The sequence below is a fragment of the Betta splendens genome, chromosome 2, assembly GCF_900634795.4.
Source record: "Betta splendens chromosome 2, fBetSpl5.4, whole genome shotgun sequence".
NCBI classification, from domain to species: Eukaryota; Metazoa; Chordata; class Actinopteri; order Anabantiformes; family Osphronemidae; genus Betta; species Betta splendens.
The window spans coordinates 6,385,493-6,529,671 of record NC_040882.2 but is presented as its reverse complement, the minus strand read 5'-3'; the positions used below and the strand labels follow the sequence as shown (position 1 = coordinate 6,529,671).

The window sequence follows — 144,179 nt, the reverse complement described above, 5'->3', positions numbered from 1 at the left end:
GCACTCAGGTCCATCAAAGTTGTAACATTTCATTTGGGCTTAAAATGTCCCTCGTGCTTTCTAGTCAGATAAATTAACCGGTGCTTTATAGTTGAGGTAACCACTAAAACCCATTGCCAGTCTGTGCAGTACCCCTCTGATCTACAAAGCTCATGTGACTTATTGTAACATATAATATTTTGCTTTTCTTTGCTCACATTGGCTTGTTACAACTGCAGCAGGTAGATAAAATTAGCAATAAAAACTATCTAAAGATATTAAAACACATTCATTAATAGAAGGTGAATATTCAAACTCATCTAGCAGAAGTTGATCAGCATTGAGTTGGGATATTTAGCATGTTTGGAGTCCATGGAGAAACGCAATCTCCAGATTTGTTTTAAACAAAATTCAAATTTAAATTTAAATACAATTCCATAAATCGTTGAAAATCCATTAGATTTCTTTGAACATATGCTTTACAAAGCAAAACAAAACAGGCTTAGGGAGAGAAATTGGGAGATTATTTCCAGATGGTGTCTAGGTGTTGCTGGAAGTGTTGGCACACTCACACCTGAAGCTCTGAAACTAAATGCTCTTCTGTCATGCAACCGCATGACTTTGATGTGTTATAGAACAAATCAAACAGCCGAATTCTCCCTCATTCCAAATATATCATGTAAAAAAGAAATATTAGTACATCACAGAGGTGGTGATAAATACAATTAAATAGTGTAACAATTAAAATATGAAATAATAATGTTTTGGGCGGATTCTTGTATTCATGGAGTTTCCCATGTCTTAAATATATAAAACACACTCCATCAATACAAAGTTGACTGAGCAGAAAAACAAGGAGATAATGACCAGTCAGGTTCAGTGTAAAGTTTACAGGACATCTCCAGGCAGCTTGCTGTTCCCTGGCCACAGTATCCAATAATATTAAGACGTTCACGGTCGATGGAGCTGTACCCAAAGTCCCTGCATGGCCTCAGGAGGGAAACGGAGCCCAGGTTGAACAGAGGGAAAAAGTTTAAATAGTGGAAAAAGAACCAAGAAAAACTGAAAGCTGACCTCCAGGATCAAGGTCCAGCAGTGTTCAATTGCACCATATGTTGCCTGGTCAATGACGGTGGACTCCATGGAGGAAGCTCGAGGCAGAGGCCACTTTGAAACAGTCCGTTTTAACATGTTGTTGTATGTTTTTCGCGCATGTTTTCAACATGCGCGTCGGGGAGGTTGTCCTTCGAGTGAAGGAGGCTAAATTAATATTTGGATTAGACACATCGGAGTCAGTGATGCTTTCAAAGACTAGAAAGCCGTCCCTATTGTGAGACATATGAGGATCAGTGGTGCTGTGGGCCTCGGGTTTGGCAGCACTCAGACATCAGAAGATTATGGAGATGGTTTACAGAGAAACACGTGTGAGCGTCCGAGAGCTGCGTCTCAGTCGCAGGCTGTGGAAGGAAAACACCGGAGCCTCTGCTAAGTCCTGATCTTTGATCGCTGCCGTTGTCATGTGGACAATTAAAAGCCAAGTAAAGGGCTTAGGAGGCCGTGTCCTGCTGGTCCCTTCTTTCCCCTGTGCCATATTTAACCTCCATTCTTTGTCTGACAGATTTCCAAGTGTGCACGTGTTCTGTTTTTTTTCCTACAGCAATTTGGCATCTGATGGAGATGAATAATATGAAGTCAAAGTTGATCCTCATCGATTTAGTGATATTATAATTTTCATCAAATGGTCTTCTACTCGTGGTGACACGCTTACATGAATATGGGGATTTCGTGCCTCTATCGGAGCAGTTTTCTGTTGTTTGCCTTCATTATTTCCTTCAGTGGATGGATGCGTCCTGCTGTCATGTGTACTCATCCAGACCTATTTGTTTTTATCTTCTTTTATTGTAAAGCACATTGCAGAAGTGTCCCTGTGGTACTGAGATTTGTTTATTATGAACGTGTGTGTGTGTGTGTGTGTGTGTGTGTGTGTGTGTGTGTGTGTGTGTGTGTGTGTGTGTGTGTGTGTGTGTGTGTGTGTGTGTGTGTGCGCGCGCTGTAAAATAACAATTTTAGGTGCCGCAGCCACTCGGAGAAAGACATCCGTTCAGAAATTAACTTTAGCATAGATGGATGGCTAGCGTGGGCCGCGCAATCATCGCTTGTTGTCGACACTTTGGAGCAATATGAGAAAACATCGGCGGGGAGTAAAGGTGCCGAGACGCTCACTGCTCTTTTCTGTGTGTGTTGGTAGCTGAACGAGATGATCCGGGCGACGGTGGAAGGGGATTTTTGGCAGGTCGACCACATCCGGCCGGTCTACAGCGGAGGAGGACAGTGCTCCCTGGACAACCTGCAGACGCTCTGCACCGTCTGCCACAGAGCTGTATGTGCACACTCTGCATCGCTGCACCCATAGCAACAGCTTTCAAAGCCAAAGGGCTCAAGGGGCAAAAGCAATTTGTCTAACATTTAAGGTGCACGGTAGATAGACCTCTGCTTTATTTCTGTATAAAAAGAGAGGCCCATCGCTCATGTTGAGGATCATAAGTGGTGGCAGTAATGTGATACATGGTCAAACACATTGATCAAGAGTCATACCATCCTTCACAAAGCCATATACTGCCTGTAATAACATCACATGATACAGCTGTATGACATGTTGATGTATAGTATTTGGAGCTAAATGCTGTACATCTGTCTTGGTAACATTTTCCTTCTTGAGCTTCTTGAGTCAATATTTCATAATCACACACCATTCACATCTTGAAAGCAGAGCTGATCTGAGAGCAGAGCCTCTTTGTAACCCGAAATGTGCTTTATTTTCACGGCAGCGAGCGCGTCTGTTAGAGTGGGTGTCAGCTTGGACGGAGACGCTCCGCGCGTTGACGTATGGGAACCGATACAGGGCACTGCGCGCTCCGATAAGGGGATCCTCTCGCTGTTTATGCCGCCACTCAGACACTTTAATCTAGAGATGCTCGATATATTGATCTCGGTTTTCTCTTCAGAGACGGCTGCAGATTTTAACCTCTTACATCATGTTGCATTTTTTTTTCCCCTCCACAGAGGACGGCTCAGCAAGCCAAAGAAAGGAGCCAGATGAGGAAGAATGTCGCGGCGTCCAAGGTTGCGTCAGACATCAGCAGGTTCTTCGTGAGGAAATGAGAAAGCAGGAAGGTTTAGTAAGGGTTGCATAGGTGTTAAACGTCCTGATTCTAATTGCCGAGTCCTCCCTAGCTTGACTTGTAAAAGGCTGCGTGAAGACGGATCATGTTTCATCACAAGCAAAACTCACGTTAAATTACTGCAGATGCCAATCACAGTCTCAGATTAGCATTAGAGGCCAGAAATTGTTTGCGTCTTGCGGAGAGCCCCACTTTCCTTCTGCCTAACTTACCCGGAGCACTGCTGCCGTCCTGTTGAACTTCATTCCCACGTTCAAAAAAAAAAATTGTGACGACTGCATCAAATGCAAATTCCGCCGACTCCCCTCTCGTCCCCGAACCGTCACAACTGCGGTGGTTTTGATTTACGACGGCCCTCGTTTGCTCGGGGCTGAAATGGGGCAGGTTGTTTAGAGAGATGCTGCTATTTTAGGAATTTGCAAACTTGGTGGAAAAAGAGCAGGTGAGAGATAAATTGGGGGCTTTGTGATTAAAACTCCGCGGCGGAAAACGCAACCGAGTGTCCTCACTGACAACAAGTAGCACGTTGAAGATAGATTAAGGCTCCCACGTGAAATAAAAACCTATTTTCATCTTGTTTCATGTTGCCACCTTCTGTTCCTCCTGTGCTTTACCCATGGCTTGGACTGTAAATACACCAAGACGCTGTTTGTTCTGACAAGCCAGCAAATTGTTTCATCGCCTGAAGTCAGGAACATTATTGTCCATGTCCACGCATCTACCTCCTCTTCAGCTGCGCTTGATGATCTGAGCAGAGCTAAAGTCAGTCAGGAGGGCTATGTTTAGAGAGATGGAGAGCAGAGTTACTATGGAAACAAGGCTCCGGGTTCAGCAATGTCGGGAATATTGAATCTGTTCTTGTGAGAGTTATACAATGAGCCAGACAGACATCAGAAACTCCAATCAATATCAGCAGGTTCCTGTGAAAATGAGGCCGCCGCATTCCTCCACGGCGGAGCTCGACTTTCCCTCACGGCGCCGATGCCTCACCGTCGACGTCACGAGTGTCGTCATGTCACAATTTGTCTGTCTGTCAGTGGCGTCAAACTCCCAGCTCAGCAAATTCCGCCGTCGCCCGGAAAGTTTCACATTTTTCCTGACAAGCCCAACTTCCCTCAGCCTATCAGGCGGTGCCGTCGGAGCCACGGCTGTAAACTTTCTCGGAGCCCATGTGGGTGCACGTGTGGGTGTGTGTGTATTTCCCCTACGGCGGCTCCAGGTCTCCACTTAATAAGACCGTTGTTCCTCTCCTGTCCAAACCGACAAGCTTTGTGAGTAATGAACATCTCCCAGGCAGCCTTCCAACAACAGCAGGTTTCAGTGTCAGTCCCTGTCAGCAGCCAATGACTCTGATCTGCTGTTTTATTACACCCAAAAAGTGTGTGTGTGTGTGTGTGTGTGTGTGTGTGTGTGTGTGTGTGTGTGTGTGTGTGTGTGTGTGTGTGTGTGTGTGTGTGTGTGTGTGTGTGTGTGTGTGTGTGTGTGTCAGGGAGAGACGGAGTATACAATGCGTGTGTGTTACACAGACAGTGTGTGTGTTGGCAGATAAAGTGTACATTGAAGGATGAAGGACGTGCTGTGTGTGTTTGTCACATGGAGCCATAATGAGGCAGCGCCCAGATGAAGACGCCTCATGTTCCTCCCCGAGGATCCGCTGGGTAAAGAGCAGCGCCGCGGCCGCGTGACACCGTTTGCGTCGGACAACTTATGAGCCCGGAGGAGAAACTTTCCCTCTGCAGGTGATGACAGTAATAAAGATGGACTCATGTCGGCCAGCGAGGCTCGCGTGTTTGTTTTAGAGACAGCACGAGAGGAAAAATTCACTTCACTTTTTCCATCAAGTGCAATCAGCTTCCTTGCCTCGGCGCCGCAGCTGCGGAGACGTTTCAACAGGTTACATAGCAACACAGCGTACAGTCGGCGTCACGCGGCCAAAATTAGCTGAGCAAATATGTAGTGGAAATAATCACATATCGTTAGAAAAGTCACGGCGTGGAGAGAGAGGACAGGCTGCAGGAGGAGAAGTGCTGAGAAAAACAGCAGATTAGTCCACCTGTGATCAGACACACTCATTTACTCTGATACTGAAACTAACAATGAGTTGAACCTGTCTTCTTTGGGTCATTGCCATAAAACTGACTGGGTTTCCAAATACATTCACAGACCACATGAGAGAATTAGCGTCAGGTCGAAGAAGTCATTCATGTTAAGGTTCAAGTGTACTTGTGTTAACATGAGGTTACATAACCGTCAGTCTTTGTAGCTGTTTGCTTCATATCATTATTTTACAAACACTCAAATGCAAATGGGAAATTATCAATAAAGGTTTAAAATCACAGCCAAACGTCCCCCTTTACATTGATTTTATGCATTAAAACATTCACAGATTTGGGGCTTCGTGTTCCTCATTTGTACACTTTGCATACGTAGCACAAGCCTTAGAATGCGCACAGGTTCAGTGGGCTCCACTCCCACTCGATGTGGGTCACGGCACCTCCAGAGGCCTCGGCAGCGCTCCTGGGCGTCAGCGCTAAATGGAGCGATAGATTGAAATTGCTGTAACTCAATTCCGTTGGAAATTCTTCAATTAGCTTCATTGTTGTACGTATAAAAATGACAATGGTGGGTTTCATACCAATATTGTGTCCCTGAACAGTGGGTAGGCAGGACCAGCTGTGGCTTTTTAGGGCTTTGTGACATGAAAGTGTTTGAAAAATGCTGTTCCAACTGGGCAATGTTGGCAGTAAACTATACAAATCATTCATAATCCAATCATCATTTGCATTCAGAGAGTAAGGTGATTCCGTTCCATTGGTTATTCCATTTCAGCCTCGCCTGCCCTCATAATCTACTTTGGCCTTTTCAGCTGAAGGAAGTGCTTCTACAAACCCAATCTTGTGTGACAGGTGTGATGGAGAAGGGCCAATAAAAGGCGGCGGCGGCGTGCGGCCGCCGGCTCCCCGATCCGTGGCGACTCCTGCTGCGGTTTGATTCCTGGCTGCCGCGCGTTCGGCTGTGATGCCTCTGTGTGTCTGACCCTCCCGGCGGCGCCGGGGAGGCTGAGCCCCGCTGAAAAACACCCAGCGCTCCCTCTGTCTGGACAAAGCACCTCTGATATGTTGTCGTTTGTTTGAATGTGAAGTGCAGAGCCTCATTATAGCGACGCGCAGACCTCCAGTCAGTCAGAGCGCGCCGTCGCTTGCATTCTAACAGCCGGGGCCGGCATCGTCTAATTGAACCCCGGAGTCGGCGCTTAGGAAGCAATTCTTGGCTTTAAGCAGCCACAGCCGACGAGAGGCTTTTGTCTTTATTGTCACATTATCTCTTGGGATGCTGATGAGATGATTAATCATTTCCTGCTGCATCCTCTGCCGCTCGCAGAAGGCTGGCGCCGCTTGACAAAGCGCGACGCCCTGGGTGGAGGAAAATGGTATTATGGCCCAGGTAATTGGTGGAGGACCATCATTCATAAGCGATCTAATTAATCTCATTAAAACACCCTCTCTGGTTGATGTTTCTGGAGGATCACCGCAGCAGAAGGTGTTTTCCAACGCGGGCTGATCCATCCTGATGACTGTCGTACGCAGAGAAGCAGCAGCTGAAGCCAGCGACAGAAAATCGATACAAGCGTTGTTGGGTTTTTTTTTTTTTGTGTGTGTTCCACGCGAGGCTACTTCCTAATGTCACTCGGCGTAGCGGCGGCAAAACGCCGCTTTCTCATTGCTCAGCTGGAGGCGGCTTTGGCGGAGTCCAAATTCTATTTATTCAAGATGGCTCCCCCGGTTGTCTCCCAAGATGCATAGCACGCCGAGGATTAGGGCCCAAAAACGCAATCAATTCACCCAGCAGGAGATCAGGGGAAATGACAGATAAGGTTCTTAGCATAATTCATACAGTTCCCAATCTGGCTGGGATTAATGTACGTCCTCGCCCGTTCGCACGTCGCCGCGCGCCGGGCTAAATTGGCTCTTCATGGGGCCCATTACAATCAGGCTTTGTTTGGAAAAGGCTCCCGCGAGCGCGGGCTCTGACCACCGAGCGGCCGTCCAGGACTGATGTAATCTCATCTAGATTGTGCCGCCGTTAACGTTTCGGGCTGCGTCAGCACATAAACGCTGGGCGGAAGCGCACGGCGTTAACAGCCCGCGCCGCTCGGAGCTGGAAATGTTACAGGCCTCGTAAGTGTCCCGGCCGCTCTTGACACCGGAGGAAGAAAGCCACAGTGGGCTGCAGCGTTCCCGCTTTCACATGCACTCTGTTCAGATGATTGAGGTTAAAAATGGAAAGCTGAACAAAACGCCCCCCAACAAGTTTCCTTTTCATGGGCCTTAAAAGACGCCTTTTCATCTTCCATTTCATTTTGCAGCCATTGATCAGCCATCTTTCATAGATTGCTTCCAGACATCTATTCAGGCGCCGTGTCACCGCTCAGCGTGCCTCCATTTCATAGCCCTTAATGGCAAGGTCTGGCTTTTGTGCTCAGATTAAAAACCCTAATCCCAATCATTTCAATCGACTGTAAATTTGCAGGAAACGGCCTTTGTTGACAGAGTTGCGCGCTGGCGCAGGAGCTGGGCGGGTTCTCCCCTCGGGATTGGGACGGGACTCGTCTCTGCTCGTTGGGGGGCATTACTCGCTCTCCCATCGGAGCGGGAGCCACAAAAAGGTCACGTCAGCGTGGCGACGTGAGTGACAGGTCCGGGGCATCATTACGGCGGCGTGGAGGCTGTGTGTGAGCACCTCTGGTCACCTCGGGAGCACGGATCCCCGCCGCGCTGCCGCCGGCCTAATGAGCGCGGGCAGCGCTGCTTCTAATGAGCAGAGGCCAGTTGCCACCGTCTTCCATCAGCCGCGTGCGCCGTCGTTACAACATCCCATGATGCCTTGAACACGGCGGCCCCCGTGTCTCGTCATGCATCGATGCGGGGCCTTCGGATCCGGAGACGGGAACCTGCCAACGCGTCCTCGATGCAGATCCAGAGCTGAGACCTCAGCTTTGGGCTTGATGTGATATTTATCCACACCTCTGCAGTCGCTTAGATCACGTGACGGCATGTCTGGACAGATTGCACCAAATAAATCAAAGCCAGTTTCAGTCATTTCGGGAAAATATGAACAGTGGTTGCTTGTTTCCAGCTGGCAACACATTTTGGATCGCATCTACTAAAGCAGTCTTTTTTTAGTTCCAAGTCAAACATTGAGTGAATTCCTGGCATATCAACCTGTGAAAAACAACTCTTGATAACTTATTTTTTGGTGGCCGCCTCTATGAATTTCCTATTAGACCGTGTGTGATGCTTCGTGGGTCCCAGAAGGAGCGATCACCTACTCGCACGCGTTGCAAACCGCCCTGTATGTAGAACACAACCACAGGTTTGCAGCCATTACAGCGTATTAGACAAAATGAGGTCTTGTGTCCACCTTGAAAGATCACGTTCTCACCGGAACGTTCCAAGTCTCTGAGCGTCTTTCAGCGGCTACTGGTGGACAGATTGCCTTTGGTCTCAGCAACAATTGATTCGTCTTTGGTGGAGATCCAGATCTGGGAGTTCTGCCACTAGATGATTATCACCTTGCAGCCATAATTATAAAGCGAACAAAAAAAAAACCCATACAGACTTGATTCCAGAACTTTTGGGAGAACTTTTGCAGAGGCCAAGGAATCAGTCTGAAGTGTTAGGAACAATTTGTTGGTGGTGTAGGTTTAGCGAGCGGCTCGGCGTTGGTGGAGCTCACTATAGTTAGTCCAATTATCACAATCAAATCAGACGGGAAGGAGACACCTTTTCTTAGCAACAAACACGGCTACTCGCGTTCCACAAGCCTATTGGCATTTACGTTAGCACCAGGGTAATTTAAAGGTGTAATATAAGTCAGTGTGAGTCCTTTTGTGCACTTAATAAAAGCCTGCTCTAATCATACGCAGGAGAAGTTACTGTAATTGCTGTGCTACGAAGGCAGCGTACGCCGTTTGCCTCACTTCCTTCTGAGATTAGGAATAAACAATGCAGAGAACATTCCCAATCGTCCTCAGATCAGTTCAGACACAATCCTAGGAGGCGGCGCTACACGCCAGCGCTAAAAATACGCGCGGCCAAGGGAAACGCAACCGCGCCGTCATCCGTCTTTCATCACATATGTAAATTTGACTTCACACTGATGCAAAGCCTTTTATACCTGTGTCACAAATGTCCGTTGGAATGTATTGATAAGTACTTTCACAATTAGCTGTTTGAGTGGGTGGCGTTTGGCCACTCAACCGTGGACATCTTCACACCCACAGCACTTTTTTTTTTTTTTGTATATTCAGTAATGCCAATTTCTCAATTACCGACTGAGTGGGTTGGTGCAAAAGGGGGGAAAGTTGGCTATGGCGACGTTCGCCACCAGCCCACACAGAATTATTCCGTGTGATGATATAAATCTTATTTAATTATGTGATAGCGGGCAGGTTTGCCAGCCGTGATGAAAGGAGTGTTGAGATCTAAGCTACCTGAGACCATGAGGGATGGTGTCACATACAGAGCTGATGCTGCGTGTGCTGTTTATATGAGGCCACACAGCGCTTCAGGTCCACGTCGGGTGCTCGGTCATGGACGTTCTGATCCGTTTGGTTGTTGGACAGTCTACACTCACCAGGAATCAGTAGCAAGACGGCACGTCAGGGGCTGCGTGTGAAAAAATGTGCCCGGGAGAAGATGTTTGTGCGTTGTCAGGCAGGTTTTCTCTGCAGGGCCACGTTACAGCAGCAGCCTCCTTCCAGGTTTTAGACCGAGCTGCTGTAATTAGCTGCTGGTTGTAGCTTTATATATAGTGTAGATATGAAAATGGTGCAAATGATCTCATCTAACCCTTCTATTACTACAACCAGTTTAATTGCCATAATCATGCTCTTTAGCTAATCTTACTATTATCATACTATAAATGTCAAATGCAAATGTAGAAGTGGGAGAGTGGTGATGTCACGGTCACAGAACATCTGGATGGTCATTGAACGCATCTGTTTGAGACAGAACGGCCAAACAAGCTCCAGAGTCCAGCCAGAAGTTCCGTCCTGGCAGCAGGAGCTTGACCTGGTTCAGACCTGGTGCAGACCTGATGCAGACCTGATGCAGACCTCATGCAGACCTGGTGCAGACCTCATGCAGACCTGGCGCCCAGAGAGGCCTCCACAGCCTCTCCTTTACTCAGACGTCCTGTCAGCTGTGAAACCTGCCACTTCCGTCCGTCACATTTACACAAATATATAAAAATATCCAGCGTGGAAGCTCCTATTGAACAAAAACCTATTTGAAGGAGAGATTAATTCATGTGATTTTCCTCTCCTTGAATTAGCCTCATTCACGAGAGCTGCCCATTGTTCTGTCACTGCTTTTGAAAGGAAACACTGACTATTATTTGATCTGTGAACTGGTTTACGCCGTGCATTGCTGCAGCACATTTCTCCGTGTATCAGGCAAGCTGTGCCTCTGAATAGATCAGCTGCGGCTCCGGCGACACTTTAATAATGTCTGTTGGGAGCGTTGCTTGTTTTAGCCTCCAAGAGGCATGAAGAGAGAAACGAAACGATGGATGCGGCGTTCGGACATCACACAGGAACGGCTTTGTGTTCGTTTGTGTGTGCGCGCTACAAAGACGTGCATAAATACGTCCAGACGTAAAGGAACATATGCGCTGGAATGAGTCACCGAGTCCTCATCAACTTAATGAGAGGCTGAAAAAAATGGAGGTAAGAGAGAATAAACCTGCGATGGAGGAATCATCCTGAAGCAGGTGCATCTTTCTTCCAGAGACACGCTGGGGGTTTGTGTTGTTACACGTACACACAGCGCTGCGTTCAGGGACAATAGGAGTCTTGTGTGTGGTGTCATTCATTCATTCAGTGGTTGTCCTGTGTCAAAACTCTGTCGGTGAACAAAAGTAAAGGTTAAATATAAATACATGTAAATCTATTTAGTTCTTTTTATCCTCCGGGGCTGCTGTGCTTCTCTGGCACCGCAGGTGTAAAAAATGTTGTTAGCGATTTTCATTATTGTGTAATATATTTTATGAAACCCCCTTAGTTATAGAAGCAAGACACTATTATCATATCTCCAAACCAGCGTCACTATTTTCATCTGTGCTGCTTCACCTTAAAATATCAATAAACCCTTGGCAGCACCCCCGCTGCTTCAACCCTGCTGCTGCGAGCGCAGAAAACCAGATTTCTATGCTCTGTCGACCCAAATCCAGCTTTGGAAAGCTTCAACTCCTACCTTTCCAATTCAGCCTTCTCAATAACCAACTCATCCTCCTCCTCATCCTCCCACCAGGCCGCGTAATCCATAACGCTTTGTTTCCGCGCTACGCTGATGACACCCGGCTGAATCTCCCACAGAACCCCTGCAAATAGAATCAAACAGGACGTCCTCCGTCCTCGGCGGGTGCTAATTACGCCGCGTCCGCAAACAAGTTGTTGGCGAACGGGTCGGTCAGCGAGGCAGGAGGCGCCCCCAGGTCGTCTCAAGAGTCATCAGACTCCATTTAATTCCCTTCCGAATTTGACTGAAAGCTCTGACCTCAGCGCGTTCTCCTTCTGAACTGAAGTGCCACCTGCGGCTGCTTGATCGGCTGCGCGCATTAACAGGCTTCCTATGAACAACGCAGCTCCTTGAGCCGCACAAAGCCGTCTGGCTCTTTGTGGCTTATTTATTCCGGGTGCAGCCGGTTGCCCACGAAAGGCCTTCGCCGAGAACAAGATGCTCGAGCCAGACAGAAACATGCAATTGTATAATTCAAGGAGGCGACTGACGAGAGCGGCTTCTTGTCTCGTTCCTCCTTTCATAACAACGTTAGCAAATATCAAGCTGTGGCCCAAACCTCCCAGTTGTCAGCCAGAGACTCAGATCTTAAATGACATCATTGTTTTCGACAGACTGACTTAGGTTTTGTCCAATTAAAACATTTGCTTCATGTTTATGACCATTGGAATGAATGTCCCTTTGCAAAGAGCCATTTTACTTTATCCAAAGACAAAACTGTTTATTTTTCAAAGCTACAAGATTCAGTTTACATTGCAGATAAATGTATGTACACAGCAATAGGTGAAAATGAAGGAAATCACTAAATCGATGAAACCACCAACAGTTTCACTGCTCCTGCTGTGGAACGACTGTAAATGGACGTTGGGTCGTCATATTTCTGGGCATTGAGTGGTTGCACTGAGCTCCCAGTCGTATACAGGCGGATGCCATGTTGGAGAAAACACAAAAATACATATGATCATTATTATTATTACCATGATTAACATCATTAATCCTTTCAGTCTTTGAGGCACTGATGACAAAAGCCATAGCAGAGTATAAACTGAACCATTAGGAGGAAAATAATTATTAGGGTAGGTATTTTCTTGGTGTTGTGATTGCAGGGTCATTATGCTCTCCCTAATGAAACAAACCAGCAGAGAGCCTCCATCTCGGCTGTAGCCGTTATCATCGCCCTTCAGAGAGTATAAAAAGGAAAACACTTCAGCTGCAGGCTAATTAAAACCAGAGAGGTCTGGATGAGGAGGCCAAACAACCCACACAGGTGGCGCTCGTCACCGCGCGTGTTTGTGTGCGTGAGCTACTGTAGCGCATCATGTTTATGCATGTCTGTATGTGTCTGTATATGTGTGGGTGTGTGAGGAAGCAATTCATGTTTTCTTTTCCTTTATTTGTGTGTGTGTGTGTGTGTGTGTGTGTGTGTGTGTGTGTGTGTGTGTGTGTGTGTGTGTGTGTGTGTGTGTGTGTGTGTGTGTGTCAGAGGTGCACGAAACGTCAGCGCTGTGTGTGTGTGTGTGTGTGTGTGTGTGTGTGTGTGTGTGTGTGTGTGTGTGTATGTGTGTGTGTGTGTGTCAGAGGTGCACGATTGTTAGTTGCTTTCCATTCATTTTAATGGTTCCAGCCTCCACCGCTGTCGCGTCATTCTGTTGCTTCCACCACTGACAGGAAGGACCTGGTCGCTTTCATGTGACAGGACCCTGCTCAAATAGGCCATTGGTGCACCATAATTAGTTCAAATGTCGAAGCTGGTGAATTATTGATGATTGGGGACGAGTAGGGAGGAAGACGTTTCACATCAGCGCTGTGTGTGTGTGTGTGTGTGTGTGTGTGTGTGTGTGTGTGTGTGTGTGTGTGTGTGTGTGTGTGTGTGTGTGTGTGTGTGTGTGTGTGTGTGTGTGAGAGAGAGTTTTTTTAAGCTGTCTACTTTTACAGGACAGCTGGTGCTGTGCAGTTCCCACCACAAACATGAATCTCTGGTGTTCGGGCCGCGAGAGGATGCATTTGCATCGGGCGGAGAAATAAACTGGGGTAGTAAAGGGAATAATTACAGGGGGAAACTGTGAAATAATGTCTTGTTATTCACCAGGAACAGCTGGATGGAGAGAGCGTTGCAGCGTTCTTTTTCTGGCCAAGTGATAGAGGAATACCTTAGCACTAGTTGGAAACAAAACCTAAACCTCACATGAAGACAGAGGCTAATTTATGCTGCTGCCAATCACTGCATATAATTGCGCTACCATGGCATAATGGCAGCGCAGGCCCAGTCATTTTCCCCCTCTGGCTCTATCTGAGGTACTTAGAAGGGTTTCCATCAGCTCCTGATTTTTCAAGAGAGACCTCTCAGACAGGAATGACAATGGACTTTCAATGGCTTATAATTATGCCACTTTCCTGCACAATTTCCTGGCCATCATTTGCATTAAGACTCATATGAGTATAAGTGCACCACATGCTGCTCTGCAAAGGCCTTTTGATCAACTCCGCCGCTGAAATTACCGAATGCCGTGACACTTCCTGGAATGTGTCTGAGCCGCCGCCATCTGACAGTCATCTGAATCTGTTAATTAGATGGAGCCAGTCCAACGTTGGTACAGTAGCGACGCCGGCGCGTGTGATTGTTGTGACCGAGGATCACAAACTGTGCAGAGCGGTACCTTGGATTTATGGCGTGAACGCCAGCATCCTTGTTTTCCTGAGGTTATTCAACACTGCTCCTTGTTTGATGCTACTGGATGCTGGCGCTGCTGGCGCTGCAGGCCAATGGTAACACTGCCATCTAGTGGACGCCCAGCAATAAAACAGCTGTCAGGTAGAGTATCGTTGTATGAGGGCTTTTTGCTGTATATTAGAATATCCAGTTGTGTAAAACAGCTGCCAATGTTGCTTTTCATGTCCCACACAACAGTGATGCACATGATGCTGTTGTGTTCCTATGCATTTGCCCGAGACAAACGTAAGAAAATTGTCTTTCAAGATATAACTTAGTCGTCCAAGGTTTCATTTCCTGCTGAAGCAATCAGGATAATGATGGTCTTTGTGTCTGGGAGTTCTGCCTGCACGCGGCTATATACAGTATGTTCCTGTTCCTTGAGTTGTAATTAGAGCTTGGATGATGTTTTCCTTTCAGATGGCTCTTAATTCTGGGATTTGTTGTATGCAAAAGCCGCTCATATCTCTTTCTCTCTGCAGATTCTCTAGCAGTAGGCGTCTCTTATTCAGCTCGAGAGGTAGCTGAAAATAAATCATCACCCTCCCACCAGTAAGCGAGAACGTCCAGATGGTTGAATTTTCACTGACGTCCTCCCGCTGAATTTCCCCATTGTCTTCCATGCTAAAATTAGAAGGTAATACTTGGTGAAAACGCTGCGTCTGCTCTGAGGGTGCTAGTTAATTATCAGGAACTGGATTTATGTTCCACCCACAAATGAACCGTCGACGCTGTATTGTGCGAGAGTTTAAAGCTAAACCTTCAAAGCTCCTTGAGAAAGGACCAAATACCAGGTTTCACTGGCGTCTCTTACTAGAACAAAAGGAACATGCAAAGTGATTCAGCTGTTAAATAAGATGATTTGGGAGGAAAATCCTGTTGGGAAGCTGCTGCGTCAAGTGAACTAAACATTCTGCTGGAGCAGCAAGTTAACATGTCTTAGGCACGAGTACATGACTAATTCAGTACATTATTAGGGCTCCACTGAGCTCTCAAAGTCAAAACAGGGGCTGAAAACATTTGGCTCCTCACAAAATGTGTGTGAATTGAAGTGTTCAAAATGTGTCAGAGTCACATGCAGACAGTACTTTTTGATGAGGTGCATTTTGACAATTATCAAATTGATTGTCAAAACGTTTGTTGTATATAATTTGTATAATTAAAATATATAAATCAATCACCAAAAAGACTAACTCTTTTACACTAGTTTAAACTCAAATTAAAGGTCCATCTACAACAGTAGTGAAAAATTTCAAGTATAATAAAAATGAACTTGCACCAAACTAGATTTTTTCGTCGTTCATTCGGCTTTGCAGCAGTTCCTCCCCGACCTCACATTTTCAGGAAATCAAAAACCATGGAACAGTGAATCAAAATGTTTTACGACAGAGACTCGAACAAAAATTCTGATGTGTAAAATCACCTTTACACCTTTATTTGGGCTCCCAATACACAAATTGTGGATATGTTCATCAACACAGAATCTGAATGGAGGAAAGTTCGGACTGATGCATTAAATCAACAGTTCTAAACCTGAACTACAGTCCTATTTACACAATTTCATTTTAGAGATCTGTATTTTCTGATAGTTAATAACATTTATACTGAATAGCGATTGACAAGGTACAATCACAAGGCCTTGTTGCAATTTTAGCCGATATATCTTAAATGCACTTTCACAGCAGATGTAACGTAAACTTCATTTTGTAGCTCTATAATGAGTTTGCACATTAAGTTCAGAAGTGGCTTTGGAAGTCCCAACAGACCACATACGGAGCCCGACTCCCCTTTGTATTGTTTTTTTGGAACCATTGATCCGCTCTGAATAACAAGCGGGCCCGGTTTCCTAAGACAGACACCAAAGTTCTGCCCTCTTCGTCAGCAAATAGACGAGGCGATACATCTCCACAACTACAGGTAATAAAACCAAACAGAGGAAGATTTGTTCTTATCTTATATTAAAAAAGTTCAAGACCTGAGATTTTTAGTTGAACATAATGTCTTTAACATACAACAAAAGAAAAACATTGACTGTCTGTAAACTGTCATGATGGCTGCGCACGCTAGCAGTCTTCCCTTCTGTGACTGAAAACATGCACAATTAAAACCATAAATGTAAGTTCGCATTAAAAAGAACTTTTAAAATCCCATTTTTTTCAGTCACATTCTCATAACTTCTAATGTTTTGTTGCAAGCTAAAAGTACACGGCTCTGCGCATATAATTTTACATTTCTGACAGCGTAACAAGAATCATCAGCGTGTAGACACAACTGAGGGCGATGTAGAATTCAGATAACTTAAGACAAATAAATTCATTTTTAAAATTCTATTAAACATGGTAATACCTTATTCTAGACAACACTGGGGATGGTCGTCAAGGGTTACAAATTCATTCCTTGGGCACTTAGTAAAGAGTCCAGCATGTCGAAAGTGTTTTTGTAGTCAGTGTGTTGGCCGTTGGCGGTGAGCATGCCGTTGGTTCCGTCGTGACCGTGGTGCTCCATCATCCTCTGGCCGCCCTCTGACGAGTAGTGGGACAAAGTGAGGCCTCCTTTGGAGCTCCTGCTGCTTTTAGACGAGTGGTGGTGGTGGTTGTGGCCACTGGCGTCAGAGTGAGGCCTCTTACGGGACAAGCCAGAGGAGCTCCCGTCGTTGCAGTGACCGCCAGGGGCCCGTACAGTTAGTGAGGTGTCTATTGTCCCTCTGTTCCCACCGAGGGCATATGAGTGAGAGTGACTGTGTTTTGAGTGACGGTGGTTGCTGTGCTCTTTGTGCTTGTCTTTTCCAGACACAGTCCCACCGTGCTCCGAACCCCCGTGGCGCTCTGAGGAAACCTTGATTCTCATCTTGAGCTCCTCGCTGGAGGCCGAGCCGTTCTCTGCGAAGGAAGGAGGCAGCCGAGCCTTTTTAGAGCTCAATTTATCCCTGCGGCTGTCGCCCGACTGGCCGGCCTGCTGTGGCTGTGAGCGTTTCTTGTGGTGGTGAGAGGGGAGAGCTGAAGCAGGAGCGTACATGTCTGTGCCCGGCTCCTCGGTTATACCGTTCTGCAAGGCCAGCTCAGCAGCGTGCTTCTCTCTGTACTTTTCCAAAGTCAAGACTTTCTGTGGCCGTGAAAAGGCTGCGGCGTTCACACCAAGCTGCTGGTGTTTACTGCTACACCCGCCTGCAGCTTTCTGTTCGTGTTTGATAAGTGTGAAGTCTGAATGAGGAGGCTGGGAGAACTGGTCATAGTCGCAACTCTTTGACTGGTCGTTGAGCGGCTGGTAGGAAGCGTATCCGATGCTGTTCAGGGAGGGCATGTCTGTAGAGTCTGATGCTGAGGTGGAAGGGAAGAAGGAATTGGTGACACCTGGAAGGCTTTCTAAAGACGTCCCCTGGAAGGCACTGTCCACTGTCTGGCCATCCGTCTTTGGCTTTTTAGCTGCTTGAATAGCCTATAAAACAACACACAAACACACACTGGTGTGGGACACTGACTCTCAGCAGTGAAGCCATAGGCGTGCATTACCGCCTTCAACTGTTCATCTGAGTACTATCATTTACCCTCCAGTTTCGAATTCTCTTCAGCCTGCTGGGCGTCTTCTCCAGAATCTGAAGAAACTCATGTGTGAGTTCTAAAACATGAAGACATCAGTACAAATAAGTTTAGTACCACACTCCTATCAAAGGAAATTTATTTAGTTTTAGTACTACGTGGATATTACAAACTGAAAAACTAGCTCCTACCATCCAGCAGCTGTAATGTTACGGTGCGATCCACATATTCCCACCAGTGTTTGTCATCTGTAGACACTGGGATTTCCCAGTTGGACCATTTACAGGCCAGGTGGATGCAGACACATGCAACAACTGTGGGCCTATACTGCAGGCAGAATGTGGTGAGGTGTAAACTGCAGAAGGAGACATGAAGCACAGCAGAAAGGTCCAACTGTTAACTAAAGGGGTTCATACAAATATACAGTTTCAAGTAGCACTGGATCATTCAAACTCATGGTTTCACATCACATACACACACTGCCTTACCTCATAACTGGAAGAAAACCTATGTTTGTTAGGACATGTTCCTACATGTCTGAATGGGACATACATATGGTAATATAGACACAAATACACTTAACCTGTATTAGGCCTTTTCCTATTACTCAGTTCAGATTGATGTTACAAAAAAAAAAAAACATTTAAACTAGTTTCATAGTAATAGGAAAATTTAACTCCTTGTTAACTTAAACCATAGTGTTTAATACAACATGTACATATTTAAAGTGTAAAATTTGTAATTACGATATAGATTAAATGATGAAGAATAGAATTTTTTGATAGTGAGTAGGATTTAGGTTTTCTAAGGTTAGTTTCCCCTGCACCCTAAATCCCAAACTACACTGCAAACTGCCTCTCCTGTCAAAACAGCTGAGAACATGGCTTTCAGATTCTGGTGTTAAACTACTACTAGAATTACATTTTTAGGATCAGTTACTGCTACATAGCTCAGCTGCTTTTAGGCTTTATGCTGCAACTTCTATATTTCATGTTTTGATTGTCAGTCTTAAAGGTTCTCTCAATAAGGTGTTAACTTATGTTAATGAAATTAACGCCCCGGGGTAACATCCTGTTGTAGTAAAGGATGTACAGCTTGTCATTAAAACTACCGTTTTCCTTCTGAAACACTAAATAAGAATTCAGTTTGCAGTCTAGTGTGGCGTTTCATTGTTAGCATATTTGGGGTGGGGGAAAGAAACAAAAGAATTAAATATTAAAAGAGAACTATAAACTATACTTACCAAAACACTTTATAAGTTTAAGAATCTTTAGGGGCAATCTATATTCAGGCTACCGTTTGACTTTTTTTTTTTAGACATGTGCACTCTGTACCAAACAACCTTGAGAGGTAAACAGCACCACTACACTCCACATTGTGCATCCAACCCCTATGTGCCAACACAGAGCCCTTGTACAATACACCGCACACAGCAGCCTGGCCGGTACTTCCCCACATCAGGGGTTCCCGAGATCCAGGTGCAAACAGGGCGTTGGACACAGAAAGGGGGTCCCTGCAGGACAGGAAGCTAGTGTGCCATTACAGTGCAATAATGGGAACAGGATAATAACCTGTTGGTAGCCATGAAATAGGAAGTCTGTGCCAAATCCTTGCTTGCTGTAAAAGAAGAAAATAGACTCACTTACTAAAATGAGTTAAAGTATAAAACAGCATTCACATTTTAAGATTACAGTTCCTGTAAATTTAAACTGAGAAGTACCACTAATGTATAAATGAATAAAAAAAAACATTATACTCAGTGGTTACGGTTATTTGTTTTTAAAAAGTGAGTGAGAAAACGTGAGATAAAAAGTCATACCTCTCACTAGCTGGGAACACCTCACGACATCTGTGTGTGGGTGATCAACTGTTATTTCAAAACCTGCAAGGCATTAAAGGAACATGACATTTATTAAAAAAGAAACAAAATTCGAAGTTTATGATTTAATCTATATTTTCGGTTTAGTGCTTGTTTATTTTTGCTGTTAGCTGTTTGGGTAAACTATGAGAGCAGCCATTGAATCATACAATACTGAAATATACAGTACTGCTTAAAGAAAAAACACTCACCCAGTGTTTGTAGCACTATTGTTTCCAGTGCTACAAGCTCTTGTGCCTGCTGCTGGAATGCCTGAAATTGATCAACAAAAAGGATTTATAGGCCACATTCCACCAGAAACAAAACCTTTATATCAGATTAATCACATTCCCACAGAATAAGAACCTCCTCTAGAGGACAAACAGTGACAGTAGTGGTTAACCTTCATCTCGGAAACGTTTGCTTCTTAGGCAGTCTACTTACATTGCTCTTAGTGTCTAGGGCAGGCTCCTGTGGGTTAATGCAGGCATGGGCTATTTTAATGACATGCTCCAGCTTCCTGGGCTGCTCTTCAACTTTGGCTGCCAGGAACAACGTGGTCTGAGAAATAATCTATAAAGAAAAGAACTCGGTCACTTTGGTCACCTGGTATCACCACCACTGGTGACTATGGTATCAGCTGGCACAGCTGTTATACTTACATTTCTATGGAACTTGGTAAAAGAGTGAATCATATAAAATCTGTGCATATATACTATAGCGGTGTTAATAATCAGTTGGGAGCTGGTTGTGTGGTCAAGGAAACTCATGGACGACATACAGCAGACAGAAACTCAAGTCTTAACACAGACATTAACACAAATACTGGCACATTAGCATCGTGCTAACATTAAGCCAAGGGCTACAAACGCGTGCGGCTAAATGGTTAAAACGAGGCGACGATTAAAATGGCTAGCTTCGACTTGTCACGTAACACAGGCGTTTACTTACAACGCGGAATTTGGCTTACAGTATCAATGTTATCAGTATCAGTCACCGTTAATCAACGGTAACACCCCACACAAGGCTAACAATAGATTGTGTAGTCTTAAGATACAACAATAGCTAAGCTAGCCAGCAGGCCCAGAGCCTTTAGCGAAATATAGCTAAACATGGGGTTAGCTAAACTAAACTATCGTCTCATCGAAGAGGAAGCTGTACTTGATCAAGTCCGATTCAAAGCATGTTATAAAGAGGTTATATTAGCTAAAACAAGCTATGGGGCCCTTGTGCATGCTAATGCTAGCCAACCACCAGCCGGTTTGTCTCAACATTTCAGAAAGGATACACGTTGAGTCTCTGGCCTATATCTTGGATCAAGTTGGCGGCCTGCTGTCGATACGACAGCTCCCTGTCAGCCTCTATTCCGCAGCGTCGCGACGGCGTGTTTTCCAGCTGTTCCCGGGTGAAGAGCCATTTCGTAGAGGGTCCCCGGTGCACCGCCATTACGCTCCCACAGCCAAGCCCGACGGCGCTAGCATCGGGAGGGAGCGAGAGGACAGGGGTACCGGAAGTACGACCTAGCTTAAACCGGTCAACCAGATTTTAAACAGCGCCACCTGTGGACGAGGGCGCGAATAACAGGCGCTGCTGCAAATTGCTGGGGTCATGCTTTGTATAATATATTCACAATGTGTTCAGTCATATTTCTAACAGTGAAATGTATATATTTACATCTTTAAGCAAAACTCTTAAAAACGCGCCTAATTTTTTTCACTAGATTTACAAAATAAAATTAAGCAAGTACAGTAGAAATGTCAGGATTATCCACTAGAGGTCACAGCTATACAAACTTTAGAGAAACCTCTATTACGTTTATTTTTGTCAGTTGTATAATATCTCCATGTTTTGGATACTCAATGAATATATTGCTTTTTTTCTCAATCACAACCACAATCTAAAATATCATAGATGACACAACTTTGCACCAACTACATGGACAATTTGTAAGGCAGATTGACAAAATGTATAGTGAAGAGGACTGTCCTGGTCTGCAGTACGACGTGTCTTCCACTAAATGGAAGCCTAAGAACAGAAATTTAAGTCTAAACTCTAGGAAACAGGACAGCTCTAACCCCTTCATAAAAATATTGAATACATGCACGTGATCTGGTTGATGTCAGCTTTGACAGTTTCCTCATGAAATGTCAAAGTTTAGATTTTCATTTGTGCATGTTACGCTGTGGATATGCATGAAGTTTGATGGTGCAAGCTCTCATTTATATTTACCTCTGCTTTAAACTGACTGTGTATAAATGTACTGTATAAAGTTTGATTTAATTCACTGATACAACTCAGTTCACACAGCACTGGAATATAAAAATATGTGAATGTTTTTCACTGCTGGGTTTTGATAGTGTAGCTATTTTAAAATGTGTATTATATAATTTGAAAAAACACAAATATTTCTCATTATACCAGGCTGATAGGTCTTTCCAAAGTCATTTATCCTCATTGAAGACATGACACCCCACCTTTAAACTACCAAGTTAACCGTCAAATCAAGATTGATGAGACACTGAGTAGGAACCAGTAGGAAATAGCGTTGTTCGTTTAATCTAAAGCAAATTGTTTTTACGTCTTCCTTTCCTTAAAGTGTCTGCGGAACGTGAGAACAGTCTGTCTGCGCAGCCACAGCCTCAATCCACCTGGGACAGTTGTTTTCCTCGGCCAAGCCAAGCAAAGCGCACGCGACATAGCTACAGCACTTTAATGATCGTTCGCTGCACGTGCGACGGGTCACGCGCGCAACACCGGCGTCAGTAATTTGCGTGTAGGTGATGCGTTTCCACGCCGTCGCGAACTAGAGGAGGACTTTTTCTTGTTTTTGTTGCTCGTCCAGAATGTGCGCGCTTCTGTCAGGTGTGCCAGACTGCACGCCCTCAGCTTCCGGTCGTAGCTTTCAAAATAAGTAAAAGCACCTGTTCTTCGATGGATGCTAATTAAATTTTAGCCTCGGTGATGCCGTAAAAACATCACTCCTATTTGTCAGATGTTAGTAAACAGAGGCAAGAAAAATACAAGTAGCCTACAGTCAACAGTGTAAACAACACAACTGACTGTAAAACCCCAGCTAAAATTACATATTCAATGTAATGTGGAGCTATACTCCACTTTGGGTGCGCTGTTAGTTGACTGGCGTGGGCGTTTGTTTTGAAATCCACATGCCCTGATTTCCGGTATGCCTTCGCCTCACAGTGTGGGGTTTTGCGCATCTGGACCCGCAGCCCCGAGAAGAGGCTCCCTCCCTCACTGGCTGTCGGCGTCTCGCTCTCCACCTAACTGGAAGCCTGCACTTCTCGGCCAGGTGCGACATTGTTGGAGCGCCTCATTGGAACCGCAACCCGCCGAGAAGATGACAGAGCCCACCCCGCCGGACCCCCCCTGCGTCCCGTGCCCAGCGGCGGCACAGGAGCCCCCGGCAGCGAACGGCCAGTGCGAGCAGGCGGACCCGCAGCAGCAGCAGCCCAAGACAGAAGGTCCGGGAGAAGGTCTGAAGATGGACCAGGAGATGAAGATCACAGACAGCATGGACGATGGAGGTGGGCGGTGGGACACATGCTCAAAGTTGGGGATTCAGTGATTCCATGGAGCGTATGTTGTACAGCACGAGAAATCTGTCTAGTCTTATATGTGTTCACTTATATTTAATAACGTTCGTCCTACTCGAAGTTTAACTGAGCACAAACGAGCCTTCATTTACAGGTGAAAAAAATGAAAGAATTTATATAAGAATATATAAGAGTATATATACGATATATAAAAATGTTAATATTGTGATGGATGAATCATTTATGGAGCTCAGTAGAAGTGAGGATCAGCGTGGACATAACCCCATTTACTCTTAAGTAATATTGGACATGTGTTACTACAACATCTGTGACTAATCAGTGCTATAAGAAAGTGTGAAAACCTCAGGCCACCATTTAAACAGTGGCAGATGTTACACGTCTTAAATGGTTCATGGCAATTACAGTATAAGAGTATATTTTACTCAAGAGTGAGTAACCAGGTATTATATAAGGTAGGAATATAATTAGGCATTTACCAGTCACTGCATCATCCAATATCATTATGCTAAACTTGCACCCAAAATATGACATCATTACTAATTATATCAGAAAGTGTGCTTTGACTGTGTAGGCGAGCGTTTCATGGCTCTGCACGTTCCTTATCGGATCAATATCGTGTGGATAGTAGACAGATGTCATGTGTCACCTGTAAAGACTGGGGAGCAACCACTAGTTTAATGGCATCAGCAAAAAGAGAGGAAAGAGGTTTATTATACTTTTACTCCCATCTGTGTCAGCTGCTTAACAGAACTCAGTTCAGTAGTAAACAAGAGTTCAGTTACTTTAAGTGCCTTAAATGCCTTAAATGAATCTAAATTGGTTAAGTTGTAGTTGACTTCCACACTCCGCTGGCTCAGAGTCCTTCACGCTGCCCTGCGCTTTGTCTCTCTCAGGTCTTCTGGAGAGCAGCATGCGTCTGAAGCCTCATGAAGCTCAGAGTTACCGCAAGAAAGCGCTGTGGGTGTCCTGGGTGTCCATCGCGGTCACCATCGTCCTGGCCATCGCTGCTTTCAGTGAGTCCGTCTGTCTCTGCGTGTGCGGCGTGTGAGCTGGTGGTGACTGCTGTTAGTCCTTCAGTTGAAGGACGGGTTCGTTAATTAGCGTGCCACCCTGCTAATCGCTCTGCTGACACCCAAATAAAAAAACTAAAAAAACGAAGGCTTCTTAGATGTGATAACATCAAGCGTTCATGCTTCCTGTCACCGTTTTTACCTCAGTGACCATTTCTTTCAATTAAAACAGCAACATTTGCTCTGTCAAAGGTGTGAATTCAGCTTTGATTCCTGCTGCAGTTATTCATTTCTTTCTTTTAACAGTGGAACGTGTTGGCATCATTGAGAATCAAGGATAAGTCTCTCTGGTGTAGATTCAATGACTAAAGAAAATTATATTTATTTGATGCTGCTTATGGATTGTTTGCAAGTCTCTGAAAGAAGTGTAGGAGCAAGTGATGCTTCAAATGATCATTTTTGACACATCAGAATTTATTGGTCTTGTCTCATCATCATGACTGGAATATTCAACTATTTGTTTGTTCTCCTCTATAGCAAATACAGAACAGTGCTTGACTGATGCTCTGTTGTAATGCTGGTGTAGATGCGCATAGATGTAAAAGTTTAGTGACCAAATTAGACAGTGAGTGTGATGTCACGACCGTGTGCCTTTGCTTTATTCATTACATAGTGTGAATGATCTTTTATGCAACTAACAAGCTCTTCCTACATCTTAAAACCTACATTAACCCTGTGTTGACAGCAAATAGTGACTTGCTGAGATGGTCTATGAGACTGACTGATGTGATTTACATGTGGTTGTTGATGTAAAATGGATTGTGACCCATTAAAACAAAGGGTTGTGTTGAGTTTGCAGGTGAAGGAACACTGTTCTGGTGAACTGCAGCCTCACTAGTGCAGGTCACAAACTAAGAACAGCAGTTTTTAAGTGCACACTGGCATTTAGTTATACTTTCACACATCATTTCTGCTTCATTTAGTCGTGATGAAGTTGTCAGTCCAGTTTGACCGGACTCAGAGCAAATACAATGCAGATGTGAAGCCAGCTCACGCTGCCAAGTGCTGCTCCACGTGTTGCTTGGGTGAAAAGGTCTCAAGGAGACAGAGCCTGGTGGTTTGAATGTAAAGCGTGCCTTTCACAAGCAGGTCCCCTTTTATGAGCGTGGAGTTGAGCCCCGATGACACCAGGGAAGCAGCTGCTTACAGTGATATGACTGCACTCACACTGAGTGAGCTTCAGCACACGCACATACTGTACTTGCTTTATTTTGAAAAATCAAAGGGGACAATAACTGTCTAGTGCTCGTCTGAGGATTCTATTAAGAATTGGTAAAATAAGAGTCCAGTAGACTGTTGTGCAGAAGTTTAATGTCATTTTAAAGCCAGAGCTTTGTTGAGAGTTAAGCTGTGTTGTCAGGAACATTTCGGACGCTTCCTGTTCAGAGAAGGAAACACTGGAAAAGGAGCAGGTCTGTTTTCATTACCTGCCTAACTTCCCTCTTATCAGGTGTGTATCAAGTTACTTTGACTGCGTTTGTGTGAAAACGGTTCTTAGGGACAAGTTTATGAGGCAACATTATGTTGAGGGGCATATTTATATTCAACAACCTTAATTTGATCTGTGTGGATCTATGTTTACTGTCCACCAGCTGTTTATGTGTAAGTTATTGTAAAGAAAACGTTTAAGAGCTCAACGCTCATTCACAGTCACAGCCTGCGTGAGTTTCAGACCAGTGTGTTCCTTCCTCTGCCTGCAACTTCTTGTTTGACTTTAAAATGAATATTAATGGCAGACAATCCACTGCACCTGTTATGTGACCCATTAACCAGCTGTCATATTCACTGGGAAATGGGACAAGTCCTTTGTAAATAAGCCAAGTTGAATTTAAATGGCCCTCAGCAGCGAACCTGTTTCTGTTAAGCGCCATTATGAACTTCTAAACTTCTTAGGGACTTTGACATTCATATATTGTTAACAAAGAGACTCAGATTCATTTTTGGACAACAACTATATTCTGTGCAATAAAAAAAACATGATTAAGTCTGTTAAGTCCAGGTTAACCCTCATCAGAAGCTCCTGTCCCTGTCTGTCATCCTCAGCTCTACGTGATAACATAATATTAGCTGCTGGTAATATCTTTGGTGAAACATTAATTCAACTCGACAAATACCTACTTGAATTAAGTAAACATTTAAACGTGTGGGAACTTTCCCACGCATGTACTGTTTAGATGTGAAATGAGGGCACGTTGACACTTTACAGTAAACTTCAAAGCAAATTCTATATTCGTCAGCTGTCAAAATAACTGTTTGACCAATTCACAGAACAAATTCACTACTGAGAGAAACACAAATTTTTTTTACCATAAATAGACAAAAGGAAAAAATGAATGAATATTCTCTAATGTGAGGGGTTAAATAAATAATTGTTACTATAATAACGCCGGCAGCCATTGACTTAGTACTTGTAGATAAAACAGTGTTAAACCACAACTTTTCAGTTTTGCATTAGCAACATATCAGTGAGCTTCAGAGGTGTCGTTAGGTAAATGTTTTATCTTTAGGCAAAGGTGGTAACCTGCTTGTTCATATCAGCATATCAGTTAATGGCCTGCAGGTTCTATTCTCACAGAGTTTTTATTCATGATGGGAAAGTTCTATTGATTTACTTATACTGCTCTCAGCCAGAAAGCAAGAGCTTGAATACTTCTTTAAGCTGCAATGGGTCTTAATACGCATAAAAGCATATAAATCAATCATTGTATATTATAATAAATAATTAAAGATGGCAGTTAGTGTCATAACTGTCAAATGAAGGATTTGATTTGTGCATGAACTGCTCTGTTTGTGTAAACCTGAAGCAGATGTGCTGAGTTCATGGTCGTGCCCCAGGATTTCACCTCCAGCTCGTGTTTACTTGTCTGCACACCCCTCAGAATGAAATTAGTAGAGTAGAACTGAGTGGAATGAATAAATGAAAATGTAATTGAGCTTCTCGCCGCTGCTTTAATAACAGGGCGTATTGCCTCAACGGCACAGTGAGACAAACATCATCAGTCGTGCAAAAACAAGCCTTACGGCAAAATGTTTCACCAAAATGCACAACGCAGCTCCAGAAGCTGCCAATAAACCTGCAAAGCTCTGCCGGCGTTTCATCCTCTGTTCTCCCGCTCTCTGTCAGATGTTACAGGGAGGGGGGAGGAAGGGAGCGACAGTGTGTGTGTGTGTGTGTGTGTGTGTGTGTGTGTGTGTGTGTGTGTGTGTGTGTGTGTGTGTGTGTGTGTGTGTGTGTGTGTGCAGAAGCCTGGTGCGGTGCTGGAGCTCTGTCCCCACTGACACCCGACCAGCTTTCTTGGGAGCCAATTAGCGATCACTGGGCTCAGCTCTGACGACCACGGAGCCGCACATTCATTTACACAGTTTCCTTCGTTCCGCTCCTAATGAAGGAGCGAGGTGGAGAGGAAGAGAGGAAAAATGGGAGGAGGCAGGAGCACCAGCAGAATCTGCAGACCTGTGAGGTTATTTCTGACACAGGAGCAATCTTCATCCATTTGTACCTTTTATTTAGACACTACAAGCCAACCTCATTTAAAAAGTCCATTCACATGCACACAGAATAAGAAAGGCGCTTCTTGCTGCGTCAGCTGTGGCAGATGCGTACTGTAACTGTCTGATATGTGGTTCCTCCCTTTTTATTTACTTTCATTTGTACAGCTGTCACATTCTGTTTGCTGGGCTGTTCGTCTGTTACCACACAGAACTCATGCAAAGTGTTTGACAAGAAGGAAATCTCCACCCTTCATATTTGAAGGTGGAGGATGTCAATAATGCAGCACATCAGTGTTTTCACTTGATAAACTACATACAACGGGTTTGTAACATCTGTTCGTGTGAAAACAAAACAGGCACTGTTCTCCAAAACAAATAAGACAATGAAATATAACTAAATTCAAGGTAGATATTCAGAGAATCTCAAGGCTAAACCCCCTCGCTCCTCCCGTCCCTATCTGCAACTATGTATGTATTGGCAGATGACATGCAGGCTGTGGGAACAAACCTGCACAGTACATTTGAGGAAAATGTGTCAAATATTACTTAAACCTAATAGTTGCAGCTCTACGAAAGAGGCTTTGTCACTTTTTGTTACAATAACAACCATGTGGTTTGACTGTGGAAGTAAGAATATCTATTCATCACGTTTTAAAGTTGCTTTAGTTTCGTGTGATCATCATCTTAGTCTAATTTTGTTTTTTAATCTTAATCTTAAACTTGAATCACTCAGACATCTTGTAATCACAGTTTCTTCTCTAATGTACAATAAAAGTATATGTATATAAAGGTATTTTACAAGGTATAAGGATGTTACTCTCCACTTACTTCACCTAAGCATGTGGGTCAGTGAGCTGAAGAATAAGTTGTCATTCAGTCAGTCAATCAATCAAGAAATGGAACCTCAGAACATTTACACACATAAACCCGCAGCGCCTCCAATAGGCCGGAGGGTGAATTGTAGCAGCGAGCAGTCCCACTCATTGATATTCTAGTGTTGCTGATTTTGCAGCAGACTGCGAACACCATTCATTTTGGTTTGGGAGATGGCGGCAGAATGGATGATCGTGCCTTCTGCTCAGAGAGAGCAACTGCACGTAGATGAAGCAATAAATGCCAAAGACCAAGAAACATGAGAGTGAAGCAGACGCGAGGCAGGATCATGGGGGGTTCAGGGGAACGGGAATGAGCGACTAGGAAGGGGTTCGCACACAAGGCTGCGCTTCTGCATGCAGAGCTGGGGCGAGTTGCTGGCCCCCAGTGAGTTCTGCTAAAAATAAACCAGGCGGAGGGGAGAGGGTTCCTCCCCTCTGTCTATCTGCAGCGTTCTCCCCTTTGTCTTCTCATTGCAGGTGTTTGAATGGCTCCATGTTTGTTTTCAGCACATTATCAGGCAGATAATACGCTGATGCCTATCAGCACAGTGCATCCCGTCCTGTCTGGCAGGGTTTTAGTTTACACTCATCTCCTCTCTGGATGTTTATATGGTAATTATCCCTCACTGCAGCTAAGCAGTCGGTGCGTGCCTGGATTCCTGCATTCATTCATCCTTCACAGGACAAGGTGTTGCACCTTTGCTGAGTGTTTCGGGGGGATCTGTGTATTTTTACCTGGAGGGATCACCTCCTGCTGTGGTACCACTGCCTGTTGTCGCAGTCTTGTTTATTCTCACAGTTTCCGCTGCTTTACTTGGCATCTGTTCATTCACACTCACACCTTTTTGATCCTTCCAAGCCTGGTTCGAGTCCTCACCTCCACAGCCCCATCTTCTGGATCCCACTGGATCCACTACTGACTGCATCTATCGCTGCTTCTGGTTTGAGCCCGGCCACTCGCTAGTTATCCACCTTTTACTGTGTCACCCAAGCTGCCATTGTTATTCAGCCTTAGGAAGGTTTGCCTCTGGCTCACTCTTATACCCTCAAAACATGTGAGCCGGGATCAGACCACCTACTGCCTACAGTGGAATAAATTATATTCTGAATCAAAGCTCTTTTAACCGAGTGTTGTTAGGTGGTACCTAATACTTAAAACTATAAATAAAAATAACTTTCTGCTTGTGTTTTGTATGTGTATCAGACATTAATGCTGAATCTGGATGAATCTGGAAGAATGAATTAAATATATCCATGTGCATGAATAGAAATAGGTTGTTGGAGGTTAAAGTTTATTGTGAAATGGTTGCCTGTAAATGCTGACATCAGTCTAACTGTGTATAAATTTATATCAGTAGAGGCAGATGACCTAAGTTATGTGTGTGTTTTACTTGCAGCTGTTTCCATCATGCGTCACAGTGCTTCAGCGTTCGGCTTTGCTGTAAGTTGACTATGGAGCCGCCACATCACGAACGCTTTGACCAACGCTGCTGATGCGGTGACGAGAAAGTAACATGTCTGTGTGTCCAACCTGCAGTTCGACGCCACGCTGGACGTGTTGTCCTCTGTCATTGTACTGTGGCGGTACAGCAATGCAGCAGCCGTCCACTCAGCACATCGGGAATACATGTAAGTACAACCTCGGCAAATAAAGTATGAATGCAGATGAAGCATAAAAACTTCTGACTAAAATATTCTCCCAACACAGACATATGATGAGCATTATCCACCTAAATGAACCTGAACATAACAAATAATATTTGAATATAACAAAATATTCATTTATTTTTTCATTTTGTTATCGTTGAACCCAGCAGCAGCAGATTTAGCCTTTCTTCTGCTTGATGAAATCCATTTCAGTCTGTCCACGGCTCCCATTGTGTGAGCTTGTGCTCCGCTTTGTCCCGAGGAGGGAGTCGAACAGAAGGTCTCTTCAGCTCTGTCAGCCTCGGCCCACTGGGACCGATCACAGACCAGCGCCTCGCGTCTTATCTCTACCTGGCTCAAAATAGAGCGCGTGGAGGTTACGGAGCTCCTGGAGCTGAATAGTCGGGGCCGCCGGCAGCAGACAGGGACAAAGAAAGGAACCCAGTGGTCTCACATTCACTCTTTAAAGATGAGAGCTGTGAAAGCGCTCAGCCTGGAGCTCCAGTCTGACTAGCAGAGCTCCCGGTACCTGTGCTGCAGCTCACACGCATGCACGAGGCCCCGGGGGGGCGCCCGCTAATTGCTGCGGAGACGACAGATGAAGTCATGTCCTCCGGAGACGAGGCTGCATCGCAGATGGAAAGAGACATTACTTCAGCTGTTGAGTGAAAAAGCTGAGACGCTGCGAACAATAAAATACCACTTAGCTCATTTTATAAACTCAACGATGACGAGGCCGCGTGTGGAGTAAGAACAGCGCTGCAGCCATTAGCTGTTCTCCAAAAATACTGTAGAAGAGAATGAATGTGGTCAAACAGCGCCAACAAACATCGTTTAATACAGCTGTGGATTTCAAATTTGGGCTAATGTTGCTTTACCCAGGATTTAATATGCTACACCCCTGGGAGATGAGGCAGATGAAGAAGGCGACCTGTTAATGGGAACCTAACTAACGATCAGCCTGCGTAGCCTGGCTCCTACTTTATGAAGTACAGGACATGTTATTAAACTGCCATCCACCTTCTATGTTCAGGGTTTTTAGGGGAAAAACACTCCAGACCAGATTTCGTCATCCAAAGAGGTTTTCATTTCAAATGATGCAACCTAGACTCAACTAAACTCAGAAAACAGAGGAAGTTTAAGCATTATATAACTATGTTTACTACTACTTTCAGCAGGTTGGTAACTGGTCTGAGTAGGAGCCAAAGAAAATGTATCACCTTAAAGGTTAAAATGGATCAAAAAACCATGAGTGAGACCCCCTGTTTTTGCGCCGGTATTGATTTACTGAACCAAATAATAATTAGTGAGCTTTAGGAGGTGATTCATTCCATTCTATGGACCAGTAGGATATGGGTTGGGTTCTCTGCATTTGACCCATCCCCTTGGGATGGCAGTGGGCTGCCATGGATCGAACCGGGGCTTTCATTTCCCTGGCCGATGCACTAACCACTGAGCTCCCAGACTAATAACTTATAACAATAAAAATAGATTTCATTGATTTAATTATTTCGTCACATTCACGAGCAACGGTGTTGTGCAGTTTAACAAGAATGGGGTCTGAGGTGTTATGTAATCAAAGGGGGCAAAGTCACTATAGCAACCAATAGGCTTAAAGTCAGCAGAGTCTGAAGAGCCTGCTTTTACTTACTTCATTTACTTTGATCTTCCCTTGTTAGCAGATTAATGGATTCTGCTACTGACTACTGGATTCATCCAACACCTCATGACGTCTTCAAGTGTCTGACAGAGTGTCGTTCCATTAAAACATCCACACAAAGTCACCTTTTGACAGGAGTCTTCATTTTTTCACTTTAGTGGGTAATTGGAGAATTCAGACAAAGTTCAGTTCAAACGATGCTGAGGCAGTAATTGGCTTCTCTAAGACCAGGCTTCCTCCTTGATGCCACAAATACACAGGTACGTCTGAGGCTCTCAGACGTACCTGTGTTTTTGTTGTTGCACCGTTCGTGTGTGTGTTCATTAGAAAACAGCACCTTTCATCAGGCTAAATGAGAAAAGTACCGACCCTCAACCAGTAAATGACTATTATTCTTATTCATTCCTTCATCTGCCTGTGTTTGAGAGGAGAGGTGGCTGAATAGCGATGCCCAAGGACAATCTAGTTGCCAAGGTAACAAGCGCGAGATATCAGAGGATAACGAATTGAGAGGGGGTTGTTGCTAAATGAAAATGTGAAGCTTTTTCACAGTAAAAACACCTTCATTCATACGGGTGTTGCAGAGTTAGGAACAAAATGTTGTGTAGGCTTCGACCTCATCGCTGACTGTACGATGGCTGTGCTGAAGCACAACTTGTGCGTCGCTGAGCCTCCACCGGTCTTTTTCCTGCTTTTGCTCTCAAAAATAATTGTGGCGTCGCCTTCACATGCACACTGTGCTAGAAACAGCAAGGCAGCTGTTAGGTTGTGCGTCCCACCGAGCGCTTCCCAACGTGGTGTGGGTGTTGCCTTGGTTACTTTACCCAGTCAGAACCCAGGAAGCAAAGTGTGATTGGAGACCAGGACTCAGACATGAGCGGCTCCAGTGGGGCAGCCATGCATGACCACAGCATATGCTGCAACGCTGCTGAGTCTCCTTCTACACTTTAATTGTGATTTTGGGTTCGAGGGGAAGGTTGATGCGTTTGTCAGGTTTATACGCTGTTGTCACCCCACAGGTTCCAGCATCCTGCTTGTCGGCTGGCCAACGTTCATCCTTCTAGTTAACGTGATTAGCTTTTCTAATTAGCACCAAATACAAGCTACAGCTGAGGTTGATTAGAAGGTTTTTCATCAATATTTCAAACCAAACTAAAAATAAAGGGAAAACTAGAAAAAGTAATTTCTCGAGAAATTACGTGGGAGAGCTGATCTGCTGCCGCAACGATGACAAACGCTGATTAAGCTGCTGACGTCAAAAAAGTTGACTACGTCCAAAAGTTGACTACGGCAAAGCGATGAAAACGAGAAAACGTTGACAAAGAATAAAACGATGACAAAAGATGGCGATTAAAAAGATGACCAATGTCATACTAGGACAAGATTAAAATATGACAATGATTCAAAAGTTGACCAAGGTAAAAAATATATCACAGATTAAAAAGTTGACCAGAGTGCATTGTTGACAATCATAAGTAAGCTGACTAGCTTTTTAATTTGAAGAAAGTATTTGTAAATAATTACCTGTGTAATAGTTTAATAACTAGTAAAAATTTACCAGTCAGAAACAAAAATCTTGCCATTTAAGGTAATAAATTACATTGGTGCTTTTATTTTGAAAGGATTTAGAGGTTGTGTGTGGGCGATTACTAAACTATAAAATAGTCATTAGATAATCATAATTTATCATTCAATAGCAAGAATAGCCCTATTAAAGCAAAAGATTTAGATTTAGCCCTTTCAGAATAAAAGCACCCTAATAACTTTGAGTGGCTATTTACTGAACTCTAAAGTAGTCTCTATAACAATTGGCAAGTATTCAGAACCACAAATTTTCTAATCAATCTTGCCATTAAAGGTAATAAATTGTAATTGGTGCTTTTATTTTGAAAGGATTTAGATGAAATGTGTGGGGGTAATAGCGTAACTGTCAATTAGTCTTTAAATAATCATAATTACCCATTCAAAGGCAAAAATAGTGCAGTTAAAGCTAATAATTGGCATTGGTGCTTTTATTTTGAAAGGATTCAGAGGAAGCATGTGTGGGTAATTACTAAACTGTTAATCTATCTTTAAAAAGTCATAATTACCCATCTAAAAGCAGAAATACTGCTATTAAAGCTAATTATTTGGCTTGGTGCTTTTATTTTGAAAGGATTTAGAGGAAGTGCGTGCTTAATCACTACACAATCCAATAGTGTGGTTGACTAATCAGTAACAAGCATGGAACTGCTCTGTACACTGAGCATCAGCAGTTTGACCTGTCAGTCAAATCTGCAGCTGCGCCGTCGCCATGGAGACAAAAGGCGGGAAAATCAGGCTCATTCTGCTCTGTAAAAAGCAGAGTTTCACCCTGTATAAACAGGCTTGTTCCAGCTAAACCATAATAGTTATCACAAAGATTATTTCATTTTTCGAGTCCCAAGGCTTCAATGAGCAAATGGTGTGAATTTTATGTTTGAGGACAAACGTTTGTAGCCACAGTCGCAATTTCAAAATATGTCTCCTCCTTGTTTTTCTCCAGACGTCTGCTAAAAATTATCATTAGAGTCTATGGGAGAATTTCAGGATCTCTCTGTGCTTTGAGGTCGATAGCGACTAAAGTATAAGTCTGAGGGTATAGCCAGACACATCAAGCCAGACACAAGTATGACTACGATTTAGTGAAATAATTACGTTCATAGAGTAGAAATTGTGGCTGTAGCGACGAGTTAAAGACCGAAGTTCTGTCTTTAAAAAGCGCACCCTCGCACTCTGGCTGTGACATCACGCACTCTAAATGACCCAATACACACTAATGGAAAAGCTGAAAATTTAACAAAAACCACACCATATTTAAACGCTCACTAGTTGAAAAGTATAGAAGATACGACAACGCTGATTTACGAGGAGAAAGTTGAGCGATGATGGACGCTTTTGAAATTGAAATGACGTTTCTACGCCAAAGTATGACGATGATAGACGCTGATGAAAAGAGGGAAGTTGACAAAAAGTTTAACGATGATTCCCATAGACGACCATTATAAAAAAACGATGAAAAAAGTTGAATAACGTTAAAAGTTGAAAAGCTGAAAACATAAAAAGTAATAGCCCACATCTCCTAAAGATGACACACGTTTAGAAAGTTGAACGACGATTCTACGATGAAGCGTTAAAAAGTAGATAGCAATCAAAAAAAGGGCGGAATAAGTAGAAGAAGAAGAATAATAACTAGAAAAAGCATTTCCATAAGAAAATGCACAGTGAATGCTTCCAAGCTGAAAATATTCCTGAAGAGTTGCTGAAAGTAACTGAAACATTTAAAACAGATGAAATAGCTCAATCATGTAAAGCATAGTTGAATGTATCTAAGGAGAAATATGAATTGATTAAACAGTGCTGAATATTTGCAGAAGAAGCTGAAGTAGTTGAATTTCATATGGAGGAAACACGAAAAAGATTTGCTGAAATTAACAAACTGCTGAAAATCAATTAATAATTTGTTGAATTATAGCCAAATGTATCAAAATGGCTAAATATTGTAATTAAATAGTTTTGATTTCAAGAGCTTAATGAGTAGCTTAACGTTTTGGAAATATTTAATACGGCTTAAATTTGCTTCAGAACAAGTATTTGGATTTAAATTGATAAAAGTTAAAGCTTTGAAGGAAGTGTGTGCAGATAATTGCTAAACAGTAGAATAGTTTCATTAACTGGTTATAATTAACTAGTCAAATTCACAAATGTGATATTTAGGCTAAATAATTAGATTGGTGCTTTTATTTTGAAAGTAATTTGAGGAAGTATGTGTCCTAACTTGGTAAACTGGGAAAAGCGCTCATTAAGTTGTCCTAAATAACAAAAAAGCAGTCAAAAGCATAAATTAAAAAGGTTTAGAGCTTAGTTAGTTGCACTAAAAGTTTAGTATTCTTATTTTGAAATGACTTACAGGAAGCTTGTGTGAGTAATTGTTAAATTGTTTAATTAACTAGTAATAATAAACCAGTAATAACTGGTATAGACTTATTGCTGATTTACAATTGACCATTCAAAAGCAGAATTTATTCTATCAAAGCAAAAAAATTGGTTTAATGCTTTTATTTTAAAATGATTTAGAGATGTATGTGTTTATAGCTAAACTTTAAAATAGTCTCATTACTTGTCACAATTACCCACTCAAAAACAGAGTTTATGCTATTAAAACTAAAAATTTGGATTGGTACTTTTATTTTGAAAGGATATCGAGGACACCTGTGCAGGCAATTTCTAAACATTAAGATTGTCTTATCATCTAGTAACAATACACCAGCTGAACGCAGAAATATTGCCCTTTTTAGCTAAAGATCTGGAATGGGGCTTTTATTTTGAAAGGATTTGGAGAAACTGTGTGTGCAGTATTTTAGTCTAAATAAATAGTCATAATAAACCTGTTGGAAGCAGAAATATTGCTATCTTTAGTTAAAAATCAGGATTTGGGCTTTTATTTTGAAAGGATGTGGAGAAGCTGTGTGTGCCTAATAGCTAAACTGTAAAACAGTCACAATAACCAGTCACGATTACCCATTAAAAAGTATAAATAGTCCTATTAAAGCTAAAAATTTGGACTGGTGCTTTTATTTTAAAAGAATATGGAAAATGCCTGTGCAGGTGTTTGCTAAACAGTATATTAGTCTAAATAACTAGTCATAATACACCTGTTGAAAGCAGAACTATTGTTATCTTTAGCTAAAGATCAGGATTGGGGCTTTTATTTTGAAAGGATGTAGAGGGGCTGTACGTGCTTAATAGCTAAACTGTAAAACAGTCACACTAACCAGTCATGATTACCCATTCAAAAGCACAAATAGTGCTATTAAAGCTAAAAATCTGGATTGGTGCTTTTATTTTGAAAGGATTTAGAGGTCGTGTGTGAGTAATTACTAAACTATAAAATAGTCATTAGACAGTCATAATATGTCATTCAATAGCAAGAATTGCCCTATTAAAGGAAAAAATTTAGGTTAAGCCCTTTCAGAATAAAATCACCCTAATAAGTGTGAGTGGTTATTTGCTGAACTCTAAAGTGTCTCATTAACGACTGGTAAGTATTCAGAACCAGAAATGTTCTAATCAATCTTGCCATTAAAGGTAATAAATTGTAATTGGTGTTTTTATTTTGAAAGGATTTAGAGGAAACATGTGGGGGTAATAGCATAACTGTCAATTAGTCTTTAAATAATCATAATTAACCATTCAAAGGCAAAAATGGTGCAGTTAAAGCTAATAATTGGCATTGGTGCTTTTATTTTGAAAGGATGTAGAGGAAGCATGTGTGGGTAATTACTAAACTGTTAATCTATCTTTAAATAGTCATAATTACCCATCTAAAAGCAGAAATATTGCTATTAAAGCTAAATATTTGGCTTGGTGCTTTTATTTTGAAAGGATTTAGAGGAAGTGTGTGCTTAATTACTGCACAATCCAATAGTGTAGTTGAGTAATCAGTAATAAGCGTGGAACTGCTGTCTACACTGAGCATCAGCAGTTTGACCTGTCAGTGAAATCTGCAGCTGCGCCGTCGCCATGGAGACGAAAGGCGGGAAAATCAGGCTCACTCTGCTCTGTAAAAGCAGAGTTTCACCCTGTATAAACAGGCTTGTTTCAGCTAAACCATGATAGTTATCACAAAAAATATTTCATTTTACGAGTCCCAAGGCTTCAATGAGCAAATGGTGTGAATTTTATGTTTGAGGACAAATGTTTGTAGCTGCAGTCGCAATTTCAAAATATGTCTCCTCCTTTTTTTTCATCCAGACGTCTGCCAAAAATTATCATTAGAGTCTATGGGAGAATTTCATGATCTCTCTGCGCTTTGAGGTTGATAGCGACTAAAGTATAGGTCTGAGAGTAAAGCCAGACACATCATTAGAAAGAAGACAAATATGACTACGATTTACTGAAATAATTACATTGATAGAGTGAAAATTGTGGCTGTAGTGACGAGTTAAAGACAGAAGTTCTATCTTAAAAAAACGTCCCCTCGCACTCTGGCTGTGACATCACGCACTCTAAATAACCCAATACACACTAATGGAAAAGATGAAAATTGACCAAAAACCACCCAATATTTAAACTGCCATAAATCAGAAACTATTAAAGATATTTTAACGATTTCTGGAAGAGTAATAGTTGAATAGTTGAAGATTATTTTGTAGTTTAAATGGTGTCTGTAGCCTAAAGTATGCGGAAGTAGTTAAAGCTGAAAGTAGACAAAGCTGAAGAGAATTTGAAAAGTTGTTCCCATTCATTTCAATGGGAAAAAAAAGTTAAAAAAAGCTTAATAACTTGAAAAATATGAAACATATGAATGAGAAAAGTAATAGCACACTTCTCCTTAAAAAGCTGAACATTTTGATATTGGAATCGTTTCTGTAGCTGAAAGTATGCGGGACTAGTTAGATGCAGAAAAACGGGGGGAAGAAAAATAATAATAATAAAGCTTAGAAAAACAATACAGTGAATGCTTTGCAGCATTCACTGTGATAAAGACCGAAGATAACAATAGTGTGAGAGCTGTTCAGCTCTCCCACTAATAAAGACCGAAGATAACAATAGTGTGAGAGCTGTTCAGCTCTCCCACTAATTAAACCAGTCCGCATTTTTCTGCATCGAAAGCTTATTTAATAACAGCCAAGGGCATTATAGGGATATTTCTATTATTCATGCATTAAAATTGAAATGAAGATTTGTGTCTGTCTTTGTCTGTAAATCCAGACTCAGGCTGTGTTTGTGCGCTAACGTCGTTGTGGTTTGTCGTCCCTGCAGAGCTTGCGTCATCCTGGGCGTCATTTTCATCCTGTCGTCTTTGTGCATTCTGGGTAAGGCCATCCACGACCTGGCCGTCAGGCTGCTCCCTGAAGTGGTAAGGGTTCATTCAACACCGACACAAAACGCACACGATGCACAGACGAGACCAACACTACGTGAAACCAGATAATACTGGATTACAGTTTACAACCACATGACGTCATACAGTGCAAGACAGTGTGCAGGAAATGGCTGTGCCCTTGGAGCAGGGGTCAGAATTAGTTTCAGAGGAGATGGAGGAGCTTTGGTTGAAAGCAGCCCCCGTATGGGACAGATTAGTTTATTCCTTTACCACTGAGGGGAAAACCTGAACACATTAACGTACTGTAGGACACAGTCAAACAGGCTCATGCAGCAGGTTTGCCCATCTCACTGAAGCCAGGCTAAGTTTAATCCAGAGGTTTGCCGCATAATCTGAACAATCTGTTTGTTGTTGCTGCTTTGGTGGAATTTGTGGTTATTTCTAAAGCATCATCAGATTGTAACAAGCTCCTTGTTTGGCCGGGACTGATCTGCTCCATCTGGTTTGGCACCACTAGTCTGCCAGAGACGACGATTTTACCTTGAATATAAATGATCTGAGTTCTAATATATGAGTGTGTGTCTTAGCATTTGAGACAAACAGTCACCTGCTGGTCTGTGGTGTCCAGTTCATTTAAGGCAAAACAGGGAAAAGCTGTATTTCTGTATGTAGATTTAAAAGTGTTGCTGACTTTAATTTGATTTATTTGGGTTTTGGGTCATAAGGTTCATGCTGCATGATGCAAAAGTTGTCATGTTATGACAATATTTAATACTGGTGATTTAATAAATGTGTCAGTAATACTTTAGATTATTTAGTAAATTTTAGAGCCACTAAAACCCAAAACCTTTGTCTGTACAATGAAATAATATAGACTGAATAATCTAGGACTGTGCAGGTGTAGTCTGACTAGTTGTGACTGACAAACTGATGTATTTAAAATCACATTATATTATGATATTATATATCATATCATATCACTGAATTATTTAAGTAAAATGTCTGAAGACCCCTGTCACTCACAGTGTCTTCAGGTCTTTTATTATTAGATTTCACAGTTAATTTTGTTGACCTACGTTCACTACTGGCATTAGCCTCAGGCTAATTACCAGTATATATTACTATAGTAATATAGAGTGAAATAATTAAACCAATAATTCAGCACGGTCGATATAACACACACACATTTATTATTTCCACATAATTTCTGGTTAGCTAAAGTCCAGGAACTCGTTTTTTCTTTAGCTCACAGCTGATTTTGTGTTTTCCAGTTAACACTTTAAGTGTGTGTGTGTGTGTGTGTGTGTGTGTGTGTGTGTGTGTGTGTGTGTGTGTGTGTGTGTGTGATGTACATGAGGAGGTGTAACAGCAGCGCGGCTGCTACTGGGGGAAGAATGCCTTCAGGTGTGAAGCCTCTGCGGCGTTAACACTTCCTCAAATAGCTTTATCACTGTGTTGCTGGGCAGTAGTCGTCTCCGTAGAGACGCCGGCGAGGAGCTCAACGTAACGATGAAGAGTAAATATGGGAATTACTGACCGAAGATTACAGCTCTGGCCTTTCCTCCGTCTTTCACGTCTCATGATTTACTGGTGTAATATTTTATTATGTAATATTTATAATAAAAATTAACAGTTATTACCACGCTAGGTTTTCATGAAGCCATTAGTAGCAGGACTCTCAGAGGAAAGTTAGTGAACAACATGCTAAAAGATAAATATACAGACAGCTAAAAGCAAGTACACAGTGTGTTACATTGTTCAACACAGACATATTAAACTCAGACTTTAAATCATCTTTGCCAACAAACTGCATGTAATACTAAAATTCTTAGAAATTGGCAAATCATGTTATTAATTTGACCTTTGACCTTCTTGGTTCTCAGTTTGCTCATTTAGATGGTGTTGATGTACGCTTCAATGTATACAACATGTTCTGGTGTGAGTAAGAATATTTTTAGGGGGATAGGAATGACTGCCCTGGTAAACACACTGTATAAAATATACTCGTATATGTGATGATAAATGTCAGATTCCATCAGTGAACGGTAGCTGCTCAACCTCTTCAGCTGTGGAACAGCCATAAATCATGGTGACTTCACTAAGTCACTGAGGCTCAAAGATTCATTTGGTTTCCCAATCCTTCATTGACCTATTGGAACAAATGTGTTTTACACCTATTCTGCGTTCAGCAAAGCAAGGAGCGTACCAGACAGCGGGCGCCAAGGCATGAACGGTGAGCCCGGTGTGGGCGCGTGGAGGCACACAGACTGTGTTTCTCCGAGCCGACGTGATCTTCCTCTGGTGCATCACAGTTCTACAGCTATATATAGCCTCCATGTGCCTCCCAGCCTTCCTCAGTGTGCCGATGCTGGGTTTCCTCACCTCCCTCCTTGCTATGGACTGGTAATAGAAGCAGCTGTTTAAGTATGCAGTGGGGGCAGAGGGAGGGAGGGACAGGAGGACGCTGGGTTTCTGACATCTGACTGCTGCCGATCTGCCCGCCCTGTGAGCCCAATTAATGTCAGTTAGCATCAGAATCAAAGCCGTAGCCCTCATACAAGCGCTTCTGTGAAAGCCTTTTAACTCCCAGCAGGCTTTTTTCACATTCTAATTTCATTTGAAGAGCTGCCGCGACCTCCGAGAGTTGAGATAATCTCTCAGTCCCGAAAGGCCAAAGGAAAAGCTTCAAAAGGAACAATCGTCAACATTGACTATTTTAGACCAAAATGTAAACAAGAGAAAACTTTCTCTACATATAAATCTAAGTCTGTATGTAAACCAAGCAGGACACTACATCTTTGTGACTTTAGTTTGCTGTATTTGGGTTTGCTCCACAGGGATTTTGTTGTCAAATGTTATTCTCCATTGCATTTTTCCCATTATGTGCAAGGTCCGTTTGTCATGGGCTTTAGTGTGTGTGTGTGTGTGTGTGTGTGTGTGTGTGTGTGTGTGTGTGTGTGTGTGTGTGTGTGTGTGTGTGTGTGTGTGTGTGTGTGTGTGTGTGTGTGACAGCCCGCCCACTCTGAGCCTGGATCAGACTGTCACTGAGGGGATTTCCCATGATGGCCACAGTCTGACATGTTGCGTGTCAGGTTTTTGGAAGCACGCTGCTTTAGAATAACTAAATGAGTCCATTCTGAGTGTGGTTTGGTTTGTGTTAAATCAAGCAAAGGACAGTAATATGCAGATATATGCGCTTTAAATAACCTAATTCACATATGTTACATATATTTGGTCCTCAGCAGCTAAAATGTGAAATGATTATCCAGCAGAAACTAAAAGCAATAGATTCTGTATAACGCGTGAGTCCACCCAAGATCATAACAAGACGCTGACTTACAGTTACTGTACAGATTTAAAAAGTGGTTAGAGTTAACAATAAACTTAATTAATCCCACAGTGGGCAAGTTCAACTGTTAAACCAGCTACAATACAAGAAACAGTGAGATGTGGATCAGGTTCCACAGAAGGAGCTCATCCACAGTCTGGTGCAGTGGGTCAGAGGAATGGTCCACGATGGACGTGAGCTCCTCTCACCCACCTCCACAGAGTCCAGTGGACATTACAGGACTTCCTCACCAGCTTCGACAGTCTCTCCCGGTCTGTGCTGCCTGCTCCCCAGCAGACCACAGCGTAGTGGATGACAGAGGCCACAGAGTCATAGAATGTGCTTAACATGGGCCTGAACTCTACAAAGGACCACAGTCTCCTCATCAGGTGGAGGCGGCTGTGGCCCCTCTTATACAGGACATCAGTGTTATTAGTCCAGTCCAGTCTTGGTCTTACTGGTGTTTAAGCACGTGGTTACGCTCACACCAGTCCACGAAGTCCTTGATGACTCCATGCAGTCAGCTGTTTGTCCACTCCTGCCCCACTCAGCCTCCCTCTGTAGAGTTCTGAAGGCGCTGGAGCAGTCAAACAACACAAAGACCCTCATGTGTGCATGTCATTATGCAGTTAATCTTATGCCAAACGCATCCATGCAATTCAGACTCTGAGCTGAGGCTCCAACACTGAATTATTCACATTCATAAACAGGAGCAGCTTCATGTAGGAAACGTCGCTGTCAACAATCGTGCTGACAACAGTCCAGAGCTCCAGACGTGATCCCTGTAGGACGCCACACAAGTGATCTGAGCTGTAGCACACTTTATTTACCTACAGTAAAGCTTATTTATTTAAAGCAGAACTAAAGGAAACGTCTCGTAGCCGACGCACAACGCTTGTCTTTGTTGCTGAAAAACGTGTTTAGTGTTTTTTTATTTTGCCTTTACTTTGGCGGCTGAGTCACAGCCCTGACTCAGGCCTGTGCATGCTGAGGTTTTCTCTCCATCTCCTCTTTGATGTCTGTGAACTCACCAAAGTAGCTTTTCATGGCTCCAAGGCCGTGGTGCAATATTAATGCTGCTGCAGAGGCACTCAGCTCTGCAGTTCCTCTCCCCTCTCATCTGCACCTCCTCCTCCGCCGGCCGACACGGCTTCCAGTCAGACGACCAAAGGACAGCATTGTCAGGGTTGAACCGACAAGCTAGAAAGATAAAAGATGCTAAAACACTACACGTGCCTCTATTCATCAGATAAATAACTCTTCTTCACACTGTTGGACAGTAGAGAAATGCTTTGTGCACATATTAATATTAATGCACTGCTCACCACACTGGATGGTTCCATGTCCATGCGTGTTGTATTCATATCGCTAAATGACTGTTTTATGTGTAAACAGATGTTTCTCTGTAATTATTGCCAATAATCTGTTCATGTCTGGTGTAAAAAAGGTCCCATAAAGGTTTAAAAATATGTGAGCATCGAAGCACAAACACAGAACTTGGATCAGCTGCATCTGGTGTCCAGTAGCCCGGTGCCGCTTGTGGTGCTGGAGCTGTGTTGGTGCCGTGACGACCAGTCTGTGACTCTCACTGTGTTTGTGTCCGTTTTCAGGATGACTTCTTGTTCAGCGTGTCCATCGTCAGCGGCCTGGTGTGCATCATTCTGGCTGTGATCAAGTTCATGCTCGGCAAAGTGCTCACGAGTCGTGCACTTATAACTGACGGTAGAGTAGGATCGCACTCACAACACGCACACACACACACACACACACACACACACACACACACACACACACACACACACACACACACACACACACACACACACACACACTCAAGTGTGTTTTTACATCTACTGTAGGTGGGGACGTACTATTGACCATTGACATGAATCCTTCCCTAGCCGCTAACCCTGACCATCACAACTGAAGGCAGACGTCTAACCTTTGCTCTAATCTGAACCAAAACTCAATTCTAAACTCAGCCCTAAAATCACATCTTGACCCTCAGAAAAGCCTTCAAACTTGTGGGGATCGGACAAATGTCCTCACGTTGTCCAATGTCCTCACCTCAATAGTAAAAACTTGTTTTTTTGGTCCTCATGTCGAAGGAAAAACAAGTACACACACACACACACACACACACACACACACACACACACACACACACACACACACACACACACACACACACACACACACACACTTAACATTCGGATCAAGATGTGTGTGATTATAATACCCAGTGATGTGCATTTAGCTGCATTTGGGTGAATCTGAACAACATTTGTAGAATGTGTCAGAGGGAAGAAGCCTGAACACAAGATGGCTGCAGGTCCTCAGGGAGGCATCATAACCCCATCAACTGCAAAGATAAGACTGCATCAGGTGTTTGTCTTCCCCCTCCAGGGTTCAACTCGCTGGTGGGGGGAGTCATGGGCTTCTCGATCCTGGTCAGCGCTGAGGTGTTCAAGCACGAGCCCACGGTGTGGTACCTGGACGGGACAATAGGTGTCCTCATGGGCCTCACCATCCTCGCCTATGGAGTCAAGTAAGTCAGAGCAAAGCTGGGAGAGTCAAGTCCTTCAGATGCATTCATGGAGAAACATAGACAGATAATTATATTACGTATTAATTACATAGACAACATGCATCTACTATAAGCTGCCTCTTCTGCTGCAGGCTGCTGGTGGACATGATCCCACGAGTCCGACAAACCAGGAACTACGAACGTTTTGAATGATGGAGCGCAGAGAAAAGGACCGGGAGAAGAGTGGTGGGTGTCGGAGGGATGGCGAGGGGCCTGACTGACTGACAGGAGAGGGGCGGGGCTTAGGGAGCCCCTCCATCTCTGTACAGACAATCATTCAGCAGAGGCGCCGGCGGAGGCTTCGCCGTCTGTAAGGTCAAAGGTTTGAATGGAGGATCCAGACGGATGGTGACAGCGTCGGCTGATAAAACGTTTTACAATGGGATGTAAATATATTATCTTTATCTGTCTTTAAGTGAACTGAGCAGGCTGCTCTTTCACAGGGTTAAGGGGTTGAACGCAAACTGTTTGTACAAACAGAGATTGTACAGACTGACGTCTCCTAGAGATGCGTGGACCCTGAGAGTCCACAGCTCCATAAAAGCCACAGCAAGTTGATGTATAATACCTCAGTTACAGCTCATCGCCCTGTCAAAACACAGCAGTTTAGTTTCCCATGGTTCCTCGAGGCCTTTGCTCAGCTGTGCTATAAAATATGGCAGGTCAAACTGATTGATGCAGCCGATGTAGCAGTGGAGTTTTTATCTTTTTATGACTAGGAGAGGACACACACACACACACACACACACACACACACACACACACACACACACACACACACACACACACACACACACCCCCCCCACACACACACAGGAGTAACCTGATGTTTACAATGCACCCGCAGGGCACATCATTATGTCTGACATGCAGTCGCATCAGAGGCTCGCGGGCTGATTCTGCCTCCACTCGGCTGTAGCCGTGACGACTGACCATGAACTGGCTCAGTTGGTGAAACTGACACTGACAAACCCAAGAACTGAATCTGTGCGTTCGTAACTGGCGCCACCTGCTGACCAGCGCAGGTACCTGCAGTTTGAATCACAGCCAGAAACACGGTCCTTCATTGGCTCAACAACATTTAAAAGTAAAAAATAAATAAATATATATAAGCACTCAATTTAAACTAATCTAAATTAATGTTACAGCCGTCAGTCACTCTTATGACGTAACTGGTGCTGGTGGTTTGGGCCGGTGATGACGCGGTCGCACGCGGCTCATCCTCAACAGGTGGTTTTAATTAACGGCAGGTGCAGCGAGTCACTCCAGAACCAGTCGCACCAACAAACTGCGGGTTAAAAATAGAACCATGGAACGCGAGAACACGCCAGCTGAGCTGCCTGCGTGGAGCCGCGAGCACGCGCTCCGATGCGTTTTCTGAACGTACCTGCGGTGAATCCGTGACTTTTACCCGAGTGACTGGATGTTACGTCACTCACCGCACTGAGGCTTTGGACCGAACACAAGTCAATATTTGCCTTTTTTATAGTGGGCTCAGTGTCAACATGTTTAATTTCTTATCTAGTGTTTGTTTTGGCTTTTCAGTGACAAGTGGTGCTTCGTGCACACTGGTGAAGTAAAGGCACAGTCATACAACTAATAATGAATTGATTTAATTGATATACGCTATTTTGCTGCTGTTGGAGCAGCATTTAACTGTAATGACAGTGTTTAATCTGTGCATCTGTCACAGTGGACTCAAACAGAAACCATCAACATGTCACTTAAGACTTCAGCTGACTGCAGATCAGTGATCTGTCAACAGGGCCATAAAACTGCTTGTCACAGATTATTTAATTACCTTTAAGCCACAGGAAAATACAATGTGTTAAAGAATGAGTGTAAATCTTAAACAGTTCATCTAACGCTTTTGTTGAAACCTTTGGTTTAAAGCTGAAAATCAACACTTTAATCATATATTGATTGATTGCAGTCCACTGTTTGCGATCAGATATAAAATTGTCCTAATGGACAAAATGACTTGATTAGATTTGGACTGTGTTGCTGGCAGCAAAATTAATGTTTGATGTTAGAAGTTAGAATGAAGGACTCTGTTTCCAGGTGAATCGTCCTGATCGGTATTTGTCCGCCATGAACATAGATGTACAGTAAATCTGTTTGGAGTGTCAGTAGTTGGTCACAGGCGTCGCAGGCGGGAGCTTTTCATTGGTTTCTATGCTTTCCTCATGTCTGTGCTTGCTGTGCTGTGACACCAGTTTGTACGACATTCTATCCCTACTGTTGATTTGTGTTTAGATTAGCTTTGACACAGTTTATGGAATCATGTTGGTGCCGAACATGTGATGCAGCCACTCATTGTTCTGTAGTGAAACTGACTGTGCAGAGCTCCAACACTCAGTTAATCAGACTGTTTTAGTTGGTTTATTAATGAATAGGTCTAAACAGATAACACATGTGTCTAGTTCCAGTGAAAAGTGCAGCAGTATATTTGTAGGTAAATTATTTAAACCGGTTATTGTTAGGCCAGTTAACAGCTCTTTGTCATGCAGACTATATGTTGAAATGCTCAAACACTGAGAAATCAACTCCATCAGCTCAGTTTTGTGGGACTTCATGAATGAGACTGTGTGAAGGTGTAAACACACACCGGCTGGAACTGCTTTTCTGTGCAGGTGTAAATATCGACTCTATAACGCTGTGATGTGAAATCAAGACTTTGAACCATTTGTCACAGAAAAAAGGTTTATTTAAAAATAAAGTTATATCCATCTTATAGACTGTGAAAACAACTGATGTCGTTGCGTTTTTCACCTTTTGCTGCTTGAACTACAATTATGACCACTGTCGTGTTTAGACACGGAAAACTTCAAACAAGGCGATTGGAGCAAAGTGACACATTTGGGTGAGTGAGCTTAGGTTTTTCTCTTGTTTACAATGGAGACATTCAACGCTGAGGTTGACAAACATACAGAAACCTTTTCCCAGTTGATCTTTTCAGGTGACACTGACTCAGAGCATGTCTCCAATTCTCACTTTTTCAATTTATAGAACCACTCGCATGTAATGAGTAAGTTAAAGCTGAGGTTGGTTGGTCAACAAATTCCATCAATGAACTGATGCATTACTGTCAATATATCCTGATCTAAAGAAAAAGGACAACACTAGTGTTTCCTCTTCTGCCCAGGTCACTGCTCAATCTCATCTGTTTAACAGAAGAAACTCACATGAAGAATCTTAAATCTCATTATTACAATTTATTCCAACTCCAAAAGCTGAGCAACATGAAACAACACCAACTTGTTACCTAGATATTTCTTAATTCAAATTATTGCTGTCACATAAATTATAGTTATAAAGGATCTTTTGCTATAAGTACAGTAACACTGGTTTTATCCTTTGGTCAGAAGTGAGCAGCCAATCAACTAAATTTCACTTTACAACCAAAACCGCCTGATTTCTTTAAAATTGTGTACAATTTGTTTCACCTTTAAAATTGATCTAAACACCAAATACAAAGAAAACAACAGATTCCGTTCTGATCGGCTGTGATAGATTCAGACTCACTGACACTCAAACACAAGCAGAATCAAACTGAACCACAAAAAGGCACATCATGTTCTTCCAAACACTAACTTGGCAGCAGATCAGACCCGTTTTAAAAAAAACAAAACAAACCTACTCAAATAAAAACAGTCTTCGCTAACACAGTGGGGAAGTAGGTGGGTTTAGAATGTACGCATGTGCAAACTGAATAACTGAGACCGGAAACTAAAGCACAAAGTGTACGAGGCACGTTTGTCCCCAACTGTCCTGATGAGACATGATCAGAGGAAGATGGGCTCAGACAATTAAGACCTGTTATCTAATCATAAGCCCAGCCTGCATGCACTTCTTGGGCATTTTGTGGAGCTAACTGACGTAATCTCAAAAGTCCAACAGAGTTTAGAATCAAGTTTGAGACTTAAATTAAATATTTTTGTGATCATTTCCTGGTGAAATTAAATCTATGCTTTCAGACCATCTGTACTGTCTGTTTTAATGAATATTTAGCAAGTGTGTTGATGAAAAATGCACCATTTCCGCCTCGTGTCACTGCTGTATGTGAACGGAAGCAGACAATTCTCCTCTTGGCCATCCACAAGATAAGCAAGCTTTTTTTGTTGGTTTTTTAAATTACTCTCCATAAATAAAAATCTATAAAAAGGAAAAAAAAAACACCGCTCCTATAAATAAGATTTCCAGCAAGACACGGAGATATAGATCTGTATACAAAATAAATAAAAAAAGAAAACTTTAGAACCCATTTGAACAATATACAGTGTTACTAATCATGTTAAACCTCTGCAAATAGATAAATGTAGTGCATTTTACCACAAGCTACTCATTTCATTTAGCTTAATGCTTTTAACTGTCCAAAAAAATGAGATGCGAGGTTTCGTGTTGCAGGAATGCTTTGTTGGCATGTTTTTGCTTGTGTACAGTTGTCTGATTTATGGAACATGAACATAGGTTGTGTGTGTGTGTGTGTAGTTTTCACTTTGACCACACAAACACCAACACCTTAGGGTTTTCACATTTCTCTGCAGGTTTTGTACTGGAGTCTTTGGATTCCTCAGCCGGGGTGGTACCACTGCCACTGACGTCTAGCATCTACTACACAACATCACAACAACCTAGCACACGGCGACTCCGCTCACGAGCCCCTCAGCTACAGAGAACGACTCCCACTCAGTGAGTGTCCAACCAGGCGTGCTGGACAACGACACTTTGATCTCTCTCTACTGGCCTGTTGTAGAAACACGCTCTGTGCACTGTACAACTTAAAACATCTGGCATTTTAATAAAGTTGCAACTGTCCCGCATTTCAAGGAGAATTATTTCACCCAAAATTCAAAAGAAAATTGTATTTCTATTGTGACTTTGCACCATGTCAACTAGAAGGTGTGACGTACATCATGGGTTTGTTGTTCCTGCATCGTCCTGCATCGACGGACGCCAGGTGAGCCTGCGGGCTGCAGGTCATGGTACTGCCAGGACGGGACGACTCCTGATATTTCCCTGTGACGCATCATTTCCTTTGTGCACAGGCTTGATGTTGAAGTAACACTATGGTGCATTCTGTCACTAACACCTGCTGTGGAGGTGCTGTGTGTACAGGTGCTCAATGGCAAAAGGCTGTGCAAGAAAACCCACATTAATAAACGGCATCACTGTAATACACAAGTTGGTCACTGCTTAATTCTACACATTAACAATGATCGAATATTTGAATCCACTACAATTTAGAGTAATATTGTACTTTTGCCTACATGGACGGATGCCTACAGTAGGTACCCAGGAAAGTGACACCTAGTGTAGAGGTTATTAAGCCTCCAGAGCTATACTCTGACCTGTACATACAGCTGACTCCACAGGCTCCTCATCATCTGTATTTTACATGAAACCAGGCCACAAAGGCGACAGCTCTGTTTGGGACCATCTAGCTGCCAGAACAGGAACTGCAGATGTGATGGAATAATGAATAGCTAGCATTACTTGTCCTTAGTGTGAATTCATGGTGAAGCACCTGCTGTGATCTGATCCCCAGTTTGCTGTGGTTCAGGTCACACCTCCTAATTTATGTATAGTCGACTACAGGCTACATGATTGTGTCGCAGTGCTGGCTGCAGGAAAAACAAAGAAGAACTAGAGGTAAACAGGAATCACCAAAACATTAGATCCCTCTACTTCAATTAAACTCCAAGAGCCATCACCCTGAGTTGACTTGTGGTTACTCCCAGTATTTTCTTTGTTTTGCCTCCAGCTGAAACAGATACACATATAACCTTGTCCTTACACCCTTCACACTAACCTGTCACTCTATTGTCTTAGCAAATCAATCCAGGTTGATGTTAACTTTTCAGATACGCTCAGAACAAGTCAATAAATATTCAGATAACTTACTTTTTTCATCCCCCAGTAAAATAAAAGTAGAAACTCAAAACAGTTGGTCTAAGAGGGGGCATTTTAACCAATACATTTTGTTCCTCTGAAATTTGGGTTAAATATTCTTCCACATGACTCTGGACAATGTGTCAGGAACGGATGTGCCTGCTTGCACGCGCATCCAGTTCTTACAGTGTAAAACAGGTTTTAGGTTCTGTAGCCGCCATTTGCCCCTCCACGTCTGTGTGTGAGAGCACGGTGGGCCTTCAGGCATGCTAGTCCAGTGCAAACCTACCGAAAGAATAAAGAGAAGAAGGGTGGAGGAGCATAGTGGGGCTGGCAGCCGTCACAAAGGGGTGTTGGAGTCTCCCTTGTCCGTTGCCGTCCTACTGAACTTGGAGACGAACAGGCAGTCAATCACTGATATGTGCACTCTGCCAAAGTAGCAGGACAGCACTTGTCTGCTGCCATTTTCATGTCCAACGCGACTCCCTTAGTTGATTCAAGTAATTTTACACCACCCCCATGACTTGCAGTGCCACTGCTGGTGAATCTAGAAGGTTGACAGCTGCAGGAGTCCTTCAGCCCGAGCAGCAGAGGGAAACAAATAATGAACGAGCCCAGTCCTGTGAATGTTTTTCTGCCCACAAGCAAGTCTGGGGTGTGTGTGTTTGTATGAAAGCTCCATGACTGACACCCCAGAGTGTGTCTGCCTCACACACTCACCCCATAGGCTGCTTCGAATGTGCTAAAGCCCCCACTCCTCCCCCAAACCCCTCGGCCCGTGTGGGTGCTATAGGCAGTCTTGACACAGGGCCACCTGGCCCTTCATGTAGTCACGGCAGGGGCAGATGCGCCGCAGTGACTGGTGGGCACCGGCGCAGCTGAACAGCAGCAAGTCAGACTGAAAGATGCAGTGGTGGCGCGTGTCGCTGTAGGCCGGCACCACCGTGTCAGCATTCGACTCCACCATCTGACACTCCACACCAAACCTGAGAAAGGTGCAGGAAAACGTAAGTACCTCATTAAAATATTGATGTGTGTACTACTTGTCTTTCAGTAAGTTTTTTTATTAACACATGCTTTGGCCCTGAATCCTTTCATCCAAATGTATCTTAATATTAATAACCTCATGCTTTTATTTTAACTCTGCCTCTCCATAGCTGCACATGTGCTGCTATCTGATGGTCAGTTTCAAGTACTCGCTACATCAGGAGTAACGTGTATGTGTTCATGTTAAGGTGCGAGACCAACCTGGCCAGGTCCTTGTCTTTGTTGAGGTGTTGGAAGAAGGAAGGCTCACAGATGAGCTGCTCCTCCTGACACACCTGCTTGCAGGAGTGTCCAGGTTCGGCCATCTTCACTTGCAGAGCGCTAAGCGGAGGCCACATCACCTGACCATGGCAGAAGTCCTGCCAACACAACAGGTCACATTATAGAGAATACTGGAAAATAACCTTGGTGTTTGCTTTTGTTTTGTCATGTTATGCTAGTAAATATATATAATAAATATTTAGTAGACTATGACAAAGTCACAGTCTGTGTAGTACCTGGTTCTCAATGAAGGCATTGACTCTCTGGAGCATTCCCTCACAGGTGAACTCATAGGGCAGGTAGGGCTCAATCTGCACACAAACACCAGAGACCAATTAGAACATTGTTCTGAGACACACAAAAACAGGTTGAACTATTCGCACTCTCTGCCATTTGTACAAGCATCTAAAACATTGTTTGAATTTTTTTTCTGCAAGTTGTCAAACAACTGTAGGCTTTGTTGCTGCACCAAGTCACTTGCTGTTTTCTCAGTGTCTTGTGTGTGTGGAGGAGGACGGGGCGGGAGCCAAGCTGGAGCCTGGTAGACTGCAGGTCGACATGGATCACAAAGCACATGAGGCTCCACAGGCTCGGACAGTGAACAAAGCCATTGTTCCGACCCGCTCGATGAAGCAGAGCACAACACGAGGTCCAGAACCCGGGCTTTAAATATGCAAGAGCTTGGAAGGCAAGATGGAATAAGATCCTTTCTCGTCCCCATGCTTTCACTCATCCCCCATCCCTGGATAAATTCTTCCCAGGCAGTTTGTCAATTAGGACATTTTATTTGTATTACCACTTTACCCTTAAATCAAACTTGTGTGTGTGTGTGGTTTTTACCTTCTGGCTGAGAATAGAACGAATGGCCTTCTCCACCTCGGCAGAGTTTTCAATATCCACCGTCCACACGTGGGGCTTTCCGATGTACACCTCAGCATATGGATGCTGAGAGGTCAGCTTCAGTAAGGAACATAAGTCACGGATTACTGACGTCAGGTGAATCAAACACATTTTTCCAAAGTCATGTGTTAAAGAAAACACTGCTGCACACTTTGCCTCTGTGTCGTCTCACCTCTCTCAGGGTGGGTTTGCCCTTGAAGAAATCTGTGTTCTTGCTGCTCTTGGGTGGGTTGAACTTGGGGTTGAGGAAGGCGCAGCCATTGGCGATGGCCTCCAGAGGAGCAGGACCCTCGTAGGGGAAGGACAGGCCCACAAACAACTGCAGGATCAACAAGAAATCCATCACCTTCAACATGCAGAGTTATGTACTAAATAAAAACACAATGAAAGAATCAAATAAGGTGAAGGTGCAACTTAATAAACTCTAGGTGAACCTCAGTAAAAGACAATAACCCTAAACAGTGTAGAGACAATTCACTATTTACAAGCTGACGACAAGTGTGGGAGCTACAAAATCAGCCATTAGAGGTGGAGGGTGTAAAAAGGTTCACTGCCTGTTGAGGAGTTTCTGCTGTTTGCTGATAGCAGCAGTTAACTATTGTTGAAGTGAACCTCCCATGCTATCAGCACAAAATGCAGCTGACGCAGCACATTTTCTCGATGAAACAGGGAGGGAAAAACAAGCTGAACAATGTGAAGACGTCTCTGTGGGCTTTTCCTCCCACTGGTCGCAGGAAGTTTGGGAAGCACGGGGAACCCTGCCTGCAAGACCATGGGACAAATGACTTCAGGACCAGCTTTAACAAAGTCTTTGCTCCAGGGCACCATGATCAGATTTTAAATGCTGTTCCAACTACCCACCTCTGTCACAAGGCAGTTACTTAAAGTGAGGCCCTCACAGATTACAATGCTACTGACCTACAAGACCATCAGTTCTAGGGGTCTGTCAAACACCACATGGCTGTTTTTATAATATAAATAATAATATATTATAATATAATACACAATATATAATAATATAATAATATATAACAATCCTGTCATGATTTTAATTAAGTTACAGTGAAACAAACAGTCCTTCTACACTAAACAAATCCTGCCTGACACACACAGATGTTTGAAGCCTCATCTTACGGTTAATGGCAACAATCAAAAAGAGAAGTGATCCTTCTAGAGAAAGTTTTTGTTTCTCACAACCTTAGTCATGTTGTTCCTTCTGCTTAAGCTAAATGTGTTAACCTGAATTTACTGTATATGCAAATAGTTTGTAGTGTATGCACTTTAACTGAGCCCAGTCCCACTGGTGAGTATATAATGTACGTATGTACAGAGAACTGGAGAAGGTTGTAATAACTCCTCTACTTGAACACAGCAAATATTTGCAAGGCACTGGAAGCCTGCGGACGGCTGAGGTACAGTTATCATGTAACACAGAGTCTACAGCGGCTGACCTCTGCATGTTTGTATTGGAAAGACAAACTCTGACAAACACTGCGCACAGTGTTCGCTGCTGTGCCATGAATGTATCACTGCAGCCGTATACATTTAAATAATCATCAAGTTTACATAAGTGTAACTCCAGCGCGTCCTGCACTGTTCAAAGGTTCTGCCAACAGGTGGCAGCAAAGCACAGTTCTTTTCTCTGTGTGTGTGTGTGTGTGTGTGTGTGTGTGTGTGTGTGTGTGTGTGTGTGTGTGTGTGTTTGTGTGTGTGTGTGTTCCTCAATGCTGAGTAACAGTCAACCACTATTTATAGGGAGTGAGGAGGGGAGGGTGTGAAGCGAGAAGACACAGAGCTTCTATGGTCGAGGACAGGCAGCGAGTCCATACACAGCGAACGACTCAGGAGGAAGCAGAAAGCCTGATGCCCGCTTGTCCTCTGTGGCTAATACAGATGTGAAGAAAAATCAATCAGAATTTTAAATGGAAGCTAGTTGTTAGTGAGCACTGAGTGTGTTTCGTATTTCATGTTCATGCACAGAGCACGGCTTAACAATCCCCACCAAGGACATTCTGTTTACAGGAACAAATGTTAATGATCGCAGCAGTCGACTGATAACATTCACAGCTTCTCTGAGCTGCTTCCAAAAGTGCTTGTTCTGTCTCTCAACCTTAACATTTCCTTTTTAACAGGATTAGGAAACAAGCAAGCTGGAATACGACTATTTATTACTACATTTATTACTACTAACAAACACATCCAGTGGCTGCTCCGCTGCCACCTCCAGCTGTTCTTGCAGCAGCCCACTGAGCTCGTCTCAGGCTTTATTCTCTGTTTTGAGCTTCTACATATATTTTCATTAAAAGTTATCTAAACAATGCGTTTGCTATTTTCCATCATTAAATAAGCTCATAAAGGTTTTGAATTCATTGTTTCAGCTGTGATTCAAAGGTGAGTGCGACCACACAAATAATGTACTGAAAGGCCAGATGAATGCATTCTATTCAAAGACAACACTAAACCCACAAAAGGGCAACGGTACACGCTAGGAGCAGTGTCTTCTTTCTGTGCCTTTGACTAATCATCACAAAGAAGAAGTCACTGAGGTATTTGCAGGCTTGTATCTACTTGTATCACGTTGGACATAGGGAACGCTACGAAACTGCTTCAAGACTCGTCCCATGCCTTACATCTAAATCAACGACACAGACGAACTAGAGGTTTACAGAGAATAACAATTTTAACCAGACATGTGAGAAGCAGGAGAAACGAGGACAAAATGACCGAAAGGCTTCACGTCAGCTGTTTGACAGCTGACAGCTTCCCATGATGCATCACAGCGCGTCACAATTTATTTCAGGACATTGCAGAGAAAACTTGACGTGACACATCAGCTGCAGCATAGTCATGTTCACCGGAGCTCTGCCACACTATTTGTACAGTAAAGCCTGCCGACAGGTAAACCCCATGAGGTCAATTAGCTCAGGCAGACTGCAGGTAGAGGAAAATGGGCTGGCAGCGCCTCCTGTTTTTTCCTGTGAGCTTTTAAACAACAACGTAGCAAATATATTTAAGCTTTATAGGATTTAATTGGCCATTTCTGGGTGGGATTCCCAAGAGAACCACACATAACAAAAATTTTTTAAGTATATCCCAACTCTGCTGTTACTGTACCTACCAGTAGAGTCCAGCTCCGTCTAGCACTAATTGTGTTATTTCCTTCAAGCAGTATTTTAATGAGCTGCACCTTTAATTTCATGCCTCAATTCCACTAAAATCTCCAAATCCATGGTGTTAAATGCTCAGTGCAGAGCTGGGTTTACACACCTACATCTACTTCACAATTACCAAACAGGTTTAAGGGTCAATCCTCTGTGCTGCAGTTTCACTCCCTGCCCCAACATGAGTCTGATGTCTCCTTGCTGTCTGCCTTGGCTCCGTTGTCCCGGTGCCACAGGATGGCATCTGATTTCAGAGTTCTTGGAAATCAAAGCTTTCTTGCTTCATCTTCTGAAGAGGACAACCTCCATTTTTTAATAGCCTCCATTTTTCAATAGAAAACCACTAATGATACTTTTGACCTGCAGTGATTCTGTTTTACTACATTGTAAGCATCAAAAAAAGTAGGTCAGCTGACTGTTCACTTGGCCGCTCTCATTAGTACTGATAGTCCAGTCACACGGTAGCCTGGCCATCACAACCAGTCATGGAAAAGTTTCACAAGCTTTGGATTTGACCTTGTGCTTAAGGGTGAGGTGTTCTTTTGTCCTAAAGGTTTTTCCAAGCGTAAACAGTAAATCAAAACCTTCAATAGTTAAAATATTGGGAAGGTACATGACTCCTGAAAAAAACTAGCTTATTCATTGTGTCTGTTTTTAAATGTTGCTGAGGTGAGATCACATCCATTACGTCACGCGTTTGTGAAGTTACACAAAACAAAGCTAACTGGTGTCCAACAGCAGAATCCATTCCACGAGCGGGTAAAAGTGTTCAGCTGTCGACACGTGTTCACACGTCAGCACCACTGGAGAGCCCGTTCCACACCACACAGCACAACCCAGCCTGGCTGCAGTCTCTCTGTCCTTGCCTTTGAAAGTGAGAGTGGACCGAGTAGTGAGAGGAAGGGACGAGTCATGACGTGAATGGAGAAGAGCTTGTGCGGTAGGCTGAGCAGAGGACAGACTACAGCCACTTGGCTCAAGGCTCTTTCAAAAGAGGGCCTTTGTTCACATAAAGACAGCTCTCTTAAGAATCTAACATGCACTTGTCATTTGAGTTACGTGTGTGGTCTCTGACTTTCCTCATAATAAAAAGAGAACGCCCTTTAGGCAACCACATTTTTTATTTTCTGCAATTAGATTTTTTCGTTTAATTTGAGAAACTGTTCACATCCTTCAAGAAAAGCTTTGCTAAAGTCGAGTGACACCCACAGACATCTGTTTCATAGCCGTAGTGCCATAAAGGCCGTGGTTTGTGAAAACAATTCCAGCCAGGGTTCGCAGTTACACACAAATGCCAAGAGAAGATTGGGAGCCTGTGCCTGATTTCACCATGGTCACACTCACCTTGGTTTCTCTAAGGAGGAACTGCAGGTCGCGGCCGCTCAGGATGCCGTGGTTCTTGACATAGCTCGGGAGGTGCACAGTGCTGGTCCCGTGCACGGTGCCGTGAACCTCCATGTAGCTGTGGATGATGTCAAGGTACTTCTTCTTGTCCTGAAAAAAAGCAGGGGGACAAAATGAAACACAAAGCGAGATTATTCACTGACAGACATGTGGGTTATTTAGGTTCAGGCTGGCGCTTAATGGGAGGGGAAACATCCCAGAATGAATGAGTGCTTGAATGACATTTTTATGAGAGTGGATCAGTATCATTACTTTGCTGTTTGGCCCAATGAACTTTTGTTCAGGCTACCTGACTGACCATCTGGCCACAATGGCAGGCAGGCCTTAAAATAGCACCGTATGACGAGCATCAGTGCACACAATACCCCCACAGTTCTGAAAGTCAGCCCTTGGTGATGTCCTTGCTCAAAAGACAATACAGCATTCAAGGGATGCCAATGAATTCCTTTATCCCAACAATCATGTCTAGCCTGCGTTTGTTCAGCAGAAATATATACCTGCTAATTCTAAGTTCAGACAGTAGAAGGTTTACTTCCTGGTTCAAATGACAGGATGTCTCAGTTTCCGTTGCATCAGTAACAACTGGTTTTATAATGACGCACAGAATTTAGAGAAATGATTAAACTGTCCTTTAAAGACAGGAAGTACAGGAGCACATACAACAACAACAACATGTGAAACTCATGAAAAACATCGTACAGAAGCCAATTCCTTATGCAAACCCTTTATGGTAATATTAATAAAAAAAAGTTCTCAAACAGTATCAAAGTTATGTGAGTCATCTAAAAATAGCATTGGCAACAGGACGTCCCCTCTGCTGAGCTGGTTTCATACATCTGACCCTGAATTACCTAGATGTTACCTGGAGGAGCACCAGTGTCCAAAGCTGTGGGGCCAGACTTTACACCGATTTCTCCCAGTCTGTAACATCTGACTGGGTCCATGTGTGAGGCAGCAGGACAGTGATTGGGCATGTTGACAGAAAAGATTGTCAACGAAGCAGACTATGCGTACTGCAGACACCACCTCAGGCGCTGGAGTTGATTTTCAGTAAGTGAGAATGCGACAGACAAAGAATATCCTCTCTTGGAGGCAACGTGTGTAAAACGGAAACTCTGCATAATGTCTGGACTTCATTTACTGGCCATTGTCTTAGTGCGTGTGAGCAAGACCAACTCACAACTCACAGAAGCCCGAGCTTCTCCTCAAAACCAAGACATGTTAATAAGTGTAGAAGGGACCAGGAAATGCAGGGTTTGTATCGTACTTTTCATTGTAAAGGTCACAGGAACAGATTGCTACTCTTTAAAAACTATGATACGACAAACACACTGTCTCCCACCGATGGGCACAATCTGTCCGGTAGCTGCTAAAAATGAGGTTTAATCTCTTACTGGAGGTCATTGAGATGCAAGCAGGCCAGTCTGCATACACAATAACAGCAAGCAATCGTCCGTGTACACACAGTCATACAGAATAAACATTATTGATTACCATTAATTTTAACACTTATGGGGCAGCAGGGTCTAGTTATTGTTAAAGGCTACTTAAAACGTGCACACGAGGCTGCCTTCAGGACGTGGCCCTGCTATTTCTCTTTCTCTCTCCATGCTTCTTTTCTGGGCTTAAATTTCAGGTAGCCGCTTGTCAGAGTCCCTGGGGGCCTGGCTATCAGATGCCTCCAGCCAGCCTACTGTAACTAAAGCAGCCCAGTGTGTGACAGTGTGTGTATGTGCAAGTGTTCATACGTGTGTGTGTGTGTGTGTGTGTGTGTGTGTGTGTGTGTGTGTGTGTGTGTGTGTGTGTGTGTGTGTGTGTGTGCATTAGATGAGTCCTAATTAGAAGGTGAAATCACTACCCAGTAATCTTTTCACTCAGGAGAGCTGAGCTACAGCGGGAGGGAGGTTTGTATGAGGGGGGACATATGTGAGGAGCAGTCACTCACCTAAACATAAAAAAAAAACATAAAATGTGAATAGAAACACATTCATGCTGTTGGTCAGAGACTGACCATTAATTCTGTGACCATAAAGGGGGTTAAGGGCTGGCAATATCATCTGGAGTCTGAAAAAAAACCCAAACGACTCAAAGGATGATGTCACAAGTTTGTGTGTCACTGTCACCACTTGAGTGACTGTGATGGAGCCGGAACACAGTGGCTCGCCATCATTCTTCGAGGCAGTTGCCACAAAAAGCTTCACGGTCAGAGCACATCACATGCCAGATGCTTTCTGGAGCATGGCTGGATTTCGCCTTACTCACATGGAAGCGCTCATGTTGGAATAACGTAACTTTAAGTCCTAACTCTGCTGTCGGCACACTGAGGTATTATTAGGTTATGACTTTGTAAAACCAGCAGCATGGAGAGTGATGCCACTAAGCTGCTTCCCCTGCATGTCCTCAGAAAGCTCATGTGTTTCTGCCAGAACAGAGCAGGTACTTCTCTCTCCATCTATACTGTGTGGGGATGTACACATGTACGTGCAGACAAAATATGCGATCTGACACTGGGAGGGAGATCAACTGTGGTGGTTTGTACAGGAGCACATGCTTGGGGAGTTGTAAAATAACGGCTTTAGCTGGAGAGGTTGATTGAAGCGGGAGGAGGAGGAGGAGGTGCTGAGTTTTATGACCTTGTAAATCAGAGGGAATTTGTAAAGGCTGGCTCAGAGAGGAAACGGAAGCAGCGGCGGCGGCAGCTCTCTGTCGGCAGAGGGGAGAGTTGAAGGATGAGTGTCCAGGGAAGAAGGCTTTCTGGCTCAGAAACAACACCTCTGAGACTCTCCGCCCGGCCGTGAGGGCAAAACAGGTTGAGCTACACTAACTAACTCGCAGCTGATGCCATGGAGAGCTACATGCAGCACTCAACAGCTTTTTAACGAAGGAAGTAGTAAAGTTGCTAAATTGTCCAATAAATGATCATCAGGTTTTAGTCCCAGTCTCTGTACTCTGAGGGCCACTTTATACCTCATTTATCCACACCTTCTCTACAGTGTAAACACTGGCTTAGCTTCTGGAGGATTGTGTCCATAACAGAGCAGTGTATTTGTATTACAGTTGGGGATTACTGTACATGAGGTGACAAACTTCAAGTTGCCGTAACAACAATTTTAGTTGAATGAACACAGGAAAATAAAGTTGAGGCATTTTCTATTGCTCACGTTTAGGGCTGTAATTAACATTTATTTTGATAATTGTGGTTAATCTGTATATTATTTGTTCAATTAATCAGATTTACAAAAATGAAAATATTTGATGTTTTGCTTATTATAAATGCCTTAGGGTTTTTTCCCCAACTACACTTTTATTTTGACTCTAAATCTCATAAGACACAAAGTAGTGTTTGAATAATAAACCTTTATGTCCAAAATAAACAAACAAAGCAAGCCGAGTTTTGTTCTGTTGTAAAGATCTGCAGCAGCTCCAGTCAACCTGGCTGTGGTAGAAAACCCACGTAGACACAGGAGAACTTCACAGAGACTCCTGGGCTCCAACCACTAAAACATGTCATCATATTTTAATGCTGCTGTTAAATGCTTCTCTCTGTAGTATTTACAATCCAAGATCTGAACTTTGTAAAACTTGCAAACTTGCAGGTGTTATGGGAATTTTTTTTTCCTTATTCAGGAAGGTTAACGTTGTCTGTGTTTAATAATTATATTTCAGATGAAGAAATTAGGACGCAGCCTTTCTCCTGCAGCTGGTTGATCGATTTTCTCCGCCATTTCACCAGCGGCTGCGTTATTTTTTTCGCCGCGCCTTAAAATGAGCAGGCCAACTAATCGATAACGGCAAATCATAATTGATAACTTTCGCCATCAATCATTATCAATAATATCGATTTGTTGTTGCAGCCCCACTCACATTTGTGGTTACATGATCAGCTGTGCAGCAACGTATGTCTTTTTTTTAGTATTGGTCTCCTCCTGGCCTTATCAGAACACAGACCCATGTCTGAGCACATATTTTATCATAGAATGCAGCACAGTCAGATTCAAAAGGATAAAACGGATCAATGTTGGCTGATAAAACACTCAAACAAACTACGTCATCTCCATCCTCTTCAGTGACTGTCTTTTATGCCGCCTCTCCTATGTTCCCAACTCATGTTCTTCTTTCGATACAAGTGTTATTGCATTTTCATTATGTACCCAGTTTCATCTCAACACCGATTTTGTGTCCAGGCTTCAAATGATAAACGTCCCGCGTGCAACACTTAGACTGTGCCGCAGTAACCTCAGTGAGTAGAGAATGCACACAGTGCCTCATCAGAATGCACACAGGTGCACGAGTCAACTTATTCACCCATCAAACTGCCTTTGACATCAAACGCAGCTCAGATCATCTTCCGATCTGAAATCACTTCCACCTGACAGACTCCAGGGCCTCAAGGCTGCAAGCTTGTCAGTCGGGACAAGAATTCACTTTTCTCTATTAATCAGACATTGAGGAAAATATTTTTTCACTTTCACGCAGAGCTCACTTTATACACAAACATCTCTGCAGTCATGCTGAATTGCACAGAATACCACACTTAACATTGGGTGATTTGCATACAAGCTCTTCTTGCAATACCAATACCTTCAGAAGTGTACAAAGTGTCATTATGCACACAATTTAACTCTTCATTTGTGATAAGCAGAACCACCACAGGTGAACAATTGGACCAAATGCCCCATGTACTTATACACACCTTCATCAGCAGCACTGTGATGCAATCAACACAGCTAAGGTACCCCCCGGCGTGGGGGACATAAGTGGTGATAAGTGAGTATCAGGAAGCACTTGGCAAACATTCTAGCAAAGATATATACTTTAATGCCCTGTCACACCCAATTACACATGACAATCTGTAACTGGTTATGTCTGGTTGCATCCTGTAGCATCTTTTTATTGCAATGTGGCTGGTGACCATCTGCTATGTGGACTAAGTAGTGTAAGCTAGTAGAGCTGCAAAGCCCAGAACAGAGGAAACAGCAGCAGCAGCTACATTACTCCCAGCTCTCCTGCAGCAACGGAAACACCTGTTACCTGACACGCATCACTGGGTGCAATTAAAAGCATTGCACCTTGTATGCAAAAGCTAATGGCACCAAAGGGGATCCCAAAGCACAAGCTCCATACATTAATATACAGGTTACTGTATCTATTTAGTGAAGCATGGAGTAAACAAAACAGGTGCCAGCAGGAAGGTGCAGAACATGTCAAGCCTCATTACTGTAGTACTTTGCTCGAGTTAGAAATTATTTTATTAATATCTGGTAAACATGGCGACCCCATTGTTTATATTATAATTTATTTCTCTGTTAATTATCTTGGACTGCTGCATACTCGTTTTCTTATTGATCTGGAAAGTCAATTACAGTTTCCGTCAATGATCATCTGAAAGTCCTTTCCTCTTTTTCTTTGCAATTATTTAATCTAGACACAACAACAAACGTCAGGCTGACTTACAGACTAAGGCAATAAAAAAATGCAACCTCTGCAAATATCTTACAATTAATAAAACATCTGTCACACAAGGAGTCGATTTAATAGCTACAATAACATTTCCCAGTCCAGCTTCGCGCCTTCCTCAAACGTCATCTTCTGGTTTCCATACTGGCACTCACACCAGTGCAAAGGCACAATAGATTGCTTCATCAGATCAGAGAAACATAGTAAAACTAAAGGGCGTGCAACACACCTGTCTGCAGGATTTGTGCCCTTCCTGTGTTGCATATGTCTGCCCTTCAAGTGTGTGTGTGTGTGTGTGTGTGTGTGTGTGTGTGTGTGTGTGTGTGTGTGAGTGATCAGTTTTTCTTCGCCATGTCCTTTGATGTGCTGCCAAGGGGCTGCAGCTCTGCCTGTCTGTACATCCTACTTATTTTTACCTTTCTGTAGGTGCCGTTCTCCATCAAATGCTTTCTTTAACTGATCTTCATTTTATGTGCTTATTTTAACACACTGGTGAGATTAGTCCAGGTAGAGTAAAAGCCTTGTGTGATATTAGTTCATGTTTTTGGTTAGAAAGGTGATGCAGATGAACCTGCAGACAAACTGTCAGTGTTATAAATATCTTCTTTTTCTTTGACTATGATGTGTATTTAAAAAACCACCAGCCACAAGTTGACAGGAAATGTGTTGCTATTACAAATATAACGTGTGCGTGCATATAGAGAGGAGACAAGCAGTCACACTCTCTTGCTCGCCTTTCTACTCCTCAAACTGGGTTGCTATGGAAACAGCTCCCTCAGAGGTGGTCTGGCCATTTTACTTTAAGTCTCGCCACCGACTCCAACAACAAAATAATTACTTGCCATTCTGCACTCTTTCACTCTCCGGATCTTCTGTCTGCATTTTCAGGCCTGCTCATTCCGTCACATCTAACGGTTTAGGGTTCACAAGAGGTGCCCATCAAAATACGGAACACCCAATTTCACTGTAAATGATCCCAGTTTAAATCAATTGGGCAAATACCATAATGGACCTCTCTGCAGACACAGTCTGCAATCAGCTTATTAATATCACATACAGTAAGACCTGAGAGAGAATGTGTTTATCCACTATACAGACGCACCAACCGATCTGGGTTTAATATTTGAAATACTCATATTTGTGGTTAGTTAAAGATTGTTTAACAGTACAGTAGACGTGAGGCACTTCGTTATCATTGGACCCCAAAATGTCCCGTTAATTAAAAGCAGGAGGTAATGAACACACTTGGGAGTCTGATTAGCAGCTAATGCCCCTTGCTATAAGCGGAAGCCCCGCTTCAGCCTTCCATTTTAAATCTGATATAGTGGCCACAACCTACAGAATCACCAGCTACTACAGGATAAAAAAATCAGGAAATTAGAACCCAATAGTGTGTCTGTGATAATAAAACTGCACAAGGGCTCATGAGGGCTGTGTTGATCACAGCAAAACAGAAGGCGACACATTTGGTAGATTTGCCTTTTTTAATCATCAGATCACTTTAGATCACTTTATGGACGACATTAAGACAAACTCTTAATCATCCCAGAGAGGTACTCTCTCTCAGACACCTTAAAAGTGAACTGGAATTTGGAGTGACCCACTGTAAAACATACATAGTGATGGCTGAAAGCTCATCAAGGCCCAGGCAGTAATCCAACCATCCATGGCATGCCGAACAATGTGCAAATCTCTCCAAGGCTCTAAGTCGTTTTTGTCTAGGATACAGTAATCCCTTGGTCTCTGTACCGCAGTGTGAGCATGCATTTGAATATATTAAAAAGTCCACGGAGAGAGTGATAAGCTGAATTTGAGCTCCTAAGCAAGACTGTTATTAAGTTTCCTGTGAAAGTTTTGTTCAAGGTTGTTCAAAGAGTTTCACTGCAGAGCCCTCAGAGGTCTGAAAACGGGTTATCCTTGGTGTACTGGTGTTCTCTGGCATGCTTGGAGGCTGCCACTTTCATCTTCAAAACAAATACACGAGTGCATTTCTGTGAGCAAAAATGATCCGTGGGAATGTTTACGGTTCGGAAAAGGTCTGAGTCTGTATGTTTATGCACATGTACTGTATCTGTGTACTTTTTAGTGTGGCCAGATCAGCCTTGGTGTCTAGAATAGCACAAATAATACAGTGAAGACAGAAGAAGAACAAAATGCACTGTTTCCATGAAATATCACATTACCTTCCAAAAGTTGTCAACCTTTCCATAGACTAGGGATTGGTTCTGCCTCTTGATGTCATCAATGTGCCTGATATCACTGGCATTGAGGTGCTGCTCCACTACAAACCCCAGGAAACTGTTGTCTGGTGTGTGAGCTGCAGCAAAGGAGAAAAGAAACAGACACAAATTTAGATATAATGCAGTTAAATGTGGTCCATGGCAAAACAAATGATAGAAAGAAAGAAGTAACTGTACTGTTCTATTCACTTGAGACCATTTCAACCTCTGTCTAACACAGATCATGATACCAGAAGGAGCACTCAACAAGCACTCAGATGTTTGTTTTTTCTTTGCTTATTGTCCAGGAATGTTTCGTTACTATGGAAACCCCAAGAGGAGCGGGTCCAGTGAAGAAGCCGAAGTTGGCAGGGCTTTACTTAAATGCCATCTGCCTTGTAAAATGAGTGTAAAGACAAGACTTTGGTGTGTGGACAGATTATATTTTGTCAGAAATGACCATATCTCATATTCTAAAGACCAAAATTAGTTGTAAAAGCAAAGTATAGTAGATTAAATTAGTATTTGATGACAGCAAAAAAAAAAAAAAAAACGAACGAAAAAACGAAAACTTAGGAACCTGCCTTCATTTAAACATGTCAGATTACATTACCATCAATATCCTCTGGGCTAACAACACCTGATGTAATCAGAGGGGATTAACCACTGTGTTGAACACTAGCTGACAGGAATACAGCTGCTGTATCGTGATTTATGTGGTAGATAAGGAGAAGTAGCACTGACATATGGGGAAAGGTTCCACTGCGCAACAAATAAAGCAGATAGGTTTTTGTCAGGGTGTTGGCTGCAATGTGACATTTTCTCTTTCAACAAAAAGCAAATGTTTGTTCTCTTCAGGCAGCCACACATTGGTCTGTCTAAACACAGTCAGGCGGAAACAGCACAGGAAACGCAGGTAGGAGTAAATGAGACCCACATTGAACCACGTCATTATTGAACAGTGACAAATATGTTTCTTTATCTCCTATCAACAAGATAAGACACTTTATTACAATTCATGTCAGGATGCCAATGTATTTGTGCAATACTGCAACACCACCTAGTCTATTCAGCTCTGTTTTCATCACAGTGGTGTGTTTTGGGTACTATACTACCTGGTGTTTCAATATTTACACACAAAACTCTCACTTTCCTGACTTGACAAGTAAGATCACCATGACATACAGTACATTATCTGGGCAAAGCAGCAGCCAATGAGGCTGGAGCACAAGGGTGTTTTTTTATGGCGCATACTTATTTCACTGTGTTTGTGTGAGTGTGAGACAGAGAGACAATAAGAATGTAGGAGTAGAGGTTATAAGAGCTCAATGGAACAACTGTTCTCAAAATATATAAAGTGTTTAGTTAATGGTTTATAAAACAGTAACTCTAACAAGAAGAATAGCTGTTTTTAACACCTTTTATGTTGCCATTCCCTGAAACCCAGTAAGTCTGAACACAGCATACATATACATACAACTTAGATATATATAAATCAGCTACATACAGTAAATCAGCATCTACAAATGAAGAATGACGTGAATGAGATGTACAGTGTGTGATGTCAGAGATGGTCCTAAGTAGTGGGAGGCAGCAGTTCAAACATGTACCAAACGAGCATTGTAAACAGGACAGGCTGGTAATTAGTGTTGGGTCCTCTTGATGCTTTTGGCAACAGATGCCTCCTCTCTCTGTGCAGCTTTCACTCAAAATGCCACTCAACTTACCACGGCTTCTTGAGATGGCAGCTAACAAACGGGAAAGAGTTGCGGCGGTTGTTCTTGACAAAACGGAGTGGGAGGAGATTTGCTTTGTATGACAGCGGTTACATTGGGAGTAAATGTTTGTCCACCCGGGTATAACCATAGATATTACGTATCCATCATCCACCTCCCGGACAAAGTGAGATGGCAGATGAGGAGCTCAGATTTAGTTCCCACTAAATCACCAGTAAAGGCAGACTATACAATACAATATCACCACCAATGAAAGTGAGACGGACAAGGGGTTATGTGACCAACAACACATTTCACAAGAAACTAAGTCATGGTTTTGTGAGCTCAGCAATAAAGACAAACTGAATGGCAAACATCACTCATCTCCACCTAAAGTTGTTTGGGGCTGAATGGTGAGTTTCAGACAAAAAGATTGTGGCATGGATGAGTTTGAAATGTATCTCACGGTATCTGCTGTACCATACCAGGACGCACTACAGTACGGCCAGCAGCACAGGGATGAACGTTAAGAGCTATAATCACTGGTTTAGTAATTTCACTATATTATCATTAGCATGTGCTAAGGAGCTCATAACCAATGACATCCTCACAATATATTGTACTAGCAATTTAAATACTAAATTACTAGTAAGTATTGCCTTAATTTAGCCAAACTTTCCATTTCATATTCAGTCAACTGGCATATGGTATGTATGTCGTTACACACAGTAGTCAGTTGGGTTATTTAGCATAAAGGATAAAAACACCAGTCTGAATGTAGAATCTGTCCTGCGACACCTTACATGCCTCTGTTTACAGTCACTTGCTAACTCTAGCTATATATTTAGTACACAGGCATTGAAGTGGTATTGATCCCATCTATCTCTTAGCTGCACTTCCTGAAATATCGAACTTCTGCTTTAAGCTAATGTCTGTAATACAACAGCAGCACCAGTGCAAAAGCAACTATTTACTTTCAACTCATGCTGGCAATGTTTCCTAGAGTCAGTACAGAGGACCAAAAGAAATGCACTACTATACTGTAGGTCTTGCACTGCAGATAATGCTATTGCATGGAACACATACTGTAGATATCAAACTTAAAACCAAGGTGTTCTGTTTGCCTGCTACCTGAAAAGGTTTCACATGGAACAGGGTAGTTGTGTTTATGTGCGCCGGAGCGGAAAAGGCAAGCTGGGGACAAAAATCCAGAACACAGCACTCCAGCCAACTGAATGGGTGAGAGACAATATCAGTCACAGGCGTACACTATCGTCCTTGCAGATCACAAAGTCAATTATGTAACTGGCAATGCTTCAAAGATAAATACTATTTGCTCTTATGATTGACCTTTGACCAGTATCAATCATTTCTATAAGAGATTATTAAAACACTCAAAGGCTGAGATATACAGGAACAACATGGAGTACTGTACATACACAAGCAGATGCTATAGATGCTATTACTGTATAATCCCTGTTTCACAGATTAAGCACCTTTCTGTGCATTCACAAGCACAACGCAGTTACTTACACGTAAAATTGTCTTAAACTGGTTATGAAGTGTTCATGCTTTACCAGGGCTCCAATGGTCACACAATATGAGAGATCTTAAAGGGAGGAAAAGTAACACTAAGACTGGGGCAGGGGGATAAAGGGAACAAAAATTATAGTGAAAATCTTTTGTATCTATCTATCTGTGGTCAATACTGTTCCATTCATGTTTTCCTTTGTTTTCTGCATTCGGGTTAATAAATTGGACATTAAATAAATTAGATCTAATGAAACTTCTGATCTACAAAAGGTTAACTCATCACATTTTCAAGCCCTTGTGATTATAAATGACTTTTATTGGGAAACTAATATGCACAGCCGTTTCAAACACAAACTGTACACCAGAAAACACTCCCCGTTATCCCCAACTCTGAAATAGATTAATGAAGTCAATTTGGCCTTGTCTGTCTTATTGGCCCGAGGCCACACACTCCCAATTCCCCTAACCAGTGATTTATAGAACATGGCCTAATGGTAACAAACCAATCCAAACCATGGACAAATTGCTTACTGGAACCTTGTTTGTTAATTGTTACACATACTGTACATTCTCATTGGATAGTTTAAACACAAATTAAAGAGTCAAGACAAATATTCTATGTAATATTAGTTTTGATAGATACTTCGACCTCTCCTTGATGATATCACTTTTGTAGAGCCAATGTTTTTGTTGCAACGCTTATAGGAAGATACTTCATAGAAACCTAACATACATTACCTTTGAACATCCTTTTACAAACATTAAATGTTCCACCTATTAAGCCTTTGTTCAAACATTGATCAACCATAACAAACCTGAGAAAACTACATCAATGTCCTTTAAAGTGGTTATGTCAAATGCTCCTTCTATTGCACAGTAAACACTCTCTAAAGACACAAGAGGATTTTGTAAAAGGAAGAAAAAGCAGTTATGCCTCATCTCCTGTGCCTGGAAGTGGTACCACTCTGTGGTTTTTACACTCAGCCTCACCACCCTGCACTTGTTTTACCAGCGATACCATCTAACCTAGCGACTCTTTACTGGATTTTGTGCTGAAGTTCCAGTGTGTTATGAGAAAGACATAGCCTATTCAACACACAAAAGCCCTATTCAGGTACATGTGGTAATCTAGAGAGATCCATGCCTCGAACAAACGAGGACTACGGAGGTAACATTTCACTTTCTCTTAGCCATGGGGTAAAGGTCAATACCCCAGGGGGCTGGCTCCCTTTCCTCCCCACCAGCTGCTCCCCACTGCCAACTCTCATCCAGTTCAGTAAATGTGCTTTCCTCCACCACAGAGGGATTCTGCAATAACAGTAGTGATGCACATGCAGAGCAATAAAAACTCTTACTGTACGTCCTACATTTATAATTACAATAAAATAGAGAGCGGTGTCTGGCTTAATACTTTCCTGTCATCAGCTTGATAATATTCTCTTAAGAACTGCGTTACTTTATTTAACCTGAGCATCTCATGTAAAGATGAAAAACAGCCAATGGTGTAATAAACATATAAGCTACTGTATATAATTTATACAGCAAGTAGCCATGTTTTACAGCTTGTTTCAACAAAGAGTAGGAACTTGCTGAAGGGATGAGACTTGTGAGAGTCATGTGTGAAGAAGGCTGTCCACAACATGCTTGAGGAAGTTTGCATTTCAACGGATTAAGGGCGTTTTCACAAGGTTTGCATGTTGACTCAAAGAATTAACAGCAAGTAATCTTATTTTCATTACCAATTGTAGTGAATCCTGCAGACCCAGACCACAACTGCACAAACAGTCATCAGCTGACAAACGATTTTGGCTTTTAATAACTTACGGAACATGGTATTGAACTGCTGTGGGTTAAGGTTCCACTTCCCCCAGGGTGTCTTGTGGCCCTTGGACTGGGCATAATGGGCATGGTTGAACTCGGGTTCCGTCCCAAACGAATCCAGCACCCGCAGCATGCATCTAGAACATGACAGAGAACTTAATGTTCAGAGTGTACGGAGAATGCACAGCAGAGCAACTGACAAGAAGAAACTAGATGTACAGTAAACAGACAGACTGGGACACTAAAGCAGGACACACACCTATTCAATCATCCATTCACCTAGGAGAATGTAGCTGGCTGTGTGAACTATGAAAGGCCCTGGGAGACCAGAGAGCTGGGAAACACTTGCACCCGGAGGAAACTTTAGATTGAATGCAGAATCAGGAGAAATACGCCTACATGCAGTCTCACATGTGGAAGAAGGTGAGTCTGCTCATACACTGTGATACTGGAAAGAAATATAATCAAGCTGTCATGGAGAAATGTTATTTTAAGTGGTAGTTAGTAAGAAATAAAATAAATGTAGTGTACACCAAGATTGTCTCTACTGAAATTCACCAAGTATAGTACAGGAATCCATGACATCAGATAGGCATGTATCCACTTGGAGGTATGTTAAATTTCTGCACACCCCAAGGCTCAAAATAACAGCTGAATAATAAACTGTCATATGATTTAATGGCCAGTCTTATAAAATTATTAGGCTGCATAATTGCCTTCCCTGATGTTATTAAAAATGTATGCAGACACCATTCAGCTGGGAAAAATATATCACAATATGGTATTAAGTGAGCAACCTTTGCTCTTGGTTTATACTATACTGCCTTTACATAAGGCACCAATAATTCCTTTTAGCAACAATGTGTTGTTATTATTATCTTCATTAATCAAACAACATCAGAGCCTACAGTGTGCTGCATTATTAAATCGCTGTAATATAACAGAAAACGTCTGTCAGAGATTACAGATACACCAAGACCACAGTAAGGTTTCATATACTTCTATATATATCATATACCATATAGGAATTTAAGGTAACATTAAGGCATTCATATTGCATATGAATATGTTCTCCTAAAATAATCCTGTCTGCCATTTTAAGTCAAGACAACCTGACCTTTGTTTTTTTTCCAATTCACTACGCTCAACTCTTTACATTCATTTTTTAAAAAGGAGGCCACAAGGTCTGGCCACATCACATGCGCCACAGATATCAGATTAAACAGGTGATCTGATTCACAAAACCACAGCAAGCCTAGCTAGTATCACAATTATATCAGTGACACAGACACTGTGGATAAACTTTAGCCAGGAGCATTAATCACATCTACGGAACACAAATACCACACATACACAGATCTTGTGTTGCAGGCATTTACTGTAAAAAAACAGACATTGAGAGATGACCTAAACGGACCTAACTAACTGAAATCATACTCTACCTGACTTTTTTTTACTTTTACTTTTTTAAATTAATTAATTTAATTATTGCAGAAATGAAACCAAGCTAAAAGCTACTGTAGGTAGACTAAAGCTAACCTGTACACACTGGCACATTTCCTGCAGTCATGTTGATGCAGATGAAAGTGCACTGCCCCGATTAAGTTATTGGATGAAAGGATTAAATGGAATAGAACAATAGGGCAACACTGGACCCGTTTTTGACCCACTTCTCTGAGGCAGTAATATACTGACACATTAGAGCCCTGAAAGACTGATAGCCAGACTGGAGCAATACCAAAACGCATTAAATACAGATGAATCTGACAGACCTGCCTAATTTATTCCTAAACCTAAAGACAAAATGCACAATAACTATGGTTTATTGTTTGCAGGAAGATTGAGTTGGTTTCTCAGGCTACAAAAGGCAAAATATAATCCACTTGTAATGGCAGACAGCAAAGTAAAAGGCCCTTTAGTAGACAGGTGACATTAAGTGAAAGAAGACAGGAAAATTCCACCAATCTGAAGTAGAGGTCTTCTTTCACAAGTGAATACTGAAAGGGTTTACTGACATTAAGTGCGCTAACATAAATGTGCAATAACTGTGGGAGAAATAATGTAGGAAACAGCATATAGACCAGCATTACTCCTGAGGCCCAAATCAATTTCCTCCGGGCACAAAGGGAGCATGATGCAGTTTAAGGTGTTATGTTGCAACAAACAAAACCTGTTGAAAAGGAGGAGGAACTAGCAGAACCATTAGTGCCCCCTGGATTCATTGTTCCTTTTCTTTTCCTGCCAGTTTGAGATGATGAGAGCTTTTTCAAAACCAAACAGGAGGGCCTAGTCTACAGTCCTCAGTGGAGCAATTGAAGAGAATAGACTCAGTGGGTGAAAAACATCACGAACAACAGGCGCTCCTTCATCCTTTTGGGAAATTGTGGTAATGTATGAGCAGAAAATAGACTCTTTGTCCCACCTCTCCCAGACAAACCTCAACCCACTGCCCTCTGCCCATATGACAGAAGCAGCTAAACTGCAATTGGCAGCCATAGCACAAGGTTAGAAACTGTACGAATTGCTGAATCCAGTCTGCTGCCGACACAATGATAGGGAAAGAACTTTAATATAAGCTCATGCTCAAACAAAAGGATACAAGATAAAAGAACCATCAACGGATCAAGCTGAGATGCTCAATGATCACTTGTAGAAACTGGCGTTTTGAGGTTTTAAAGTTGATGACTGACAGAAATTGAATTAATGAATACATGTAATGAGATAATCTGGGAACTGTCTAGCAGTGGGTAGATGCTGTTCTGTAGTTATGATATATCTGTAGAAAGAAACCTTGCTGTATCTATTTGCAAGAAAATGCTTTATTTAGAACAGTTTCAAACAGTCTACATACATCAGTGGTGGGCAGCGCCTGATCACATTTGACTAGTCAAAATCAACAAACATCCATCAAACTTCCTGTTATATCCTGACTGCCACCTAGCATCACCATTTCCCTCATTACACCTGCCTACATCAAACTGGTAAAAAACGCAAACAAAAACACACGACCTGAAATGCTGCAACCTTAGCACAGACCTGTGTACACTCCAGCTTTTAAAGTACTTACTGGTAGTGGACCCAGGAGGGCCCCAGTGTCTTCTTGAATTGGGTGAGCCCCACAATGTCAATGTAGATGAGCTCAACCACCTTATCACCCTGAGTGGGACAACTGGACTTGTTCCCCATAACCTTCCGCATGATTCTGTGTAGAAAGGTTTTTGTATTAATACCAATGGTAATATGAAAAATATAATAGAAAGAGAGATGAACTTTTAATTGTAAAGAACACAATGTTTAGACTACTGGATAGAAATATTATAAACAAAGGAGGGTAAAGAACTGGAGGTAAACATCTCATACAGAGTAGCATTAGTCAATGATTTTTGTAGCTTTCAGAGATGAACCTCAGCCACGGCTATGAACATTAAAAATGTAATGATTGATGATGGGAGTAACCCAAGTACATTCACTAGTGCTGCTGTAGCCCGCACAAAGTCTGAAAGGTTCTACTTAGAAATAAACACTATCAACACCAACCATATGATAACACGGAAGCTGTACTGTATTTGAATACCACCAGTAAAATAATATCATGCAAATGCTGAAGGGTTAATCATTATGAATGATATTGACTATATTGTACACTGACTTTACTGTAGGTCCTATAAATAAGAGATGTATTTGAATTATACACTATGTACCACAAATGATGCAAACAATTATGAAAAAAAGAAAAAAAGTTATGAAATCAACATTTACTACACCCAGCCTTTGGAAGTCTGACTAAAGGCGTATTGTCGTGCTTAGTGTCGTTGGTACTGACTCTTTGAGCTCAGCCAGGGAGGCAGAAATGCGAACGTCATGGCCCAGCAGGTACAGTGTGGTTATGAGATCACTCCACTGTACCAATTCTCCCAGTGGACCACCACTGAAGGCGTTTTCTGCTATCTTGAAGCCCGACTCCTTTGTCAAAAGACCCAAATGCACCAGGATCTGATGGAGAACAAAAAATATATATAAAATATAGCACTTGGTGTAGAATATTAAAACAGTTTGGTCACTAATATACTGTAAGTTGGTCTTTACTTCACAGAAAGAGAAAGCTTTAAACATTGAAAGCCCACTAAATTTATATAAATGCAGAAGTAATTTCCTCATTTTCACTGCAGAAGAAATGCACACAGTAAAGTATAAACACCACAAACACACACAACAGTTTTCAATTGTTGAGAGAAAGAACACAATGTGCAGGAGTAGGAAGTAACAGCAGGCTTTGTTTGAAGTGGCCAACACATTTTTTGTAGTTGACAGCCTGCTATGGTGCCAGCACACACTAGTCAAGAATTAATATGTGCAGATTAGTGGTCAAGAGATTACCAGCTGAAATGAAGACATTGGCTTAAGAAAAAAGAAAAGTCTCATTATACAATACAAAATTCAACACAGAAAGAGAAAAGCAAAAAATGATAGCTAAGACATTGTCAAAAGACAAGGTGTGTCTTCTTTGCTAAAGGGGTGCTGATTTGCATCAGCACCAAGGTATCATGGGAATGTGGCGTGAATTATTCACAAGGCCGGTGGAAAGTGTGGAGTACATTTATTCAGTGTTGGGAGCCGCTACCAGTCGGGACACAATGGAATCTGTCGGTCTCTCCTCACCACCAATTCCTTCCTAATATAAAATGAGGCTGTGTGAGACTTTGAAGTGTTTTCATACCTGATGCATATATATCAACAGGCTAAAAGATAATGGAAGCAGTCTTCGTTTGTGAAATAGTCCAGAAATTGTAAATAGTCAAAAAATCTTAATATTCAGATGTATTATTCTGAATGTAGCCAAAGCTTTTATAGGAAGATAACTACTGTATCTATTTGCACCGGTTTCAGTAGCTGTCTGTTGACTCTCTTGGGTGTATTCATCTGTGATTTATGTATTATTCTGTCACTATGATGTATTAACGGCACCTACAATGTGGCCATCTTTCTTATCTGTGTCTAATGGGTTTCCCTGTGAAAAATATTACAAGAAAAAGTATGCTTAAAAACTGTGTCCCCCCCAAAAGAAACATCTGTATCTAACACAATACACTCTCTAACTTCTCCAGTGTACTAGAAGGTTACCTTCTTCCTTCTGACGCTTGGCCAGGTTCTGCTTAGCAGCCAATGAGCGGATGGCACTGACCCATGGCTCAGCCATACGTTTGATCCTCAGCATCATCCAGCGGAACTCTTCCCGTTGTGACATCACCCTATAAAGCTCCTCAAAACTGGTCCGGATCTCTGCCTGCACATACAGACACCACACAACAGTGACACTATGACCATACTGAGTACTGTATGTATAAAGTTCATCACATCAACAATATGATTTTTTTTTGGACTGTACAAGTGTCTAAACCAAACCATTGCTACAATTAGAGTGTTACTATATTTAAAATTCTGTAAATCTGTATTTACTAAGATTTTAAGGTGCTCAAGTTTATCTTTGTAATGCTCCTTTCTGATGTGCCTATGATATAATCGCTGGAACAATGTTAATCTAATTTTATACCAAATTATAATATTAGCCTCTGTCACTTCCAAACTGCCAACAGCTGTTATCTTGGAGGGGAAGTTGTGTAATGTAAAAGCTGCAGCTAAGAGTCTGGAACAAAACCTAAATTCAAATTTTGCATTCAAAGACCATAAATCATAAATTATAAATTATTTGTCTAAATTCTCTATAATCACTAGAGTTTGTGTTTTGTTAACGTCACAAAAATGTATATATTCAGATTGCTCTGACAACCTCCGACTAAATAGGGATGGGGAAAAAATCCAAAGCTCAGAAAAGAGTTAAAGAGCTATGTTTATAATTAGAGGAACAACAAGAAAGTAACAAGAAAAGGCAGGGTTTGCCAAAAGGCAAAGGGTAGGAAAGCAGAGTGAAAGAAAAGGAAATCAAAAGGGGGAAATGGGAAAGAGGGAGGGCACCAAGTGGAAAGCAAAGGTTAAAAAAAAAAGGAGAGAGAAAGTAAAGCATGAAGAAAGGAAACTGCAGAGTGCAAAGATAAATTTTAATCATAAAGCTTTGTATAAACCAAACAAAACCAAGTGCTAGGATATAGCTGCACAACTTTAACCATTTAAAATTGCAAAACAGTTCTGCTGTGAGTTATGTAATAGCCACATCCTTGTACTTAGATCTACTGCTAACTAGAACTACTGCAGTAAAGAACAGAGAAGTGAAACATGACACATGGACACATGAATATACATAGAATATACCTTGATCCAATTATAACTTTATATATTTTTTTAACTCTGGTACTGAAACCCTTGAGACTTGTGGACAGCTTGAGAAGAAGGAAGTAGTGAATGAGACCGAGCCAAAGAGAGAAAGACTGAGCGAGGAGACAAGAAACCACAGTGCTATTACCAGCTGCTAAGGTGGCTGAAACAAGGCTGTTCCAGGGCATTAGCATCCCTCATCACGACAGGAAATCACTTCCGCCGACTGAACCTATTAAAATCTGGGCCTGAATTAAAATCTCCAAAGCCTGTCAAATGGCATCTCCCCACCACGGAGGGCTCAGTGCTGTTGATGCATCCAGGAGGGAGATGAAGAGCGCTTAATATTGATTCACCGCAGCAGAGGGAAGGGTGTGTGTTATGGAGGAAAGCTGATACTGTGGACTGTGCACAAGCCTGGACTGGAGAAGCTCTCTAAGTGGGATTTGAGTGAGCTGCCGCATAGGCAGGGATAAAAGATCATTATTTCAGATTTGTCCCAAGGTCCTGTCACCCTGGCTTTGATCTATGAGACCTGCTTGACTCTATTATGCTATTGAGGTTGTTGACACTCTGAATCAGCTTTAGCATTCTTGTTCATTTACTGCCTCATGTTAAAACATTATCAGATGCACTTTAGTAAAGATTACTCATTACAGAACATGATGCTGGTAATTGGGTATATTAAGCCACATCAAAAACTTACAGGAGGCATTCAAGACTCAAAGTTGTGTATCTTTAAATTATATATTCCAATAAATGGATTTAATAGTGTCCATTTCCATCCACTGCACCTCCATATTACACGAGATGATAGAGTGGAACTTTGTGTCGAAATGGGCACAGTTTAAAAATGTATACTAATGGAAAGCTCACCGTCACAAAGTCTTGGTGTCACATATACACAAGCCTCTATAAAATGAATAAATTCTAACCATTTGCACAAAATGGTGATGATTGCCATGCAACACCCAAATCTGCATTATTCTATTAACAGTTACTGTTTATTCAGCATCATCGAGATTTCATTTTTTTCCCCATAACGCTTTATGATGTCTGCAAGTTGCTGTTTACACACAAGCACAAGGGCTTGTGTGTATCAAGTACAGTAGTGAAGGCTGTTCATTGTTTATGGCTGCTATGAGCGGTTTGCTGTATTTTTCTTACCTGTCCCCTTCTGTCGATTTCTTCATTTAGGAGCTTTGTTCTCCAGGGCAGACGAGGACACCAGTTCTCCACCTGATGAATAAACCAAAAACTGTTTTAACAATTTTAAGACCACACCATAAAGTCAACAAATGTACACTATCTAAAAGAAGCACAGATAAGGGGCTAGTTTGTTTACTGCGCCTGAGGTCACTTACTGTAAGCATTTCTTCCTATAGGTATACAGTGTATGAGATCCAACATTTCCTTCCTCTTTTGTCAGACATAACAGGCGTCTGATCACAGGAGGGTACAGAGAGGCCTGTGTAGTGTAAGGCCACAAAGAGACGAGGTGGATGTGTTTATTCTCCTTCAAACCACACACAGCACACCCACTGTGCTGGCGGAGACCTGACATCCATCACGATACGCTGCCCTCTCCGGTTTGCCCCTTTGCAAGGTTAATGCGATATGAATTATACACAGCGGAGCGCGCGTGTGTTTGAGCCTGAGTGTTTGTGTTCATAAGGGTCAACCCACATTGGACGAAGGAAATGATCGCACCCTTGAAGCCTTGAGATGGCGATACATGCATGTTGTCATGGCAGCCTTGCCATGTGACCAGGAGTGAAGGCTGCGGTTTCTTGGTAGACTTACATGTATCTGTTTGGAATTCTTACTGCTCTTTGTTGAGATTTTTTATTTCTGGCTGCAATATGAAATTTTTTTCTCCTCTTAATGGATTCAGCTGTCCACCCCTTTCCCCCCATACAGGCTTTCTGTGTTTCTCCTTAGTTTACTGCAAAGCTTTCAGCTTATATACAATATTCATAAGACGCTACCAACCTCTTCAGAAGAGAAAACATGGCTGAAATCTTTACTTAAAAACAATCTGTCAAGCAGAGACTTCTGCGAAAGCTCCATTGATTCTCACTTGAATCAACACTTGATGAAAGGACTTATTAAGATGGATGCTTTTACAAGAGAACAGACAGAAAACGAAACACCACTGTAGAATCTAACTCACAGAACAGTAATCATCCCTATGATCTATGAAGGATGTTTGAAATGATAAATCACAGTTGTGTCTTGTGGGACGTTGAGCAGCTTTCGGGATCCAAAACTATGAATGTTTAAAGAGTGTAAAACTGCTCCAAAGCCAATATTTCAGCTGCAAATGGTGATGGAAATTGTGGAAAGAGAAACCAATTATCAAATTGAATTTGCGTCGAGTTTCGGGAAAAGATTAAAGTCATTAGACAAGAACAGAACGAACAATGGACCAAATGCCCCATTGTACTTATAACACTTCATCAGCAGCACGTGATGCAAATCAACACAGCTACGGACCCCCCGGCTGTGGGGGACATAAGTGGTGATAAGTGGTACTCGGCAAAGCACTTGGCAAACATTCTAGCAAAGATATATACTTTAATGCCCGTCACACCCAATAACACAGACCAATCGACGATGGTATGTTCTGGTTGCATCCTGTAGCATCTTTTATTGCAAGTGTGGATGGTGACCATCTGCTATGTGGACTACGTAGTGAAGCAGTAGAGCTGACAAAGCCCAGAACAGAGGAAACAGCAGCAGCAAGCTAAAGGTACTCCAGCTCTCCTTGGCAGCAACGGAAAAACACCATGTTACCTGACACGCATCACTGGGTGCAATTAAACAGCATTGCAACCTTGTATGCAAAGCTAATGGCACCAAAGGGGATCCCAAAGCACAAGCTCCATACATTAATCTACAGTTACTGTTCTATTAGTGAAGCATGGAGTAAACAAAACGTGACCGCAGGAAGGTGCATGAGACATGTACAAGCCTCATTACTGTAGTACTTGCTCGAGTTAGAAATTAGTGTTAGTAATATCTGGTAAAAACATGCGCCACCCATGTTTAATTATATTATCTCTTTACCATTATCTGGGACTGCTGCTACTCGTTTTTTATTGATCTGGAAGTCAATTACAGTTTCCGTCAATGATCATCTGAAGTCCGTTCTCTTTTTCTTTGCAATTATTTAATCTAGACAAACAACCAAACGTCAGCGATACAGAGATAGGACAATAAAAAATGAACCTCTGCCCAAATATCTTACAATAATAAAAAACATCTGTCCACACAGGAGTCGATTTATAGTACATAAATTTCCCAGTCCAGCTCGCGCCTTCCTCAACGTATCTTCTGGTTTCCTACTGGCACTCACACCAGTGCAAAGGCACATAGATTGCTGATCCAGATAGAGAACATAGTAAAACCTAAAGGGCGTGACAACACACCTGTCTGCAGGATTTGCCTTCGCTGGTCTGGACATATGTCTGCCCTTCAAGTGTGTGTGTGTTTGTGTGTGTGTGTGGGTTGTGTGTGTGGTGTAGTGATCAGTTTTCTTCGCCATTGTCCTTGTGTGCTGCCAAGGGGCTGCAGCTCTGCTCTCTGTACATCCTACTATTTTTACCTTTCTGTAGGTGCGTGTCGTCCATCAAATGCTGTTCTTTAATGATTTCATTTATGTGCTTATTTTTAAGACACACAATGGTGGATTAGTCCAGGAGATGTAAAAGCGCTTGTGTGATTAGTCATGTTTGTGGTTAGAAGGTGATGCAGAGAACATGCAGAAAAACTGTCAGTGTTATAAATATCTTCTTTTTCCTTGACTATGATGGTATTCAAAAAACCACCAGACCACAAGTTGACAGGAAAGTGTTGCTATACAAATATAAACGTTGCGTTGCATATAAGAGAGGAGACAAGCAGTCACCACCTCTTGCTCGCTTTACTCCTCAAACTGGGTTGCTATGGAACACAGCTCCTCAGAGGTGGTCTGGCCATTTTACTATAAGTCTCGCACGCTCAAACAACCCAAATAATTACTGCCATTCGACACTCTTTCACTATCCGGATCTTCTGTCTGCCATTTCAGGCCTGCTCCTTCCGATCACATCTAAGGTTTAGGGTTCACAAGGGTGCCATCCAAAATACGGAAAACCCAATTCACTGTAATGATCCAGTTTAAATCTAATTGGGCAAATACCATAATGGACCTCTGCAGACACAGTCTGCAATAGGCTTATTAATATCAATACAGTAAGAACTTTGAGAGAGAATGTTGTTTATCCACTATACAACGCAAGCCAACCGATCTGGGTTTAATATTTGAAATACTATATACTAAAAAATCGGCTGTGGTTAGTTAAAGAGTTAACAGTTACAGTAGAGGGAGGCACTTCGTATCATTGGACCCCCCCCCCCAAAAGTCCGTAATTAAAAGCAGGAGTAATGAACAACTTGGGAGTCTGTTAGCAGCTAATGCCCCTGTGATTATAAGGGAACCCGCTTCAGCCGTCATTTAAATCTGGATATAGTGGCCCAAACCTACAGAATCACCAGCTCTACCAGGATAAAAAATCAGGAAATCGAACCCAATAGTGTGTCTGTGATAATAAACGGGCACAAGGGCTCATGAGGGCTGTGTTGATCACAGCAAACAGAAGGCGACACATTGTAGATTTTCCTTTTTTAATCACAGATCACGTTAGATCACTTTATGGACGACATTAAGGACAAACTCTTAATTCCCCAGAGAGGTTACTCTCTCTCAGACACCTTAGAAAGTGAACGGAATTGGAGGGACCAACGGTGTAAAAACTAAATAGTGATGGCTGAAAGCTCATCAACGGCCAGGCAGTAATCCAACCATCATGGAATGCGCGAACAATGGTTGCAAATCTCTCCAAGGCTCTAAGTCGTTTTTGTTAGGATACAGTAATACCTGGTCTCTGAACCGCAGTGTGAGATGCATTTGATATATTTAAAAAGTCCACGGAGAGAGTGATAAGCGATTTGAGACTCCTAGCAAGGACTGTTATAAGTTTGCTGTGAAAGTTTTGTCAAGGTTGTTCAAAGAGTTTCACTGCAGAGCCCCTCAGAGGTTGAAAAGGGTTATCTGGTGTTGTACTGGTGTTCTCTGGGCATGCTTGGAGGCTGCCACTTTATTTCAAAAACAAATAACGAGTGCATATTCTGTGAGCCAAAAAGATCGTGCGAATTGTTTAGGTTCGAAAAGGTCTGAGCTGTATGTTTATGCACATGGTTACTGTATCTGTGACTTTTTAGTGTGGCCGATCAGCATGGTGTCTAGAATAGCACAAATAATACGATGAAGGACAGAGAAGAACAAAATGCACTGTCCATGGAAACTATCACATTGACCTTCCAAAAGTTGTCACCTCCCTCCTATCAGGACTAGGGGATTGGTTCTGCCATCTTGATGTCATATCAAGTGCCTGAATATCACTGGCATTGAGTTGTGCTGCCTAACTACAAACCCCAGGAAAATGGTGTCTGGTGTGTGAGCTGCCAGCAACGGAGAAAAGAAAACAGACACAAAATTAGATATAATGCATTAATGTGGTCCATGGCAAAACAACATATGAGAGAAAGAAAGTAAACTGTACTGTGCTATTCACTTGAGACCATTTCAACCTCTGTCTAACACAGATCATGATACCAGAAGGAGCAACTCAACAATCACTCAGATGTTTGATTTTTCTTGGCTTATTGTACAGGAATGTTGCGTTACTATGGAAAACCCAAGAGGAGCGGTCCATGAAGAGCCGAAGTTGGCAGGCTTTAACTTAAATTGCCATCGCGCTTGTAAAAGAGTGAACGACAAGACTTTGGTGCGTGTGGAAGATTATATTTGTCAGAATGACCATATCTAATATTCTAAAGACACAAATTAGTTGTAAAAGCAAAGTATAGTAGATTAAATTAGTATTTGATGACAGGCCAAAAAAAAAAAAAAAAACGAACGAAAAACGAAAACTAGGAACTGCCTTTTGTAAACATGTGCAGATAATACATCAATATCCTCTGGTAACAAACACCTGATGTAATAGAGGGATTACACCACTGTTGTTGAACACGTAGCTGGAAGGAAACAGCTGCTGATCGTGATTTATGTGGTAGATAAGTAGAAGAAAAAATAGCCTGGAATATGGGGAAGGGTTTCCAGCTGCACAAATAAAGCGATAGGTTTTTGTTCAGGGTGTTGGCTGCAGTGACATTTTCTTTCAAACAAAAAGCAAAATGTTTGTTCTCTTCAGGCGCCACACATTGGTCTTCTAACACCAGTCAGCGGAAACAGCACAGGAAACGCAGGTAGGAGTATAAATGAGACCCACATTGAACACTCTATTTATTGAACAGTGAAAATATGTTTCTTTATCTCCTATCAACAAGATACGAACACTTTTACAATTCATGTCAGGATGCCAATGTGATTTGTGCAATACGCAACACCACACTAGTCTATTCAGCTCTGTTTTCATCACAGTGGTGTGTTTTGGGTACTATACTACTGGTTTTCAATATTACACACAAAACTCTCACTTCTGACTGACAGGAAGAATTCACCATGACTACAGTACCATTATCTGGGCAAAGCAGGCAGCCAATGAGCTGGAGCACAAGGGGTTTTTTGTATGGCGCTAACTTATTTCACTGGTGTTTGTGTGAGTGTGAGACAGAGAGACATCAGAATGTAGGAGTAGAGGTTATAAGAGCTCAATGGAACAAATGTTCTCACAAAATATATAAAGTGTTTAGTTAAGGTTTACAAACAGTAATCTAACAAGAAAGAATAGCTGTTTTAACACTTTTATGTTGCATCCCATGAAACCCAGTAAGTCTGACACGAGATACATATACATACAACTTAGATATCATAAATCAGCTACATACAGTAAATCAGAATCTAAAATGAAGAATGGAACGGAATGAGAGTGTAAAGTGTGTGATGTCCAGAGATGGTCCAAAGTAGGGGAGGCAGCAGTTCAAACATGATACCAAACGGCATTGTAAACAGACAGGTTGGAATTAGTTGGTTCCTATTGATGCTTTTGGCACAGATGCCTCACTCTCTCTGTGCCGCTTCACTCAAAATGCCACTCACTTACACGGCTTCTTGAGATGGCAGTAACAAACGGGAAAGAGTTGCGGCGGTTGTTCTTGCAAAACGGAGTGGGAGGAGATTGCTTTGTATGACAGCGGTTACATTGGGAGTAAAGGTTTGTCCACCCGGGATAAGCCATAGATATATCGTATCCATCAATCCACCTCCCACAAAGTGAGATGGCAGATGAGGAGCTCAGATTAGTTCCACTAAATCACCAGTAAAGGCCAGGACCAGAATACAATACAAATCACCACAATGAAAGTGAGAGCGGACAAGGGTTATGTGACCAACAACACATTCACAAGAAAATAAGTCATGGTTTTGTGAGTCAGCAATAAAGACAAACTGAATGGAAACATCACGTCATACCACATCAAAGTTGTTTGGGGTCTGATGGGAGTTTCAGACAAAAAGATTGTGGCCATGATGAGTTTGAAATGTGATCTCACGTATCTGCTGTACCATACCAAGGACGCACTACATACGGCAGACAGCAACAGGGATGAACGTTAAGAGCTAAATCACTGGTTTAGTAATTTCACTTATATATCATAGATGTGCTAAGGGCTCATAACCAGTGACATCTCACAATATTATTGTCTAGCAATTTAAATACTAAATTATAGTAAGTCATGCCTTATAATTAGCCAAACTTTCCAGTTCATATTCAGCTCAACGGCAATGGTATGTATGTCGTTACCACACCGTAGTCAGTTGGGTTATTTAGCCATAAAGGAAAAAACACCAGTCTGAATGTAGAATCTGTCATGCGAACCTTACATGCTCTTTTTACAGTTACTCTGCAACTCTGCTATATATTTGTACACAGCATTGAAGTGGACTTGATCCCATCTATTCTCTATTGCTGCACTTCCTGAATATCGAGACTTCTGCTTTAAAGGCAATGTCTGTAATACAACAGCAGCACAGGGCAAAGCACAACTAGTCTATTTCAATCATGCTGGCATGTTCCTAGAGTAGGTACAGAGGACCAAAAGAAATGCATACTATACTGTAGGTCTTGCACGCAAAGATAATGCTATTGCATGGACACATATGCGTTAGATATCAAACTTAAAAACAAGGTGTTCTGTTTGCCTGCTACCTTGAAAAGGTTTCACATGGAACAAGGGTAGTTGTGTTTATGTGGCGGAGCGGAAAAAGGCAAGCCTGGGGACAAAAATCCAGAACACAGCACTCCAGCCACTGAATGGTGAGAGACAATATCAGTCACAGGCGTTACCACTTCGTCCTTGCAGATCACAAAGTCAATATGTAACTGGCAATGCTTCAAAGATAAATACATATTTGATATATGATTGACCTTTGACCAGTATCAATTCTTTTATAAGAGATTATTAAAAAAAACCCACTAAAGGCTGAGAATACAGGAACAACATGAAGTACTGTACACCTACACAAGAGTTGCATATAGATGCTATACTGATAATCCTGTTCACAGATTAGCCACCTTTCTGTGCCATTCACAAGCACAACGCCACGTTCTTTACACGTAAAATTGTCGTAAACTGGTTAGTGAAGGGTCATGCTTACCAGGCGCTCCAATGGTCACACAGATTGAGAGATTTAAAGGGAGGAAAAGTAAAACACTAAGACTGGGGCGGGGGAGGATAAAGAGGACCAAAATTATAGGTGGAAAATCTTTTGTATCTATCGATACTGTGGTCAATACTGTTCCATTTCATGGTTTCCTTTGTTTCTGCATTGGGTTAATAAATGGGACATTAAATAAATTAGATCTAAGAAATTCTGATCTACAAAGTTACTCATCACATTTTCAAGCCCTTGTGATTATAAATGACTTTATTGGGAAACTAATATGCACAGCGTTTGCAAAACCACAAAAACGTACACCAGAAAAAACTCCCCGTTATCCCAACTGCTGAATAGATTAATGAAGTCAATTTGGCCTGTCTTGTCTTATTGGCCCGAGGCACCACACATCCCAATCCCCTAACCAGGAAGATCATGGGCCTAAATGGTAACAAACCAATCCAAACCATGGACAAATTGCTTACTGGAAACTGGTTTGTTAATTGTTACACATGATGTACATCTGCATTGGATAGATTTAACACAAATTAAAGAGTCAAGACAAAAATATTCTATGTAATATTAGTTTTGATAGATACTTCGACCTCTCCTTGATGATATCATTTGTAGAGCCAATGTTTTTGTTGCACAGCTATAGGGAAGAAACTTCATAGAAACCTACATTACATTTGGGCAAAAAAAAACTTAAATCCTTTTTACAAACATGTAAATGTTCCACCTATAAAGCCTGTTGTTCAAACATTGATCAACCATAACAAACCTGGAAAAACTACATCAATGTCCTTTAAAGTGGTTATGTCAAATGCTCATGATATGCACAGTAAACACTCTCTAAAAGACACAAGAGGGATTTGTAAAAGGAAGAAAAAAGCAGTTAGCCTCATATCCTGTGCCTAGGAATGAGTGGTACCACTCTGTGGTTTTACACTCAGCCTCACCACCCTGCACTTGTTTTACCAGCGATACCATCTAACTAGCGACTCTGTTACTAGGGATTTGTGCTGAAGTTCAGTGTGTTATGGAAAGGACATAGGGCCTATTCAACACACAAAGAGCCCTATTCAGGTACATGTGGTAATCTAGAGAGATCATGCCTCGAACAAACGAGGTACGGACTGGTAAACATTTCACTTTCTCTTAGCCATGGGCGTAAGGGTCAATACCCCAGGGGGCTGGCTCCCTTTTCCCCACCAGCGCTCCCCACTGCCCAAACCTCTATCCAGTTCAGGTAAATGTGCTTTCCTCAACCACAGAGGGATGTGCATAACAGTAGTGATCACATGCAAGCAATAAACAACTCTTTACGTGAACGTCCTACATTTATAATTACAATAAAATAGAGAGAGGTGTCTGGTTAATATGCCTGTCATCAGCTGATAATATTCTCTAAGACTGCGTTACTTTATTTAACTGAGCTATCATGTAAAGATGAAAAAACAGCCAATGTGTAATTAAACAATAATAAGCTACTGATATAATGGTATACGCAGCCATAGTGTTTACAGCTGTTTCAACAAAGTAGGAAACTTGCTATGAAGGGATGAGACTTTGAGCGTCATGTGTGAAGAAGGCTAGTCCACAACATGCTTGAGGAGTTGCCATTTCAACGGATTAAGGGCGTTTTCACAGGTTTGCATGTGACTCAAAGACATAACAGCAAGTAATCTTTATGTTTCATTACCAATTGAGTGAATCCTGAGACCAGACCACAACTGCACAAACAGTATCAGCTGACGAACGATTTTGGCTTGTAATAACTTACGGACATGGATTGAAACTGCTGTGGGTTAGGTTCCACGTCCCCCAGGTGTCTTGTGGCCTGTGGACTGGGGATTAATGGCATGGTTGAACTAGGTTCCGTCCAAACGAATCCAGCACCCGCAGCATGCATCTAGAACAGACAGAGAACTAATGTTCAGATTGTGAAGGAGGAATGCCACAGCAGAAGCAACTGACAAGAAGAAACTAGATGTACAGTCAACAGACAGACTGGGACATAAAGCAGGACACACAACCTATTCAAATCATCCAGTCACTAGGAGAATGTAGCGTGGCTGTGTGAACTACTGACAAGCCATGGGAGACAGAGGAGCTGGGAAAAACACTTGCACCCGGAGGAAACTGTAGATTGAATGCAGATCAGGGAAATAGCCTACATGCAGTCGCACATGTGGGAAGAAGGTGAGTCTGCTCAACACTAGTGGATACTGGGAAAGAAATTATAATCAAGCTGTCATGGAGAAATGTTTTTTAAGTGGTAAGATTAGTAAGAATAAAAAATAAATGTAGTGTACATACCAAGATTGTCTCTACGAAATTCCACCAGTATAGTACAGGAACCATGACAAGATAGGCATCGATATCCACTTGGAGAGTATGTCTAAATTTTCAAAGCACACCCAAGGACTCAAGAAAACAAGCTGAATAAGAAATGTCATATGATTTTTAATGGCCAGTTTATTAAAATTATAGCTGCATAAGTGCCTTCCTGATGTTATTAAAAATGATGCAGGACACCATTCAGCTGGGAAAAATATATACAATATGGTATTACGGTGAGCAACTTGCTCTTGGTTGATAACTGATACGGCTGTACATAAGGGCACCCAATAATTCCACTTTGCAACAATGTGTTGTTATATTATCCTTTCATAATCAAACAAATCAGAGCCTCACGTGTGCTGCATCATAATTGCTGGATAATAAACAGAAAAACAAAAAAAAGTCTGCTCAGAGATACAGATACACCAAGACCAACAGTAAGGTTTCATATATTCTATATATATCATATCCTATATAGGAATTTAAGGTAAACTTAAGGCATTCATATTGCATAGATATTCTCCTAAAATATCCTGTCTGCCATTTAGTCAGAACAACTGACACTTTGTTTTTTTTCCATCCAAACTACGCTCAACTCTTACATTCATTTTAAAAGGAGGGCCACAAGGTATGGCACATCACATGCGCCACAGATATCAGTAAACAGGTGATCTGATCACAAACCACAGCAAAGCTCTAGCTAGTATCACCGATTATATAGTGACACAGACATGGATAAACTGTTAGCAGGAGCATAATCCACATTACGGAACACAAATACCACACAACACAGTCTTGGTTGCAGGCATTTACTGTAAAAAAAAAGACATTGAGAGATGACACTAAACGGACCTAACTAACTGAAATCATTACTCTACCGGACTTTTTTTTACTTTTACTTTTTTAAATTAATTTAATTTAATTATTGACAGAATGAAACCAAAGTAAAAGCTACTGTAGTAGGAAAGCTTAACCCTGTACACACTGGCACATTTCCTGCTAGTCACTGTTGATGACAGATGAAAAGTGCACTGCCCGATTAAGTTTATTGGATGAAAGGATTAATGGAAAAGAACAATAGGGCAACACTGGGACCCGTTTTGACCATTCTCTGAGGCAGTAATATACTGAACATTAGGCCATGAAAAGAATGATTAGCCAGACTGGAGCATATACCCAAAACACATTAAAACAGATGAATCTGACAGACGCCTAATTTATTCCGAAACCTAAAGACAAAAATGCACAATAACTATGGTTGTATTGTTTGCGGCAAGATGAGTTGGTTTCTTGCCCCCCCCCCCCCCCCCCCAGGCGACAAAAGGCAAAAATATATCCACTTGTAATGCGCAGTACAGCAAAGTAAAAGGCCCCTTTAGTCGACAGGTGCATAAGTGGCAAGAAGACAGGAAAATTCCACCAATCTGAAGATAGAGGTCTTCTTCACAAAGTGAAGATATGAAAGGGTTCTGACAATTAGTGCGCTAACATAACTGCTGCAAATCATGTGGGAGAAATAATGTAGGAAACAGGCCATATAGACCAGCATTATCATGAGGCCAAATCAATTTCCTCCGGGCACAAAGGGAGCATGATGAGTTAAAGGGTGTATGTTCCAACAAACAAAACCGCTTGAAAAGGGAGGAGGAACTAGCAGAACCAATTAGTGCCCCTGGATTCATTGTTCCTTTCTTTCCTGCCAGTTGAGATGAGAGAGCTTTTCAAAACCAAACAGGAGGGCCTAGTCTACATCTCCCCCCCCAAGTGGAGCAATTGAAGAGAATGAGACTCAGTGGGTGGAAAAACATCAACGACACACAGGCGCTTCCTTCATCCTTTTGGGAAATTGTGGTAGAATGTATGAGCAGAAAATAGACTGCTTTGTCCCACCTCTCCCAGACAAACTCACCCACGGCCCATTGCCCAATATGAAAGAAGCAGCTTAAACTGCCCCCAAGTGGCAGCCATAGCACAAGGTAGAAAACTGTACAATTGCTGAATCGTGCTGCGCGACACAATGATAGGGAAAGAACTTTAATATAAGCTATGCTCAAAACAAAAGGATACAAGATGAAAAGAACCATCAAGGATCAAGCTGAGATTGCCTCACATGATCACTTGTAGAAACGGCGTTTTGAGGTTTTAAAGTGATGACTGCACAGAAATGGTGAATTGAATACATGTAATGACGATAATCTGGGGAACTGTCTAGCAGTGGGGTTAGATGCTGTCTGTAGTTGGATATATATGTAGAAGAAACCTTGTGTATCTATTGCAAGAAATGCTTTATGTTAGAACAGTTTCAACAGTTACATACACTCAGTCGTGGCAGCGGCCTGATCACATTGACTAGTCAAAATCAACAAACATCCATCAAACGTCTGTTATATCCTGACATGACCACCTAGATCACCATTCCTCATTACACCTGCCTACATCAAACTGTGGTAAAAACGGCAAAAAAAAACACGGACTGAAATGCTGACATACCTTAGCACACGACCTGTGTAACCGCTTTTAAAGTACTTAATGGTAGGGACCCAGGAGGGCCCCAGTGTTCTTGATTGGGTGAAGCCCCCAACAATGGTCAATGTAGATGAGCCAACCACCTATCACCCTGAGTGGGACAACTGGACTTGTTCCCCATAACCTTCGGCAGTGATTCTGTGTAGAAGGTTTTGTATTAATACCAATGGTAATATGGAAAAATAAATAGAAAGAGAGATGAAACTTTTAATTGAAAAGAACACAATGTTTGAGATTCTGGATAGAAATTATAAACAAAGGAGGTAAGACTGAGTAAACTCTCATTACGAGAGTAGCATTAGTCAATGATTTTTGTAGCTTTCAGAGATGAACCTCAGCCACGGCTATGAACATTAAAAATTAATGATCGATGATGGGAGTAACCAAGTAACATTCACTGATGCTGCTGTAGCCGCACAAAGTATGAAAGGTTCTACTTAGAAGATAAACACTATCAACACCAACCATATGATAACAAGCTTGGAAGCTGTACTGTATTGAATACCACCAGTAAAATGATATGCAAATGCTGAAGGGTAATCATTATGAATATTGACTATATTCGTCACTGACTTTATGAGGTCCTATAAATAAGGATGTATTTGAATTCAACACTATGTACAACAAATGATGCAAAAATTATGAAAAAAGAAAAAAAAGTTATGAAAAACAATCAAATTTACTACACCCAGCCTTTGGAAGGTCGACTAAAGGCGTATTGTCGTGTTAGTGTCGTGTAGGATCTTGAGCTGCCAGGGCAGAAGCGACGTATGGCCCATCGCTCCCCCCCCTCACCCATCGCGCCAACCAGGACAGCCCCCCACCACTCAATCCATCTGCGACAGGAACCACTTCCCTACCTTCCCCACCTTACCACTCCCTGGTCCCTGAACCAGCCTGCCAATCCGGATCGGCTCGCGCCTGACCCACAACCCTTCACACCCGCGCAAGCCTCTCCGTTCCCCAGCAGTGTTGGTTATGAGGATCACTCCATGTACCAATTCTCCCAGTGGAACACCACTGAAGGCGTTTTTGCCCCTATCTTGAAGCCCGACTCCTTGTCAAAAAGACCCAATGCACCAGGATGTGGAGAAACAAAAAATATCTATAAAATATAGCCTTGGTGTTAGGAATATTTAAAACCCCCCAGTTTTGGTCACTAATATAACTGTAAGTTGGTCTTACTTCACAGTGAAAGAGGAAAGCTTTAAAACATTGAAAGCCCACTAATTTATCATAAATGCAGAAGAATTCCTCATTTCATGCAGAGAAGGAAATGCACACATAAGTATAAACACACCACAAAACCACACACACACAGTTTTCAAATGTTGAGAGAAAGAACACAATGTGCAGGAGTGAAGTACACAGCAGGTGGTTTGAGGCCAACACATTTTTGTAGTGAAGCCATGCTATGGGCCAGCACACACTAGTCAGAGAATTAATATGTGCAGATTAGTGGTCGAGAGATTACCAAGCTGAAATGAAGACATGGTAAGACAAAAAGAAAAGTCTCAAAATTATACAAACAAATTCAAACAGAAGAGAAAAGCAAAAAATGAAGCAAGACATTGTCACAAAGATAAGGGTGTGTCTTCTTTGCTAAAGGGTGCTGATTTGCATCAAGCCACCAAGGTATCATGGGAATGTGGCGTGAATTATTCACAAGGCCGTGGAAGTGTGGAGTACATTATTCAGTGTTGGGAGCCGATACCAGTCGGGACACAATGGAATCGTCGGTCTCCTCACCACCAATTACCCTCTGTCCCCCCTTCCTAATATAAAATGAGGCTGGTGAGACGTTGAAGTTTTCATACCTGAATGCATCTATATCAAACAGGCTAAAAGATATGGAAGCAGTCTTGTTTGTGAAAATGTCCAGAATATGTGTAAATAGTCAACAATCTTGAATATTCAGATGTATATTTTCGAAGTAGTTCCAAAGCTTTATAGGAAAAACTTATGTATCATTGGCACCTGTTTCAGTAGCTGGTTGTGACTCCAATTGGGTGTATTCATCTGTGATTTATGTATTATTCTGTCACTATGATGTATTACGGCACTACATGTGGCCATCTTTCTTATCTGGTGTTCTAATGGGTTTTCCCTGTGAAAATATTACAGAAAAAAAGTATGTTAACACGTTCAAAAACTTGTTCTACCAACCCCAATAGTCTTGATGGATCTACAGATGTTTCTGATGGGAGACCGTGACTACATGATACTCTCTGACTGTTCTCTGTTTGCAACCCGTTTCACTTACCAGCACCCATGCACTGTTCCTCTCCTTGCCTGGAGTTCTGACTTGCCCGAAGCGCGAGGCATGACCCATGCGCTATCAAGCCATACGTTTGATCCTCAGCATTCATCCAGCGGAACTCTTCCCTTGTGCATCACCCTATTAAAAGCTCCTCAAAAACTGGTCCGGATCATTTGCCTGCACATACAGACACCACACAACCGTGACATATGACCTCTGAGTACTGTATGATATAAAGTTCATCACATCAACAATTATGTTTTTTTTTTGGCGTACAAGTGTCTAAACCAAAAAACCATTGCTACAATAGAGTGTTACCTATATTAAAATTCTGTGAAATTATTTACTAAGATTAAGGTGCTCAAGTTTATCTTTGTAATGCTCCTTCTGATGTGACCTATGAATAATCGTGGTGGGAACAATTTAATCTAATGTTATAACCAAATTATATTGAGCCTCTGTCACTTCCAAATGCCAAAGCTTGTTGCTTGGGGAGGGAAGTTGGTGTGTGTAATGTAAAAAGCGCAGCTAAGAGTCTGGAACAAACACTAAATTCAAATTCTGCATTACAAAGACCATAAATCATAAAATTATAAATTATTTGTCTAAATTCTCTATAATCACTAGAGCTTTGTGTTTTGTTAACGCACAACAAATGTTATATTCAGATGCTCTCTGAACTCCGATAAATTGTAGGGATGGGGAAAAACTCCAAGCTCAGAAAAGACGGGTTAAAGAGCTAGTTTTTAATTGAGGGAACACAAGAAAGTAACAAGAAAAGGCAGGGTTCTGCCAAAAGGCAAAGGGTAGGAAAAGCAAGAGATGAAAGAAAGGAAAAATCAAAAGGGGGAAATGGGAAAGAGGGAGGGCACCAAGTGGAAAAGCAAGGTTTAAAAAAAAAAGGAGAGAGAAAGTAAAGCATGAAGAAAGGAAATGCAGAGTGCAAGAAAGTAAATTTGATCATAAAGCTTTGTATAACAAACAAACCAAGTGCTAGGATAGAGCTGCCAAACTTAAACCCATTTAAAATTGCCAAAACAGTTCTGCTGTGGAGTTATGTAATAGCACATCTTGTGGACTTAGATCTACTCATTAACTCATTCTTCGAGGCAGTTGCCACAAAAGCTTCCGGTCAGAGCACATCACATCCAGATGCTTTCTGGAGCATGGCTGGATTTCGCCTTACTCACAGGAAGCGCTCAGTTGGAATAACGTAACTTTAAGTCCTAACTCTGCTGTCGGCACACTGAGGTATTATTAGGTTATGACTTTGTAAAACCGGCAGCATGGAGAGTGATGCCACTAAGCTGCTTCCCCTGCATGTCCTCAGAAAGCTCATGTGTTTCTGCCAGAACAGAGCAGGTACTTCTCTCTCCATCTATACTGTGCGGGGATGTACCATGTACGTGCAGACAAAATATGCGATCTGACACTGGGAGGGATATCAACTGTGGTGGTTTGTACAGGAGCACATGCTTGGGGAGTTTAAAATAACGGCTTTAGCTGGAGAGGTTGATTGAAGCGGGAGGAGGAGGAGGAGGTGCTGAGTTTTTGACCTTGTAAATCAGAGGGAATTTGTAAAGGCTGGCTCAGAGAGGAAACGGAAGCAGCGGCGGCGGCAGCTCTCTGTCGGCAGAGGGGAGAGTTGAAGGATGAGTGTCCAGGGAAGAAGGCTTTCTGGCTCAGAAACAACACCTCTGAGACTCTCCGCCCGGCCGTGAGGGCAAAACAGGTTGAGCTACACTAACTCGCAGCTGATGCCATGGAGAGCTACATGCAGCACTCAACAGCTTTTTAACGAAGGAAGTAGTAAAGTTGCTAAATTGTCCAATAAATGATCATCAGGTTTTAGTCCCAGTCTCTGTACTCTGAGGGCCACTTTATACCTCATTTATCCACACCTTCTCTACAGTGTAAACACTGGCTTAGCTTCTGGAGGATTGTGTCCATAACAGAGCAGTGTATTTGTATTACAGTTGGGGATTACTGTACATGAGGTGACAAACTTCAAGTTGCCGTAACAACAATTTTAGTTGAATGAACACAGGAAAATAAAGTTGAGGCATTTTCTATTGCTCACGTTTAGGGCTGTAATTAACATTTATTTTGATAATTGTGGTTAATCTGTATATTATTTGTTCAATTAATCAGATTTACAAAAATGAAAATATTTGATGTTTTGCTTATTATAAATGCCTTAGGGTTTTTTCCCCAACTACACTTTTATTTTGACTCTAAATCTCATAAGACACAAAGTAGTGTTTGAATAATAAACCTTTATGTCCAAAATAACAAACAAAGCAAGCCGAGTTTTGTTCTGTTGTAAAGATCTGCAGCAGCTCCAGTCAACCTGGCTGTGGTAGAAAACCCACGTAGACACAGGAGAACTTCACAGAGACTCCTGGGCTCCAACCACTAAAACATGTCATCATATTTTAATGCTGCCGTTAAATGCTTCTCTCTGTAGTATTTACAATCCAAGATCTGAACTTTGTAAAACTTGCAAACTTGCAGGTGTTATGGGAATTTTTTTTCCTTATTCAGGAAGGTTAACGTTGTCTGTGTTTAATAATTATATTTCAGATGAAGAAATTAGGACGCAGCCTTTCTCCTGCAGCTGGTTGATCGATTTTCTCCGCCATTTCACCAGCGGCTGCGTTATTTTTTTCGCCGCGCCTTAAAATGAGCAGGCCAACTAATCGATAACGGCAAATCATAATTGATAACTTCCGCCATCAATCATTATCAATAATATCGATTTGTTGTTGCAGCCCCACTCACATTTGTGGTTACATGATCAGCTGTGCAGCAACGTATGTCTTTTTTTTAGTATTGGTCTCCTCCTGGCCTTATCAGAACACAGACCCATGTCTGAGCACATATTTTATCGTAGAATGCAGCACAGTCAGATTCAAAAAGGATAAAACGAATCAATGTTGGCTGATAAAACACTCAAACAAACTACGTCATCTCCATCCTCTTCAGTGACTGTCTTTTATGCCGCCTCTCCTATGTTCCCAACTCATGTTCTTCTTTCGATACAAGTGTTATTGCATTTTCATTATGTACCCAGTTTCATCTCAACACCGATTTTGTGTCCAGGCTTCAAATGATAAACGTCCCGCGTGCAACACTTAGACTGTGCCGCAGTAACCTCAGTGAGTAGAGAATGCACACAGTGCCTCATCAGAATGCACACAGGTGCACGAGTCAACTTATTCACCCATCAAACTGCCTTTGACATCAAACGCAGCTCAGATCATCTTCCGATCTGAAATCACTTCCACCTGACAGACTTCAGGGCCTCAAGGCTGCAAGCTTGTCAGTCGGGACAAGAATTCACTTCTCTATTAATCAGACATTGAGGAAAATATTTTTTCACTTTCACGCAGAGCTCACTTTACACACAAACATCTCTGCAGTCATGCAGATACCACACTTAACATAGGGTGATTTGCATACAAGCTCTTCTTGCAATACCAATACCTTCAGAAGTGTACAAAGTGTCATTATGCACACAATTTAACTCTTCATTTGTGATAAGCAGAACCACCACAGGTGAACAATTGGACCAAATGCCCCATGTACTTATACACACCTTCATCAGCAGCACTGTGATGCAATCAACACAGCTAAGGTACCCCCCGGCGTGGGGGACATAAGTGGTGATAAGTGAGTATCAGGAAGCACTTGGCAAACATTCTAGCAAAGATATATACTTTAATGCCCTGTCACACCCAATTACACATGGCAATCTGTAACTGGTTATGTCTGGTTGCATCCTGTAGCATCTTTTTATTGCAATGTGGCTGGTGACCATCTACTATGTGGACTACGTAGTGTAAGCTAGTAGAGCTGCAAAGCCCAGAACAGAGGAAACAGCAGCAGCAGCTACATTACTCCCAGCTCTCCTGCAGCAACGGAAACACCTGTTACCTGACACGCATCACTGGGTGCAATTAAAAGCATTGCACCTTGTATGCAAAAGCTAATGGCACCAAAGGGGATCCCAAAGCACAAGCTCCATACATTAATATACAGGTTACTGTATCTATTTAGTGAAGCATGGAGTAAACAAAACAGGTGCCAGCAGGAAGGTGCAGAACATTTCAAGCCTCATTACTGTAGTACTTTGCTCGAGTTAGAAATTATTTTATTAATATCTGGTAAACATGGCGACCCCATTGTTTATATTATAATTTATTTCTCTGTTAATTATCTTGGGCTGCTGCATACTCGTTTTCTTATTGATCTGGAAAGTCAATTACAGTTTCCGTCAATGATCATCTGAAAGTCCTTTCCTCTTTTTCTTTGCAATTATTTAATCTAGACACAACAACAAACGTCAGGCTGATTTACAGACTAAGGCAATAAAAAAAATGCAACCTCTGCAAATATCTTACAATTAATAAAACATCTGTCACACAAGGAGTCGATTTAATAGCTACAATAACATTTCCCAGTCCAGCTTCGCGCCTTCCTCAAACGTCATCTTCTGGTTTCCATACTGGCACTCACACCAGTGCAAAGGCACAATAGATTGCTTCATCAGATCAGAGAAACATAGTAAAACTAAAGGGCGTGCAACACACCTGTCTGCAGGATTTGTGCCCTTCCTGTTTTGCATATGTCTGCCCTTCAAGTGTGTGTGTGTGTGTGTGTGTGTGTGTGTGTGTGATCAGTTTTTCTTCGCCATGTCCTTTGATGTGCTGCCAAGGGGCTGCAGCTCTGCCTCTCTGTACATCCTACTTATTTTCACCTTTCTGTAGGTGCCGTTCTCCATCAAATGCTTTCTTTAACTGATCTTCATTTTATGTGCTTATTTTAACACACTGGTGAGATTAGTCCAGGTAGAGTAAAAGCCTTGTGTGATATTAGTTCATGTTTTTGGTTAGAAAGGTGATGCAGATGAACCTGCAGACAAACTGTCAGTGTTATAAATATCTTCTTTTTCTTTGACTATGATGTGTATTCAAAAAACCACCAACCACAAGTTGACAGGAAATGTGTTGCTATTACAAATATAACGTGTGCGTGCATATAGAGAGGAGACAAGCAGTCACACTCTCTTGCTCGCCTTTCTACTCCTCAAACTGGGTTGCTATGGAAACAGCTCCCTCAGAGGTGGTCTGGCCATTTTACTTTAAGTCTCGCCACCGACTCCAACAACAAAATAATTACTTGCCATTCTGCACTCTTTCACTCTCCGGATCTTCTGTCTGCATTTTCAGGCCTGCTCATTCCATCACATCTAACGGTTTAGGGTTCACAAGAGGTGCCCATCAAAATACGGAACACCCAATTTCACTGTAAATGATCCCAGTTTAAATCAATTGGGCAAATACCATAATGGACCTCTCTGCAGACACAGTCTGCAATCAGCTTATTAATATCACATACAGTAAGACCTGAGAGAGAATGTGTTTATCCACTATACAAACGCACCAACCGATCTGGGTTTAATATTTGAAATACTCATATTTACCTAAACAAAATCGGCTGTGGTTAGTTAAAGATTGTTTAACAGTACAGTAGACGTGAGGCACTTCGTTATCATTGGACCCCAAAATGTCCCGTTAATTAAAAGCAGGAGGTAATGAACACACTTGGGAGTCTGATTAGCAGCTAATGCCCCTTGCTATAAGCGGAAGCCCCGCTTCAGCCTTCCATTTTAAATCTGATATAGTGGCCACAACCTACAGAATCACCAGCTACTACAGGATAAAAAAATCAGGAAATTAGAACCCAATAGTGTGTCTGTGATAATAAAACTGCACAAGGGCTCATGAGGGCTGTATTGATCACAGCAAAACAGAAGGCGACACATTTGGTAGATTTGCCTTTTTTAATCATCAGATCACTTTAGATCACTTTATGGACGACATTAAGACAAACTCTTAATCATCCCAGAGAGGTACTCTCTCTCAGACACCTTGAAAGTGAACTGGAATTTGGAGTGACCCACTGTAAAACATACATAGTGATGGCTGAAAGCTCATCAAGGCCCAGGCAGTAATCCAACCATCCATGGCATGCCGAACAATGTGCAAATCTCTCCAAGGCTCTAAGTCGTTTTTGTCTAGGATACAGTAATCCCTTGGTCTCTGTACCGCAGTGTGAGCATGCATTTGAATATATTAAAAAGTCCACGGAGAGAGTGATAAGCTGAATTTGAGCTCCTAAGCAAGACTGTTATTAAGTTTCCTGTGAAAGTTTTGTTCAAGGTTGTTCAAAGAGTTTCACTGCAGAGCCCTCAGAGGTCTGAAAACGGGTTATCCTTGGTGTACTGGTGTTCTCTGGCATGCTTGGAGGCTGCCACTTTCATCTTCAAAACAAATACACGAGTGCATTTCTGTGAGCAAAAATGATCCGTGGGAATGTTTACGGTTCGGAAAAGGTCTGAGTCTGTATGTTTATGCACATGTACTGTATCTGTGTACTTTTTAGTGTGGCCAGATCAGCCTTGGTGTCTAGAATAGCACAAATAATACAGTGAAGACAGAAGAAGAACAAAATGCACTGTTTCCATGAAATATCACATTACCTTCCAAAAGTTGTCGACCTTTCCATAGACTAGGGATTGGTTCTGCCTCTTGATGTCATCAATGTGCCTGATATCACTGGCATTGAGGTGCTGCTCCACTACAAACCCCAGGAAACTGTTGTCTGGTGTGTGAGCTGCAGCAAAGGAGAAAAGAAACAGACACAAATTTAGATATAATGCAGTTAAATGTGGTCCATGGCAAAACAAATGATAGAAAGAAAGAAGTAACTGTACTGTTCTATTCACTTGAGACCATTTCAACCTCTGTCTAACACAGATCATGATACCAGAAGGAGCACTCAACAAGCACTCAGATGTTTGTTTTTTCTTTGCTTATTGTCCAGGAATGTTTCGTTACTATGGAAACCCCAAGAGGAGCGGGTCCAGTGAAGAAGCCGAAGTTGGCAGGGCTTTACTTAAATGCCATCTGCCTTGTAAAATGAGTGTAAAGACAAGACTTTGGTGTGTGGACAGATTATATTTTGTCAGAAATGACCATATCTCATATTCTAAAGACCAAAATTAGTTGTAAAAGCAAAGTATAGTAGATTAAATTAGTATTTGATGACAGCAAAAAAAAAAAAAAAAACGAACGAAAAACGAAAACTTAGGAACCTGCCTTCATTTAAACATGTCAGATTACATTACCATCAATATCCTCTGGGCTAACAACACCTGATGTAATCAGAGGGGATTAACCACTGTGTTGAACACTAGCTGACAGGAATACAGCTGCTGTATCGTGATTTATGTGGTAGATAAGGAGAAGTAGCACTGACATATGGGGAAAGGTTCCACTGCGCAACAAATAAAGCAGATAGGTTTTTGTCAGGGTGTTGGCTGCAATGTGACATTTTCTCTTTCAACAAAAAGCAAATGTTTGTTCTCTTCAGGCAGCCACACATTGGTCTGTCTAAACACAGTCAGGCGGAAACAGCACAGGAAACGCAGGTAGGAGTAAATGAGACCCACATTGAACCACGTCATTATTGAACAGTGACAAATATGTTTCTTTATCTCCTATCAACAAGATAAGACACTTTATTACAATTCATGTCAGGATGCCAATGTATTTGTGCAATACTGCAACACCACCTAGTCTATTCAGCTCTGTTTTCATCACAGTGGTGTGTTTTGGGTACTATACTACCTGGTGTTTCAATATTTACACACAAAACTCTCACTTTCCTGACTTGACAAGTAAGATCACCATGACATACAGTACATTATCTGGGCAAAGCAGCAGCCAATGAGGCTGGAGCACAAGGGTGTTTTTTTATGGCGCATACTTATTTCACTGTGTTTGTGTGAGTGTGAGACAGAGAGACAATAAGAATGTAGGAGTAGAGGTTATAAGAGCTCAATGGAACAACTGTTCTCAAAATATATAAAGTGTCTAGTTAATGGTTTATAAAACAGTAACTCTAACAAGAAGAATAGCTGTTTTTAACACCTTTTATGTTGCCATTCCCTGAAACCCAGTAAGTCTGAACACAGCATACATATACATACAACTTAGATATATATAAATCAGCTACATACAGTAAATCAGCATCTACAAATGAAGAATGACGTGAATGAAATGTACAGTGTGTGATGTCAGAGATGGTCCTAAGTAGTGGGAGGCAGCAGTTCAAACATGTACCAAACGAGCATTGTAAACAGGACAGGCTGGTAATTAGTGTTGGGTCCTCTTGATGCTTTTGGCAACAGATGCCTCCTCTCTCTGTGCAGCTTTCACTCAAAATGCCACTCAACTTACCACGGCTTCTTGAGATGGCAGCTAACAAACGGGAAAGAGTTGCGGCGGTTGTTCTTGACAAAACGGAGTGGGAGGAGATTTGCTTTGTATGACAGCGGTTACATTGGGAGTAAATGTTTGTCCACCCGGGTATAGCCATAGATATTATCTATCCATCATCCACCTCCCGGACAAAGTGAGATGGCAGATGAGGAGCTCAGATTTAGTTCCCACTAAATCACCAGTAAAGGCAGACTATACAATACAATATCACCATCAATGAAAGTGAGACGGACAAGGGGTTATGTGACCAACAACACATTTCACAAGAAACTAAGTCATGGTTTTGTGAGCTCAGCAATAAAGACAAACTGAATGGCAAACATCACTCATCTCCACCTAAAGTTGTTTGGGGCTGAATGGTGAGTTTCAGACAAAAAGATTGTGGCATGGATGAGTTTGAAATGTATCTCACGGTATCTGCTGTACCATACCAGGACGCACTACAGTACGGCCAGCAGCACAGGGATGAACGTTAAGAGCTATAATCACTGGTTTAGTAATTTCACTATATTATCATTAGCATGTGCTAAGGAGCTCATAACCAATGACATCCTCACAATATATTGTACTAGCAATTTAAATACTAAATTACTAGTAAGTATTGCCTTAATTTAGCCAAACTTTCCATTTCATATTCAGTCAACTGGCATATGGTATGTATGTCGTTACACACAGTAGTCAGTTGGGTTATTTAGCATAAAGGATAAAAACACCAGTCTGAATGTAGAATCTGTCCTGCGACACCTTACATGCCTCTGTTTACAGTCACTTGCTAACTCTAGCTATATATTTAGTACACAGGCATTGAAGTGGTATTGATCCCATCTATCTCTTAGCTGCACTTCCTGAAATATCGAACTTCTGCTTTAAAGCTAATGTCTGTAATACAACAGCAGCACCAGTGCAAAAGCAACTATTTACTTTCAACTCATGCTGGCAATGTTTCCTAGAGTCAGTACAGAGGACCAAAAGAAATGCACTACTATACTGTAGGTCTTGCACTGCAGATAATGCTATTGCATGGAACACATACTGTAGATATCAAACTTAAAACCAAGGTGTTCTGTTTGCCTGCTACCTGAAAAGGTTTCACATGGAACAGGGTAGTTGTGTTTATGTGCGCCGGAGCGGAAAAGGCAAGCTGGGGACAAAAATCCAGAACACAGCACTCCAGCCAACTGAATGGGTGAGAGACAATATCAGTCACAGGCGTACACTATCGTCCTTGCAGATCACAAAGTCAATTATGTAACTGGCAATGCTTCAAAGATAAATACTATTTGCTCTTATGATTGACCTTTGACCAGTATCAATCATTTCTATAAGAGATTATTAAAACACTCAAAGGCTGAGATATACAGGAACAACATGGAGTACTGTACATACACAAGCAGATGCTATAGATGCTATTACTGTATAATCCCTGTTTCACAGATTAAGCACCTTTCTGTGCATTCACAAGCACAACGCAGTTACTTACACGTAAAATTGTCTTAAACTGGTTATGAAGTGTTCATGCTTTACCAGGGCTCCAATGGTCACACAATATGAGAGATCTTAAAGGGAGGAAAAGTAACACTAAGACTGGGGCAGGGGGATAAAGGGAACAAAAATTATAGTGAAAATCTTTTTGTATCTATCTATCTGTGGTCAATACTGTTCCATTCATGTTTTCCTTTGTTTCTGCATTCGGGTTAATAAATTGGACATTAAATAAATTAGATCTAATGAAACTTCTGATCTACAAAAGGTTAACTCATCACATTTTCAAGCCCTTGTGATTATAAATGACTTTTATTGGGAAACTAATATGCACAGCCGTTTCAAACACAAACTGTACACCAGAAAACACTCCCCGTTATCCCAACTCTGAAATAGATTAATGAAGTCAATTTGGCCTTGTCTTGTCTTATTGGCCCGAGGCCACACACTCCCAATTCCCCTAACCAGTGATTTATAGAACATGGCCTAATGGTAACAAACCAATCCAAACCATGGACAAATTGCTTACTGGAACCTTGTTTGTTAATTGTTACACATACTGTACATTCTCATTGGATAGTTTAAACACAAATTAAAGAGTCAAGACAAATATTCTATGTAATATTAGTTTTGATAGATACTTCGACCTCTCCTTGATGATATCACTTTTGTAGAGCCAATGTTTTTGTTGCAACGCTTATAGGAAGATACTTCATAGAAACCTAACATACATTACCTTTGAACATCCTTTTACAAACATTAAATGTTCCACCTATTAAGCCTTTGTTCAAACATTGATCAACCATAACAAACCTGAGAAAACTACATCAATGTCCTTTAAAGTGGTTATGTCAAATGCTCCTTCTATTGCACAGTAAACACTCTCTAAAGACACAAGAGGATTTTGTAAAAGGAAGAAAAAGCAGTTATGCCTCATCTCCTGTGCCTGGAAGTGGTACCACTCTGTGGTTTTTACACTCAGCCTCACCACCCTGCACTTGTTTTACCAGCGATACCATCTAACCTAGCGACTCTTTACTGGATTTTGTGCTGAAGTTCCAGTGTGTTATGAGAAAGACATAGCCTATTCAACACACAAAAGCCCTATTCAGGTACATGTGGTAATCTAGAGAGATCCATGCCTCGAACAAACGAGGACTACGGAGGTAACATTTCACTTTCTCTTAGCCATGGGGTAAAGGTCAATACCCCAGGGGGCTGGCTCCCTTTCCTCCCCACCAGCTGCTCCCCACTGCCAACTCTCATCCAGTTCAGTAAATGTGCTTTCCTCCACCACAGAGGGATTCTGCAATAACAGTAGTGATGCACATGCAGAGCAATAAAAACTCTTACTGTACGTCCTACATTTATAATTACAATAAAATAGAGAGCGGTGTCTGGCTTAATACTTTCCTGTCATCAGCTTGATAATATTCTCTTAAGAACTGCGTTACTTTATTTAACCTGAGCATCTCATGTAAAGATGAAAAACAGCCAATGGTGTAATAAACATATAAGCTACTGTATATAATTTATACAGCAAGTAGCCATGTTTTACAGCTTGTTTCAACAAAGAGTAGGAAACTTGCTGAAGGGATGAGACTTGTGAGAGTCATGTGTGAAGAAGGCTGTCCACAACATGCTTGAGGAAGTTTGCATTTCAACGGATTAAGGGCGTTTTCACAAGGTTTGCATGTTGACTCAAAGAATTAACAGCAAGTAATCTTATTTTCATTACCAATTGTAGTGAATCCTGCAGACCCAGACCACAACTGCACAAACAGTCATCAGCTGACGAACGATTTTGGCTTTTAATAACTTACGGAACATGGTATTGAACTGCTGTGGGTTAAGGTTCCACTTCCCCCAGGGTGTCTTGTGGCCCTTGGACTGGGCATAATGGGCATGGTTGAACTCGGGTTCCGTCCCAAACGAATCCAGCACCCGCAGCATGCATCTAGAACATGACAGAGAACTTAATGTTCAGAGTGTACGGAGAATGCACAGCAGAGCAACTGACAAGAAGAAACTAGATGTACAGTAAACAGACAGACTGGGACACTAAAGCAGGACACACACCTATTCAATCATCCATTCACCTAGGAGAATGTAGCTGGCTATGTGAACTATGAAAGGCCCTGGGAGACCAGAGAGCTGGGAAACACTTGCACCCGGAGGAAACTTTAGATTGAATGCAGAATCAGGAGAAATACGCCTACATGCAGTCTCACATGTGGAAGAAGGTGAGTCTGCTCATACACTGTGATACTGGAAAGAAATATAATCAAGCTGTCATGGAGAAATGTTATTTTAAGTGGTAGTTAGTAAGAAATAAAATAAATGTAGTGTATACCAAGATTGTCTCTACTGAAATTCACCAAGTATAGTACAGGAATCCATGACATCAGATAGGCATGTATCCACTTGGAGGTATGTTAAATTTCTGCACACCCCAAGGCTCAAAATAACAGCTGAATAATAAACTGTCATATGATTTAATGGCCAGTCTTATAAAATTATTAGGCTGCATAATTGCCTTCCCTGATGTTATTAAAAATGTATGCAGACACCATTCAGCTGGGAAAAATATATCACAATATGGTATTAAGTGAGCAACCTTTGCTCTTGGTTTATACTATACTGCCTTTACATAAGGCACCAATAATTCCTTTTAGCAACAATGTGTTGTTATTATTATCTTCATTAATCAAACAACATCAGAGCCTACAGTGTGCTGCATTATTAAATCGCTGTAATATAACAGAAAACGTCTGTCAGAGATTACAGATACACCAAGACCACAGTAAGGTTTCATATACTTCTATATATCATATACCATATAGGAATTTAAGGTAACATTAAGGCATTCATATTGCATATGAATATGTTCTCCTAAAATAATCCTGTCTGCCATTTTAAGTCAAGACAACCTGACCTTTGTTTTTTTTCCAATTCACTACGCTCAACTCTTTACATTCATTTTTTAAAAAGGAGGCCACAAGGTCTGGCCACATCACATGCGCCACAGATATCAGATTAAACAGGTGATCTGATTCACAAAACCACAGCAAGCCTAGCTAGTATCACAATTATATCAGTGACACAGACACTGTGGATAAACTTTAGCCAGGAGCATTAATCACATCTACGGAACACAAATACCACACATACACAGATCTTGTGTTGCAGGCATTTACTGTAAAAAAACAGACATTGAGAGATGACCTAAACGGACCTAACTAACTGAAATCATACTCTACCTGACTTTTTTTTACTTTTACTTTTTTTAAATTAATTAATTTAATTATTGCAGAAATGAAACCAAGCTAAAAGCTACTGTAGGTAGACTAAAGCTAACCCTGTACACACTGGCACATTTCCTGCAGTCATGTTGATGCAGATGAAAGTGCACTGCCCGATTAAGTTATTGGATGAAAGGATTAAATGGAATAGAACAATAGGGCAACACTGGACCCGTTTTTGACCCACTTCTCTGAGGCAGTAATATACTGACACATTAGAGCCCTGAAAGACTGATAGCCAGACTGGAGCAATACCAAAACGCATTAAATACAGATGAATCTGACAGACCTGCCTAATTTATTCCTAAACCTAAAGACAAAATGCACAATAACTATGGTTTATTGTTTGCAGGAAGATTGAGTTGGTTTCTCAGGCTACAAAGGCAAAATATAATCCACTTGTAATGGCAGACAGCAAAGTAAAAGGCCCTTTAGTAGACAGGTGACATTAAGTGAAAGAAGACAGGAAAATTCCACCAATCTGAAGTAGAGGTCTTCTTTCACAAAGTGAATACTGAAAGGGTTTACTGACATTAAGTGCGCTAACATAAATGTGCAATAACTGTGGGAGAAATAATGTAGGAAACAGCATATAGACCCAGCATTACTCCTGAGGCCCAAATCAATTTCCTCCGGGCACAAAGGGAGCATGATGCAGTTTAAGGTGTTATGTTGCCAACAAACAAAACCTGTTGAAAAGGAGGAGGAACTAGCAGAACCATTAGTGCCCCCTGGATTCATTGTTCCTTTTCTTTTCCTGCCAGTTTGAGATGATGAGAGCTTTTTCAAAACCAAACAGGAGGGCCTAGTCTACAGTCCTCAGTGGAGCAATTGAAGAGAATAGACTCAGTGGGTGAAAACATCACGAACAACAGGCGCTCCTTCATCCTTTTGGGAAATTGTGGTAATGTATGAGCAGAAAATAGACTCTTTGTCCCACCTCTCCCAGACAAACCTCAACCCACTGCCCTCTGCCCATATGACAGAAGCAGCTAAACTGCAATTGGCAGCCATAGCACAAGGTTAGAAACTGTACGAATTGCTGAATCCAGTCTGCTGCCGACACAATGATAGGGAAAGAACTTTAATATAAGCTCATGCTCAAACAAAAGGATACAAGATAAAAGAACCATCAACGGATCAAGCTGAGATGCTCAATGATCACTTGTAGAAACTGGCGTTTTGAGGTTTTAAAGTTGATGACTGACAGAAATTGAATTAATGAATACATGTAATGAGATAATCTGGGAACTGTCTAGCAGTGGGTAGATGCTGTTCTGTAGTTATGATATATCTGTAGAAAGAAACCTTGCTGTATCTATTTGCAAGAAAATGCTTTATTTAGAACAGTTTCAACAGTCTACATACATCAGTGTGGGCAGCGCCTGATCACATTTGACTAGTCAAAATCAACAAACATCCATCAAACTTCCTGTTATATCCTGACTGCCACCTAGCATCACCATTTCCTCCATTACACCTGCCTACATCAAACTGGTAAAAACGCAAACAAAAACACACGACTGAAATGCTGCAACCTTTAGCACAGACCTGTGTACACTCCAGCTTTTAAAGTACTTACTGGTAGTGGACCCAGGAGGGCCCCAGTGTCTTCTTGAATTGGGTGAGCCCCACAATGTCAATGTAGATGAGCTCAACCACCTTATCACCCTGAGTGGGACAACTGGACTTGTTCCCCATAACCTTCCGCATGATTCTGTGTAGAAAGGTTTTGTATTAATACCAATGGTAATATGAAAAATATAATAGAAAGAGAGATGAACTTTTAATTGTAAAGAACACAATGTTTAGACTACTGGATAGAAATATTATAAACAAAGGAGGGTAAAGAACTGGAGTAAACATCTCATACAGAGTAGCATTAGTCAATGATTTTTGTAGCTTTCAGAGATGAACCTCAGCCACGGCTATGAACATTAAAAATGTAATGATTGATGATGGGAGTAACCCAAGTACATTCACTAGTGCTGCTGTAGCCCGCACAAAGTCTGAAAGGTTCTACTTAGAAATAAAACACTATCAACACCAACCATATGATAACACGGAAGCTGTACTGTATTTGAATACCACCAGTAAAATAATATCATGCAAATGCTGAAGGGTTAATCATTATGAATGATATTGACTATATTGTACACTGACTTTACTGTAGGTCCTATAAATAAGAGATGTATTTGAATTATACACTATGTACCACAAATGATGCAAACAATTATGAAAAAAAGAAAAAAAGTTATGAAATCAACATTTACTACACCCAGCCTTTGGAAGTCTGACTAAAGGCGTATTGTCGTGCTTAGTGTCGTTGGTACTGACTCTTTGAGCTCAGCCAGGGAGGCAGAAATGCGAACGTCATGGCCCAGCAGGTACAGTGTGGTTATGAGATCACTCCACTGTACCAATTCTCCCAGTGGACCACCACTGAAGGCGTTTTCTGCTATCTTGAAGCCCGACTCCTTTGTCAAAAGACCCAAATGCACCAGGATCTGATGGAGAACAAAAAATATATATAAAATATAGCACTTGGTGTAGAATATTAAAACAGTTTGGTCACTAATATACTGTAAGTTGGTCTTTACTTCACAGTTGAAAGAGAAAGCTTTAAACATTGAAAGCCCACTAAATTTATATAAATGCAGAAGTAATTTCCTCATTTTCACTGCAGAAGAAATGCACACAGTAAAGTATAAACACCACAAACACACACACAACAGTTTTCAATTGTTGAGAGAAAGAACACAATGTGCAGGAGTAGGAAGTAACAGCAGGCTTTGTTTGAAGTGGCCAACACATTTTTTGTAGTTGACAGCCTGCTATGGTGCCAGCACACACTAGTCAAGAATTAATATGTGCAGATTAGTGGTCAAGAGATTACCAGCTGAAATGAAGACATGGCTTAAGAAAAAAGAAAAGTCTCATTATACAATACAAAATTCAACACAGAAAGAGAAAAGCAAAAAATGATAGCTAAGACATTGTCAAAAGACAAGGTGTGTCTTCTTTGCTAAAGGGGTGCTGATTTGCATCAGCACCAAGGTATCATGGGAATGTGGCGTGAATTATTCACAAGGCCAGTGGAAAGTGTGGAGTACATTATTCAGTGTTGGGAGCCGCTACCAGTCGGGACACAATGGAATCTGTCGGTCTCTCCTCACCACCAATTCCTTCCTAATATAAAATGAGGCTGTGTGAGACTTTGAAGTGTTTTCATACCTGATGCATATATATCAACAGGCTAAAAGATATGGAAGCAGTCTTCGTTTGTGAAATAGTCCAGAAATTGTAAATAGTCAAAAATCTTAATATTCAGATGTATTATTCTGAATGTAGCCAAAGCTTTTATAGGAAGATAACTTACTGTATCTATTTGCACCTGTTTCAGTAGCTGTCTGTTGACTCTCTTGGGTGTATTCATCTGTGATTTATGTATTATTCTGTCACTATGATGTATTAACGGCACCTACAATGTGGCCATCTTTCTTATCTGTGTCTAATGGGTTTTCCCTGTGAAAAATATTACAAGAAAAAGTATGCTTAAAAACTGTGTCCCCCCCAAAAGAAACATCTGTATCTAACACAATACACTCTCTTAACTTTCTCCAGTGTACTAGAAGGTTACCTTCTTCCTCTGACGCTTGGCCAGGTTCTGCTTAGCAGCCAATGAGCGGATGGCACTGACCCATGGCTCAGCCATACGTTTGATCCTCAGCATCATCCAGCGGAACTCTTCCCGTTGTGACATCACCCTATAAAGCTCCTCAAAACTGGTCCGGATCTCTGCCTGCACATACAGACACCACACAACAGTGACACTATGACCATACTGAGTACTGTATGTATAAAGTTCATCACATCAACAATATGATTTTTTTTTGGACTGTACAAGTGTCTAAACCAAACCATTGCTACAATTAGAGTGTTACTATATTTAAAATTCTGTAAATCTGTATTTACTAAGATTTTAAGGTGCTCAAGTTTATCTTTGTAATGCTCCTTTCTGATGTGCCTATGATATAATCGCTGGAACAATGTTAATCTAATTTTATACCAAATTATAATATTAGCCTCTGTCACTTCCAAACTGCCAACAGCTGTTATCTTGGAGGGGAAGTTGTGTAATGTAAAAGCTGCAGCTAAGAGTCTGGAACAAAACCTAAATTCAAATTTTGCATTCAAAGACCATAAATCATAAATTATAAATTATTTGTCTAAATTCTCTATAATCACTAGAGTTTGTGTTTTGTTAACGTCACAAAAATGTATATATTCAGATTGCTCTGACAACCTCCGACTAAATATAGGGATGGGGAAAAAATCCAAAGCTCAGAAAAGAGTTAAAGAGCTATGTTTATAATTAGAGGAACAACAAGAAAGTAACAAGAAAAGGCAGGGTTTGCCAAAAGGCAAAGGGTAGGAAAGCAGAGTGAAAGAAAAGGAAATCAAAAGGGGGAAATGGGAAAGAGGGAGGGCACCAAGTGGAAAGCAAAGGTTAAAAAAAAAAGGAGAGAGAAAGTAAAGCATGAAGAAAGGAAACTGCAGAGTGCAAAGAAAGTAAATTTTAATCATAAAGCTTTGTATAAACCAAACAAAACCAAGTGCTAGGATATAGCTGCACAACTTTAACCATTTAAAATTGCAAAACAGTTCTGCTGTGAGTTATGTAATAGCCACATCCTTGTACTTAGATCTACTGCTAACTAGAACTACTGCAGTAAAGAACAGAGAAGTGAAACATGACACATGGACACATGAATATACATAGAATATACCTTGATCCAATTATAACTTTATATATTTTTTTAACTCTGGTACTGAAACCCTTGAGACTTGTGGACAGCTTGAGAAGAAGGAAGTAGTGAATGAGACCGAGCCAAAGAGAGAAAGACTGAGCGAGGAGACAAGAAACCACAGTGCTATTACCAGCTGCTAAGGTGGCTGAAACAAGGCTGTTCCAGGGCATTAGCATCCCTCATCACGACAGGAAATCACTTCCGCCGACTGAACCTATTAAAATCTGGGCCTGAATTAAAATCTCCAAAGCCTGTCAAATGGCATCTCCCCACCACGGAGGGCTCAGTGCTGTTGATGCATCCAGTGAGGGAGATGAAGAGCGCTTAATATTGATTCACCCGCAGCAGAGGGAAGGGTGTGTGTTATGGAGGAAAGCTGATACTGTGGACTGTGCACAAGCCTGGACTGGAGAAGCTCTCTAAGTGGGATTTGAGTGAGCTGCCGCATAGGCAGGGATAAAAGATCATTATTTCAGATTTGTCCCAAGGTCCTGTCACCCTGGCTTTGATCTATGAGACCTGCTTGACTCTATTATGCTATTGAGGTTGTTGACACTCTGAATCAGCTTTAGCATTCTTGTTCATTTACTGCCTCATGTTAAAACATTATCAGATGCACTTTAGTAAAGATTACTCATTACAGAACATGATGCTGGTAATTGGGTATATTAAGCCACATCAAAAACTTACAGGAGGCATTCAAGACTCAAAGTTGTGTATCTTTAAATTATATATTCCAATAAATGGATTTAATAGTGTCATTTCCATCCACTGCACCTCCATATTACACGAGATGATAGAGTGGAACTTTGTGTCGAAATGGGCACAGTTTAAAAAAATTTATACTAATGGAAAGCTCACCGTCACAAAGTCTTGGTGTCACATATACACAAGCCTCTATAAAATGAATAAATTCTAACCATTTGCACAAAATGGTGATGATTGCCATGCAACACCCAAATCTGCATTATTCTATTAACAGTTACTGTTTATTCAGCATCATCGAGATTTCATTTTTTTCCCCATAACGCTTTATGATGTCTGCAAGTTGCTGTTTACACACAAGCACAAGGGCTTGTGTGTATCAAGTACAGTAGTGAAGGCTGTTCATTGTTTATGGCTGCTATGAGCGGTTTGCTGTATTTTTCTTACCTGTCCCCTTCTGTCGATTTCTTCATTTAGGAGCTTTGTTCTCCAGGGCAGACGAGGACACCAGTTCTCCACCTGATGAATAAACCAAAAACTGTTTTAACAATTTTAAGACCACACCATAAAGTCAACAAATGTACACTATCTAAAAGAAGCACAGATAAGGGGCTAGTTTAGTTTACTGCGCCTGAGGTCACTTACTGTAAGCATTTCTTCCTATAGGTATACAGTGTATGAGATCCAACATTTCCTTCCTCTTTTGTCAGACATAACAGGCGTCTGATCACAGGAGGGTACAGAGAGGCCTGTGTAGTGTAAGGCCACAAAGAGACGAGGTGGATGTGTTTATTCTCCTTCAAACCACAGCACACCCACTGTGCTGGCGGAGACCTGACATCCATCACGATACGCTGCCCTCTCCGGTTTGCCCCTTTGCAAGGTTAATGCGATATGAATTATACACAGCGGAGCGCGCGTGTGTTTGAGCCTGAGTGTTTGTGTTCATAAGGGTCAACCCACATTGGACGAAGGAAATGATCGCACCCTTGAAGCCTTGAGATGGCGATACATGCATGTTGTCATGGCAGCCTTGCCATGTGACCAGGAGTGAAGGCTGCGGTTTCTTGGTAGACTTACATGTATCTGTTTGGAATTCTTACTGCTCTTTGTTGAGATTTTTTATTTCTGGCTGCAATATGAAATTTTTTTCTCCTCTTAATGGATTCAGCTGTCCACCCCTTTCCCCCCATACAGGCTTTCTGTGTTTCTCCTTAGTTTACTGCAAAGCTTTCAGCTTATATACAATATTCATAAGACGCTACCAACCTCTTCAGAAGAGAAAACATGGCTGAAATCTTTACTTAAAAACAATCTGTCAAGCAGAGACTTCTGCGAAAGCTCCATTGATTCTCACTTGAATCAACACTTGATGAAAGGACTTATTAAGATGGATGCTTTTACAAGAGAACAGACAGAAAACGAAACACACACTGTAGAATCTAACTCACAGAACAGTAATCATCCCTATGATCTATGAAGGATGTTTGAAATGATAAATCACAGTTGTGTCTTGTGGGACGTTGAGCAGCTTTCGGGATCCAAAACTATGAATGTTTAAAGAGTGTAAAACTGCTCCAAAGCCAATATTTCAGCTGCAAATGGTGATGGAAATTGTGGAAAGAGAAACCAATTATCAAATTGAATTTGCGTCGAGTTTCGGGAAAAGATTAAAGTCATTAGACAAGAACAGAACATGATCAATTTCTATGATAATTTAACTTAAATGACATGATCTGAGACATTTATGTTTGACCCTGGTCCTGCAAAAACAAAACATCCAAACCCTCAGCTCCTTTACGTTGGAACTCAACATTAATAAAGTGTTCCAGCTGCTGTCCCTGATTAATGGGTCCATACAGCACAACGACTGATGTAATGCTTTATCTAGTTCCACATGTTAAGTTGTAGCCTAAATAGCCACCAACCCTTTACCAACAACCCACCCATCCACACAACTATCTGCCAGACCGCACTCATCTAAACATCTTAACATTACTCTCAGTAACAATTTAAATGCCTCCGCCGATTAGTTTTTTCTAAAGCTTCATTCCCATGTCAATGTCCTAGGTTACAGGTATGTTGTCAGTGCACCTACGCCCATTTTTCTGGGTAACAATTAATGCTTGTCACTCTACTTGGAAGTCTCTTTGACTAAGAGGTTATGAAGGACAAGAATAAATGCAACATCAACGGTGGAGAATCATTAGTGCAGCACCATTGTGTCAGATGACAACACTACCCAACATGTAATATTTTTGTTTGTTACATACGCCATACTGTATATACATACACACACAAGATTGGTTTTATTTAAGTTAAAACATGGTTACCAAATTATTGTCATTAAATTGTTAAGATGTGCCAAGTTATTCTTTAAGCTAAATTTTATTCTTTTTCGTTTGCTATAGCAAACGATGTTGCACACAAATACAAACACATGTCATCCACACACCACCAAACACACATCATGAGTACTCACCTCACTGAGGTAGATGAAGAAGGAACAGGTGGATCCATCCACGCCGTAGTTGGCATAGCAGGAATCAGAGCGCCACATCTCCTTCATCCACTGCAAAAGAGGAAGTACGAGTTACAAATACTTAACCCAGAATATATATTAATTTACAGGTTTGTCCACGTTGTTTTTGAGGCTCAGGGCTCAAAAAAGCAAGACAGGAAAAGTCTTTGGATTCAATCCCTAAAAATCGAACAGCAATGTAGAGTCTGGGACTAAAAAGACAATTTCACTTTGTCAAACACGTGTGCAAGTAACCAAGTGGAGTGAGACTGTGTTGCAGCAGTTTTCATGTGTACATTAAATGATTGACTTTGACACAAAAAAAGTTACCTTCTGTCATCTTACTTGACTTGAACATTGATATGCATTACAAATGACAAAAGATACATGCAAACGTGAAACCACCTGAGCCAACATGCGGACTCTCCTGGTGAGTTCACATATTCCAATCTCATATTCTAATCAAGCTATTTTCTTTAAATAACGGAGTTCCAACAAAGAAATGGCTGAGTGATACCAGTTTAGTAAGTTTTGATCCTTTTCTGAAATTGATTAATCAAGAAACAGGCAAGCGACAGAATGAGTTCCAGTGTGTGAGAAGAGAGAAAGGTTTTGGCATCGTCTGGTGCCCAGTTGGACATGCTGACACTATCTGTGGAGGTTTGGGACTGGCTGACCAGATGGTGTTCATGATAGGGTCCTATCGGTTCTAGCGAGATCCCCCCCCCCACACACACACAGAAGAACTGAGACACCAGATTGAAAGTGACTACACTTGTATCTGCTATTTGTCAATATGAGCCTTTTGAAGACCTCACTAAGACAATGCCATCCCTGAAAGTGAAATGAACCTGTTCACTAATTGGTCTTCCTCTCTACAATAACCTTGTAGGGTAGTGTAACTGGACTGAGGTGTACCTGGTAGGTTTATTGTTCATGTTCTTACCAAAAACAAAAGACTCAGATTGAGGAACCTTTTATTGCAGCTGAACCACCAATCAACTCCCACCCTCACTGCTGCTCTATAGTTTTATATGTCATTCCGAACTAAACATCAAACCATAGCATGTGTTACTGTAGAAATGAACCCTTGACTCCTGGATAATATAACAATGTTTTCTCAGCTGAGTAGAAGCTACACTATATGATCCATGCCATTGGTTATGCCTGTGTTGCGGATAATTTGTTAGTCAAACAGTGAAAGTATGCAGGTTGGTTACAGTTTATTTTTTTTCATTTGGTGTCTATCTCTTGGCTACACTGCCAACCCATTAGCAATCCATTTACAGTACAGGCTGGGTGTGAGAACAGAAAGCGAGATGGAGAGTCTTCCTTTGTTTTTTTTTTTTTTGTTTTTTTTTTAAATGTGTGACTCACCTTGATCTTGCCTTCGCAGTGAGGGAAACCATCCAATGGAGGCAGCTCACACTTCTCCTGGGCTCCATTTAGAAGATCTGCATAAGAAGTGACAGCGGAAATCAAGTCAGCTCCAAAACTCGCTCACTGTCTGTAGTTTCAACAGGACGTATGCTCATCACCCCAAAGATGACGTAGATGAAACATTTCAGGAAACGTTTCTGAATTACAATGCCTTTAACTTCTAAACTCTGTGGATGTTCATTCAGGAAACAAAAGTTGCCATAGACAAGACATTCACAGAGATCTTATACTACTATTATGTTGCTGTTGTGTTCAGTCTCCTGAAGTTTCAGTGGTGTATTAACATACTAATTACAACTGTGTGTAAAATTACTCCAGCTAAGTCGTGGGTGGTCATGACATGATGGCTGAGACGGAATGGCTAACATTCATTATTATATCACATAGGGGAGAGCCAAACAGCTCTGTAACAGATACTGTACACCAGTTTGTCTATCGCACTGCCGTGTCACCAGCAACTACAGGTATCATTATCACACACTCCTCTGCAGGACTGTTTCACAGCGTGGTGCAATCTCATCACTACAGGCCTACCTTTATACATGTAAGACAATGTACACTAGCATTACCTTTATACAGGTGTTTGACTGGTAGTCAGAGACTGTCACTAGAACAGTGGTCCCCAATCTTTTTTGCACCACGGACTGGTTTAACTGGTTTAACAATGTTTTATAGACAAGTCTTTAAGGTGTGGAGGAAATATAAAACACAACTTAATGATGTGACCGGCATAAGGACATGTCTTATCTAGACCTCTTTCGAGAGTCGGTCGCTGTATATTATGAAGAGCGGGCTGCATGGGACCAACCTGTCGCAATAAGTCCATGTTTCAAGTCCCTGTTCCTAGTATTGTCTGTTAAATGCAACTTTCTTTTTCTTTGTAGTCGTAGATTTCTTTGTCGTCAGCTGGAGTTTGCTTGCTAGCTTGGGGATTTCAGTTTAGCTGTAATGCATTACGTGTTACCAGCCAAAGTAGCCCGCTTTAGAAGGTAGCGGTTGTAGGCACACGTGACACGAGGCAAGCGTCTTGGCATGCAATCAAAAGTGAGTCAGATGGATTCAGTGGATCCCGGTAATTTTTCAAAATAAAATATTGTTCAGATTCAGACTAAATAACATGAAAATAATGCAGGTTACATATTCTTGCACGGCCCGGTACCAATTGACCGATGGCCTGGTGGTTGGGGACCACTTCACTAGACTGTACGTAGGAAACGACTGTCAAGTGACAACATAAGATTCGACTCCTATATGTCAACTTCCCAACAACTTCCAAAACACAAAAAGCCAAGGACAGAGATCAGCTGAGGTCGTAATACAACAAATGCATGTTTTTACTTGTGATAAATCACATTTATGTAGCTGTAGTGGGGAGAGAGTCATTATTATTAGTCATTTCTGTCTACTCAATACATTTAATATCCTCCAAGGATTAACATCCACAGTTTGGTAGCAGGCCTACCTTCAATATAATCACCTTTTTGATATCCCCATTCAGAGGAATGTTAACGTCATCACCACTGCCCTTTATAGCCAGAATATAAATAATGCATAACAGTAGACTGTGCAACGAATAGATAAAAGCTTTGGGGCAAATGCCAGACTGATGTAATGAGTTTGTGGGTGATGTCTGAGGAAGACGGTGTGTGTGTGTGTGTGTGTGTGTGTGTGTGTGTGTGTGTGTGTGTGTGTGTGTGTGGCTAATCAGCAGCTACAGCATTGGTTCCAGCTTGTGTTAAAAGGTAGGTAGCACTGAAGGGTGGAGCAGTAGGTTCTACATCGCAGTTGATTTTGTTTCCACAGGAAACCCTTTTTTCCCCCCTGTGGATGTCTAGAACTACATAGTAAATAGAATGGGAATTGGCCAAACTACTGTGTTAAAGTGTTTTTCATATATAATAAGTTGATAATTATTGAAAATTTGGAAATTTTGAACTAAGCTGTAATGTAGCACATACAACAAAGCTTTAACACAACTAAGATAACCAAGTTAGCTATTGTGCAATTACAAACATAGAATATTATTATCAACTTCACATCCACAAACTTGCTTAGCAATAGAATAATGAGAAATAATTTGGAAATGTTATGTTTTGTTATTAGCTCAAGTGACTGCCTAACATGCCCAAGCCACATCAGTAGTGTGGGTTGCTGTTATCTTTTGCTAGTCATCCAGTCTGTTGGCCAACCAACCAGCACTGTGTCTTTCACTCTGTAGTTCAGCCAGCAAGTTCCAAAGCCAATAGGCAAATCTTTCCCTAGCTTTAATCAAGCAGATGAAGCTGCTGCCAAGGAGCTGCTAAATATAGCTCCCTTCATAATCAAACACAGGTGGCACCGTTTCAATGAGAGTGATTTTTCATTCACCTCTCACGTAGCGAAAGAATCTCGCTCAGAGAAAATGATTATGCCAAACGTTATTTTCACAGCAAAATCAAGTTCAAAGCAGAGCAACATATGGGTACAGTACCACACATTAGAATGTAGAAGTTACCTTAACTTACTGGAAAATTTCATATGCAGACTTTACTACCCAACATACCAAGATACTGAGTAAGAGGACCGCAAGGCAGATGCAACGGACATGGCTGATATGAGGAGATAAGTCAAACACTAAACCACACCTCAGCTTATCAAACACAAGAAGCTAAGCAACCCAAGGTAGAGACAGGCTACGTCGCCCACAATGTAAAACTAAAAACAAACATTGTGTGCATGTAAAAATAACTTGGGGGAGCGAGTGAGTGAGTTTATCCCATTCATACAGTGATGCAATAGAACAATTCAGTTCTGCAGAACTAGACTCTGCACATCTGGTTTATATTACACAGGCATTAGTATTTTCATCCTACTCTTTTCAAGCCCATCTCGCTAAGCGACTTTATTCTCTCAAAACTCCACAAAAATTCTTGGCATCTGAGTCTCAGCTTCAATGACACAATTCGGTCAGTTGAAAGTGACAGTGTGGCAATATCTACCGAATCTGCAAGAAGAATTTGGTAAGGCAACTGGTAATTCCTTACCTGAGACAGTCCAGCAATTATTAGATGCCATTTGAAACAAATTATATGTTTAGTGTCTTCATGGTGATACAGCCGACATTAAAAGGCACAAAATCTATTTTCAAAATTCAAGGGTGAAAAGGTGCAGCTTTCACCATCTGTGTTTTCTGATCCACAAGCTAATTTTAGATGCACTTTGTGAGGAGGAGGAGAAGAGGAGGTATCAGCATGCAAGTCTGTGTGAGCTTTGTGTGCAACTCAGTAGAAGCTCATCAACTAGTCAAAGATACATGGAAAAACAAATATGGAATTAGAGATCACTCCTGTACAAGTACAAAAAAAGCTATCCTGTCCCTCGCTTTCCTCAGTTTGACTTTAGCTATGCTGCTGAAGCTTTAAACCAGAAACCACAATCTATTTTTTTGTGCATATCTTAGGAGTGTCACTTTATGACACAGGCCTCAGATAAAAAAAATATTTAATGTCATGTTTGGGTGGGGCTTTTCCACACAATCTTTACACAAATTCTGAGTCAAATCCTTGTTGGTTTTATCTTATTTAAGACAAAAAAAAAAAAAAATAAAAATATAAACATAAAAAAATATATAGATATATATGAATGACATATCACTGGTTGCAAGTCATAAATCTAGTAGCAGTATCAAATTCAGTATATATGGGTATAGTATGCTAAGCTTAAACACACAAGAGGTTTCATGACACACATCAAACTGAACTGGAATCCTACTAGACGGCATCAGGCCAGCCTGCCCCCTCTTGTGCAAACCTCAGGCAATCTGATCACCCCCTGCTCTCCCCAAAAGAAAGATGCAAATTTTACACCACAAACAGAAGAAGACAAGGTGCCAGAAAAGAAAAACACGCCATTAGATCACAAGAGGTGTTAATCAGTAGGTTTAGGATGTTTAGATGGGGTTTGACTGCTGTGTCACCAAAGGTTGGGTTGTTGCCATAAACTGTAAAAGCAAAATGCAGCAATGCATAGGTTTCATAGAAACGGTTTCATTTCACATAAAAGAATTTTGAAAAAAAAAAAAAAAAAAAAAAAAACACCACCACACACACGTTACGTCCACTTGCCAGACATGCATTTCCTGTAAATGCCAACACGAGAATATGTGGTCTGTTTTAGTTTAACCAAAGACCACTGCAGTGGACCTGAATATGCTCTACTATATGTGTTGTCTTCAAAGGCAGCTTCAGAGTCACTGAATTTCTACATGCACAACCAGTAGCAATCACATTAAAGCCTCCTGTGACATGTAAATGCATGCGTGATGAAATACAATATGCAGTGACTTTAAGAAGGGGCTGAAGGAAATGCGGATGTTTTTTTATATTATGTACACATGTTAGTCTACATGTTTAGTAAACAGAGTGGTGCTGTTTTTCTGCTGGGCTATAACCAGTACAGCAGCAATGCTGGCTGAGGTAAAGAGGAGAGATCGAAGTGCAAGATATTGTAAGAGCAAATCCATGCATGCAGAATGCTGTGAAAGAAAAGAGATGCACAGAATACAGGAAGTGCATTAAGTAAAAGTACACATAAGTAAAATAATTAGTTTCCTTATCTAGAAGATACCTTGAAATTTCACAATTTAAAAAGTACTTATAAATAGTTTTATAGATTTAAAGGCATTGAAATTGAATTAGGTAGTGATGGAAAACATAACAGGAGAGGGAAACAAAAGAGTGGAGAGCACGTGTCCCAGCCAATGGTATGTAGGCTCCAGATGTTCCTCATATTCCACCTCTAATTCCTAAACCAGTCACAAGCTCCAGAGGGAAGAGCCTGAATGTGGGAAAATAGCAAAGGGAAAGACAGACAGTGTGTGTATTTGTGTGCATACAGTAGATGGATTTCTCAGACATCAGTTCACTTTTGATTTCATCAATTCGGGTCTATTTACAGATTATTACAGAAAAGCTGAAACCCAGTAAAGTTGTATTTGTGTTATGGTAACCTCTGGAATCTGTATTTCAAAAACAAAAAGGAAGAAGTTAGATTTTCGGTCCTGTGAACAATAAAACACACACCTTCCAAAATTACTAACCTTTTATGGGCAGTGTAACTCTCTTCATATCTACAACATGAACTACAACTATGCTACTGTACTCACTTTAAAAAGGGCCATAATTACGGGAGTGGTTACGGATCTTACAGCATTTTAAGTTTCTAGTTTTTAATGCTTATCTCTGGCCAAGTAAAAAAAATGCATTTGTATATTTATGTTTAATTTGAGTGTGAAACAGAAGCTATAAAACACCCAAGTAAGTGCAGTAAGGCCGTATGATGTCAGATTTAACTGCAGGGTGTAACAGAATTGTTTAATTAGACCATTGTCTTCATTTACTCAGTGTTCAAATGGGAAAAATCTTTACAGAGCTGCAATAGCAGAGTGCATGATATTAGCACAGATTTACAGGTACACAGTTTGCTGGCTAAATTCCATAAACTGCAAATGTTACGCATGTTAAAACCGGTCTGTTCACTTTGTCAGTTGGTGCATCAGTGGGGAAAGTCCTGGATGGCATATTCCACGTAAAGTTTTAAAGCAGGCACAAGGCATGAGACTGTGAGGACGAGAAATGCTTGATCGAAACCGTAAACACCTCTAATTCCAGTCTGGTTCTTAGACATAACACAGTGTCAAACGTGATAATGTTTGTATCACTGTAGAAGTCAAACGAAAATATTTGACTCCTATAGTGGATGAACATAGCCCATTATAAATTTATCTTATTATATTGATACAGTAACATCAATCCCAACTTTAAGGTGTCTTTAATGCAAAGGAAAAAAAATTAAATTGAAATTTTTAACAAGTGCAAACAAGAAGTGTGTCTACACCTAAAATTTGCAGTGCTGAAGCTTAGGAGAATAAGTCTACAAAGACACTATAAATCCTCACCAAATTAAAGAGATTCTACTTGTTTTAATTATGCTGCTGTGTGATTTCCATGGGCCTATGGATTGATGAGTTGTCAGGGTTTGGGCTACGGTTTGCAAGTGGATTGGACGGCATCTCTCAGCACCTTATTAACACTGAGTAAGTTTGTCTGTGGGTGTGTGTGTAGTGTGTACTTTATTAGTATTGATCTGTCCACTGAGAAAGTGAACCAGCTTTCCACAACATAATGGAGGCCACACATACACATTGTAAATCAAGAGAAGCCCGTCAAATGTTTGTTGTTAATTTTTTTCCCTCATCTCTAAATTGCGCTTGACAAGGAAAAGCAAAAACTAAAGATTTAAATTCAAATAAAATGATAATTATGTGGTAAGGAGGGCGCCTGTAATTCCCAGCAGAAAGCCTGCCCTTGAAACTTCTGTTTGATGACACTGGGACCTTGAATCTCGTATTTCATTGTGAACGGCAAACGGCAATGAAAGTAGATCAATAGCTGAGGGAGACAAAGCTGTGAAAATGCCCTCAGCTGTGAAAGCGCTGTTTACAAAAAAGCCAACAGTGTTAGAGAGGCAGGACGCTACAAATCAGTCAGAACTTACTAGCTGTGTGGCTGAGAGGAAGGGACATTGATAACCTCCAACACTCGCAAGCGGTTGAGAAATGTATCATGGAAGACACAATCTAGAGGAAGGGCCAGTTAGATGGCTGCAAATCACCACCTGACCATTTATTATATTTGTGTGCGTTTGTGTGTAGAGGAGAAGAGGAGATTACATTTCCATGCTGGAGCCCGGCTCACAGATAAAACACTGTTGAGAAGGTTGATTAGCCACATCAGCGAATCATGGCAAGACAGGGTGTTGCAGACTGCTGTTGAACAGAGTCCCATCAACCTCCTGCTGAGCCGCAACCAAGCCTAGATCGACTTGTTTTGATCCTACCAGGAGCTTCTACACCAGTTGTCCTTGGATAAATGGAACAGCACACAAGGCTGAGCAGTCACTGCAGCAAATAAAAACACGGACACCAGTGCTCACTCTTCAAAACCCCAAAGCATTTCCAACGGCACATGCAAGGGAGCATGACTAAAGGAAGGAGAATGGGCCACATATTTGTGTGATGACCAATCACAAGAAAGAAGCATTGTCCCACAGCATGTTTCACAGCTGTGACTGTACGTCACAACAGCAGTAACACAGTGAAAAAATAAAAATACTGCTGAACAAATTTAAACCAACTTATTGCACTCGACCATCAAAATTAGCATCAACCCCCTTTTTATTAATGCACCCACCCGTAAGTGTTAAAATCGTCAACATCACTGAATAGTAATGATCTGATCACTGCATACTTTCAATCCTCTGAATATTCCATAAAATGTGCACTACTACTAGACAGAAATGTAGAAGTCTAACTACAAACCATCCTTGATTCCAGCTGGGACCAAACAAAAACAGGAATGAAGTGATGATTTTAAAATGAATCCACATTTGTTCCCTGACCTGCCAGAGTCCTGGCTTAGAAGATGTATATAATAGGTGGAAACTGCATAGTCCCAGGGCAGCTGCTCAGTTCCATCTTGATAGCACCCTCTCTCCAAGGCAAGCGTGCTCTACTCACTGTCCAGATTCTTATCTTGGTAATTGCCTTCCAGTTGGGCAGAAGCACTGGCGACAGCGCTGCGTGCCACCCACTCCAAGACAGGAGACATGCTCCAATGGAGACTCTGGAGTGTTGGGCCTTTAGTTCATTGCCAGGAGTGATGTGGGAGGTGCTTTGTCAACCTGACCTGCATTCAGTATCCCACTGTTGTCTCTCAAGAGAGTACTACTGAGCGTTTAAAGTGAACAGGGCAGCACAGGGTAATCGACACATGTGACAAGCCTAGGTATGTGTTCTCCAGAAACCAGAAGCTCAAGCAGAGTGTCATGACAATAGTATGAGAATAGTGTCTTATAACTAGTGTGGTTAAGCTGAGAGCACAACAAAGCTGCCAAATCAAGAGCCTGCTTTGATTGTTTAATTCCTATGTAGCCTTGTTTCACATTACCTAGAACTATAATCTGTACTGATAATTAAGTATGGAACTAAAACATAAGCATTGAAAAAAATAAGCTTATTAAATAGTCTTTTTTATTTGATAAACACCTTAAAGTCCCAAATAGGAGAACAGAAGACTAAAAATAGTCAGAGTGGAAAAGTATGACTCAGTGACCGGGTTTCATAAAAATGCAGTATAATAGTGTGCAAGTTGTTGCCAATTTATATTCAGTTGATAAACACCTCTAGTAAACAGCTAGGTTTCACTGGCAACTGAACTATTACTGCAGCAATGAATTTGGGATTTAAAAGGCCAGAGGCCATTATATTAACATTACATTTTATTTCATTCATGCCAAAATAATGAAGGCTCAGACAGCACTGCATAAAGACACCTAGCAACAGCAACACTGAATAATTATTTAGAATCAGTCTAATCGAATGAGGAACACTACACCAGGTGGTAGAAACAGAGTGGAAAAAATGTGGCAATGGTGGTTTAAAAAGCTTTAGGCATAAGAACAAACACGTCAGAGAGGTGGTTTCTGACGTCAACGGTTTTGATAATGATCACACATTCCCATGCTATTCAGGTCCGCTTTTTAAAATGTCTTAATGCTGTCAACAACTACTTCTTATAGAGGACATTACAAAGCAACATCTGCAATGCCACAGCTGTCAATTGTATTAGATCTATTTAGATGTGACTTTGTACAACTCCATCAGCCTCCATCACTCAACATTCTTACTGCTTATTGCTGCACAAACAACAGAAAGCAGGTCCCAAGATCCCAGAAAAGCCAACACCTCGTTCTCACAACTGGGCTGAATTCATCATGTGAAAGCTGGCAGGAAAATCAATGAAAACTAATAAAAGGGTCATGCAGCGTGAACAAGAGGCCTTATTTGAATTATGTCCAAGGATGTGGTCAAGTCCCATAAAGTGCCTGGTGTGCACTGTGTAGTAGAGGCAGCTTAGCTGGCTTCAAGCTTAAGGAAAGTTGTTCACTCTGGGAATTTTTTTACATTAAGCATAGCTCACAGAAAGTCACCACAACCAGCCTATCCTGTTTTCTTTTCAAGCAGGCACTGCTACAATATGAAGACTCTCCATTCTTAAGTCAGTAGAGATCTGTGGACAAATAAGTCATTTAAAAGCAAGGGATGTGTGGAGACCCAGCAGGGCAGTGGTCCCCTCTGCAACTCTAATGTAAACTCACAACCACATGCACACAAAACACTAAAGCCTTAATATTTAATACATACCTGCCACGTTAACTTTCTCGGAGTTTGAGGAGCTCGGTGTAGCAGTTCCAGTGCTGTTGGTCAGGTTTCCCCCTGTGCTGTTGTAGATGTTCTCCACCTTGGACTCTAGCTTGCCCAGCCTTAGCATAATGTTATCCAGCAGCACCGCGAGGGTCTTCTTCAAGTCTGCAAGTCAGAATGTGAATCACATCAGTGGTAAATGGGAAACATCTTTATCTATTCACCAACAATGAAAAGATTTAACCAGAAAAGGGCCAGTAATTCAACTGAACAGCTAACATAACTTGTTAAAATGTAATCATACACAAGTTAACAGCACTGATATCTTTCATCTAAAAACGAAAATATGTCATTTGATGCTGCCCATTATGTTTATGTATGTGCATCCACTGAAACCAATTATGATATCAGTAACAGTGCTATGATTATGGTGAATATGACTTATGGTACCGGTTGTGTTCCGGAGAAGGTTGCTCTGTCTTAATCTGTCCAATCGAGGACACTCCATCAGCTTCTACAACAACTTGTTGGGTCTCAGGCGGCTGGCTTAAGGCTCATTTACATGTAAAACCAGAGCTACAGCGTCTTTGCAAGTGACCTTGCTGCGTAATTTGGGGCTTTGCATTTCTGTGGGCATTCTGTGAGCAGTTCACTGCATTGAGCTAATAGAAGAGCAGACAGGACGGAGGCTGACCGGTAATGAGATATAAAATCGTACAAATTATGGCAGTTTGAGGCATACAGAGAAATGGCAACCTGTATCATTGTGCCATTTCTCTCCACCTCCATAAAAATAAAACCTTGTTACATCACATTATTTAGGGTTTGCTGATGTTTATAAGCCCTTATTCAGACTGGACAGTATTACTTTATTCGGTGGACAATAATTGCAGTTTGCTGCATTTTCACCTCGCTGCCATGCCAGTTTTCATCATGTCAGAGATTGGCAACAACAAGGACGGGCACCGTCCACCAGTCAGATTCGTGTGAAAGGAAACGATAGCGCATTTGTCAAATATGGATGAACTGTGTGTTCTGGGAGCAGATGCACAAAGACCGGAAAGAAACCAAACAGAACGCTTTGGAGCTACTGGGCTGAACATAATTGAAAGAAAAGGGGATGAGCCCACAATTATTGCCTGCGTGCTCACAAAGAACGTTCTCTTGTGTGTGGCATGTGTAAATCTCTTTTTGCCCACTCTAATGTTTCTTATCAAGGAGTCACGGGTCAAATTCTACTGCAGTATGCACACTCAGCTTTACTAGCTTTTAACAAGAGAACATGTACACAATGCACAATGACGTGGGACATTTTCATTAAACAAATATGTGCTGAAAAGGGATTACACAGAAACGTGAGACAGAGGCTTTATATTAGTCACTTCTAAATCAAGTCATATGGGTCTCCACATTGTTTTGCAGTGGTCTCCATATCAGGGAAACGGACAGAAATACTTGGGGCACACAATAACCTTAACTAGAAAGGACAGAGGAATGGACCAGCACTATAAGCTCACACCACATCTAGGCCCTGCTGCGGCCGACTAGACTTCCCTGAATTCCCCACGTTCCCCACGGTGGTGACCAAGGTATCAAGCACAGGTGTGATGCGTGTCCATGTCACAAAAGAAATCCTCTATAGCTGCTGAACTGTGCCGAAACAGGATACGGTGTCAGCCTGCTTGTCACACCCTACTGCACGGATCAGTTTCAAGGGTGAAAAGTAAGGCTCACGTTGCTGTCACGTCTGGCTTTACTGAGAAGACAGAGGATGTATGACACAGCCTAAGCACAGGAACCAAGATCAAGCCCAAGATTAAAGCAATCAGCAATAAAACCTAGGTAGCACGGAGACTACTGATTTTACTGCATTTTGATAACTACACTTACTTAAGTGTTTCATCTTCTATATTTTGGCTGCCTGTTTCATTCCAATCACCACCCATGAAACTACATGCACTGTAAGTCAAGATCACTGACTCATGTCCTGACAACAATCCTAACTCTCCAACCAAGATTACACGTTAGTTTAATTCAAGTTAATTACTTAAAATACTTACACCTACTCTATTTTTACAACAACAATTACTGTTAAAATCTAGACTCAGGAGGCTACTTTAGACTGGTTCAGTGTTTCATTACCGTCCCAAAAGGAGCTATGAGACATTATGAGCAGCTACAGAATTCCAACAACGTTCTGGTTTCACTTACACCTGCACAGGCGTTACATAACATATCTGAGCCATGCATTTATTTCCTTCATCAAAGCAAGGCTACTGTGAAAGTAGACTTATGGCATTTGGACTTATTTTTGTCCACCCATCCAAGTACAGTAACATCATCAATTTTACAGCTTGAAACATTTCAATTCAAGAAAAACGAAGTAGTCCAGGTGACATGACTTGATGGACAGAACTGATTTAACATGCGTGAAGCTTCTGCGTAACAGTCTCAAAAATACAATCTAGCCTGTCAACATTCACTTTGCACCTTGCATTTTAGCAAACCCTACATATATCAGTTGCCATCTGCTTTGAAGCTTTCCTTTGCTTTTCTCAGCATTTGAACCTTCCTTTGTAGAGTCTGGGGCTAGGATTCACCTTGATTAGCCAATGAAACACAAACAACTGCAGCACAACCATGAATGTAGACGCTCTATAAGTCTTTATCTTAACTAAGCTTGATAATTATTTTCGTCTTCATTAGCCACCTCCTCTTGTGCATGTTTAATGTGATGCACACAATAATACCAAACAGCACACTGAGGACTTCTCCATTAAGGTGTCTGTGACACTAATTGGAGACAGTAGTCTGCTTCAAATATCATTACAAGTCATTTAATTATGGGGAAATGTCACGAAGATATGAATGATAAAAAAGCTGTTCTGAGAAAAGGACTCGTAAAGATTTCTGCGTGAGGGTCAGAGTTGTTCTTCTAATAATTTAGTCTAAAAAGTAACATCACTGTTCTATAGTACAGGTGCATTATCTTTTTAAGTTTGAGTCTGGAGCTATTCTCTTAATATTGGACCAATTTCTAAAAAAGCCTTAATTTTAAATCTTAATGAAAGCTTTCTAATATATGTATATATTTCACGGCTGTCTATTTTTCATGAAGCAATTCATCTTTTCCAGACAAGTCAAGACAAACTTTCCTCGCAATAAATAAAATCTAAATGCGCTGGTACACAAAGTGTCAGAACTGCATCTGTTTAAACACCATCTTCCAACATGTCTCCCACAATCAGTAAAACAAATCAGCAACGCCCTATATATGCTTCAAATGGATTTTCATGAGATACAAAAATTAAATTCACATACATTAAGATTTCATGAGTCATTTATAAGTAGCTAAGGAGGAAAGCCTGTTTTCCCCTTAAACCCATTATAAATCGTTATCAGGCAAATGGCCGAGCAAGTGAACACAGGAAGCACAAAACATCCTTCTGCCTCTCTATCTAATCAGGAACATAAAATTAATTCTGATGTGACACTGGATGGCAGTCACCAGAGCGCTGCATCTCTGACAGCACCATAAAAATCAATTCACCATACGAGGAAACAAAACAAACAGCATATTACACTGCTACCTAAAAACTCTGGCTCCTGCTACAGGGGAATGTATTCTGTGCTCAGATCTCATTTGCCCAAATTGATCTTGTTATTTGCATGATTAACGGTAGAATAACTCTTAAGTAAATGCATTCTAAACTGCAAACACATTGTTTTAAGATAATCTTATTTCTTTTTAATCCTAGACTAGAACTAGATTACTCTACTAAGTGATTAATTCAGTTGTATATCTAGGTTTACCTTAGAATATGAACAAATGAATGCAAATACAGAAAAAGTCCTGTGAACAGTGCAAGTAGTGCCGCTTTTGCTGTAAACTGCAGCTTTACATTCTCTGGGAGCTGATTAAATCTCCAGGAGCCTCACCGTATCCTGTTGTTTCTCTGGACATTAGAGAACAATCAATTCTAATCTCAGGTTTCTAATGAAGCCTCCCATAGTGCTATACAGGTCTATTAATGGCATGAATAACTTATCGATGGGTCTGCTGGACCTGTCCTATTACAATATTATGCTCCAATGCAGCTGTACCAGTGTTAAGCCTTTTAGACAAGGTTTCTTGAATGCAGATGGTGTTGTGCCTCTTCAATAGAGAGACAAGTGGAACCATTTGATCTAATTTAAAGAAGATGTAAGCGAGCGCACAAAGAACTGCCCCACATCATCATCATCAACTGTGCTAATGGGTGTCTCTTTGGTTCATTCAAAATCAATTACTACAATAATTCCTCTATACTAATTTAATCCTACTAATCTGTATATGAACAAATAGAGAAAAAAATACTCTTATGAAAGACTTTTATCAGCATTTCTTATTAGCATTTAAAATTGATTGAAAACAGTTGATTGAAATTGGCTTGATTGTGAAAGCAAAAGTATGTAGAGAGTTGGATACTCACCATACGCTGTCATGGTACCGACATAGGGCCCATCCATGACACTTTGGTTCTCCTCGGCCAGAGCCTTAATGTACCGTTTGCTGAGGTCCAGGATCTGTTGTCGCAGTACAGCACTGTTCTCGTGGCTGGCTCGCTGCTGGATGGTGAAATGCAAGAGCATCATGCCCCAGATGAAACCAAAGCTGACCAGAAAAAAACCAAGCTTCTGGGATGACAGCTTCCATAGGAAGGGTGTAGCCATGCTGACTGGACAGGGAGCTGTTAAGGCTGCTGGCCTCCAAGTTGAGTTTGGGATATTTGAGGAAGGAGGATCAGGAAGGCAAACGGGGCATGGCTGTCTCAGTCAGTGTAGCTGCGTTGGCCTTGGATGGTGGAGGGTGGCTTGTTTGTCTCACCAGCGTGATTTCCTTCTCTGACCCATTGGCATCACTTCACAAAATCAGGAGAGTCAGCCCAAACTTATATAACCTGGAGAGACACATAATTATTGAGTTAGCATGCTTATTGACAATAAGTTAAAGTTAAGTTATTTCCCTTTTTAAAATTAAATTGTATGCATATAACCACAACAATACCACTAATAATTGAAGATCGACTCAGTATAAACTACATTTTTGCAAACTGAAGCATGAGTATAACCAAAGCTTACTCATCCCTGATTAAAGTGTGAAAATAATAACAACATACAGGTTCATTGCATGTAATATACTGTACTAGCGGCTTTACTGAACTGAACAGGGAGGTGAGAGAAACGTGTTCCGTAAAAAACTCCAGTCTATTACTGGCAGGCCTGCAGTCGACCGCACAGCACAGAGCCACACTGTGTTCTAACTGGAGGCTGTGGTGCCTGAAGGCTGCAGCAGTATGCATCTACAGTAGACACGACAGGAAGAAAGGACGCTTACTAAAGGGTCAAGGTGAGCATGCTGTGAAAACATGCTACTGTAGAGACAAAACAAGTCGTACATACAGTTCAGCGGTTCATATTGTGTCTGCCATTGTTGGGCTATTAAGATAGTTTTAAAGTCTAGAGCTCCTCTGACCTTTCAAAAGGCTACAGAGAACCAAGGCAATGTGACAAATACACCAAGACTGTTGTCCTGAATAGAATTTATGCAAACAGCTTCATAGTTTCCTAAAAACATCTGTTTGTCACAAATTTATCTTCCCCACTGACAAGTGAGAATGTTTTTCTAAATGTGCCATGTTTCTTTTTTACCACATGGTCAACAGGTTTTTCCTGTTTCACAGATGAAGGAAGCGGTACCTCCTGTGTGGATGTGGTTTGAGCAGTTCTACACAATGGAAATATAAAAAAGTGTCAGGTCTCAGGTTTACGCATGTATTAAAGAAGGCAAAGGTCAGAGATAAGGGTTAGTCCTTATGCTTCATTAAATTTAGTAATTTACAAGCTCCAACTATTACTACTACTTAGCTGCAGTATGTTATTTGTACAGTATGTGCTTTTTATGCTTTCATGCTGTCATATATATTTCCAGCTGTAACACACACACACACACACACACACACACACACACACACACACACACACACACACACACACACACACACACACACACACACACACACACACACACACACACACACACACACACACACACACACACACACACTTTGCTCATTAAGAAAATATCCTATCTTTCCTATTTTCTTTTCTCTCTTTACAGATACACAATCAAGCAAGTGGAAAAAACATTTGACCAAAACCACTGAATTACAAAACAAGGCAGTTGCGCAGCAATTTCTAAAATGTTAGATAGCTCAACACATTTTAACCAACAACCTCGAGGCGATCTATACAGAGTTAAATAAAACCCTCTGGTTTCCAGTAATAAGTACAAAAAATCCACTAAGCAGTCCATTTAAAAAAGGAAAACAAATCAGATTTTCTGTTATCTACGTTCAACCACTAAGGGTAAGTGTGAGGAGGGGATTTCTGCTTTTGAAACATATCTTACACTCTGTCATAGCCACCACTAGCATATATGCAACCAGAAAATTGTTTCACGTTTCTATATCTTAACCATCATGTTCATCTTGTACCAAAACCCATAGGAGCACAAAAGGGAGCAACACAAAATAATCTTTTCACTTTACATCCATCAGCTTCATAAATAGGTCAGACACAGCTGCACCCAGCAGGGCTGGAATATCAGCCCATTATGACAATAATCAATAAAATAATAATAATAATTAATTAATCAAATAATTCAGTGCAGATGATTTTTGCTTGAAGTTAGTACTCCAACAGCGAACTTAAAAACAAATTATATATAATTATATACAATTTTTGACTGAATTATTTGATGAAGTTTTTCGAAGTGCAGGGCTGATAACGTCGGATGTCTCTCATTGCTTGGAAGTGTTGGGCAGGAAAGGGCAGGAAAAGGGCTGGCAGGGCTTTCTGGTTGGGCGCCGACAAGCATGGCTTTGGGGCTGTTCATTAGAGGGGGATGCTGCTCAGACTACCCCGTGGCTCATCGCTGTAAAAAGCACGTGCCAAAACCGACACAGAACACTGACTCAACCATTTCTGAATACACACATTCTCAGTTGGAGCTGGCTCTCTCTCTCATTGGGGCCTGATTTTTTGCATCTCTCCATTTTATTAAAGACCGAAACCAATCACGCAACATAGCTCGTTTGTTAGGAAAATTTCTAGTCACGGGATGTGTCCTGCAGTCTATAGAGGAAGAAGCAGGATTTAAACCCCTTAACAGGAGCATATATATGCTATTTAGCTTCTACTTTCAAATTCAGGGCCCTAATTTGTCTGGCAGGGATCCCTCAGGCTGTCAACAGCAACACACCAGTGAAACTGTGTTGACGTCCAGCAAGGGTTGCAGAATAAATGATCCTTTGCAATTTGAGATGATAATGTAATAATGTGCTGAATGCAATTTCAGTGTTGGGAGAAGAAGAAACAGCTTATAAAACACTGCAAATTCAATGGCTGGAGATATCATCCTCCCAAATCTGCAACAAAGAACAGAAATTTCAGGTCCATAACATAATAGTTGAGTTTATAGTATCAACCACACTGCAGCATGGAGATACAGAGGAAGGCCATGTTCTACTGAAAAACAAGAAGACAGTGTTTTGGAAGATGGATCTGACTGGAATCATTCAGTTCTTACAGAAATCTGTCAAGATGCTCACTCTGGTAAAAAGCAGCAAGACTAAAAATAGTAACTTTGTCCCACTAACTACTGCATTTATAACTTTACTAAAACACTAGAAAAGCCAGACAATGTCCCAATCAGGTAGCTCAATACAAAGTAACTTAGCATTGACCAACTACAAAACAGACACAAACCAAATATGCAACCAAAATATTCAATAGAGCGGAAAATAGGTTTAGCTGTAAAATTCAAACAAATCTAAATAATTTTGTAACACCAGATCAGATAACTGATTCCATAAATCCTGTTTTTTCAAGTTTCACTGCTCACCAGGAACACTTGTTTAAAGTGAGGACCACGCTGCTAGCAAACTTTGTCATGACCTCCTGTCTTATTACTGCAGAAGTAACAGAATTATAGTCTGACAGATTAGTAAACTACGTCATTGCATCATTGTCAGAATCATCATCTCAGAGTTAATATGTTCCAGTTAAGTCCTTATAACTCAACCTTTGTCCTTGTTCTGTCATATGCTAAACTGCTGAGACCAGGCCAGATGGCTGGTTGAGGTAAAGACTTACATTTTCTTCAATCTGTGATAGAATCTGAAAATAATCTCCTTTAAAATGTAGATTAGGGCATATTCCACAGAGGTAAAGCAGGAATAGGGAGTTTAAAGGCTTAAAGAAATGAAAGCATTCTCCAAGTCAAATAAAATACACTAAGAGATTGTTGCATAACCACTGAAGCTGGTCAAATATGCTTTAGATGTAATCTCAGCAATGAATAATGGATCAGCCTCCATCATTTTCTAAAATATAAATAGAATTCTACAGAACAGGAATTGTCACTCAGGTAGCTCAAGTCTTCTGGTCTGTTACTGGTTTCCACCCCCAACACACAGAAATGATCAAGTCTTCTGGTCTGTTACTGGTTTCCACCCCCAACACACAGAAATTATCAAGTTTAGTTTTGTTTCTGCATCACATCATTTAAAAATAGTTTTATGTATGTGCATCCATTAGGAAGTTGCAGATAGGAAGTGCTACAGCCACACTCAAGATACTCACATAAGATACAAAAAAACACATTATAGGCACATTTGAAACCTACAGTTTAATCTGGTTGTATGGTTTAAATTAAATATTATTGATCTTTTTTATGGTCCTGTATGCTCACGCTGACCTTTACTAAACCACCAAAACAATCATTATGCCAATTCTACTCATACTGTACAGTATATCCACTGATTATATATCCTCTACCAGAAATAGCACTTTATGACACAGACAAGTCACACTGTCATCAATGTATGATTATGTTCCCTGGTGTCACAAAAATCTCACAAAAAAGTGAGATTTCAGCACCTTTAATCACAACTGCAACTTTACTGTCCGTCACATAGAGTCACAACCAGAATGAGGACAGAGTTTGTACAACTAACTAATGTATTTAAGATTTACTGGTAAATTTGCTCTAGAACTCAAAAACAACACACAGATGGCTCACCTCAGAGAAACACTTGTATACTTCATGCATGTTACCATAGCTACAGTTTTATTTGCATCAGCAGATGATGTTTACACAAATCTACTAGTCTCACTTCCTTGAGAGTTCATGGACACAAGGTGGATTTAATAGTACTTTAGCCTTTGAATCCAGACTAAGAGCACATGCCATTATAAAATACAATGTTTTCAGATATACTGTACCGTATAAGTTGAACCACAGTCTACCAATGACTGGAACCTGCTTAATGGCCGGCTTTATCAAGTTGACTATTTTTCTGTCAACACCCTAAGACACTATAAAATGTCGATTATCATCAAAAGATGACCTCTTGTTTTATCCTGTTTTTTATCCTTGTTGATATTGTTATCCCTCCAAACAGGACTTATATACTTTTTACTTTGGGACAACCCTACAATGTGTCTGTTTACATGATGAAGGGAGATGTGATACTGATGATAGAGGCCTGCTACCATGGAGACTCCTGTGACACTGCATCTTAAGGGACTTCTTCACACAAGCTAAGCTCTTAATTATTCATTAGGCCTCCTAGCAGGTTCAGCACCTTACTGGTGTGAACCCAGCTTGTAACCAGATATCAACACGTCTGTCTTGAACCATCTTACCTTCTACTACAGCCCTTTGAGCTGTTTGAAAGTTTTCTCATGTACATCAACAGCCTAGAGTGTTTTTAAGATAAGGCAAAGCAACAAAGACAAATAACCACAGGAAGCAGGGCCTACATTGTTATAAAACATGCATGCTATAATTTACCTGGGACAAAAATAAATGCCAGCTGACAATACTCTTACAATGTCACCTCACCTTTTGTCCTTCTCATCACTCCATACCTTGCCTCTGTCTCAGCCTGACTCATGTCAGGATATGACCAGTGTAAATAGTCAGGGCTGGTTTCCGTTGTTAAAGTTTGAGGGATGTTAGGATGTTGTGTGTTCTCATGTTACAGTGATTTACTAAACTTCCACATTGCACATTAGCTCTTGGCACCAGTCAAGCCACTTGTTTTTAAAAGTTGCTTAAAAGAATTCTTAATAATAATAATAATAATAATAATAATAATTATTATTATTATTATTATTATTATTATTATTATTATTATTATTATTATTATTATTGTTATTATTATTATTATTATTATTAATAATAATAATAATAATAATAATATCATACATATATTTATTGCTGACTATGGCAAGTGTAAGCTGTAATATCAGTATTTACCAATGTATGAATACTGTGATTTTAATGATTACTGCCTATTTATTTCAAAATAAGAAAAATATACTAAAAAGTAAAGACTATAAACAAAGCTCACTCCCACGGTGGCTGCTAAGACTAGCGTTTCTCCCACGTAGGAAGTCCTGACTCCCCTCACAAAATTAATCATCTCAGCATTTTCTCAAATGGGAGGAGCTTTTAAAGCTATAGGAATATAATGAAAACAATGATTCCTGGGAGACAACTACGATGGGTGGAACTGCAACAATGATTTGTTTACACAAACTGTGATTTCAAACCTTGCTCTTTAAATACAACAGTTTGTCTGTGGTCACAAAAAACAGCTTATCCTGACAAAGAATGATTATACAAACCTGCCTTTTATTTCTGTTAAAGGAAAATGTAACATTCATATATTGTGGCTTTATAACAAAAGGGTGAAATTCTGAAAGTAAAATGATGCAGCTCACACAGCCTTTCTATGAATTAAGTGTAGCATGTAAAGGAAATGATCTGTTATGCAATCAGATAGAGTACGTACATATATACACACACACACACACACACAGATATCACCATGCTGGAGAGGCCCTTCACCAACTACTGCAAATCCTCAACTCTCAGCCCTACAGGCCTGACTCTAACACTTTCCATAACATAAAACTAATCCTAATGCTGCTCTTTGCTCTTTATGCAGGCCTAAATCCCCTAAACCTCTTTAAAGATGTCAGGAGCTGCAAAATATCCACGCTTTCTATCTTTGAAACATGGATATACAACATCACAGACTGAAGTCACTTTACACACCGACATCACCCACAATCTGTAAACACCGTTAACAACACTAACTATTGCTACGCAGATTTACTGCCACCAGCGAGCGAGGAGCACAGACCTGGGTATTGAAACTGGTTTTCCAGGAACAAACATGGGTTTTGTTTCAGCTAAACATGTCCTTTGGAATTGCAGTGCGACCAGCAGATGCAGAGCAAATGCAGGCGGTGTGTTGAGCAATGACAGGTACGAGCGCATTGAGAGAAGTTCAAAAGCACAATAGAAAGGTTCATAGCTCAATCTAGCCTAAGGAGTGCTTTCAGCTGACTGCTGGAATCAAATTCAAAGATGCTGACTAGAGAAATATTTGGCACTGTTCTCCGCAACAAGCTCTACTTCACAAAACAGAAAAGACAGGTGTGTGTGTGTTTATGCTGAGAGAACAGGAGCCCTTTAATCAGAGAAAGGCCAAGTGTTCCACTTCCCTGCACGGCATCCATCACCACAGCCCAGTTCTCCCCAGTCCCTCCATCTTCAATTCCTCCGTCCTCATCCTTCCACTGCGTTTGCTGGCTCTCCACCCGTGCTCACCATCACACACACACACGCACTTCAATGATTCCTTGCCAGTGAAGCATGCCACTGAAGCAAAGCTCCTTTTCCTCAGGATTTATAATCCCAAGGGCTTCGGCAAAAAAAGGCATCTGAAAGAGCTCTTTATAAACCCAGGGGCCGTCGGTGGCTCACCTCTGGATGGTCACTACACCCAACATGAACTCACAGCCTGAAGCCAAGGATCACGAGCACAGAGAATGGGACAGATTCAGCAAGATAAAATATGCTTTCCTATTCCACACTATGTTCAAGCATCCTCAAATACAAACGCATTTGGACAAGCTTCCTGGGAAACGCACAGTACACACATTTGCAACACAACGGCACAAGACACATCCCATATAACCTAATCAGCATGTTATAACTTGATTACATGAGGGTATTCACTGAAAAATACTGGATTGGACTGGTGGGCCAAGTGTTTGTGCAATGAGCCATACTGACATAACACGCACTACAGCAAAGGACAAGCGTGTCATCTTCTCTATATCCTTGTAATCAAGAGATTTTAATTTAATAATCTTGCATTTGACTACATGTGCTGGTTAAAAATGTCAAAAACACGGCCTACCCTGTTAAAAGCAGCCCCTGTGGGTCTGCGGGGCATGACTTAACATGAATTAACGTGATGAGCTGCCCGAGCGCGCGCAAGCTGCGGGAGAAGATAATAACCGGGGGCACCGCGCGTCCGCGGCTTGTGTAGGAATAGGTGGAACGCCTGGTTACCGTATTACGACCCCGGCTCCCGTAATAACGCTCCACGACGCAAGGTCCGTGCGGCAACGGACGCTCGGCTTCTCCAGACACCGCACATGCGAGCAGAACCCCGGGCACAAACGACGTCTGTTAACGTCTGACAGCGCGCGCGCAGACAATAGCCCCTAACGAGGCGCAGCTGTAAATAGGCGCATTAATCAGGCGCCGCTGCCAGTGACTTGGAGTGGGAACGTCTTTCTTGAGCAACCTGTTCACGATACAGTCCTTCTTTTCAGCGACGTGCTTTGCCCTCAAAGTGTTTCACGTAATGCCGACACCTATTTATTTTATACTTGGTTAAATCTACCAGGTGATAACAGTGAGACCCGCTGCTCTCTGCGGCGATTAACGCCTCTAACTGGCTGTGAAATCAGCTAGCGCTGACGCTAGCTGCTCGCGCGGCTCGCTTTAACGTAGCTAACCGCAAGCTACCGCGGAAACTGTTTGGCGTGTGACTACATTAGCCTGCTTTGCGGGGCTCGAGAGCTGCTATCGTCGACCCGCACACAATTCACAACAAAACACGCCACCGCCGCATTGACAAGTCGCCCACTCCCGATCACACACACACACACACACACACGGCTAAGGGTTTGCCGAACACGAGCTCCGGAGCGGTTACCGTCACAGAACGAGGCTCACCTTGTGCCGTGGAATGTGTTGGTGGCCCACTGTGCGCGTTGCCAGAAGGGGAACGGGACGTAAAATCCAGCGAAATAAGCGAGTTGAGCCGTCGTTGTGTTGACCGATCTGGAAAGATGAGATTCCAGCCACAGCTAAAGGAGATCCTGCGTTCGCTCTGCCCACTGGCAGAACGAGTGAGCCGTAGGGACCGTCTGCGTGTTCGCGTGCCGCTCACAAACGAAGCCCCAAACAGAGCACGGAGGTGTGCTTGTCTCAAATATAATCTTTCGTTTTTCTTTTAAACCAAAAGCACTGAATTCGAACTTCAGATAGAACACAAACGCAAAAGTAAAACTAACTGTATTTTTAAACAATTTTGATTACATAGTAATGAAGTGCAAGCTTATTCCACAGTTGTCTAACAAATTCTCTCAGGCAATAATGATCGAAAAACTGTTTTGTTGCCTGTCTAGGCTGATTTTAATAATTAGTCACTAATGCTGTAAAATAAATGTTGTGTGGTAACAGTAAATGTATTACGACTACATTATTAACAATAAATAACATGTTTCATTGTTACGTTGTGTATTAATTTGACTTGAGGTTTAGTAAAAGGTGATGATACTAAGTACTTTAATTGCTCAAAATGTTGGTCACTCTTTCTCTGGCCTTCCAGTTATTTTGTTTTAAATGCAAAACAACAGACGAATAAAATTAAATAAACGTACTGTACACTAGCAGGCATATTAATGAACTTACAGCCTACTCTGTTTTAGTTTTCAAAGAATATATTATCATTTTCATAGTAGATCCTCCAAAGATGAATAAACAATTATTCACCTATTTATGTTATGTTATAGCTTATGTTATGGCACGAAGAGTTTCTCATTTTTTGTGGGCTAGTAGCAAAAGCAGAAGGTCCCCAGTTTGACCTTGTCTGTGTGGGTTCTCTCCAGGTATTCCTCCTGCACTCCAAATATATGCGGATTATTTGGAGACTCTAAATTAGAGTCTCTGAGTCTCTGGTTGTTTAGTAGCATATGTGACCCTGTGATGGACTGGCAAGATGTCCAGTGTGTACTGATGAGAGCATTCCTACAGTAATAGTTGTAGTATAATAATCAGGAATGGAAAATATTCAGTTTGCAGTTTCAACAGCATAAATAAAAAAACAAAACACACATTTTAAGATTTCAAGACAAAAAAATTTAAAGGCATTAAAAATCTCCTTAGATGCTGATTGTAAATTTGGGTCATAGTGAATACATGTTGAGTGGAACATAAATGTAGTTAGATGGACAGAGGAGCATATAGTAAAATATGACGATCCCTTAGTACATTTATTGTTCCTTCTGCCACAGAGCAGTAAAGCTTTGTGTTTACTGCCACCAGGTGACTGTGGGAGGCCAATACTGGTGCTAAACCATTTTACAAAAGAAATTACAGTTTCATTTGTTCAAGTTGGAAAAAATAAATAATTGCTCCAACAAGTTTACTGAGATCCAAGGTTTTGTTTTGTAATGAATACTCTATTACACTATAACACGTGTCTTGTGGACTCGTTTTTTATGCATTACCTGACTCTGGTAATTGTAGAAACTAGATTTTGAGTTCAACAGCTGTTTGCACCAATAATATATACATTTATAGAGGGTATAGAGGCAAATATTGACAGGAAAAAATAAACACTCAAAACAAAAGGACCAGAGAAGCCTGTGTGCAAAACAATGATTTATATTTAGTTAATGCTTTTCTCTAACAACCGTGTGTACATGTAACAGGTTGTAGTTGCAAATAAAGCTTCAGCTTATTATATATTATTATATTTGTCAGGATAAGCATAGTTCAAAGACTAATGGATGATTTATCATACACCAGAACACATGTGATCAGGCATGAGTTTCTATAAACAAACTGCTTAGAAAACCTGCTTTGTGTTTTTCAAGGAATCCTTTAAATGAGTTGTACATTACTAGAAAATAAATGTACTAATCAAACAACTGGCATACACAGTGGGCTCCCGGTTCTAATAGTTAGCCAGAATATGAATATAATGGTCCTATAATCATTTGCAGACATATTAAGTTTCTATTATTACACAGCTGCATGGGTCATCAATAATTCATATTCATATTATATTCAATATGCCTCATTTACACCACAGATTGAAGATCTTGTGATCAAAGTTTTATTCCCTGCCAACAGTTTATATGAAATAGCATAAGGACCCAAGAACTGGGATTAACGTAGTGTGTTTTCTATCATTGCACTCTGATTACCATGTTGTATTATGTCATTAAGCAAACACTTCGTAAGTGTCATGATTTGTGTTCTTGTGTCTAGTGGTTTCCTGTTTTATTTTGGTAGTCTCCCGGTCTCTGTTTTGTGTTCTAGCTTCACTTCCGGGTTATGTCACGTCACAGCTGTTCTTGTTTCACCCGGTCATTATTCACACCTGCACGTCATCAGTAATCGAGTCCCGTTGTATTTAACCACCACCTGTGTCCTTAGTTCCCTGCCAGATTGTTGAGTTGTGAATGAGTTGAGCGTCCCTAGTTTCCTGAGTTCCCTGAGTGTTCGTGTTCTCGTGTCTTATTCCTGTTTGCACCGTGTATCCTGCCCGACCCTGGATTATCTACTGACCGTGAGTTTTTGCCTGTTCCCTGCCTGTACTTTTGCCGAGCCTTTTTGTGTTTGACCTGGACCATCTGACCCTGCCTTGAGCAATAAACCTTTTGTTGATTATAACCTCGCCTCCGTGCTGTGCATGTGGGTCCGCCGCCTGCCCGAGTCCCTGACAGAACAATCTGGCCAAACTTGGACCCAGCCAGCACTTAGCCTCCGGTCAGGTCAGTGACTGTTTTTCCTTGTTTTTTACGGCAAATATAACTCTCCCGCGGAAGTATGGTTTCGGTTTTCTCCTCTCCGCCCCGTCGGATCGTCGTGCCTGCACCAACCTGCCCAGCTCCCTGGTTGTTTCCCTGGGAGGATTTCCTGCTCTCACGCGGTCCCCAGTCTCCAGTTCAGCCGCGCGCTGCTCAGTCTCCAGTTCAGCCGCGCGCTGCTCAGTCTCCAGTTCAGCCGCGCGCTGCTCAGTCTCCAGTTCAGCCGCGCGCTGCTCAGTCTCCAGTTCAGCCGCGCGCTGCTCAGTCTCCAGTTCAGCCGCGCGCTGCTCAGTCTCCAGTTCAGCCGCGCGCTGCTCAGTCTCCAGTTCAGCCGCGCGCTGCTCAGTCTCCAGTTCAGCCGCGCGCTGCTCAGTCTCCAGTTCAGCCGCGCGCTGCTCAGTCTCCAGTTCAGCCGCGCGCTGCTCAGTCTCCAGTTCAGCCGCGCGCTGCTCAGCCTCCAGTTCAGCCGCGCGCAGCTCAGCCTCCAGTTCAGCCGCGCGCAGCTCAGCCTCCAGTTCAGCCGCGCGCAGCTCAGCCTCCAGTTCAGCCGCGCGCAGCTCAGCCTCCAGTTCAGCCGCGCGCAGCTCAGCCTCCAGTTCAGCCGCGCGCAGCTCAGCCTCCAGTTCAGCCGCGCGCTGCTCAGCCTCCAGTTCAGCCGCGCGCAGCTCAGCCTCCAGTTCAGCCGCGCGCTGCTCAGCCTCCAGTTCAGCCGCGCGCTGCTCAGCCTCCAGTTCAGCCGCGCGCTGCTCAGCCTCCAGTTCAGCCGCGCGCTGCTCAGTCTCCAGCTCAGCCGTGTGTTGCCCAGACCCCAGCTCAGCCGTGTGTTGCCCAGACCCCAGCTCAGCCGTGTGTTGCCCAGACCCCAGCTCAGCCGTGTGTTGCCCAGACCCCAGTTCAGCCGTGTGTTGCCCAGACCCCAGTTCAGCCGTGTGTTGCCCAGACCCCAGTTCAGTCGTGTTTTCCCCAGTCTCCAGCCCAAGCTCCAGACGCCGCGGTCCCGTTTCACCATGCGGGTCCCGGTACAGAGGTCCGGTCCACACCGCTCCCTCCGCCTCAAACGACGGACAGTCGCAGCTGCTCCGGACGGCGACGGCGGCGGCGCGGTTCCAGGATTACGGGTCCCGCGGTCTCGGTCATGGGGACCGAGCCGTCTCCTTCTCCGACAGAGGAGCCCCTTGACTCTCTGACTGACTGTGTCCCTCTGATAACAGGCATCCCTGACAGCGTCGCCCGACGGGTCCACCTCCTCTGCTCTCCTCCAGTTGCGTTTCTCTTCGCCCACCTCATGAACACCGCCGATTCGGCAGCAGACCAGGGCGCGAGAGAACAACTGTTCATGGAAGCAGCCGCTCTCGTCCTGAGGGAGCCTGTCCTGCGTGAGGCCCTGCAACTCCCGGGCCTGCAGCCAGCGGTCGCTTCATGCCCCACCTCTCAGTCAGTTCAACCTCGCCATGCTCATGCCCCGGTGCAGCCCTGTCGTCTCCAGGCCCCAGTCCAGTCGAGCCCAGTCCAGATCCCAGTTCAGCCCAGTCACGCTCAGTCCTTGTCCCAGTCAGAGAGCACCGTCCGTCTGACGACTGTTAGTCCTACCCAATCAGGCCCGACGTCTTCCCCGTCGAGCTCGGCAGCTGTAAGCTGTCATGCCAGCTCCGGAGTTGACGCCGTTCCAGTCCCTGTCGGCCATGTTGAGGCCGTTCCAGTCCCTGTCGGCCATGTTGAGGCCGTTCCAGTCCCTGTCGGCCATGTTGCGGCCGATCCAGTCCCTGTCGGCCATGTTGCGGCCGTTCCTGTTCCTGTCGGCCATGTTGAGGTCGTTCCAGTTCCTGTCGGCCATGTTGAGGTCGTTCCAGTTCCTGTCGGCCATGTTGAGGTCGTTCCAGTTCCTGTCGGCCATGTTGAGGTCGTTCCAGTTCCTGTCGGCCATGTTGAGGTCGTTCCAGTTCCTGTCGGCCATGTTGAGGTCGTTCCAGTTCCTGTCGGCCATGTTGAGGTCGTTCCAGTTCCTGTCCCTGTCGGCCATGTTGAGGTCGTTCCAGTTCCTGCCCCTGTCGGCCAAGTTGAGGTCGTTCCAGTTCCTGTCTCTGTCGACCAAGTTGAGGTCGTTCCAGTTCCTGTCTCTGTCGACCAAGTTGAGGTCGTTCCAGTTCCTGTCTCTGTCGACCAAGTTGAGGTCGTTCCAGTTCCTGTCTCTGTCGACCAAGTTGAGGTCGTTCCAGTTCCTGCCCCTGTCGACCAAGTTAAGGTCGTTCCAGTGCCTGTCCCTGTCGGCCAAGTTAAGGTCGTTCCAGTGCCTGTCCCTGTCGGCCAAGTTGAGGTCGTTCCAGTGCCTGTCCCTGTCGGCCAAGTTGAGGTCGTTCCCGTTCCTGTCCCTGTCGGCCCAGTTGAGGGCGTTCCCGTAGGCCAAGTTGAGGGCGTTCCCGTAGGCCAAGTTGAGGGCGTTCCCGTAGGCCAAGTTGAGGGCGTTCCCGTAGGCCAAGTTGAGGGCGTTCCCGTAGGCCAAGTTGAGGGCGTTCCCGTAGGCCAAGTAGAGGTCACCCCTGTCTCTGATCCCGTTCCTGTCGGCCCTGTAGCGGTCGTTCCAGTCCCCGTCACCCTTGGAGCCGCAGCGCCCGCCGGCCCCCAGGAGGAGGCAGCGCCTGCTGCAGTTCCTGCGCACCTCCAGGAGGAGGCAGCGCCTGCTGCAGTTCCTGCGCACCTCCAGGAGGAGGTCGCGCCAGCCGCAGTTCCTGCGCACCTCCAGGAGGAGGTCGCGCCAGCCGCAGTTCCTGCGCACCTCCAGGAGGGGGTCGCGCCAGCCGCAGTTCCTGCGCACCTCCAGGAGGGGGTCGCGCCAGCCGCAGTTCCTGCGCACCTCCAGGAGGGGGTCGCGCCAGCCGCAGTTCCTGCGCACCTCCAGGAGGGGGTCGCGCCAGCCGCAGTCCCGGCGGACTCCCAGGAGGGGGTCGCGCCAGCCGCAGTCCCGGCGGACTCCCAGGAGGGGGTCGCGCCAGCCGCAGTCCCGGCGGACCTCCAGGAGGGGGTCGCGCCAGCCGCAGTCCCGGCGGACCTCCAGGAGGGGGTCGCGCCAGCCGCAGTCCCGGCGGACCTCCAGGAGGGGGTCGCGCCCGCCGCAGTCCCGGCGGACTCCCAGGAGGGGGTCGCGCCCGCCGCAGTCCCGGCGGACTCCCAGGAGGGGGTCGCGCCCGCCGCAGTCCCGGCGGACTCCCAGGAGGGGGTCGCGCCCGCCGCAGTCCCGGCGGACTCCCAGGAGGGGGTCGCGCCCGCCGCAGTCCCGGCGGACTCCCAGGAGGGGGTCGCGCCCGCCGCAGTCCCCGGCGGACTCCCAGGAGGGGGTCGCGCCGCCGCAGTCCCGGCGGACTCCCAGGAGGGGGTCGCGCCCGCCGCAGTCCCGGCGGACCTCCAGGAGGTGGGTCCGCGCCCGCCGCAGTCCCCGGCGACCTCCAGGATGGGGGTCGCGCCCGCCGCAGTCCCGGCGGACCTCCAGGAGGGGGTCGCGCCCGCCGCAGCCGGGGACCTCCAGGAGGGGGTCGCGCCCGCCGCAGTCCCGGCGGACCTCCAGGAGGGGGTCGCGTCCGCCGCAGTTCCTGTCGACCCCCAGGAGGAGGTCGTTCCCGTCGCAGCTCCCGCCGCACCTGCATCGGTTCCTGGCGGTCCGGCTCCGGCCGCATCTGCATCGGTTCCTGGCGGTCCGGCTCCGGCCGCATCTGCATCGGTTCCTGGCGGTCCGGCGCTGACCGCATCTGCTTTGATTCCTGGTGGTCCGGCGCTGACCGCATCTGCTTCGGGTCCTGTCTCTCGTCGCGGTGGTCCAAGGAGGACGCCGCTGGTTCCTGTCTCTCGTCGCGGTGGTCCAAGGAGGACTCCGCTGGTTCCTGTCTCTCGTCGCGGTGGTCCAAGGAGGACGCCGCTGGTTCCTGTCTCTCGTCGCGGTGGTCCAAGGAGGACGCCGCTGGTTCCTGTCTCTCGTCGCGGTGGTCCAAGGAGGACGCCGCTGGTTCCTGGCTCTCGTCGCGGTGGTCCAAGGAGGACGCCGCTGGTCCCTGCCTCGTCCTTGTCTCGGTCGCCGGACTGGTGGCCTTGCCCTCGGCGCCTCCTGCTGCCCGGATGGCGCTGCCTCCTGCGGCGACGCCCGCCTCGACTCCTCAGCCCATCGGATCAGCGTCCGCCTGGAGGACGTTGCCATTCGGGGTGGCCCCCG

The 144,179-nt window shown here is 42.2% G+C and overlaps 4 protein-coding genes across 11 annotated transcripts in view; 2 read left to right on the top strand and 2 right to left on the bottom strand.

Moving 5' to 3' along the window:
• zranb3 (zinc finger, RAN-binding domain containing 3) overlaps positions 1 to 5,499 on the top strand; it is a 65,084-nt gene extending 59,585 nt beyond the window's left edge. For all 5 annotated transcript variants that reach the window (XM_055513170.1, XM_055513172.1, XM_055513168.1 and 2 more), the window contains exons 21-22: positions 2,228 to 2,359; positions 3,043 to 5,499. In XM_055513170.1, the coding sequence (XP_055369145.1) occupies positions 2,228 to 2,359; positions 3,043 to 3,141 (231 nt within the window). In that variant the 3' untranslated portion in view covers positions 3,142 to 5,499. The remainder of the gene's footprint in view (positions 1 to 2,227; positions 2,360 to 3,042) is intronic.
• A 10,076-nt stretch (positions 5,500 to 15,575) lies between these two features.
• On the bottom strand, positions 15,576 to 21,084 carry LOC114848624 (cyclin-T2-like). Of its 3 annotated transcripts, XM_029139295.3 has the most exons (9): positions 20,854 to 21,078; positions 20,228 to 20,309; positions 20,010 to 20,138; positions 19,778 to 19,838; positions 19,527 to 19,589; positions 19,279 to 19,324; positions 17,899 to 18,062; positions 17,716 to 17,786; positions 15,576 to 17,606 (listed from the first exon to the last, which is right to left on the bottom strand). In XM_029139295.3, the coding sequence occupies exons 1-9, from the start codon at positions 21,009 to 21,011 to the stop codon at positions 16,554 to 16,556; spliced, it is 1,827 nt and encodes a 608-aa protein (XP_028995128.1). In that variant the 5' UTR covers positions 21,012 to 21,078; the 3' UTR covers positions 15,576 to 16,553. The 3 variants fall into 3 exon arrangements, 2 of the variants coding, with proteins under 2 accessions (XP_028995128.1, XP_028995138.1); XR_005897393.2 differs by lacking the exons at positions 15,576 to 17,606; positions 17,716 to 17,786 and having other exon boundaries at positions 17,924 to 18,062; positions 18,951 to 19,324; positions 20,854 to 21,084; XM_029139305.3 differs by lacking the exons at positions 15,576 to 17,606; positions 17,716 to 17,786 and having other exon boundaries at positions 17,919 to 19,324; positions 20,854 to 21,084.
• Positions 21,085 to 22,731: 1,647 nt separating this feature from the next.
• On the top strand, positions 22,732 to 47,393 carry LOC114850600 (transmembrane protein 163-like). Its single transcript, XM_029142342.3, has 8 exons — positions 22,732 to 23,107; positions 24,031 to 24,150; positions 29,972 to 30,015; positions 30,112 to 30,203; positions 38,665 to 38,761; positions 43,667 to 43,778; positions 44,463 to 44,604; positions 44,736 to 47,393. Exons 1-8 carry the CDS (start codon positions 22,747 to 22,749, stop codon positions 44,794 to 44,796), a joined length of 1,029 nt encoding a protein of 342 aa, XP_028998175.1. The 5' UTR covers positions 22,732 to 22,746; the 3' UTR covers positions 44,797 to 47,393.
• Positions 47,394 to 47,843: 450 nt separating this feature from the next.
• mgat5 (alpha-1,6-mannosylglycoprotein 6-beta-N-acetylglucosaminyltransferase) lies at positions 47,844 to 137,301 on the bottom strand. Of its 2 annotated transcripts, none has more exons than XM_029174901.3 (17): positions 137,115 to 137,301; positions 128,437 to 128,904; positions 123,965 to 124,129; positions 114,661 to 114,737; positions 113,245 to 113,334; positions 111,210 to 111,281; positions 108,887 to 109,048; positions 107,584 to 107,753; positions 106,829 to 106,963; positions 103,768 to 103,901; positions 98,659 to 98,792; positions 57,249 to 57,398; positions 52,916 to 53,062; positions 52,684 to 52,800; positions 52,080 to 52,154; positions 51,784 to 51,941; positions 47,844 to 51,521 (listed from the first exon to the last, which is right to left on the bottom strand). In XM_029174901.3, exons 2-17 carry the CDS (start codon positions 128,675 to 128,677, stop codon positions 51,323 to 51,325), a joined length of 2,226 nt encoding a protein of 741 aa, XP_029030734.1. In that variant the 5' UTR covers positions 128,678 to 128,904; positions 137,115 to 137,301; the 3' UTR covers positions 47,844 to 51,322. The 2 variants fall into 2 exon arrangements, with proteins under 2 accessions (XP_029030734.1, XP_029030741.1); XM_029174908.3 differs by lacking the exon at positions 137,115 to 137,301 and adding an exon at positions 136,443 to 136,645.
• Positions 137,302 to 144,179: the final 6,878 nt, after the last annotated feature.

Bases quoted from the DNA above. Each gene is read 5' to 3' on its own strand.
- LOC114850600 (XM_029142342.3), top strand. From the start codon at position 22,747: ATGCCTTCGCCTCACAGTGTGGGGTTTTGCGCATCTGGACCCGCAGCC. The intron at 23,108-24,030 runs GTGGGCGGTGGG...TGTCTCTCTCAG, and splicing joins AGACAGCATGGACGATGGAG to GTCTTCTGGAGAGCAGCATG. The intron at 30,204-38,664 runs GTAAGTACAACC...TCGTCCCTGCAG, and splicing joins TCAGCACATCGGGAATACAT to AGCTTGCGTCATCCTGGGCG.
- LOC114848624 (XM_029139295.3), bottom strand. From the start codon at position 21,011: ATGGCGGTGCACCGGGGACCCTCTACGAAATGGCTCTTCACCCGGGAA. The intron at 19,839-20,009 runs GTAAGTAGACTG...GATCAATTTCAG, and splicing joins CCCTAGACACTAAGAGCAAT to GCATTCCAGCAGCAGGCACA. The intron at 19,325-19,526 runs GTATGACTTTTT...CTTCTTTTACAG, and splicing joins GTGTTCCCAGCTAGTGAGAG to CAAGCAAGGATTTGGCACAG.
- mgat5 (XM_029174901.3), bottom strand. From the start codon at position 128,677: ATGGCTACACCCTTCCTATGGAAGCTGTCATCCCAGAAGCTTGGTTTT. The intron at 124,130-128,436 runs GTGAGTATCCAA...TCTGACTTGCAG, and splicing joins CGGTACCATGACAGCGTATG to ACTTGAAGAAGACCCTCGCG. The intron at 107,754-108,886 runs GTAACCTTCTAG...GTTCTCCATCAG, and splicing joins CCAAGCGTCAGAGGAAGAAG to ATCCTGGTGCATTTGGGTCT.